The 133,410-nt window shown below is 37.6% G+C and overlaps 2 protein-coding genes, 1 long non-coding RNA gene and 1 pseudogene across 3 annotated transcripts; 1 reads left to right on the top strand and 3 right to left on the bottom strand.

Moving 5' to 3' along the window:
- Positions 1–11,173: 11,173 nt before the first annotated feature.
- Positions 11,174–37,692, bottom strand: LOC102398807 (UDP-glucuronosyltransferase 2B4). The gene is made up of 6 exons (XM_006080174.3): positions 36,929–37,692; positions 36,109–36,257; positions 17,373–17,504; positions 15,592–15,679; positions 12,568–12,787; positions 11,174–12,466 (listed from the first exon to the last, which is right to left on the bottom strand). The coding sequence occupies exons 1-6, from the start codon at positions 37,665–37,667 to the stop codon at positions 12,187–12,189; spliced, it is 1,608 nt and encodes a 535-aa protein (XP_006080236.2). The 5' UTR covers positions 37,668–37,692; the 3' UTR covers positions 11,174–12,186.
- A 15,465-nt stretch (positions 37,693–53,157) lies between these two features.
- On the bottom strand, positions 53,158–86,144 carry LOC112586184 (annotated as a pseudogene).
- On the top strand, positions 69,575–74,298 carry LOC112586185. The gene is made up of 3 exons (XR_003110593.3): positions 69,575–69,836; positions 73,417–73,480; positions 73,725–74,298. It is a non-coding gene; the product is annotated as an uncharacterized LOC112586185 (long non-coding RNA).
- Positions 86,145–94,813: 8,669 nt separating the features above from the next.
- Positions 94,814–131,703, bottom strand: LOC102398161 (UDP-glucuronosyltransferase 2C1). Its single transcript, XM_006080172.3, has 6 exons — positions 130,909–131,703; positions 127,936–128,084; positions 126,264–126,395; positions 104,275–104,362; positions 101,298–101,517; positions 94,814–95,340 (listed from the first exon to the last, which is right to left on the bottom strand). The coding sequence occupies exons 1-6, from the start codon at positions 131,627–131,629 to the stop codon at positions 95,061–95,063; spliced, it is 1,590 nt and encodes a 529-aa protein (XP_006080234.1). The 5' UTR covers positions 131,630–131,703; the 3' UTR covers positions 94,814–95,060.
- Positions 131,704–133,410: the final 1,707 nt, after the last annotated feature.

Genomic DNA, 133,410 nt, shown 5'->3' with positions numbered 1-133,410 from the left:
GAAGTAAGTGACACCATTACTATAACTGTATTAGTTTATCTGATGGAACAGCTGAGATATAGGGAGGTTACATAACTTGCCCAACTCCACATAAATCTGCAATAATTTTTCAGTGATTTAAATCTATGCTATCTGCATTCAGAGTGCAATCATGGTATGTTGGATCCCCTTTCTTGTCACAGTTACTTTCAAAATGCAACACTGATAGTTTTCCATTATTAAGCTAAAATTTAGTTATAATATTATAACAAAAGTATATTGTTTCTGTTATGTATTAGAGGCTTAGAACAATAATCATTTTATTTTTATCTCTCATAGTTCTGGGTGTTGTGTGGGCTTAGCTGGGTGATTCTTTTACATGATTTCTTAGGTAGTTTCAGTCTTATGGTGACTGGGGTTATAATAATCTGAACACACTTAGTGATTGGTTTGTGAAGACTCAAACTATTGGAGGGCTGGAACTATTGGAACTTCTTAGATATATCTATGTATCTCTTCACAAATGGTCATTTATAATGCAAAAATTTAATATGGCACAGAGTTCCATAGTGAGCAGAGAGAGAGAGAGAGAAAGACAGAGACAGAAATAGAGAGCCAGCATGTGTTGCATTGAGCTTTAGCAGTTAAACTGCAACATTTGAGAGACAGCAACAAAAAGTTCTAAAGTTCAAGAGAGAAGAAATTAGTTGATGGAAGGGATGGCAAAGTATTAGAAGTCATGTCAAAAATACTGCAAATGCAAGTATTCAAAATGAGTCAGCAGAAGTCCCTAATGTAGTAAATTAAATATTGACATTAAAACCACACTAAAGTCATTAAGTAAATTTTTGTGAATTATGATTTGTGAAACTATTGAAATTATAAACACATATTGTCATATATTTTATTTAAAATATCTAAACATGAAGTTGGTATTTTAAAAAATATCCCTAGATTGGGAGGAGGAGCCAAGATGGCGGAGGAGTAGGACGGGGAGAACACTTTCTCCCCCACAAATTCATCCAAAAGAGCATTTAAACGTCGAGTAAATTCCACAAAACAACTTCTGAATGCCGGCAGAGGACATCAGGCACCCAGAAAAGCAGCCCAACTCTTCGAAAGGAGGTAGGAAAAAATATAAAAGACAAAAAAAGAGACAAAAGAGGGAGGGACGGAGTTCCGTCCCGGGAAGGGAGTCTTAAAAAGAGAGAAGTTTCCAAACACCAGGAAACCCTCTCACTGCCGAATCTGTGCCGAGCTTTGGAAGCACAGAGGGCAACATAAAAGGGAGGGGAAAAAAAATAAACAATTAAAAATCGCGGATTGTGAGCCCTAAGGTAACTCCCCCAGCGGAGAAGCAGCGCAGACGCCTGCACACGGCATTAGCAAGCGGGGGCTGGGCAGGGAAGTGCGGCGCGGGCTGTGTCCCTTAGAGTAAGAATCGGGCCGAATGTCCTGAGCGCTATCTGAGCGAAATAATTTGGGCTAGCAAACCAGACTGTGGGATATCTACCACGCGAAAAGCCAGCCCTAGCCTAAGACACCGCCAGGCCCGCGCACAGAACAAAGGACTGAACAGAGATAGCCAGCTGCAGACCTTCCCCCTCCGGTGACAGGGAGCCAGAGCGGGAAGGGGGCAATCGCAGCCCCAGAGAGACACTATCTATAAAACTGTAAGCAGGCTTCTTTGCTAACTAAAACTTCTTGGGGGTCTGGACGGTCAACAGCTGCCTGAGAAGGTGCGCCGGTTTTACACCCAGATAACCGAGTGGCGGGGAGGCGATAAGTCGCAGCATTGGCGCCCGCCAAACACCTCATCACCTGAGCTGCTCGGATCTGGGAAGAGCACAAAACGCAGGCCCAACCGAGTCTGCGCCTCTGAGGACTACCCGAGTGCCTGAACCTGAGCGGCTTGGACCTGGGAGCTCAGCCCAGGGCCGGCCTCTGATTGTTCCCGGCGGCGGAACAACCTAGAGCCCAAGCAGTGTGGGCAGGGAGGCTACACGCCCCGTGAGCGGGGGCAGACCCAGTGTGGCTGAGGCACTGCGAGTGCACGCCAGTGTTACCTGTTCGCAGCATCCCTCCCTCCCTCCCCACAGCGCGGCTGAACAAGTGAGCCTAAATTTAAAAAAAAAAAAAAAAAAAAGTGTCCTCAACCATCCCCTTTGTGTCAGGGCGGGAACCAGACACTGAAGAGACCAGCAAACAGAAGAAGCTATAACAGAGGGAAACGCCTTGGAAGCTACAGGCCATAGATTAAAACCCTGTGGTTACTACGGATTACATAGGAAGGGGCCTATAGATTTGAGAAATATAAGTCGGACTAAAGAACTGCCAAAAATGAACTGAACCCACAATACTCACAACAAAACCAGAGAAAGACCTAGATATATTTTTACTATTTTTACGATCAATCTTTCTTTCTTTTTTTTTTTAATTAAAAAAAAAATTTTTTTAAGTCCTCTATTGTCCTTTAATTTTCACTTTTATAACTATTACTTTGCAAAAAAAAAAAAAAAAGACCCTTTTTTTTTTCTTCTTCAGCAAACTTCATATATATATTTTATAATTTTTGACCGTGGTTTTTTTTTTTTCTTTTTTCTTTTTCTTCTTTTCTTTAACATTGTATTTTTGAAATTCCAAACTCTACTCTAGATTTTTAATTTTAGCCTTTTGATATAGGTTATCAATTTTGTACCTATAGTTTTTTTCATAATTTCTGTGACTTTTTTTTCCTCTGTTTCTTTCTCTTCTTCTTTTATATAACATCGTATATCTGCAATTCCAAACTCTACTCATGATTTTTAATTTATGCTTTTTGGTATTTGATATCAATTTTGTACCTGTATTTTCTTTATAATTTTTGCAACATTGTTTTTGTTGGTTTGTTTGTTTTCTCTCTTTATTTTTCTTCTTCTTCTTTTTTTTTTTTTAACGTTGTATTTTTGAAATTCCAAACTCTACTCTAGATTTTTAATTTTTGCTTTTTGGTATTAGTTATCAATTTTGTACCTGTAGTTTCTTTATAATTTTCATGACCTTGTTTGTTTTTCTTTGTTCGTTTTTTCTCTCTTTCTTTTCCTTCTTCTTTTCATTAACATCGCATTTTTGAAATTCCAAACTCTACTCTAGATTTCTAATTTTTGCTTTTATGTATTTGTTACCAATTTTGTACCTTTAAGAACCCAATCTTCAGGACCCATTTTTCACTAGTGTACGAGATTACAGGCTTGACTGCTCTCTCTCCCTTTGGACTCTCCATTTTCTCCACCAGGTCACCTGTATCTCCTCCCTAACCCCTCTCTACTCTACCCAACTCTGTGAATTTCTGTGTGTTCCAGACAGTGGAGAACACTTAAGGAACTGATTACTGGCTGGATCTGTCTCCCTCCTTTTCATTTCCCCCTTTTATCCTTCTGGCCACCTCTGTCTCCTGCCTCCTTCTTCTCTTCCCTGTATAACTCCGTGAACATCTGAGCGGTCCAGTTGTGGAGTGCACATAAGGAAGTGACTACTGGCTAGCCCACTCTCTCCACTATTGATTCCACCTCATCTCATTTGGGTCACCTCTAACTCCCTCCTCCCTCTTCTCTTCTCCATGTAACGCTGTGAACCTCTCTGAGTGACCCTCACAGTAGAGAAACTTTTCATCTTTAACGTAGATATTTTATCAGTGGTGCTGTATAGAAGGAGAAGTTTTGAAACTACTGTAAAATTAAGACCGATAACTGGAAGTAGGAGGCTTAAGTCCAAACCCTGACTCCCGGGAACTCCTGACTCCAAGGAACATTAATTGACAGGAGCTCATCAAACGCCTCCATACCAACACTGAAACCAAGCACCACACAAGGGCCAACAAGTTCCAGGGAAAGACATAACAAGCAAATTCTCCAGCAACAAAGGAACACAGCCCTGAGCTTCAAGATACAGGCTGCCCAAAGTCACCCCAAAACCATAGACATCTCATAACACATTACTGGACATTTCATTACACTCCAGAGAGAAGAAATACAGCTCCATCCACCAGAACATCGACACAAGCTTCCCTAACCAGGAAACCTTGACAAGCAACCTGTACAAACCCACACACAGCGAGGAAACGCCACAATAAAGAGAACTCCACAAACTGCCAGAATACAGAAAGGACACCCCAAACTCAGCAATTTAAACAAGATGAAGAGACAGAGGAATAGCCAGCAGATAAATGAACAGGATAAATGCCCACCAAACCAAACAAAAGAGGAAGAGATAGGGAATCTACCTGATAAAGAATTCTGAATAATGATAGTGAAATTGATCCAAAATCTTGAAATTAAAATGGAATCACAGATAAATAGCCTGGAGGCAAGGATTGAGAAGATGCAAGAAAGGTTTAACAAGGACTTAGAAGAAATAAAAAAGAGTCAATATATAATGAATAATGCAATAAGTGAAATTAAAAACACTCTGGAGGCAACAAATAGTAGAATAACAGAGGCAGAAGATAGGATTAGTGAATTAGAAGATAGAATGGTAGAAATAAATGAATCAGAGAGGATAAAAGAAAAACGAATTAAAAGAAATGAGGACAATCTCAGAGACCTCCAGGACTATATTAAACTCTACAACATTTGAATCATAGGGGTCCCAGAAGAAGAAGACAAAAAGAAAGACCATGAGAAAATACTTGAGGAGATAATAGCTGAAAACTTCCCTAAAATGGGGAAGGAAATAATCACCCAAGACCAAGAAACCCAGAGAGTCCCAAACAGGATAAACCCAAGGCGAAACACCCCAAGACACATAGTAATCAAATTAACAAAGATCAAACACAAAGAACAAATATTAAAAGCAGCAAGGGAAAAACAACAAATAACACACAAGGGAATACCCATAAGGATAACAGCTGATCTTTCAATAGAAACTCTTCAGGCCAGGAAGGAATGGCAAGACATACTTAAAATGATGAAAGAAAATAACCTACAGCCCAGATTATTGTACCCAGCAAGGATCTCATTCAAGTATGAAGGAGAAATCAAAAGCTTTTCAGACAAGCAAAAGCTGAGAGAATTCTGCACCACCAAACCAGCTCTCCAACAAATACTAAAGGATATTCTCTAGACAGGAAACACAAAAATTGTGTATAAATTCGAACCCAAAACAATAAAGTAAATGGCAACGGGGTCATACTTATCAGTAATTACCTTAAACGTAAATGGGTTGAATGCCCCAAACAAAAGACAAAGACTGGCTGAATGGATACAAAAACAAGACCCCTACATATGTTGTCTACAAGAGACCCACCTCAAAACAGGGGACACATACAGACTGAAAGTGAAGGGCTGGAAAAAGATTTTCCATGCAAATAGGGACCAAAAGAAAGCAGGAGTAGCAATACTCATATCAGATAAAATAGACTTTAAAACAAAGACTGTGAAAAGAGACAAAGATGGTCACTACATAATGATCAAAGGATCAATCCAAGAAGAAGATATAACAATTATAAATATATATGCACCCAACACGGGAGCACCGCAGTATGTAAGACAAATGCTAACAAGTATGAAAGAAGAAATTAACAATAACACAATAATAGTGGGAGACTTTAATACCCCACTCACACCTATGGATAGATCAACTAAACAGAAAATTAACAAGGAAACACAACTTTAAACGATACAGTAGACCAGTTAGACCTAATTGATATCTATAGGACATTTCATCCCAAAACAATGAATTTCACCTTCTTCTCAAGCGCACATGGAACCTTCTCCAGGATAGATCACATCCTGGGCCATAAAGCTAGCCTTGGTAAATTCAAAAAAATAGAAATCATTCCAAGCATCTTTTCTGACCACAATGCAGTAAGATTAGATCTCAATTACAGGAGAAAAACTATTAAAAAATCCAACATATGGAGGCTGAACAACACGCTGCTGAATAACCAACAAATCACAGAAGAAATCAAAAAAGAAATCAAAATTTGCATAGAAACGAATGAAAATGAAAACACAACAACCCAAAACCTGTGGGACACGGTAAAAGCAGTCCTAAGGGAAAGTTCATAGCAATACAGGCACACCTCAAGAAACAAGAAAAAAGTCAAATAAATAACCTAACTCTACACCTAAAGCAACTAGAAAAGGAAGAAATGAAGAACTCCAGGGTTAGTAGAAGGAAAGAAATCTTAAAAATTAGAGCAGAAATAAATGCAAAAGAAACAAAAGAGACCATAGCAAAAATCAACAAAACCAAAAGCTGGTTCTTTGAAAGGATAAATAAAATTGACAAACCATTAGCCAGACTCATCAATAAACAAAGGGAGAAAAATCAAATCAATAAAATTAGAAATGAAAATGGAGAGATCACAACAGACAACACAGAAATACAAAGGATCATAAGAGACTACTATCAACAATTATATGCCAATAAAATGGACAACGAGGAAGAAATGGACAAATTCTTAGAAAAGTACAACTTTCCAAAACTCGATCAGGAAGAAATAGAAAATCTTAACAGACCCATCACAAGCACGGAAATTGAAACTGTAATCAAAAATCTTCCAGCAAACAAAAGCCCAGGTCGAGACGGCTTCACAGCTGAATTCTACCAAAAATTTAGAGAAGAGCTAACACCTATCCTGCTCAAACTCTTCCAGAAAATTGCAGAGGATGGTAAACTTCCAAACTCATTCTATGAGGCCACCATCACCCTAATACCAAAACCTGACAAAGATCCCACAAAAAAAGAAAACTACAGGCCAATATCACTGATGAACATAGATGCAAAAATCCTTAACAAAATTCTAGCAATCAGAATCCAACAACACATTAAAAAGATCATACACCATGACCAAGTGGGCTTTATCCCAGGGATGCAAGGATTCTTCAATATCCGCAAATCAATCAATGTAATACACCACATTAACAAATTGAAAAATGAAAACCATATGATTATCTCAATAGATGCAGAGAAAGCCTTTGACAAAATTCAACATCCATTTATGATCAAAACTCTCCAGAAAGCAGCAATAGAAGGAACATACCTCAACATAATAAAAGCTATATATGACAAACCCACAGCAAACATTATCCTCAATGGTGAAAAATTGAAAGCATTTCCTCTAAAGTCAGGAACAAGACAAGGGTGCCCACTTTCACCATTACTATTCAACATAGTTTTGGAAGTTTTGGCCACAGCAATCAGAGCAGAAAAAGAAATAAAAGGAATCCAAATTGGAAAAGAAGAAGTAAAGCTCTCACTGTTTGCAGATGACATCATCCTCTACATAGAAAACCCTAAAGACTCCACCAGAAAATTACTAGAACTAATCAATGACTATAGTAAAGTTGCAGGATATAAAATCAACACACAGAAATCCCTTGCATTCCTATACACTAATAATGAGAAAACAGAAAGAGAAATTAAGGAAACAATTCCATTCACCATTGCAACGGAAAGAATAAAATACTTAGGAATATATCTACCTAAAGAATCTAAAGACCTATATATAGAAAACTATAAAACACTGGTGAAAGAAATCAAAGAGGACACTAACAGATGGAGAAATATACCATGTTCATGGATTGGAAGAATCAATATAGTGAAAATGAGTATACTACCCAAAGCAATCTATAGATTCAATGCAATCCCTATCAAGCTACCAACAGCATTCTTCACAGAGCTAGAACAAATAATTACACAATTTGTATGGAAAAACAAAAAACCTCGAATAGCCAAAGCAATCTTGAGAAAGAAGAATGGAACTGGAGGAATCAACCTACCTGACTTCAGGCTCTACTACAAAGCCACAGTTATCAAGACAGTATGGTACTGGCACAAAGACAGAAATATAGATCAATGGAACAAAATAGAAAGCCCAGAGATAAATCCACGCACCTATGGACACCTTCTCTTTGACAAAGGAGGCAAGAATATACAATGGATTAAAGACAATCTCTTTAACAAGTGGTGCTGGGAAAACTGGTCAACCACTTGTAAAAGAATGAAACTAGAACACTTTCTAACACCATACACAAAAATAAACTCAAAATGGATTAAAGATCTAAATGTAAGACCAGAAACTATAAAACTCTTAGAGGAGAACATAGGCAAAACACTCTGACATACATCACAGCAGGATCCTCTATGACCCACCTCCCAGAATATTGGAAATAAAAGCAAAAATAAACAAATGGGACCTAATTAACCTTAAAAGCTTCTGCACATCAAAGGGAACTATTAGCAAGGTGAAAAGACAGCCTTCAGAATGGGAGAAGATAATAGCAAATGAAGCAACTGACAAACAACTAATTTCGAGAATATACAAGCAACTCCTACAGCTCAACTCCAGAAAAATAAATGACCCAATCAAAAAATGGGCCAAAGAACTAAATAGACATTTCTCCAAAGAAGACATCCAGATGGCTAACAAACACATGAAAAGATGCTCAACATCACTCATTATCAGAGAAATGAAAATCAAAACCACTATGAGGTACCATTTCACACCAGTCAGAATGGCTGCGATCCAAAAGTCTACAAGTAATAAATGCTGGAGAGGGTGTGGAGAAAAGGGAACCCTCTTACACTGTTGGTGGGAATGCAAACTAGTACAGCCACTATGGAGAACAGTGTGGAGATTCCTTAAAAAACTGGAAATAGACCTGCCTTATGATCCAGCAATCCCACTGCTGGGCATACACACTGAGGAAACCAGAAGGGAAAGAGACACGAGTACCCCAATGTTCATCGCAGCACTGTTTATAATAGCCAGGACATGGAAGCAACCTAGATGTCCATCAGCAGATGAATGGATAAGAAAGCAGTGGTACATATACACAATGGAGTATTATTCAGCCATTAAAAAGAATACATTTGAATCAGTTCTAATGAGGTGGATGAAACTGGAGCCTATTATACAGAGTGAAGTAAGTCAGAAAGAAAAACACCAATACAGTATACTAACGCATATATATGGAATTTAGAAAGATGGTAACAATAACCCTGTGTACGAGACAGCAAAAGAGACACTGATGTATAGAACAGTCTTATGGACTCTGTGGGAGAGGGAGAGGGTGGGAAGATTTGGGAGAATGGCATTGAAACATGTAAAATATCATGTATGAAATGAGTTGCCAGTCCAGGTTCGATGCACGATACTGGATGCTTGGGGCTGGTGCACTGGGACGACCCAGAGGGATGGAATGGGAAGGGAGGAGGGAGGAGGGTTCAGGATGGGTAACACATGTATACCTGTGGCGGATTATGTAAAGTTTAAAAATAAAATAAAATTAAAAAAAAATATCCCTAGATTGATATATTGAATAGTATGCCAGAGTGTTCTGAAAGAAACTAAAACATTGATAATATAAGAAAATCTTAGAACTTATTTTCTTGAATCGCTGTTTATTTCACTAGTTATTTAAAACCGCATAATAAATGAAAACATTATTGTGAAAGAGCATATAATGAAGAAATTAGAATAAAAATGTTAATTCTCTTCAATGGAATTTCAATGTATTCTTTGAGAGAATTTCCTCTGTGGTATACACATTTACATAGACTTAATTTTGTTTCCAAATAAGAGTGTCATGCTTATTTTTTATAATTTGTGAACTTGTTCTTTATTTAGCAATGTGACATGGAAACTACTCAACAATGTTGCCCATAATCTATCCGTTTTATCTCATGGCTATATAACCTTTACGTATATTGCAAGTAAGTGTGTTCACTAACTGATAGCCATTTAAGTGCCAGTGGGAATATTCAAAATATAATTAAGAACATGTACAAGTCTTTCTCCTTGACAGATAACCAGATGTAGATTGACAACATCAACAATATGTTTAATTTTAAAGATGTTTCCATAATATACTCCTTAAAAACTAGGTTCTACCAGAGTATTTATTCTGCAGATCATCTGTTGGAAAATAATTTATTGACTCAATTTTCATTTCCTCAAGCATAAATGAACTTTGTCACATTCTATGTATCCCTGACCATTTCACTTCTGTGAATTTCCTACTCATCTTCATCTATTTTCAAATTGGGTTATTGACTTTTTGTTGGAGATTTGTAGTGGTTCTCGCTACAATAGCCACCAATTCTTTTTCTGTTTAAAGAAAGTGATGTCAATATTGTTTTCATCATGACAAAAGAGTGAAAGTTTATATATAAGTCTTATGAGAGGGATGGGGCAATATGCTCTGAGATAAGTGACAAAAGAATAAGAAATGTTGATCTAAAGTGTGGTTATATAGAATAATAGTCATTATTTCAATTTGTGTTTAACATGTTGAATTTCACACCATATCTGCAAGTAGCTAAGTGATGCTGTGTCTTGTTTTGAAAGAATTTGTATGTGTATATATATATATATGTGTGTGTGTGTGTGTGTGTGTGTGTGTGTGTATGTGTGTATAGATAGATAGATATGCATGTAGATATAAATACATGGGCTTCCCTGTTGACTTAGTCAGTCAAGACTCCACCTGCAATGTGGGAGACCTGGGTTTGATCACTGGGCTGGGAAGATCCCCTGGAGAAGGGAATGGCAACCCACTCCAGTATTCTTGCCAGGAGAATCCCCACTGACAGAGGAGCCTGGCAAGCTATAGTCCATGGGTTTGCAAACAGCTGGACATGACTGAGCGACTAAGCACAACATAGCACATACAGATACATGCAGGGACATTTGGAAAAAATGAAAATTTCATAAGTCCCTTTAGAGTACAGGTTATATACATATATTTTATATGAAACTGAGACCTTATACACCTTATCAAGGGCTGAATATGGTAATGAAAGCAACCAGGTTACTATTTTTTTTTTTAACTTTTTACTTTTTATTGGGATATAGATGATTGACAATGTTGTAGTAGTTTTAGGTGACCAGTGAGGGGATTCAGCCATACATATACATGCACTCATTTTCCCCTCAAATACTCCTACTATCCAGGCTGCCACATAACATTAATCAGAGTTCCATATGCTATACAGTAGATCCTTCTTGGTTTTCCATTTTAATATAGCAGTGTGTACATGCCAGGCCCAAACTCCCTAACTATACCTCCCACACATCTGTCCCCTTGACAATCATAAGTTCATTTTCAAAGTCTGTGAGTATGTTTGTTTTGCAAGTTCATTTGTAACATTTCTTTTAAGATTCCACATATAATGGCTGCCATATGATATTTCTTCTTCTCTGTCTGACTTATTTTACTGAGTATGACAATCTCTAGGTTCATCCATGTTGCTGTAAATGGTATTATTTTATTATTTTTAATGGCTGAGTAATATTCCATTGTATATATGTGCCTCATCTTTATCCATTCCTCTTTCAATGGGCTTTTAATTTGCTTTCATGTCTCAGCTATTGTAAACAGTGCTACAATGACAGTGCATGTATCCTTTTGGATTATGCTTTCCTCTGGATACATGCTAAGGAGGAGATTGCAGGGTCATATGGTAGCTCTAATTGTAGATTTTTAAGGAAACTTCATATCATTCTCCATAGTGGTTGTACCAATTTAAACTCCCAATAAGCTGACTAATTTTAAAGACAATCAAAAATAGAGAATTAGGTAATGAAATCAAAGATTTTCAGAAATATCTCAGTTTTATACTATGAAGCAGGTAGCAGTTGCTATATTCCTAATTCAACAAATATTCCACTGCTAAACAAGCTAAAATGGATGAAGGCAAATGACTTGCCATGGCTTTAGGTTAAAAAATGATGCTGAGGCTGGATGGATAGTAAAATCCAAGTGTTAGTGGTCTCACAAATAAAATGAAGGGGTGCATCTTTTGATACAATTCCAATTATTGAATAGCTTCTATAGCAAGACAAAACTGTAGAATTCTATACCAAAATAGAGTAAAAATTCTGAATATCTACAATATAATATGGATACTATGAATAGATTTGTTACTGTACTTGTACTATGCATAACCTGTGAAACACAGTTAAATTCAATCTTTCAGTATAGCTTTTGAATTAAAAGAGTACATTTCAATATATACCCTATAGCTTTATTCTCACTGGAGATTTCACCAGTTTTATTCTTGGCATGACTTATTTCTAATTTGTAAACAGGTATAAAATCTCTTGAAAACAATTTTGATGCTAAATTGTGAATTGTTGTTTTGTCACAGGGGAAGCTCATCATAACTCTTTTGTGCTGGAATAAACTGGAGGAGTTCCATCTAGGGGCATAACGCCTTCAGCTACTCCCTTTTTTGCTTCTTTCCTGTTTTAGCAAACTTGCGGTAACAAAAGAGAAAGCATTTTGTGGTGACAAATACAACAGTTGCCACACAGGCCAGCAGGAACCCAATCACATCCAGAGAGTGGTACTGGAACCAGGTGAGGTTGTGGGCTGCTGGCCTCAGGTGCTTGGCTCCTTTGTGGCGCATGACAAACTCAATCCAGAAGACTGCTCGGTCCAGGGGCTTTATAGGCTGATTGCGTTGAATGGTGGATAACCACATAGCCTTCTCTTTGTAGCTAAAGGAAAAGCAAAGAAACATCAATTTATAAAATGAGCTAGCTTGTGGGGCAATTGTTGTATTTGTTACCACCAAATGTAGTGAAACAAATATACTCACGAAGGATTGTTAATGACTTCCTTCAATGCGTTGAGCAGATCTCTTGATGACATTGTTTCCAAGTCCACTCTGACAGCTGCTCCCTTGGCCTTCACTCGCACAATGTTATCAGGTTGATCAGCAAACAAAGGAAGGCCCACCATAGGGATCCCATGGTAGATAGCCTCATAAATGCCATTGGTTCCACCATGAGTTATAAAGGCTTTGGTTTTTGGGTGACCTAGAATTGAGTGAATTTCAGTAAAATTATTAATTAAAAGTCTTAAAAATAAAATGAGAAATGAGCATTATAAAACAACTGAAATAAGCAGTGTCTTTTAGATAACATACGAAACTGTGTTTAAATTGCTTCAGAATTCAGAATAAGAGTGAAAAAGTTGGTTTAAAGCTCAACATTCAGAAAACGAAGATCATGCCATCTGGTCCCATCACTTCATGGGAAATAGATGGGGAAACAGTGGAAACAGTGTCAGAGTTTATTTTTCTGGGCTCCAAAATCACCACAGATGGTGACTGCAGCCATGAAATTAAAAGACGCTTACTCCTTGGAAGGAAAGTTATGACCAACCTAGATAGCATATTCAAAAGCAGAGACATTACTTTGCCAACAAAGGTTCATCTAGTCAAGGCTATTGTTTTTCCTGTGATCATGTATGGAAGTGAGAGTTGGACTGTGAAGAAGGCTGAGTGCTGAAGAATTGATGCTTTTGAACTGTGGTGTTGGAGAAGACTCTTGAGAGTCCCTTGGACTGCAAGGAGATCCAACCAGTCCATTCTGAAGGAGATCAGCCCTGGGATTTCTTTGGAAGGAATGATGCTAAAGCTGAAACTCCAGTACTTTGGCCATCTCATGTGAAGAGTTGACACATTGGAAAAGACTCTGATTCTGGGAGGGATTGGGGGCAGGAGGAGAAGGGGACGACAGAGGATGAGATGGCTGGATGGAATCACTGACTCGATGGACATGAGTCTGAGTGAACTCCAGGAGTTGGTGATGGACAGGGAGGCCTGGCGTGCTGCGATTCATGGGGTCCCAAAGAGTTGGACACGACTGAGTGACTGATCTGATCTGATCTGAAGTTTGCTGGAGAGGTAAGTGAAGACTTCATAAAGAGCGATGTCACTTGAACTTCACAAATGAATCCAAGATTGGTAGGTGAAAAACCTGAAAGGTAATTCTGGGTAAAAGAAAACATTTTTGCAACAAAAACAGGAAGGGCATGTCAGAAATATAATCTCTAAAACAATAATGAAGCCATTTAGTCTGAAAGGAAGTGTGTCAAGGCAACAAGAAGGGTAAATGGGAGTGGTAGTCGAACCAGAAGAAGGAAAAGCTACAATTTATTATGAAATGTGTGACCACTTGATATAAAAGATATGGATTTTTTGATAGAAATTGGAGAGTCACAGGTAATAAAAAGAGGAACTCTTATTTCCAAGTATCATTAAAAATATCCCTAAGGAGTGCTCAAAATTCTCCAAGCCAGGCTTCAGCAATACATGAACCATGAAATTCCAGATGTTCAAGCTGGTTTTAGAAAAGGTAGAAACCAGAGATCAAATTGCCAACATCCACTGGATCATAGAAAAAGTAAGAGAGTTCCAGAAAAACATCTATTTCTGCTTTATTGACTATGCCAAAGCCTTTGACTGTGTGGATCCCAATAAACTGTAGAAAATTCTGAAAGAGATGGGAATACCAGACCACCTGGCCTGCCTCTTGAGAAACCTGTATGCAGATCAGGAAGCAACAGTTAGAACTGGAGGAACAACAGACTGGTTCCAAATAGGAAGAGGAGTACATCAAGGCTGTATATTGTCACCCTGTTTATTTAACTTATATGCAGAGTATATCATGAGAAACGCTGGACTGGAAGAAGCACAAGCTGGAATCAAGATTGCCGGGAGAAATATCAATAACCTCAGATATGCAGATGACACCAGCCTTATGGCAGAAAGTAAAGAAGAACTAAAGAGCCTCTTGATGAAAGTGAAAGTGGAGAGTGACAAGGTTGGCTTAAAGCTCAACATTCAGAAAGATAAGATCATTGCATCCAGTCCCATCACTTCATGGCAAATAGATGGGGAAACAGTGGCAGATTTTATTTTTTTGGGCTCCAAAATCACTGCAGATGGTGATTGCAGCCATGAAATTAAAAGATGGTTACTCCTTGGAAGGAAAGCCTAGAGGGCATATTAAAAAACAGAGACATTACTTTGTCAACAAAGGTCCATCTAGTCAATGCTATGGTTTTTCCAGTAGTCATGTATGGATGTGAGAGTTGGACTATAAGAAAGCTGAGCATAGAAGAATTGATTCTTTTGAACTGTGGTGTTGGAGAAGACGCTTTAGTGTCCTTTGGACAGTGAGGAGATCCAACCAGTCCATCCTAAAGATCAGTCCTGAGTGTTCATTAGAAGAACTGATGCTGAAGCTGAAACTCCAATACTTTGGCCACCTGATGCGAAGAGCTGCCTCATTGGAAAAGACCCTGATGCTGGGAAAGATTGTGGGCAGGAGGAGAAGGGGATGACAGAGGATGAGATGGTTTGACGGCATCACCAACTCAATGGACATGAGTTTGGGTAAATTCCGGGAGTTGGTGATGGACAGGGAGGCCTGGCGTGCTGCGGTTCATGGGGTGGCAGAGTCAGACACAACTGAATGACTGAACTGAACTGAACTAAACTGAAGGAATGGAAAAGATAGGTGTAAGGGGAGAATTCATACACAGAACAGTGCACAGAGTTACTTAAAATTTCACAGTGAAAAGTAATTATACCCAAAGTAAACATATTTTGCTTCTGGATGTAAAGGATGTGACCATGTATAACACAATGCCTTTAAATTTTCTCATTTTTTTTTCCTCTGGGGCTAAAAATAGCAATGAAGGAGTAAAGTTGTCTTACTTAAACTCAAAGGAGTTTTTGAATAATAAATGTTGGATGTTTGTTTCCTATTCAAGTAGAATCACTCTGCTCAGGTGTTACTCATGTTTTCAATATTTTTCTGCCAAGTCTTACCAAGAAGGTCATTCTGGGGTATCCACTTATACAGACGAGTATTGGGCCCTAGGGTATCTGGTTTCTTGCCATCATATCTCCATAGAACCTGTTAAGGTAAAGGAAATACCTTATTCCATGAGTTAAACTTCAAAGTCATAGTGTTAAAATTTTAAGCAAATAAAATTTAAATGCCTCTGCATAACAGATAAGTAAATCAGAGCATGAGGCCTTAATTGATAATAACTACTAATATACTACTGAATAACAATATCCACATTTGATGTACTCATTTTCAGGTTCAATCTGAGATGGAATGCTATCATGACATGTCACATATGATGACATAGACAAATAGGTTTTCAATGACAAATTCAAATATTTAAGAAATTTTTGCATTTTGATCTTATTTCTAGGGCAGAAAGACTATGGCAAATTTTTAATAAATCACATATTTTTGTTTTAGTTTGTATTCTAAATCTCATTTTAAGTTTATTCACCAATTTCTTTTTAACTGTTATAAGTGTTTACTTATATCCACATGTTAATATAACTCATTTTATTAGAATTTTGCAATTTTACTGCAGAGAAGAAAATGCATGCAATCAGCAACTTAAGAGAAATACTCTGCTTATTTATAGTTTATTAATAATAAGTTAATTAGGGCTGTCTAGGAAATATAATTTCATTTAGATTACAAATTGTTAAATACTACTTCCAAAAACAATGAACTGGAGTTTTTTTTACATAAATCCAGATTATTGGAGAAGGAAATGGCAACCCACTCCAGTATTCTTGCCTGGAGAATCCCATGGACAGAGGAGCCTGAAGGGTACAATCCATGAGATCAAAAGAGTCGGACATGACAGCAGCTAAACCGCCACCATCAGATTATTAACAGTATTATCATACTAGGCTTGGAAATGTTTTACCTTTAGAAAAAAAGAGTCAGTTGGTAATTTGTAAGGGACAACAAGGTTGTTGAAAAAGTTTCATAATTGTGACACTAACGTTATTCAACTGACCCTAAATGCTTCAACAATGAAGCAGAAAGCACCGAAAGTATTGATTAATACGGTCTCTGGGTATAGTAGCAAAGTAAGGACCAGTTTTGTAATTCCAAGCAATTCTTATAAGCTAGATTATAATTTACTAGTGTTTAACTTCTATGTGCTCTGTGAATGTAAAGTAACTTTAGTTTTTCAGCAAAAAATTAGCCTAGGCAATAAGAGAAGCCAACGTTTCTCTGAATAGCAACCTGGAAAGCACATTGATTAGGTCTGTTCCACAACTTAGGGAATGTAAAAGGGACCAGGAATTCCTGGCAAGTACAAACTGCAAGAAGCACTCCAGACTTTTATAAATATTGCTAAACATTATTGAGAGGCCACATATACCATGAAAATTCAACTCCTGAGAACATCTGTATGTGTATTTTGTCTTCAGGAGTCCTTTGGGAAAATGGGCAAATAACAAGACAGAATTTGGTGATTTCTTTTCTTGTCCACACTACCATTACAATACCAAAATTCACACTGTATCTCTTACATAGTTTCTTTGTGATTACAGTGTTAATCCAAATTTAATGTCAGGAAGACATTCTATGTACTGTTCTACCATCTACTATATATATATATATATATATATATATATATATATATTTTTTTTTTTAATAAATCTGAGATAATTTGGAGATATCTTAATAGTTTGTCCTTCTTGCATAATATATCTGTAATCAGGGCTTTTTACAGAATTTAATAGTTTCCTTAAGTATTTATCTACTATTAAGTTACTTTACATACTTTTTGTGGAATCTGGGCAAGAGCTGATGCAATTACATTGGCTTTTTCTTCTGTTATGTTACTGATCATTGACCCCAAAGTAAACACCACAATACCATTTTCTCCAGAGCTCTGAACAAACTCTTCCATTTCCTGTGAAAAAGAATTTACTTCATCACGAATGAGCAACAACAGCATAGCAAACAGTATTGGAAAGTTTGCCAGGAAAAAAAAAAAAAAAAAACTAAAGAGACAAAATCAGACAGTCTAGAAATTATTAGAGTAGTCACTGTTTTTTTTTTTTTTTTTAATATCATGGTAAAATGAATACAACATAAAATTTTACCATCTTAATCATTCCTAGAATATGGTTCAATAAAGTTAACTATATTCACATTGTGCACCAACCTCCAGAACTTTTTCATCTGGCAAAGATGGAAGTCTGTACCCACTAAGAAACTCCATTTTCATCTTTCCTCAGTCCCTGGGAACCATTATTATACTCTATGTTTCAACAGATTAGATTAGATCCTTTTTTCAAGTTGTATTGTACAGTCTATCTTTTCACCTCTGGCTTAATTCACTTAGTTATAAGATTCATTCATGTGGTGACATGTGTCAGAATTTTCCTTTAAAGATTAAGTAATACCCCATCTTTTTGTATCTACAACATTTTGTTTATTCTGTTTATGGATGCTTCAGTTTCTTCAGCCTCTTGGCTCTTATGAATACTGCTTTCACGGATATGGTGTGAAAATATCTCGTTGGGATCCTCATTTCAATTCTTTTGTATATATAACCAGAAGAGGAATTGCCACATCATATGTATTGGTGCTAGGCTTCAACAGTATGTGAACTGAGAACTCCCAGGTGTACAGGCTGGTTTAGAAAAGGCAGAGGAACCAGAGATCAAATTGCCAACATCTGTTGGATCATAGGAAAAGCAAAGGAATTCCAGTAAAACATCTACTTCTGCTTTGTTGATTATGCTAAATCCTTTGACTGTGTGGATGACAACATACTGTGGAAAATTCTTAAAGAGATGGGAATACTGCCTTACCTGCATCCTGAGAAACCTGTATGCAGGACAAGAAGCAACAGTTAGAACTGGGCATGGAACAATAAACTGGTTCAAAATTGGGAAAAGACTAACTCAAGACTGTATCTAGTCACTCTGCTTATTTAAGTAATAGGCAGAGTATATCATGCGAAATGCCAGGCTGAATGAAACATAAGCTGGAATTGATTGTTTGGAGAAATATCAACAAACTCAGATATGCAGATGACACCACCCTAATGGCAGAAAGTGAAGAGGAGCTAAAGAGCCTCTTGAGAGTGAAAGAGGAGAGTGAAATTGCTGGCTTAAATGCAACATTCAGAAAACTAAGATCAGAGTATCTGGTCCCATCACTTCAAGGCAAATAGATGGGGAAACAATGGAAACAGTGAGAGACTTTATTTTGGGGGGGCTCCAAAATCACTGTGAATGGTGACTGTAGCTATGAAATTAAAAGATGCTTGGAAGGAAAGCTGTGACCAACTTAGACAGTGTATTCAAAAACCAAGACATCACTTTGCTGACAAAGGTCCATACACTAAAAATATGGTTATTCCAGTAGTAATGTATTGATGAAACAGTTGGACTATCAAGTTGACTGAGTACCAAAGAAATGATTGTTTTGAACTGTGGTTCTGGAGAAGACTCTTGAAAGTCCCTTGGACAGCAGGGAGATCAAACTGGTCAATCCTAAAGGATATCAGTCCTGAATATTCATCAGAAGGACTGATGCTTTGGCCAATACTTTGGCCAACTGATGCGAAGAGTTGATTCATTGGAAATGACCCTGTTTCTGGAAAAGATTGAGGGTAGGGGGGAAAAGGAATGACAGAGCATGAACTGGTTGGATAACATCATTGACTCAATGGACATGAGTTTGAGCAAACTCCAGGAGATAGTGAAGGACAGGGAAGCCTGGCATGCTGCTGCTCCATGGGGTGGCAAAGAGTCAAACACAATTGAGCAACTCAACAGAAACAGTGTTTATTGACAGGTTTTAAATTCGAAAGTGTGTATTATGCTTACCATATATATATAGTTAGTTTATAAAGTAATTTCCCTCCTGCCCTCTTGATTCTTGAACATGCTAACTTCACATCATTGACTGTGGTCAGTTGTGTTTTTCAGTATTAAACACAAAAATTTTATTTTAGAAAATTTTGAGGAAACGCCATACTGTTTTTGAAAGTGAAAGTGTAGTCGCTCAATCCTGTTTGACTCTTTGATACCCCATGAACTGTAGCCCACCAGGCTCCTCTGTCCATAGAGTTCTCCAGGCAAGAATACTAGAGTGATTTGCCATTTCCTTCTCCAGGGCATCTTCCCTACCCAGGGATCAAATCTGGTCTCCCTCAGTTTAGGCAGATTCTTTACCATCTGATCTCCAGTAGCATATTGGGCACCTACTGACCTGGGGAGTTTCTCTTTCAGTATCCTATCATTTTGCCTTTTCATACTGTTCATGGGGTTCTCAAGGCAAGAATACTGAAGTGGTTTGCCATTCCCTTCTCCAGTGGACCACATTCTGTCAAATCTCTCCACCATGACCCGCCCGTCTTCGGTTGCCCCATGGGCATGGCTTAGGCTGTGGTCCTAGTGTGATTAGATTGACTAGTTTTCTGTGAGTATGGTTTCAGTGTGTTTGCCTTCTGATGCCCTCTTGCAACACCTACCGTCTTACTTGGGTTTCTCTTACCTTGGGCATGGGGTATCTCTTCACGGCTGCTCCAGCAAAGTGCAGCCATTGCTCCTTACCTTGGACGAGGGGTTGATAGAAGCAAGGTCCGATGCTGTAAAGAGCAATATTGCATAGGAACCTGGAATGTCAGGTCCATGAATCAAGGCAAATTGGAAGTGGTCAAACAAGAGATGGCAAGAGTGAATGTCAACATTCTAGGAATCAGCGAACTGAATTGGACTGGAATGGGTGAATTTAACTCACATGACCATTATATCTACTACTGCGGGCAGGAATCCCTCAGAAGAAATGGAGTAGCCATCATGGTCAACAAGAGTCCAAAATGCAGTACTTGGATGCAGTCTCAAAAACGACAGAATGATCTCTGTTCGTTTCCAAGGCCAACCATTCAATACCACAGTAATCCAAGTCTATGTCCCAACCAGTAACGCTGAAGAAGCTGAAGTTGAACGGTTCTATGAAGAACTACAAGATCTTTTAGAACTAAAAGCCAAAAAAGATGTCCTTTTCATTATAGGGGACTGGAATGCAAAAGTAGGAAGTCAAGAAACACCTGGAGTAACAGGCAAATTTGGCCTTGGAATACAGAATGAAGCAGGGCAAAGACTAATAGAGTTTTGCCAAGAAAATGCACTGGTCATAACAAACACCCTCTTCCAACAACACAAGAGAAGACTCTATACATGGACATCACCAGATGGTCAATACCGAAATCAGATTGATTATATTCTTTGCAGCCAAAGATAGAGAAGCTCTATACAGTCAGCAAAAACAAGACCAGGAGCTGACTGTGGCTCAGACCATGAACTCCTTATTGCCAAATTCAGACTTAAATTGAAGAAAGTAGGGAAAACCACTAGACCATTCAGGTATGACCTAAATCAAATCCTTTATGGTTATACAGTGCAAGTGAGAAATAGATTTAAGGGCCTAGATCTGATAGATAGAGTGCCTGATGAACTATGGAATGAGGTTCATGACATTGTACAGGAGAAAGGGATCAAGACCATCCCCATGGAAAAGAAATGCAGAAAAGCAAAATGGCTGTCTGGGGAGACCTTACAAGTAGCTGTGAAAAGAAGAGAAGCCAAACGCAAAGGAGAAAAGGAAAGATATAAGCACCAGAATGCAGAGTTCCAAAGAATAGCAAGAAGAGATAAGAAAGCCTTCTTCAGCGATCAATGCAAAGAAATAGAGGAAAACAACAGAATGGGAAAGACTAGAGATCTCTTCAAGAAAATCAGAGATACCAAAGGAACATTTCATGCAAAGATGGGCTCGATAAAGGACAGAAATGGTGTGGACCTAACAGAAGCAGAAGATATTAAGGAGATGGCAAGAATACACAGAAGAACTGTACAAAAAAGATCTTCACGACCCAGATAATCAAGATGGTGTGATCACTCACCCAGAGCCAGACATCCTGGAATGTGAAGTCAAGTGGGCCTTAGAAAGCATCACTACGAGCAAAGCTAGTGGAGGTGATGGCATTCCAGTTGATCTATTCCAAATCCTGAAAGATGATGCTTTGAAAGTGCTGCACTCAATATGCCAGCAAATTTGGAAAACTCAGCAGTGGCCACAGGACTGGAAAAGGTCAGTTTTCATTCCAATCCCAAAGAAAGGCAATGCCAAAAAATGTTCAAACTACCACACAATTGCACTCATCTCACACACTAGTAAAGTAATGCTCAAAATTCTGCAAGCCAGGCTTCAGCAATATGTGAACCGTGAACTTCCTGAAGTTCAAGCTGGTTTTAGAAAAGGCAGAGGAACCAGAGATCAAATTGCCAACATCTGCTGGATCATAGAAAAAGCAAGAGAGTTCCAGAAAAACATCTATTTCTGCTTTATTGACTATGCCAAAGCCTTTGACTGCCTGGATCACAATAAACTGTGGAAAATTCTGAAAGAGATGGGAATACCAGACCACCTGATCTGCCTCTTGAAAAATCTGTATGCAGGTCAGGAAGCAACAGTTAGAACTGGACATGGAACAACAGACTGGTTTCAAATAGGAAAAGGAGTTCGTCAAGGCTGTATATTGTCACCCTGTTTATTTAACTATATGCAGAGTACATCATGAGAAACGCTGGACTAGAAGAAACACAAGCTGGAATCAAGATTGCCAGGAGAAATATCAATAACCTCAGATATGCAGATGACACCACCCTTATGGCAGAAAGTGAAGAGGAATTCAAAAGGCTCTTGATGAAAGTGAAAGTGGAAAGTGAAAAAGTTGGCTTAAAGCTCAACATTCAGAAAATGACGATCATGCCATCTGGTCCCATCACTTCATGGGAAATAGATGGGGAAACAGTGGCAACAGTGTCAGAGTTTATTTTTCTGGGCTCCAAAATCACTACAGATGGTGACTGCAGCCATGAAATTAAAAGACGCTTACTCCTTGGAAGGAAAGTTATGACCAACCTAGATAGCATATTCAAAAGCAGAGACATTACTTTGCCAACAAAGGTTTGTCTAGTCAAGGCTATGGTTTTTCCAGTGGTCATGTATGGCTGTGAGACTTGGACTGTGAAGAAGGCTGAGCACTGAAGAATTGATGCTTTTGAACTGTGGTGTTGGAGAAGACTCTTGAGAGTCCCTTGGACTGCAAGGAGATCTAGCCAGTCCATTCTGAAGGAGATCAGCCCTGGGATTTCTTTGGAAGGAATGATGCTAAAGCTGAAAGTCCAGTACTTTGGCCACCTCGTGGGAAGAGTTGACTCATTGGAAAAGACTCTGATGCTGGGAGGCATTGGGGGGCAGGAGGAGAAGGGGACTACAGAGGATGAGATGGCTGGATGGCATCACTGCTTCGATGGACGAGAATCTGAGTGTACTCCGGGAGTTGGTGATGGACAGCGAGGCCTGGCGTGCTGGGATTCATGGGGTCGCAATGAGTTGGACACAACTGAGCGACTGATCTGATCTGATCTGATCTAATAATTTATTTATTTATTTCATACATTCTGGAGAATTATTTTAAATTTTAGTTTATTCATTGTGATTTCATTTTCCTTACTATCAGCACTAAGAAAAATCCATGATTCAAATTTGTTTATGTCTGTCATTCTCTCATATTCTTACATGAAACTTTGTCAGAATTTTTCCAACTCTGCCTTGCTAAATTACTAATGACTGATATTGAAGAGTCTGGCTTGTAGTTTGAAAGTTCTATGAAACAGTCCTATGAATTTAACATATAACCCAGAGATATGCTTGAATAGCAAAGAGTCAGACACAATTTAGCAATTGAATAACAGCAATGGTTGAGCAGTCACATATTTAAGTTACCATATTACTGAGTTTGTTTATATATGGCATCCTTTATTCTGAACTAATATTGTATAATTGTTGTCAGAGTAGGATGTGCTATGTGAGGGACCCTAACATCATCACTTCAGTCCCCCCAGGATCACAGTGGGAGAGGTACCCCATGGCCTTCTGCAGTAGAGGTCTGGTCATGTTTCGAGTTCACTTCAGACCAAATAAAGCTCCTCAGAAGTTCACTTCAGTCGCTCAGTCATGTCCGACTCTGCGACCCCATGGACTGCAGCATGCCAGGTCCTAATAAATCTGTATTTTCTGGCAACTGTTTCTGAATTACTTTGTCTTATGATTCTTGACTCCATTTCATTTTTAAAAATTGTTACATTTTATTCTACTATTAACAGACGAATTTCACATTTCTCAATATACTCCATTACAAAAAATGTAGATGAGCAAAATTTTCCTGGATAGCTGATCCAATCCATGTACTCACCTTTTCTTATTTCTTTCTTCTGTTTTAAATTCACTATTCTTTTCTCTCTTGAGATAATGACTGAATTCCTCTATCATAGAATGTATACTTTCTGATCCTAATTATTGGTATCATTGTTTTTCAAAACTATTTTTAACAGAAAAAAGAAATGAAAAAAATGTTCAGACTTTAATATTGCAGACTACATATTGTGTAACACATTTTTTCAGAATATAATTTCACCCTAATGATATCAGTCACAGTGATAAGGCCACTAAACTTTCTTATGTCTCACATGGTGCATCCAGGTAATGTATGCATTCTAGTGACCAGTTCAGTTCAGTTCAGTTCAGTCGCTCAGTCGTGTCTGACTCTTCACAACCCCATGAATTGCAGCACGCCAGGCCTCCCTGTCCATCACCAACTCCCTGTAGCAGGATTTAAATTTATTTGTCTTTAATATTTAGTCTCGATGACTTGCTAGCCAATGGTGCTTCATCTATACTGTGAAAGATGCATCTGTTTGCTATTATTATAATATATTCACTTTTCACAAATTAATTACTGGTATGTATTAGCTATTCTCATTTCCTGGTAATTTTTATGAAAATAATACAGACATGGCAAAAAAAAATATGCAAAAGCACAGAAAATTAAAATAGGAAACAGATTTACTAAACTCTCTATCCAGATATTCCTTAGTTTCAAATTTACATGTTTTTAGAAAAAATTGAAATATATCTTATATAGAAAATTATATAATAATTTTAGAAGATTATATAGAAGATTATATTATAATATAGATATATAATCTATACAATCATATAGATTATATAGAAGATTATATAAGTTCAGATGTATAATGATTTGATAATTTATATTTTATAATATGATTGCCATTTTATTATTGATTGAACCTTTATTATGTCTAATAATTATCATAGCTTTTTTGGTGGGAATAATTAAGATATAGTCCCTTGGAAAGTGTGATGATTATAATATTATACTGTTGTGTATATTCACTATTCTGTACTTTAGATCTCTAGAACTTATTTACTATAAGATGCAAACTTGTATCCTTAAACATCTCTCCTATTCTCCTATACTTTAGTCCTTGGTAACCTCTATATTACTTCTGTTTTTACAAGTTTGGCATTTTTAGATTCTGGGTCCAAGTGATATCATACATTCTCTTTTTCTGTTTTTTCAAAAAGGTAAAAAAGACTGACAACATCTAACTAGATTTACCAAGAAAAAAAGGATTCAAAATGTGAAAATGAAATAAGAGACATTACAACTGATATGACAAAAATATGAAGGATCATAAGAAACTACTATGATGAATTACATGATAACAAATTACACATTAGAAAGAATAGACAGCTTCCTAGAAACACACAACTTAAACAACCAAGAATGGATTAGGAAGAAATAGAAAAGCTGAACTGTCCCAATGAGTAAAGATATTGAATCATAAATCAAAAATCTCCTAGCATGCAAAACTCAGAGCCAGATGCATTCATTGATAATTTCTATGAATATTTAAAGAAAATTAATGTCAGTGCTTCAGAAAAATCTTCCCAAAAATTAAGGGGTTGGAGGGAACCTTTTCAAACTCATTCTACAAGGACAGCATTACCCTGATACCAAATAGATAAACACTTTACAAGAAAAGAAAACTACAGGGCAATATCCAGACTGAATGTATATGCAAAGATTATCACTAAAATATCAGCAAACTGAATTTAAGAAAATATTTAAAAGATTATATATCATTACCAATGGAATACATCTCTGGGATGTAAGGATGGTCCAACATACCCCAAAATATTTGTAATACATTACATTAATAGAATGAAATATAAAATAACTTGGTCATTTCAACAGATGCACATGAACACAAAAAAAGCATTTGAAAAGATACAACATTCTTTCATGATAGAAACCCTCATTTTTTTAGGTATAGAGGGAACATACCTCAATGCAATAAAGACTTTGTGTGTGTGTGTGTATATATATATATATATATATACACACACACAGAAACCCAAAGCTAATGTTATCCTCAACAATGAAAACTTGAAAGCTTTTTCTCTACGATCAGGAACAAGAAAAGGATGCCACTCTCACACTGATTCAACATAGTACTAGAAGTCCTAGTTACAGTAACTAGGCAAAACAAAGAGTAAAATGCTTCTTAATCAGAAAAGAGGGCTTCTCAGTGGTAAAGAATCTGCCTGCCAATGCAGTAGATGCAGGAAACACGGATTCAATCCCTGGGTAGGGAAGATCCCCTGGAAGTGGAAATGGCAACCCACACCAGTACTCTTGCCTAGAAAATTCCATGGACAGAGAAGGCTGGTTGGCTACAGTCCATAGGGTTGCAAAGTCAGACAAAACTGGGTATCGAAGCACACATGCACGCAAACAGAGAGGAAGAAGTAAAATTGTCATTTTTTGCAGATGGCATAGATTTTTGCACAGAAAAGATAGATTTAACCACAAAATTGAGCTAATCAGTAAATTCAGTAAAGTTGCAGGATGTAAAATCAGCATAGAGAAATCAGTTACATTTGTATGTACTATTAATGGAAAAGCTACCCCATTTGCAATAGGACCAAAAACAAGAAAATAACTAGAAATGTAACCAGTAAAGTATAAGATCTTTGCAGTGATAACTCCAAGATTTTGTTGAAAGAAATAGAAGAAAACATAAATAAATGGAAAGACATCCTATGTTCATGGATCAGGATATTTATATTGTTAAAATATCCATGCTACCCAAAGCCAAAGGCATCACACCTCCAAATGTCAAATTATACTACAAAATTGAAGTTGCTCAGTCCTGTCTGACTCTTTGTGACCCCATAGCCTGCCAAGTTCTTGCATCCATGGGATTTTCCAGGCAAGAATACTGGAGTGGCTTGCCATTTCCTTCTCCAGGGAATCTTTCCAACCCAGGGATTGAACCCAGGTCTCCAGCATTGAAGGCAGATTCTTCACCAGCTGAGCCACAAGGGAAGCCCATCTACTTTGCTAAAGTACAAGGTGATAGCATTTAAAGCAATATGGTACTGGCCTATAAATGCACACATACCAATGAAGCATAATACAGGGTCTAGAAAAAAATCCCTGCATATATAGCCAACCAAAATTCAACAAAAGAGCCAAGAATACCCAATAGGGAAAAAATAATCACTTCTTTTACCTCTGAAAAACTTGAACAAACATAGGCAAAAAAATGAAATGAGACCCCTATCTTACACCCTCAAAATATTACCTCAGATTTATCAAAGACTTAAGCATAACACCAGATACCATAATACTTTTAAAGAAAATGTAGAGATGATCTTCCTTAACAGTAGTCTTGAAAGTGATTGTTTTTGAATATGACATAAAAAAAAAAAATCAACAAGTGGGACTGCATCAAACTTAAAAGCTTCTGCACAACAAAAGAAACAATCAACAAAATGAAAACACAAACTACAGAATGGGAGAAAAATTTCACAATTACACACTGAGTGAGGAACTAAGGTCCAAAATATATATAGAACTCACAAAATACAATAGCAACAAAAATTCAATTAAAGAATAGGCAGATAAACAAGAGACATTTTTCAAAGAAGACATCCAAACGGCCACCAGTTATCAATATCAATATCAATAATTATCAGGGAAATGCAATTCAAAATTAGAAAATCCACCACCAAGAAAAGTGTTGGTGAGAATGTGAATAAAAGTGAATGTTTTTACACTGGCAATCAGAATGTAAATTCGTTCCATATTTATCAAAAACAAAATGAAATTTCCTCAAAAAATAAAAAATAGATCTACTGTATGAGCCAGCAGTTCTACTTCTGCATATATAACCAAAGAAAATAAAAATAAGGTAGATGAAATACATGCACTCCCATTTATTGCAACAATATTTGCAATAATCAAGGGAACAACTTAAGTGCCCATCAATGGATGAATCCATAAAAATGATGTGATAAATATACACACAAACACACGCATGAATACACACACTCATAATGTTATTCACCAATGAGAAAGAAGTAAATCCTGCCATTTTCGACAACCTGGATAAACATAGAGGACATTATGTTAAAATTTGTGCTTTCATTCTAATCTTTATTCTACTTCTATCATTGAATATGCATTTTATATTTATCATTGAATATGCATTTATATTTTATATAATTCCAGCTTACAGTGTAATTAAGCATTCTTTGATGAAATCATTGTAGTGGTATGATGTGAGCATTTATAAATTATTTAACCATTGCTTTATTTCTATTATTTCCAGTATTGACATTTTTGAATTGTTGCCCAATTATTGTGTTAAGCCATCTTGATTATTTTTTTCTGTATAGTTTCATAGAAGTATATTATGAAGCAAAATCTATAAGCATTTTTATGACTCGATGCCTTTTGCCAAATATCCTAATTCTTTAAAAAGGGCAGAAATTTTCTTAGAATCCAATAATTACTGGAAAAGTTAATGGTGTGAATAAGCAGTTTCCTTATGCAATGAAGTCCTCACAGTCATTGAGTTGGAATTAAATCTTGTTTCCTCAGCTTGAAAATAATAGCAAATATTGCTAATTTATCATGATCATACTACTATTAATGTTTCCCTTCATTCTTCTTCCTCTTCTCCTAACCTCCCCTCCTACTAACATTATCACTTTCCTGAAATGAAAAAATGGAAATTTCAAAAATAGGGTTAGATAGCACAGAACTTTCACTATCTATGTCAGCCTTTGGGCTCTGGGAAGATTACCATAGGTAATCCAAGCAATTTGCAATCAAAACAGATATTACACACTGCTATACCTAAAATGGATAACCAGCAAGGACCTAAATGATAACATAGCAAACTCTGTTCAATGTTATGTGGGAGCCTAGATGGGACGGGAGTTTGTAGAAAAATGGAGACATGTATGTGCATGGCTGAGTCCCTTTGCTGTCCACCTGAAGCTATCACAACATTGTTAATCAGCTACATTCCAATAAAATCGGAATCAGTTTAAAAAACAGAGAGAGTAAAACAGATATTGAATTTTACCCTTGAAAAAGATATCAGTTTCATTTTGCCATCAATAAAGAGTAGACAAAATGATCTATTAAGGGATCACAAGACTTCCTTGGTGACCCAGTGGTTAAGAATCCTCCTGGCAATGCAGGGAATGTGTGTTTGATCCCCGGTTTGGAAAGATCTCACATGCCTCAGGGCATCCTCAGGGGCAACCAAGCACGAGCACCACACCACTGAGCCTGCAAGTCTAGAACCTGTAAGCTACCTCAGTGAGAAGCCCACGCTCTGCCACTAGAGAAAGCCAGCACAGCAATGAAGACCTAGGACAGACAAAAATTAATTAATTTTTAAAAAGAGACCACAAAACAGTTGGCTAAAGATTGCTTTCTATTTATGTCTTAAGTCAACTTAAAACGGACTAGATTTTCTGCTTTCTTTCATAAGGAATATTACTTTATACATAGAATCCCTTATATTTTGAAACTACAGATGGTTTTAGATTCAATTGGTAGAAATTGTGGACTCTCTCTTTTTTTTTAATCTGTACAGTCTTTATGGTTCTTATATATGCAGGGTAGATTTTCTCTGTGCTCATTCTGTTAAGCATCTATGATGTTGAGACCTGCATTCCTTAAGGGAACATTTACTGAGGTTTTCTATAGGGTTCTGGAGAAAACTCTTGAGAGTCCCTTGGGCTGCAAGGAGATCAAACCAGTCAATCCTGAAGGATATCAACCCTGACTATTCTTTGGAAGGACTGATGCTGAAACTGAAACTCCAATAATTTGGTCACCTGATGTGAAGAGCCAACTAATTAGAAAAGACCCTGATGCTGGGAAAGATTGAATGCAGGAGGAGAAGGGGATGACAGAGGATGACATGGTTGGATGGCATCACCTACTTAATGACATGAGTTTGAGGAAACTCCAGGAGATGGTAAAGGACAGGTAAGCTTGGTGTGCTGCAGTCTGTGGGGTAGCAAAGAGTCAGACATGACTGAGCAATTGAACAAGAGGATCAGTGTAGGCAGAAAACATCTGTTCTCTTATAATAGATGAAGTTATCTCTTTTATGCTATAAGATGTAAACCTCTGGGATTTCAAATGAAGAATGGTTTAAATGCTGATGTGAAAGCAAGTAAGGTTTGGATTTGGCTGCAAATTACTAAGGCAACATTTATATTGTTGAAGAAGATTTTTCATTTTATCTAGAGCACTGGTAAGGAGCCTCAAGCCTTACAAAATTTTTTTTTACATTTCATCTTGCTCATCTGATTGCCAAAAACTTAAATTTATTTTTTTATATATATTTTTATTTTATTTTACTTTATTTTAAATTTAAATTTATTTATTTTAATTAGAGATTTATTACTTTACAATATTGTATTGGTTTTGCCATACATCAACATGAATCTGCCACGGGTGTACACGTGTTCCCAATCCTGAACCTCCCCTCCCATATCCCTCCCCATACCATCCCTCTGGGTCATCCCAGTGCACCAGCCCCAAGCATCCTGTATCCTGCATCAAACCTGGACTGGCGATTAGTTTCTTATATGATATTATACATGTTTCAATGCCATTCTCCCAAATCATCCCCCGCCTCCCTCTCCCACTAAGTCCAAAAGACTGTTCTATACATCTGTGTCTCTTTTGCTGTCTCGCATACAGGGTTATTGTTACCATCTTTCTAAATTTCATATATATGCATTAGCATACTGTATTGGTGTTTTTCTTTCTGGCTTACTTCACTCTCTATAATTGGCTCCAGTTTCATCCACCTCATTAGAACTGATTCAAATGTATTCTTTTTAATGTCTGAGTAATACTCCATTGTGTATATGTACCACAGCTTTCTTATCCATTCATCTGCTGATGGACATCTAGGTTGCTTCCATGACCTGATTATTATAAACAGTGCTGCGATGAACACTGGGGTACACGTATCTCTTTCAATTCTGGTTTCCTCGATGTGTATGCCCAGCAGTGGGATTGCTGGGTTGCATGGCAGTTCTATTTCCAGTTTTTTTTTTAAGATAATAAAGAGAACTCCACAAGCTGCCAGAATACAGAAAGGCCACCCCAAACTCAGCAATATAAACAAGATGAAGAGACAGAGGAATACCCAGCAGGTAAAGGAATAGGATAAATGCCCACCAAACCAAACAAAATAGGAAGAGATAGGGAATCTACCTGATAAAGAATTCTGAATAATGATAGTGAAAATGATCCAAAATCTTGAAATCAAAATGGAATCACAGATAAATAGCCTGGAAACAAGGATTGAGAAAATGCAAGAAAGGTTTAACAAGGACCTAGAAGAAATAAAAAAGAGTCAATATATAATGAATAATGCAATAAATGAGATAAAAAACACTCTGGAGGCAACAAATAGTAGAATAACGGAGGCAGAAGATAGGATTAGTGAAGTAGAAGATAGAATGGTAGAAATAAATGAATCAGAGAGGAAAAAAGAAAAACGAATTAAAAGAAATGAGGACAATCTCAGAGACCTCCAGGACAATATTAAACTCTCCAACATTTGAATCTTAGGAGTTCCAGAAGAAGAAGACAAAAAGAAAGACCATGAGAAAATACTTGAGGAGATAATAGTTGAAAACTTCCCTAAAATGGGGAAGGAAATTATCACCCAAGTCCAAGAAACCCAGAGAGTCCCAAACAGGATAAACCCAAGGCGAAACACCCCAAGACACATATAAATCAAATTAACAAAGATCAAACACAAAGAACAAATATTAAAAGCAGCAAGGGAAAAACAACAAATAACACACAAAGGGATTCCCATAAGGATAACAGCTGATCTTTCAATAGAAACTCTTCAGGCCAGGAGGGAATGGCAAGACATACTTAAAGTGATGAAAGAAAATAACCTACAGCCCAGATTACTGTACCCAGCAAGGATCTCATTCAAATATGAAGGAGAAATCAAAAGCTTTACAGACAAGCAAAAGCTGAGAGAATTCTGCACCACCAAACCAGCTCTCCAACAAATGCTAAAGGATATTCTCTGGACAGGAGACACAAAAATGGTGCAAACTTAAATTTCTTAATACTAAAAAAAGTTTAAATGTCAATTAAGCTTTATTTAACTAAATTTTGTTGAATTTATTAAATTATTTTATTACCTTTTTAGTTAACTTAAAATTTGCTTTTAAAAGATTCCATGGGATATCTATTCCCTGACAGTTTGCTGGATAATATAATCTTGATGATTAGGAAAATCATTTCAATTAGAAATTAGATCTATGTGGCTGACAAACATTGGGTTATTGACAGTATGTGATAGTAACAAATTAAAGAAAATAATATTTCTTTTGGATCACTGAGTATGGGCCAGTGACATTTTGGATAATTTACATATATTAACACATTTTTCCCTCAAGTACAATATGAGGTTGGTGCTATTATTATAAAATAGCGTGGTTATATCTCTATGGACATTTTTGTCTGGTTTTCCATCACTGCCTATATCTTGCAACAACCTGCTAAATGATGTCCCTTTCCACTCTTGCCACTTTACAATCCAACAAGGTAACTATATCCTGTGATTTTATTTTTAATGTGACCATCTCTCCCTTTTCTTTACCTTTTTAATTTTCTCCTTTATGTCCTACTAGATGTGCTAAACTCCTTATAATTATATGTCTGCAACTTAAATCTCCAGCATTTTCTGCCTCTTTACTCAGCCTCTTCCTGTTTAGACTGAACTTGGACTTCTTGGTAACTGTCATGACTATGCTTTTCTTTTGTATCTTCCCTTACCTTAGTTCAGTTCAGTTAGGTAGAGTTCAGTTGCTCAGTCATGTTTATTTCTTTGAGACCCCATGGACTATAGCACACCAGGCCTCCCTGTATATTACCAACTCCCAGAGTTTACTCAAACTCATGTCCATTGAGTTGGTGATGCCATCCAACCATCTCATCCTCTGTCATCTCCTTCTCCTCCCACTTTCAATCTTTCCAGGATCAGGGTCTTTTCAAATGAGTCAGTTCTTCGCATCAGGTGGCCAAAATATTGGCATTTCAGCTTCAGCATCAGTCCTTCCAATATATATTCAGGGCTGATTTCCTTTAGGATGGACCGGTTGGATCTCCTTTAGGTCCAAGGGACTCTCAAGAGTCTGGTCCAACACCACAGTTCAAAAGCATCAATTTTTTCATGCTCAGCTTTCAATAGAGTCCAACTCTCACATCCATACATGGCTACTGGAAAAACCATAGCTTTGACTAGATGGATCTTTATTGGCAAAGAAATGTCTCTTGTTTTTAATATGCTACTTAGATTGGTCATAACTTTTCTTCCAAGGAGTAAGCATCTTTTAATTTTATGGATGCAGTCACCATCTGCAGTGATTTTGGAGTCCAGAAAAATAAAGTCAGCCACTGTTTCCCCGTCTATTTGCCAAGAAGTGATGGGACCGGATGCAATGATCTTAGTTTTCTGAATGGTGAGCTTTAAGCCAACTTTTTCACTCTCCTCTTTCACTTTCATCAAGAGGCTCTTTAGTTCTTCTTCACTTTTCTGCCATAAGGGTGGTGTCATCTGCATATCTGAGGTTATTGATAGTTCTCCCGGCAATCTTGATTCCATGGAACCAGTCTGTCATTCCATGTCCAGTTCTAAGCGTTCCATGTTCAATTCTTGACCTGCATATAGATTTCTCAGGTGGCAGGTCAGGTGGTCTGGTATTCCCATATTTGTAAGGATTTTCCACACTTTGTTGTGATTCACACAGTCAAAGGCTTTGTCCTAGTCAATAAAGCAGAAATAGATTCTTTTCTGGAACCCTCTTGCTTTTTTAATAATCCAACTGAAGTTAGAAATTTGATCTCTGTTTCCTCTGCCTTTTCTAAATTCAGTTTGACATCTGGAAGTTCACGGTTCATGTTCTATTGAAGCCTGGCTTGGAGAATTTTGAGCATTATTTTACTAGCACGGGAAATGAGTGCAATTGTGCGGTAGTTTGAACATTCTTTGGCATTGCCTTTCTTTGGGATTGGAAAACTGACCTTTTCCAGTTCTGTGGCCACTGCTGAGCTTTCCAAATTTGCTGGCATATTGAGGACAGCACTTTCACAGCATCATCTTTTAGGATTTGAAATAGCTTAACTGGAATTCCATCACCTCCACTAGCTTTGTTCGTAGTGATGCTTCCTAAGGCCCATTTGACTTCACATTCCAGGATGTCTGGCTCTAGTTGAGTGATCATACCATCATGATTATCTGGGTCATGCATATCTTTTTTGTATAGTTCTGAAGGCAATGGCACCCCACTCCAGTACTGTGGCCTGGAAAATCCCATGGACTGAGGAGCCTGGTAGGCTGCAGTCCATGGGGTCACTAAGAGTCGGACATGACTGAGCGACTTCACTTTCACTTTTCACTTTCATGCATTGGAGAAGGAAATGGCAACCCACTCCAGTGTTCTTGCCTGGAGAATCCCAGGGACAGGGGAGCCTGGTGGGCTTCCGTGTGAGGTCGCACAGAGTCGGACACGACTGAAGCGACTTAGCTGCGGTTTGTGTATATTTGCCACCTCTTCTTAATATCTTCTGCTTCTGTTAGTTCTATAGCATTTCTGTCCTTTATTGAGCCCATCTTTGCATGAAATGTTCCCTTAGTATCTCTAATTTTCTTGAAGAGATCTCTAGTCTTTCCCACTGTATTGTTTTCCTGTATTTCTTTGCATTGATCGCTGAGGAAGGTTTTCTTATCTCTCCTTGCTATTCTTTGGAACTCTACATTCAAGTGGATATATCTTTCCTTTTCTCCTTTGCTTTTCACTTCTCTTCTTTTCACAGCTATTTGTAAGGCCTCATCAGACAGTCATTTTGGTTTTTTTTGCAATTCTTTTTCTTGGGGATGGTCTTGATCCCTGTCTCCTGTACAATGTTGAACCTCCATCCATAGTTTTTTAGTCACTCTGTCTATCAGATCTAATCCCTTGAATCTATTTCTCACTTCCACTGTATAATCATAAGGGATTAAATTTAGGTCATACCTGGTTTAGTGGTTTTCCCTACTTTCTTCAATTAAAGTCTGAATTCAGCAATAAGGAGTTCATGATCTGAGCCATAGTCAGCTCCTGGTCTTGTTTTTGCTGACTGTATAGAACTTCTTCACCTTTGGCTACAAAAAATATTATCAGTCTGATTTTGGTGTTGGCCATCTGGTGATGTCCATGTGTAGAGTCTTCTCTTGTGTTGTTGGAAGAGGGTGTTTGCTATGACCAATGAGTTCTCTTTGCCCTGATTCATTCTGTACTCCAAGGCCAAACTTGCCTGTTACTCCAGGTGTTTCTTGACTTCCTACTTTTGCATTCCAGTCCCGTATAATGAAAAGGGCATCTTTTGTCCTTTTCCTGTTAATTCTAAAAGGTTTTGTAGGTCTACACAGAACCATTAAACTTCAGATTCTTCAGCATTACTGGTCGGGGTATAAATTTGAATTACTGTGATATTGAATGGTTTACCTTGGAAACGAACAGAGATCATTCTTTTGTTTATGAGGCTGCATCTTAGTATCACGTTTCAGACTCTTTTGTTGACCAATATGGCCAATCCATTTCTTTTAAGGGATTCTTGCCCACAGTAGTAGATATAATGGTCATCTTAGTTAAATTTACCCATTCCAAACCATTTTAACTTCACAGATTCCTAAAATGTCAGTATTCCTTACCTTCAATTATTCCTGAGCATCCTTTAGAATTCACCATAATTATCAATGCCTCCAAGATATTTTCTATCATTCCTGCTGGATGTTTCTTTGGCATTTTCATCTTTCCTTATAGTAACACATTTTATTACTTGCTTTCATTCTGTCTTTCTAGATAGAGTGTCTGGTGGCAGAAACTGTGTCCACACCATTCCTCTGCATGTTAGCACTTATTTCTGGACTATGCTTGTCCCTTTGTAATTATTCTTTAATGAATATTTTATCTCTATTATTTTGAATTATCAAGGCCTTAATTTAACTGACATATTTTCACAGTCTCCCAGGTATCCCACTTTATCTTGCAATGATAATGAAATTCAGGTACTTGTGTTGGTATGGAAATATATCAGTTTCTAACTGGAAGGTCACTTTATCCAGCTTCCCTTATATGATTTACTGTAATCAACATTCTAGAATTTTTAAGGTTATTCTTACTGAAAATGAAAAGTTAACAAAGCACAACAAAGAGGAGTAGGTGACCTTAGGTAGGGGTTTGGCAGGTTTGCAGTGGAGGCCTCCAACAAATTCAAAATTTGGCAGCACTGGGCGAGGAAATTCAAAATCCCAATAGGTTCGAATCAGCCACATATCAGCTTTTCCAATTGTCTCTAAAAATGTAGTGGGTCTACCTTAAAGGAAAAGGAAAAACAAAAGTAACAACGAATACTAGATCTAATGAGAATATTGCCATATGAATACATTAGGTAATATGGGGAAAGGAATTTGAAATAATGTAGAGAAAGTTGTTTGAAAGTGCATGTTCTTTGATAAAGCAAATATATATGTATGTGTGTGTGTACATATAATATGATATGATATAATGAAATACGATCAGGAAACTTTTATGCATATAATGAATAATATATGGAAACTGAGCTACACAAGTAGAAACAATTTCTAAATGCTACCTAGATACTCGCACTACAAATGTGTTTCTAATTCCTTAACCTACTTGTCTTCATTTATCAAGATATTTTATGAGGTTTCCAGGGACCTTTTTAAGTTAAAAGATGAAGTTTCATGAGTTACATATATAATTGCTTAGAGAAGTTTTAAGTGCTTCAATTTGTGGTTTACAGTTTCCTGGAGTGTCCTGTACTAGTAATGGGCCACAAGGTTCTATGTTACCCTATGATTTAAGTGTTTCCATAATATTTATGGGATTGATGGGTCATTTTATATTTTCATTCCCTCATTATCTTGTAAGAGACAAAATCCTGTGGTTTTATGTTTATGTGGTCACCTTCCAAGGCACTTGGAAAATTAGGACTTCATGTTACCAACCAAAAAGATGACTTACCCAGTACTCCACTGTAAAACTCGTTCCATGTCTTCTCATCAAATGTTTGGAACCAGAAGTCAAAATAAAGTACATATAGCATATTTTTGACCCTTTCCATGAATGTCATGTGATCACTTAATGCTGAAAATATAACAGGCACATAGGATGGTGGGAATGAAAGTTTTCCACTATATTTTTCAAACAAATAGCCAGGCGAAAAACGGAGACTGTACACTAAAGGAATTCTAAGTAGCTCAGTAAGCAGCTCACCACAGGGTCCAGCGGCATCTGCAAGAAGGACATCAAACCTTGATTCCTGTAGTTTTGTTATAAGTTTCTTTTTTGAAACAACTTCTTTACACATTTTCATAAGCATTCCAGAAAATTCCCAAAGTAAACTTTTCAATTCTCTCAATGATGAAACATTTGTCCAAAATGAATTTTTTGCCATATATGTCCATTTCTCAATCAAATTCTTGACAGCATTTTCAAAATCATCTTTAGTTAAAGATACAGGGAAAATCTCAAACTTAAAAGCAGATGGTTTGTTGGCATCAGTAATAGTGGAAGCTGAAGATATTAGAACAGTCACCTCATGACCCCTCATGACTAGTTCATCCAGAACTGCCTTCATATTCATCCAATGACTAAATTCCACTGGCCACACCAGCACCTTTCCACAAAACCCAGAGTTAAAATAGCAAGTCAGCTGTAGTAGCAGCAGAAATGAGAGCGATTTCATAGACATCTTGCTCATATGCAGTACTTAAAAATTACTCTATCATTTTGGTATTGCTCATGCTTTTATCCAAGGAGAAATCAATCAGGAAGTTAAAAGTTAACTCTTACACTTCAAATAACTAAATTTTATGACTAGTCAGCAGCTGTGGAAATCAATTGAAAGGTCAAAGTGTAAAACATTTCATGACAATAAAGTGTTTAATATTGTTTTGTCAGTATTATCACTGATCTAAAACTTAATGATCTTGCACATGCAAGTTCAACTGTGTTATTAACATGTAAGAGAGAAATGTATAGACTACTGTAATAATAATAGCATGTGAGTGGATCTTATGTCTGCAGTCTCCTTGACACAGAAGTAGATAACATGACATCCATAAAATGGAAGGTTAGGAGTTCCAAACACCTGTACCCCCCACAAAAACAATAAATGAACAAGTAGAAACCAATTTAAATTACACTGGGTAAGTTCTGGACTACAATAAAAATGGAGCAGAAACCTTTGCGGAATGCAAAAACTGAGGGTGGCCATGTAGCAAAGCATGGGAAAGCTTTTTAACTAGATCACCATCTCTTCCAGTTCAGAGTAGCTTGACACCAGCAAGGATTCTCTCAATGGAATTTCATCCCATGGGGAAAAGGAAAACGGAACTCCAGCAAGTCTCACCATCATAGACATTTGCAGTCTTTGCTACTGAGGACTTACAGTCTTTACCAGCACTGATTCCAGCTGACAGAACTGCCCAGAGTCTTTACTACTGTGTCTTCCTATTTTGACAAGTCGCTGTGGGGAATACCTGACCTTCAGGACCTGTCACCTCCATACCCACCCTACCTTCCTTGATTGTGACCACAGTGCCCTGACATGTATGGGATGAGAGCTGCTGCTGCGTGCTCTGCCCCCAGCTTCTACCTTAGTGCTTGGTCTTGCCATAACAAAAGCCATGCTGCTATTGCTGAACCTGACTCTATATTCCTAGTTACAAAGCTACAACTTCTAGTTGTAGCTTTGACTGCTTATTACTTAGGCTTAGCTGCTGCTGTTCTACAACTTACTCCTGGGTCCTAAATCTCAGCATCACTTTAGCACTGTTTGGGCCACAGTGCTCCTACACTTTACCTCACTGTGCTAAGTCAGTGCTTTGACCCACCACAACTGGGAACACACCACTGCTGCTCTACAGTCTGCCTCATGGGTCCTGACATGTGGCTTTAACAGGCCATCAATGAGACCATGGTGCTACTACTCTGTGATTCTCCTGAGGCCAGAGTTGGAATTTTGACTCATCATTCCAAGGCTGTACTGCTATATGTCACTCCACTCCTGGTCCTAAGCTACTGTGGAATTCTGTCATATCAGGGCTTGCACCACTGCTGCATTCTCCCTACTCCCACTGTTGCTGAAGCAAACAACAAACATAGACCCCAGTTCCATGGGAGAATTATATATGCTTGTACCTTTGAGACTGTTACTGCTGCCCGCCCAGTACAGTTGTACCTCAGGGCCAAAGTGATACAGTTGTTCCACGTCAGCCTGACCTAAGGTCTTTGGCTCCACTGCCTTTCTGAGTGCCAATTTGTATCTTCTCAGCTACAGTTAACTTCCATGGGCCAAAGAGGAGAACAGTAGGACCTCAGAAGCCTTTATTGCCAAGTGCTTCAATGGCCCTAGCCAACACTACCACTACCTGTGGGAACTCTCTAGCTTTGGTCACAGAAGACCCATGCAGTCTGCACAGATGTTGATCTATGCTGATGGAGATGCAGAGAAATTATGCAGTCATGCACTCTTGAGAACAAAGATATTACATCCCACTCACCTAGCACCCTCACAGCCAATTTGAGGTGAAAATCTTTCCCCAACAAAAGTTGAGTTCAGAAAGGCTGGAGGTGACAGTTACCTCTAATACAAAGACATCATCAAAAGCAATGAGAAAAGTGGAAAAACAATGAAAATTAACATCACCAAAGGGACAAACAATTTGCTAGTAATAGACCTCAAAGAAATGGAGATCTACGAGTTACCAGAAAACAATTCAAAGCAATTATTTTAAGGAAGATATGTGACATTTTATAGGACATAGACAATTCAATAAAATCAGGAAAAACAATGCATGAGCAAATAAAAAGTTTAAAAATGAGAAAGGACTTATAAAACCAACTAAACATAAATTATAGAGCAGAAGAATACAATGAATTAAAGAATAGAATTGCTATCTCTAACTTTAACCCTTAAATTATTACAATGAATTAAAGTCTAATGAGGAGCTTCAACAGTAGTGTCACCAAGAATTAAGAGAAGGAAGAATACTCAAATTTGGTGACAAATCTCTTGATATTATCCAGAGATGGGGAAAAAAAGTAAGTATAATGAAAAAGAAGTAAACCTGTGTGAACTGTGGGACACTACAAGAAAGGAGTATTCACATTATAGGAATCCCAGAAGGAGAAGAGGGAGAAAGCGGGCAGGAAATTAATTTAAATAGTTAATGGATGAAATTTCCCAAATCCATGGAAAGCTGTGGGCATCTAAGTACATGAAGTCCAAATATCCCCAAACAGATTAAATCCAAGGAACTCTTCATTTAAAAGCATTATAACCAGGCACTCAGAATTGAGAAATATAGAATTTAGGAAGCATCAAGGAAAAAAAAAACCTCATCATATGCAAGGGAATACTGATGAAATCATCAGTAGATTTCTCTGTAGGACCTTTTAGGCCAGAAGAAAGTGCATGTTGTTCTCAAAGAGAATACCGTCAACCAAGAATTTCTTGTTCACCAAGTCATCCTTCAGAAATGAAAGATAAATAATTCCCCTGACAAACAAAAACTGAAGGAATTCATTGACATTGGACCTGCCTTAGAAGAAATGCTAAATGAAGTTCTTCAAGCTGAAAGAAAAAGACATTAATTAGTACCATGAAAACATATGACAACATAAAACTTAAGGGTAAATATAAAAATATAATGCAACACAGAATGCTCTAATACTGCAATAATAAACTCTACCATATAGATTAAAAACAGAAATATATTAAAAAATCTGTATCTACAATATTTTATTAATGAATAAAAAGTACAAAAATATTTTAAGTGAGACATTAATAACATAAAATATGGGGGGTGCCAGTAAATATTTAGAATTTTTATATGGAATAGATTATTTTTAAATTAGAATGTTTTACTGTAAGACATTTTATGAGAGCTTCTTGGTAATAATAAAGCTGAAACATAATAACTACACAAGTGATAAAACAATAAAAGCACACTACTCCCAAAACATCAACTTACAAAGTAAAACAGCAAGAGAGAAAGAAGAAATTACAAAAGAATCTGAAATCAATACACAAAATGATGACATCTGTTAATAATTATTTTAATATAAGTTCAGTTCAGTCAGTTCAGTCACTCAGTCGTGTCCGACTCTTTGCGACTCCATAAATCACAGCACGCCAGGCCTCCCTGTCCATCACCAACTCCCGGAGTTCACTCAAATTCATGTCCATCGAATCAGTGATGCCATCCAATCATCTCATCCTCTATCGTCTCCTTCTCCTCATGCCCCCAGTACCTCCCAGCATCAGATTCTTTTCCAATGAGTCAACTCTTTGCATGAGGTGGCCAAAGATTGGAGTTTCAGCTTTAACATCAGTCCTTTCAAAGAACACCCAGGACTGATCTCCTTTAGAATGGACTGGTTGGATCTCCTTGCAGTCCAAGGGACTCTCAAGAGTCTTCTCCAACACTAAAGTTCAAAAGCATCAATTCTTAGGCACTCAGCTTTCTTCATAATCTAACTCTCATATCCATACATGACCACTGGAAAAACCATAGCCTTGACTAGATGAACCTTTGTTGGCAAAGTAATGCTCTGCTTTTGAATATGCTATCTAGCTTGGTCATAACTTTCCTTCCAAGGAGTAAGCGTCTTAATTTCATGGCTGCTATCACCATCTGCAGTGATTTTGAGGCCCCCCCAAAATAAAGTCTAACACTGTTTCCACAGTTTCCCCATCTATTTCCCATGAAGTGATGGGACCAGATGCCATGATCTTCGTGTTCTGAATGTTGAGCTTTAAGCCAACTTTTTCACTCTCCTCTTCTACTTTCATCAAGAGGATTTTCAGTTCCTCTTCACTTTCTGCCATAAGGGTGGTGTCATCTGCATATCTGAGGTTATTGAGATTTCTCCAGGCAATCTTGATTCCAGCTTGTGCTTCTTCCAGCCCAGTGTTTCTCATGATGTACTCTGCATATAAATTAAATAAGCAGGGTGACAGTATACATCCTTGATGTACTCCTTTTCCTATTTGGAACCAGTCTGTTGTTCCATGTCCAGTACTTACTGTTGTTTCCTGACCTGCATATAGGTTTCTCAAGAGGCAGGTCAGGTGGTCTGGTATTACCATCTCTTTCAGAATTTTGCACAGTTTATTGTGATCCACACAGTCAAAGGCTTTGGCATAGTCAATAAAGCAGAAATATATGTTTTTCTGTATCTTTCTTGGTTTTTCCATGACCCAGCGGATGTTGGCAATTTGATCTGTTTCCTCTGCCTTTCAAAAAACCAGCTTGAGCATCTGGAAGTTCATGGTTCACATATTGCTGAAGCCTAGCTTGGAGAATTTTGAGCATTACTTTACTAGCACGTGAGACGAGTACAATTGTGTGGTAGTCTGAACATTCTTTGGCATTGCCTTTCTTTGGGATTGGATTGAAAACTGACCTTTTCCAGTCCTGTGGCCACTGCTGAGTTTTCCAAATTTGCTGGCATATTGAGTGCAGTGCTTTCATAGCATCATCTTTCAGGATTTGAAATAGCTCAACTGCACTTCCATCACCTCCACTAACTTTGTTTGTAGTGATGCTTTCTAAGGTCCACTTGACTTCACATTACAGGATGTCTGGCTCTAGGTGAATGTGAGTGATCACACTATCATGATTATCTGGGTCGTGAAGATCTTTTTTGTACAGTTCTTCTGTGTATTCTTGCCACCTGTTCTTAATATCTTCTGCTTCTGTTAGGTACATACCATTTCTGTCCTTTACCGAGCCCATCTTTGCATGATATTTTCCCTTGGTATCTCTAATTTTCTTGAAGAGATCCCTAGTCTTTCCCACTTTATTATTTTCCTCTATTTCTTGGCATTGGTCGCTGAGGAAGGCTTTCTTATCTCTTCTTGCTATTCTTTGGAACTCTGCATTCAGGTACTTATACCTTTCCTTTTCTCCTTTGCTTCTTCTCCTTTCTACTTCTCTTCTTTTCACAGCTATTTTTAAGGCCTCCCCAGACAGCCATTTTGCTTTTTTGCATTTCTTTTCCATGGGGATGGTCTTGATCCCTGTCTCCTGTACAATGTCAGGAACCTCAGTCCATAGTTCATCAGGCACTCTATCTATCAGATCTATTCAATTAATTCTATTTCTGACTTCCACTGTATAATCATAAGGGATTTGATTTAGGTCATACCTGAATGGTCTAGTGGTTTTCCCTACTTTCTTCAATTTAAGTCTGAATTTCACAATAAGGAGTTCATGACCTGAGCCACAGTCAGCTCCTGGTCTTGTATTTGCTGACTGTATAAAGCTTCTCCATCTTTGGCTGCAAAGAATATAATCAGTCTGATTTCATTGTTGACCATCTGGTGATATCCATGTGTAGAGTCTTCTCTTGTGTTGTTGGAAGAGGGTGTTTGCTATGATCAGTGCATTCTTTTGGCAAAACTCTATTAGCCTTTGCCCTGCTTCATTCCATATTCCAAGGCCAAATTTACCTGTTACTCCAGGTGTTTCTTGACTTCCTACTTTTGCATTCCAGTCCCCTATAGTGAAAAGGATATCTTTTTTGGGTGTTAGTTCTAAAAGGTCTTGTAGTTCTTCATAGAACCGTTCAACTTCAGCTTCTTCAGCTGTACTGGTTGACACATAGACTTGAATTACTGTGATATTGAATGGTTTGCCTTGGAAACGAACAGAGATCATTCTGTCGTTTTTGAGATTGCATCCAAGTACTGCATTTTGGACTCTTTTGTTGACCATGATGGCTACTCCATTTCTTCTAAGGGATTCCTGCCCACAATAGTAGCTATAATGGTCATCTGAGTTAAATTCACCCATTCCAGTCCATTTTAGTTCGCTGATTCCTAGAATGTCAATGTTCACTTTTGCCATCTCCTTTTTGACTACTTCCAATTTGCCTTGATTTATGGACCTAATATTCCAGGTTCCTATGCAATATTGCTCTTTACAGCATTGGACCTTGTTTCTATCACCACTCACATCCACAACTGGGTATTGTTTTTATTTTGGCTCCATCCCTTCATTCTTTCTGGAGTTATTTATCCACTGATCTCCAGCAGCATATTGGGCACCTACCGACCCGGGGAGTTCCTTTTTCAGTATCCTATCATTTTGCCTTTTCATACTGTTCATGGGATTCTCAAGGCAAAAATACTGAAGTGGTTTGCCATTGCCTTCTCCAGTGGACCACATTCTGTCAGACCTCACCACCATGACCCACCCATCTTGGGTGGCCCCACACGGCATGGTTTAATTTCATTGAGTTAGACAAGGCTGTGGTCTATGCGATCAGATTGGCAAGTTTTCTGTGATTATGGTTTCAGTGTATCTGCCCTCTGATGCCTCTAGTAACACGTACCATCATACTTGGGTTTCTCTTACCCTGGACATGGGGTATCACTTCACAGCTGCTCCAGCAAAGCACAGCCTCTGCTCCTTACCTTGGACGAGGGGTATTTCCTCATGGCTGCCCCTCCTGATCTTGAATGCAGAGTAGCTCCTCTCAGCCCTCCTGTGCCTACGCAGCCACTGCTCCTCGGATGTGGGGTTGCTCCTCTCTACTTAATATAAGTAGACTCAATTTAATATAAATAGACTAAATATGTGAACCATGAACTTCCAGATGTTCAAGCTGGTTTGAGAAAAGGCAGAGGAACCAGAGATCAAATTGCCAACATCCTCTGGATCATGGAAAAAGCAAGAGAGTTCCAGAAAAACATCTATTTCTGCTTTATTGACTATGCCAAAGCCTTTGACGCTGTGGATCACAATAAACTGTGGAAAATTCTGAAAGAGATGGGAATACCAGACCACCTGACCTGCCTCTTGAGAAACCTGTATGCAGATCAGGAAGCAACAGTTAGAACTGGACATGGAACAACAGACTAGTTCCAAATAGGAAAGGGAGTACATCAAGGCTGTATATTGTCACCTTGCTTATTTAACTTATATACAGAGTACATCATGAGAAATGCTGGGCTAGAGGAAGTATAAGCTGGAATCAAGGTATCCAGGAGAAATATCAATAAGCTCAGATATACAGATGACACAACCCTTATGGCAGAAAGTGAAGAGGAACTAAAAAGCCTCTTGATGAAAGTGAAAGAGGAGAGTGAAAAAGTTGGCTTAAAGCTCAGCATTCAGAAAATGAAGATCATGGCATCTGGTCCCATCACTTTATGGCAAATAGATGGGTAACAGTGGAAACAGTGGCTGACTTTATTTTCTGGGCCCCAAAATCACTGCAGATGGTGATTGCAGCCATGAAATTAAAAGATGCTTGCTCCTTGGAAGGAAAGTTATGATTAACCTAGGCAGCAGATTAAAAAGCAGAGCATTACTTTGCCAACAAAGGTCCGTCTAGTCAAGGCTATGGTTTTTCCTGTGGTCATGTACAGATGTGAGAGTTGGACTATAAAGAAATCTGAGAGCTGAAGAATTGATGGTTTTGAACTGTGGTGTTGGAGAAAACTCTTGAGAGTCCCTTGGACTGCGAGGAGGTCCAACCAGTCTATCCTAAAGGAGATCAGTCCTGGGTGTTCATTGGAAGGACTGATGTTAAAGCTGAAACTCCAATACTTTGGCCACCTGATGCGTAGAGTTGACTCATTTGAAAAAAACCCTGATGCTGGGAAAGATTGAGGGCAAGAGGAGAAGGGGACGATAGAGATGGTTGGATGGCGTCACTGACTCAATGGACATGGGTTTGGGTGGACTCAGGGGTTGGTGATGGATAAGGATTACTGGCATGCTGTGGTTCATGGGGTCGCAAAGACATGACTGAACAACTGAATTGAACTGACTCACTGAGATGAAATTGTTCAATCAAAAGATATTGGGTGGCTGAATAGGTAAAAAAAAAAAAAAAAAAAAAAAAAAAGACTAAACAAAATCCAGCTATATGCTGCTTATAAGAGACTCACTTAGGTCTTAAGGATGCTGCTGCTAAGTCACTTCAGTAGCTCCTGACTCTGTGCGACCCCATAGACGGCAGCCCACCAGGCTCCCCTGTCCCTGGAATTCTCCAGGCAAAAACACTGGAGTGGGTTGCCATTTCCTTCTCCAATGCATGAAAGTGAAAAGTGAAAGTGAATTCGCTCAGTCATGTCCGACTCTTAGTGACCCATGGACTACAGCCTACCAGGCTTGTCTGTCCATGGGATTTTCCATGTGAGAGTACTGGAGTGGGTTGCCGTTGCCTTCTTTGAAGTTTTAAGGATACTCATAGACTAATAATGAAATTATAAATAAAGATATTCCATGCAAGGGAAAACCAAAAGAAATTGAGACTAACTTGTATCAGACAAAATAGGTTTTAAGTCAAGAGCTCTAACATGAGACAAAGAAGGCCATTATGTAATGGTAAAAGGGTCAATTTTATGAAAGTGTATAACTATGTTAATATATACTCCCAGTATAGAAGCACCTGAATATGGTCTAAAAAAAAAGTCACAGATCTGAAGGGGAAAATAGCAATGAAATAATAATAAGAGACTTCAATATCCCACTTTCAACAACAGAGAAATCATCTAGGCAGAGAATCAATAAGAAAATAATGGAAATTATGAATGATCTGAAACTAGAAATCATACAAAAGAAGAAAAACTGGAAAATTCAAGTGTAAATTAAATAATGCCCTCTTGAACAACCAATGAGTAAAAGAAGAAATAAAAAGAGAAATACGTAATAAGAAATATCTTGAAACAAATGAAAATGAAAACAAAAAATGCCAAAATGTATGAGATACAGCAAGGAGTAATATGATATGTTTATGGTAATAAATGCACATATTAAGAAAAAAACCTCAAATATCCTACCCTGAAACATGAGGAGTTGAAAAAAGAGAAGAAGTTAGTATAAAGAAGGAAATGTTAAATATCTGAGTAAAATAAATGAAATAGAAATCATAAAAACAGTTACAAAAGAAAGGAAACTATCAGTGACATTTCTAAGAAATCAGAGTTGTAAATGTCCCTCTTAATACATTCTGATAAGTTTTGTTATGTTTTGCATTTTCTTGTGTGTGTGGGTATTAGTCATTCAGTCATGTCTGACTCTTTGTGACACCATGGACTGTAGCTCTCCAGGCTCCTCTGTCCATGGGATTATCCAGACAGGAATACTGGAGTGGGTTGCAACTCCCTTCTTCAGGGGATCTTCCTGACCAAAGGATCATGAGGTTCTCCTGTAATTGCAGACAGAGTCTTTACCGTCTGAGCCACCAATTGTTCTTAAATTATTTTTTTAATTTTAATTATGTTTTCATTTGTGATTCATTTATTTTTGGAATATATTGGGAAAATTGCCATGTGTTTGTACATTTCTGAAATTTTTTTTGGGTATTGATTTTTATTGTCATTCTGTTTTGGCCAGAGACTATACATCATATGATTTGAGTTGTATTAAATTTATTGAGACTTTTTTATTCCCTAGTGACAGCCTATTTTAGAAAACGTTATGTGCACTTGAGTAGATTGCGTATGTTACCCATTTTGAATGGGGTATTCTGCAGATATCTCTTTAACCTAGTTAGTTTATAGCATTATTGAAGTTTTCCATTTCCTAGTTCATCTTCTGCCTAGTTTTATATCTGTTACTGAACATAAAGCAATATAGCATCCAAATATTAATGCTGGGTTGTCTGTTTCTCTTTTAAGATCTCTTTTTGTAGATTTATTAATTTCTTTATTTTTGCTATGCTGGATTCTCTAGTTGTGCTGAGCAGGGGCTACTCTCTCGTTGTGGTATGCAGGTTTCTATTTTGGTGGCTTTTCTTATTGTGAGGCATGGACTCTAGCATGCTTGGGCTTCAGTGTCAGTTAATCAGTCATGTCCAACTTCATGGACTGTAGACCACCAGGCTCCTCTGACCATGGAATTCTCCAGGCAGGAATACTGGAGTGGGTAGCCATTCTTTTCTCCAGGGGTTCTTCTGGACTCCGGGATCAAACCCGAGTCTCCTGCACTGCAGGCAGATTCTTTACCATCTGAGCCACTGCTGCTGCTGCTGCTGCTAAGTTGCTTCAGTCGTGTCCGACTCTGTGCGACCCCATAGATGGAAGCCCACCAGGCTCTCCCGTCCCTGGGATTCTCCAGGCAAGAACACTGGAGAGGGTTGCCATTTCCTTCTCCAATGCATGAAAGTGAAAAGTGAAAGTGAAGTCGCTCAGTCGTGTCCGACTCTTTTCGACCCCATGGACTGCAGGGGTCCTGCAGCCTACCAGGCTCCTCCATCCATGGGATTTTCCAGGCAAGAGTACTGGAGTGGGGTGCCATTGCCTTCTTAGTCTGAGCCACTAGAGAAGCCCAAAATTTATTTATTTCCTTTTGGCTGCACTGGGTCTTTCTCTAGTTGTGGTGAGCGGGGGCTGCTCTCTGGTTGTGGTGTGCAGGCTTCTCATTATGGTAACCTCTCCTGTTGTGGAGCATGACCTCTAAGGTGCTTGGGCTTCAGCAGTGCACCTTGCGGACTCTAGAGTGCAGGGTCAGTAGTTGTGGACCACGGGCTTAGTTGCTCCGTGGCATGTAGGATCTTCCCTGACCAGGGTTTGAACCGGTGTCCTCTGCACTGGCATCCAGATTCCTAACTACTGGGCACATGGGAAGTCTCTTTTCCTTCAATATATTTTGCTTCGTGTATTTTGATCTCTGATGTTAGGTGCATATATCTTTATAATTTATGTACACCAGCTTGGATTGGGAGTGCAGTGAGGCAGCAACTATCAGCACAAAGCTTCCCTACCCTGTTTGTTGGCAAGCCAGCACATGTGCACTCTTTGAGAACAGATTCTAAGCTTCTCTAGCCCTTCTATCTGTCTCAGCAGCCAAAAGGGCTTGTCTCCTCCACATAAGACCTCAGGACTGGGATGTACACTCTATGGCTCCACTTACTTAATCCCCAGGGTACAAGTCTATCTCTGTAAACCTTCTCTTCCTTTCAGATCCGTTCCAAGGGGCAGAAGACCTAAACCTATGTTTTTATCCATCTTACCCAGTTACATGGTAATCTTTATTATATCATTAGTTGTTAAAGAGTTTTTCCAGTTTCCAATTAGTTTCCTGTGTGAACTGTCGCTCATGAAGATATATATTTGATATGTTTATGGGGGGAGGTGATTCACCGTCTTCTTATTCCACCATCTTAATCCAATCCTGTACCATAAATTTAATTCCTACAACTTTAATAGGAAATGTTGTTATTTTCATTTACATTTGAAACATGTTATATTTAAAAATACATCATGTATATGGGAAGACTAAAATTATTGTGGAAATTTTCCTATGCATTTAAATGATAATAGTTAATGCAAATTGCATTTCACTCTATACAGCAATTATTTTTACTGCTTAACAATGTTAGCACATTCAGCCTTTCATCAACCTCATGAGTTAGTTAATACCAATTGTGTGCATAGCGCTGTTGTGTCTAACTCTCTGGGACCTCATGGACTGTAGCTCACCAGGCTCCTCTGTCCATGGAATTTTCCAGGCAAGGAAACAGAGGGGGTTGTTATTTCCTCCTCCAGGGGATCTTCCTGATTCAGGGATAGAACCCGTGTCTCCTGCACGGGCAGGTGAATTCTTTAGTGCTGCACCAAATGGGAGACTCAGTTAACACAACTACCTAATCTGTATTTCACTGAACAGCTGAAATAATGTCATTGATTAACTTGCCCACCCCACATAACTCTGTAATAGTTTTGCAGGGACTTAAATTTTGGCTATCTGTGTTCCAAGTGCAACCTCTAAATCATTATGGTATGGTGGTGGCTCCCCATTCTGAGTTACAGTTATTTTCAAAATGTAACATTGACTGTTATATTTTAATTGTAATATTATGACAAAAGTATAATTATTGTCTCTGTTATCTGTTAGTATGTATAATTTACCCTTAAATATACTGGCTTCAGTCAGTTCAGTTCGGTTCAGTCACTCAGTCGTGTCTGACTCTTGGCGACCCCATGAATCGCAGCACACCAGGCCTCCCTGTCCATTACCAACTCCTAGAGTTCACTCAGACTCACGTCCATTGAGTCAGTGATGCTATCCAGCCATCTCATCCTCTGTCTTTCCCTTCTCCTCCTGCCCACAATCCCTCCCAGCATCTGAGTCTTTTCCAATGAGTCAACTCTTCACATGAGGTGGCCAAAGTACTGGAGTTTGAGCTTTAGCATCATTCCTTCCAAAGAAATCCCAGGGCTGATCTCCTTCAGAATGGACTGGTTGGATCTCCTTGCAGTCCAAGGGACTCTCAAGAGTCTTCTCCAACACCACAGTTCAAAAGCATCAATTCTTCAGCACTCAGTCTTCTTCACAGTCCAAGTTTCACACCCATACATGACCACTGGAAAAACCATAGCCTTGACTAGACGGACCTTTGTTGGAAAAGTAATGTCTCTGCTTTTCAATATGCTATCTAGGTTGGTCATAACTTTTCATACTGGCTTAGAACAACAATAATCATTTTATCTCTCATAGTTAGTTGTGGATGTTGGCTGGGTTTGGCTAAGTGATGCTTTTACATCATGACTCAGATGGTTAGAGTCTTGTGATGATGGGTTGTAATCATCTGAAGGACGTAGCAGGTAATTGATTTGGGAAAAGTCAAACTGGTGGAAGCCTGGAACTATTGGGACTTCTTAGGCATATCTATGTCTCTCTTCACAAAATGGTCATTTATCATGGAAACTTTGGGTATGAGGAGTAGGGAGATAGAGAAGTGAGAAAGAGAGAGATGAAGATTAACAGACATAGACATAAAGATAGAGACAGAAAGAAAAATGGAGACAGAATGTGTTGTATTTCATAACTGAGCCATGGAAGTTAAGCTGAAACATTTGTGAGAGAGCAACCAGACTTAACTAAAGTTCAAAAGAGAGGAAATTACTCAATGGGAGAGCTGTCATAGTACTTGCAGTTGTGTCTCAAAAGCACTACAAATCAAAGTATAGATGTACACCAGCAGAAGTCCCTAAGCTATTGAAAAATTCATTAAATATTGATGCTTAAACCACAGTAATGAAATTTTTGTGAGTTAAGATTTTACAACTATTGACATTGTAAATACAATGTGGCAATATATTTATTTATAATACTTAAAACATAAAATAGGTGTCCTAAAAAAGGCCCTAATTTGATATTTATATTATCCCAAATTTCCAGTCATTTTAATTTTTGAATGAAACTAATACATTGATAACATGATATTAGAATCTTAGGAGTTAATATCATGAATTAAATATGTTGATTTCACCAATTATTTTTAAAGTCACATAATTAATTATGAATGTCAAATAATGAAATTTAGAGAATAAAAATTTAAATTCCCATCATTGGAAATTCAGTATATTCTTTAAGATCATTTCCTCTGTGGTTATATAAATTTACATAAATTTAATTTTATTTCCAAAGGAGAGTGTCATGCTTAGGCTATGTAATTCCTAGTACTTGTTTTTTATCTAGTAATGTGACATGGAGAGCACTCAACAGTATTTCCTATAATCTACCTGTTTACTCCAGTGACCATATCACTCATGCATACCTATGCTGTAGGTTTGTACACTGACAGCCACTTAAGTGCTAGTGGAAGTATTCAGAATATAATGATGACCATACACAAGTCTTTCTGCCTGACAGATAACTAGATATAGACTCATAAAAATACCATATATTAATGCTTATTTATGGAGTCTAGAAAAATGGTCCTGATGAACCTACAGGGAAGGAATAGACGTGCAAACATAGAGAACAGACATACAAATAGGGAAGAAGAAAGGGAGTAAGTTCAGAGAGTAGCACTGACATGTTTAGACTGCGCATGTGTGCTCAGTCACTTAACATGCCCCTCTTTGTGACTCCATGGACTGTAGCCCACCAGGCTCCTCTGTCCATGGGATTTTCCAGGCAGAAGTACTAGAATGGGTTTTCATTTGCTACTCCAGGGGTCTTCCCAACCTAGAGATTGAATCTGCATCTCCTGCATTGGCAGGCAGATTCTTTACGACTGTGTCAACTGGGAATCCCATATATACACTACCATGTGTAAACTAGATAGGGGCAGAAAACTGCTGTAAACACAGGGAGCTAAACTTGGTGATCTTGGAGGGGTGGGATCTAGAGTGGTGGAGTCAGGGGATGGGATGAAGGCTCACAAGGGAGGGGATATATGTATACCAATAGTTGATTCATGACATGGTAGAGCAGACACTAACAAACTGAAAAGCAAATATATTCCAATAAAAAATAGCAAAAAAGAAAAAGGAAAAAAAGGATCCATTTCCAGAGAAATAGTTCTACCATAATATTTGTTCTACAAATCACTTGTAGGAAAATAACTAATTGACTTAATTTGCATTTCTGAAAACATGAGTGGCCTTTGTCAGTTTTTAGAGGTCATTGGTCATTTCACTCCTGTCAATTTCTTGTTCATATTCTTTATTTATTTCCGTATTGGACTGTTTGACTTTTTGTTGGGGATTTGTAGTGGTTCTCACGGTACAATGACTACTGATCCTTTTTAGGTTGCCTGTGTTGCAGGATAGATTTAAGGAAGAATAGTTAAGCCTACTGGCCTTCCTAGGTGGCACAGTGGTAAAGAATCTGTCTGCAACGTAGGAGACACTGGTTCAATCCCTGGATTGGGAGGATCCCCTGGAGTAAGAAATGGCAATCCACTGCAGTATTCCTGCCTGGATAATTCCACTGACAGAGGAATCTGACAGGCTATAGTCCACGGGGTCCCAAAAGATTTGGACAAGACTTAGCGACTAAAGAACAACATAATAGGAGGCAGGTATCAGCTACTATATTTCTAATTCCACAAATATTCCACTGGGAAATGAGTTATAACCTGGATGAAGGCAAATGGCTCACCATGGTTTTAGATAAGAAGTGATGCTGAGGCACACTGATGCACAGTAATAACCAAGAAGTTTTAGAGGTCTTAAAAATGAAACAAAATTGTGAAATTTTAAACACAATTCCAATTATTGAACAGATTCTGTAGCAAGATAAAGCTACACTATTCTGCACCAAAGTAAAGATAAAATACTTTAAATATCTGCAAAGTAATATGGATATTATAAATAGACTTCTCATTGTTCTTGTGTCTATTCATAACATGTAAAACACTAGCATATTCAAAGATATTTCTTTTCAGTATAACTTTTGAGTTAAAATAATAAATTTCAATATGTACCCATATAGTTTCATGTTTATTTTATTTTTCATGAGCTTTTCTCTTGGCATGACATATTTCAACTCTTATACAGAAAATCCCTTGAAAACAAACTTTAATCTGAGATGCTGAATTGTGAAAAGCCATTTTGTCACAGGAGGACAGGATCCTTATCATAACTCCTTCTTGTTGGATGAGTTCCATCCATGGAGTAAACTTGCTACAGTTCTCAGATACAGATACTCCCTTTTCTCCTTCTTTCCTGTTTTAGCAAACTTCCATAAACAAACCAGACAACACTTTGTGATGACAAATACAACAGTTGCCACACAGGCCAGCAGGAACCCAATCATGTCCAGAGAGTGGAAATAGTACCAGGTGAGGTCCTGGGTGACTGGCCTCAGGTACTTGGCTCCTTTGTGGCATGTGGCAAACTCAATCCAGAAGACTGTTCAGTTCAGGGGCCTTACAGGCTGATCATGGTGAATTCTTGATAGCCTCATAGCATTTTCTTTCTATCTAAAGAAGTACAAAGATACAAACATTGAAAGGAAGCTACTTTGCTTAAGTATACCAATGGCATAGATGGTTTTCAAAGAGTCATACAAATTATTCAAAGTAAATGTCATACAGTTACAGAAAAGTGAAAGTGAAAGTTGTTCATTCCTGTCCAGCTGTTTGTGACCCCATGGACTGTACAGTCTATGGAATTCTCCAAACCAGAAAACTGAAGTGAGTAGCCTTTCCCTTCTTCCAGGGGATCTTCCCAACCCAGGGATTGAATCCAGGTACTCTGGCATTGCAGGCAGATTCTTTACCAGCTGAGCCACAAGGGAAGCTACAATTACAGAAGTAGTAGTCTATTTTTAGTTGGGTTCTCATTGAAAGTTTGATTTTAAGTTGAAATTTTATGATTGACAGTTATTTAAAAATTGAAAATGGAAGGTCAGGTGGGAAACTACAATCTTTTCTACCATAGGAATTGTATGGTATTCTAAACCATTCTAAGCCATTCTAAACACTGTAAGTTGGATAGTTGAAAGGCGAGTTCAGGATGATGTACTTCTGGTAGTATGATAAAACAGAGTAATATTGTAATAAAAAATGAAATGACTCCTAACCAGTCCAGGTGCTTTGACTCTTCTCCATTCCACCATCTATTTTCTACCAGTGGACAAAGTTATTTTTTGGAGATACCTATTAGGTTATTACATCTCTCTACTCAAAATTTCTGTCTGTCTTCTTAACACATTTAGAATAAAACCCAAATCTGTTCTTTGGTCCATAGTATCCTACATGCTCAGACCCCTGGTAATCTCTTCCTTGATCACTTTGTTCAGGCACTCTGTTGTAGGCACATTGGCCTTCTAGCTGTTTCTTGATGTTGCAAATGTTTTCTTACCTTAGCACCTTTGAACTTGCAGTCCCTTTTGTTCTTCTGGAACATTCTTCTCCACAATACCCTGGAGCTTGTTTCAGGTTTTTGATTGAAGACTTTGTCTCAGTATTATGTTCAGAGTGGCAGGTGTCTTTTCTTGATCACATTAAGATAGTAGTCAACGGCAATTCTTCCATTGTTTTTGTTTGTTTCTTAATTTGTTTATTTTGCTATTTACTCTCTAGACATTTTAAAATTTGTTATATATTCTAAAATAAACCCTTACGTATGAAGCATGCATGAAAGCTGCACAATTTCAATTAAACAGCTCAAAACTCAAATAAGCTAGAAAATCATCACCAAGTGAAACACAAATATAACTCCTACCCAGATCAGGCTGTAGAGTGTTATAAACTCCTGATAGGCATTCCTTCCTTGTGGAAGCTTCCAGTCACTTCTCTCTTCCCCAGATTAAGTACTAGACTGACCTCTAACACTGTACAATGATTTAACTTGTGTACATATTGGAATCACATGGTATGTAGTTATTTGTGTCTGACTCGTGTAGATGTTGGTTGATTCCACTGTTCTATAGTATTCCCTTGTTTGACAGTACCATAAATTATTTATTCATTCTTTGATCATTGGGCATTTGGATTGCTAACAGCTTTTCGTTCATTACTAGTTATGTGGTTGTAATTATTCTGATATATGTATTTTGGTTTATATATTTATAAACGTTTATTAGTTATATATCTAAGAGTGGAATTGCTGAGAGAAGGCTGCATGCATGTTTAGGTCTCTTTAATATTACTAAACAGTTTTCTGAAGTGGTTTATTAATTTGTGTTCTCATCAGCAGTATGGAAAGTTTCCTATTTCTCCACATACTTGTCAATGCTTGCTTGTGATAATTCTCAAATTTTAGCTTTTATCTTGAAGTAAAAATGAGGTTTAATTTATATTTTCTTGATTTCTAATGAAGGGGATAAAGCTGTATATATTTTGCCAGGAAGTGTAATCATTTGTATTGCTTTTTTTAAAAAAAAATATGTCTATTGTAAGATTAAAGTAATTTCTATTTTTAGTTTGTAAAATATTTCTTTTGATATCATGAATGGATGTTGACTTTTATCAATTATTTAATCATTGGACTGGTCATAATATTTTTCTCTTTTATATTGACAATTTATTGAATTATATTCATTTTTATACATTTAAACAAACTTTCAATCCTGGAATAAGTCCATTTTGATCAAGATGTTCTGTACTTTTTAAATGACATTCTAGTTCTGTATTTGGTTTGTGGAAGGATTCATGTTAAAAAATATTTTTTCCTGTAATGTCATTGCCTTGTTTTGATAGTAAGGATTACGGCCTCATCAAATGACCTGAAAAGACCTAATATATTTGACATTATCTAGAAAAGTTTGTAGAAGATCGATAGTATTTCTTTCTTAAGTATTTGGACATATTTGTTAATGAAGGCATCTGAGCTGGAAATTTCCTTTGTGGGAAATTTTAACAGTTTTAACATATTCAATAAAGTATGGAAATATTTAATTATTAAAGATATATTCTACCAATTTTCATAAAAAAATTGTGTTTCAGAGGACACTGGCAAGAGAAAAGTAACTTACTGATGTAGAGTATATTTGTAAAACGTATATCTGAAAGAGACTTGTGTATATGACACATATGAGTTCTAATAGCTCAATAATAAAAAAGACAAGTTAAAAAGTGGATAAAGGACTGGAAGGGACACGTCTCTAAAATGATACAAATGGCAAATAAAAACATGAAAATATTTGCAGCATAGTAGCCATAGTTCAGTTCAGTTCATTTCAGTCTCTCATGAGTGTCCGACTCTTTGCAACCCCATGAATCACAGCAGCCAGGCCTCCCTGTCCATCACCAACTCCCGGAGTTCACTCAAATTCATGTTCAAGTCGGTGATGCCATCCAGCCATCTCATCCTCTGTCATCCCCTTCTCCTCCTGCCCCCAATCCCTCCCAGCATCAGAGTCTTTTCCAATGAGTCAACTCTCTGCATGAGGTGGCCAAAGTATTGGAGTTTCAGCTTTAGCATCAGTCCTTCCAAAGAACACCCAGGACTGATCTCCTTTAGGATGGACTGGTTGGATCTCCTTGCAGTCCAAGGGACTCTCAAGAGTCTTCTCCAACACCACAGTTCAAAAGCATCAATTCTTCAGTGCTCAGCCTTCTTCACAGTCCAACTCTCACATCCATACATGATCACCAGAAAAACAATACCCTTGACCAGACGGACCTTTGTTGGCTAAGTAATGTCTTTGCTTTTGAATATGTTATCGAGGTTGGTCATAACTTTCCTTCCAAGGAGTAATCATCTCTTAATTTCATGGCTGCAGTCACAATCTGCAGTGATTTTGGAGCCCCCCAAAATAAAGTCTGACACTGTTTCCACTGTTTCCCCATCTATTTCCCATGAAGTGATGGGACCAGATGCCATGATCTTCGTTTTCTGAATGTTGAGCTTTAAGCCAACTTTTTCACTCTCCTCTTTCACTTTCATCAAGAGGCCTTTTAGTTCCTCTTCACTTTCTGCCATAAGAGTGGTGTCATCTGCATATCTGAGGTTATTGATATTTCTGCCAGCAATCTTGATTCCAGCTTGGGCTTCTTCCAGCCCAGCATTTCTCATGATGTACTCTGCATACAAGTTAAATAAACAGGGTGACAATATACAGCCTTGACGTACTCTTTTTCCTATTTGCAACCAGTCTGTTGTTCCATGTAGAAGGCAATGGCACCCCACTCCAGTACTCTTGCCTGGAAAATCCCATGGATGGAGGAGCCTGGTAGGCTGCAGCCCATGTGGTCGCTAAGAGTCTGACACGACTGAGCGACTTCCCTTTCACTTTTCACTTTCATGCTTTGGAGAAGGAAATGGCAACCCACTCCAGTGTTCTTGCTTGGAGAATCCCAGGGACGGGGCAGCCTGGTGGGCTGCTGTCTCTGGGGTTGCACAGAGTCAGACACGACTGAAGTGACTTAGCAGCAGCAGCAGCAGCTGTTGTTCCATGTCCAGTTCTAACTGTTGCTTCCTGACCTGCATATAGGTTTCTTAAGAGACAGATCAGGTGGTCTGGTATTCCCATCTCTTTCAGAATTTTCCACAGTTTATTGTGATCCACACAGTCAAAGGCTTTGGCATAGTCAATAAAGCAGAAATAGATGTTTTCCTGGAACTCTCTTGCTTTTTCCATGATCCAGCAGATGTTGGAAATTTGATCTCTGGTTCCTCTGCCTTTTCTAAAACCAGCTTGAACATCAGGAAGTTCACGGTTCACGTATCGCTGAAGCCTGGCTTGGAGAATTTTGAGCATTACTTTACTACCATGTGAGATGAGTGCAATTGTGTGGTAGTTTGAGCATTCTTTGTCATTGCCTTTCTTTGGGATTGGAATGAAAACTGACCTTTTCCAGTCCTGTGGCCACTGCTGAGTTTTCCATATTTGCTGGCATACTGAGTGCAGCACTTTCACAGCATCATCTTTCAGGATTTGAAATAGCTCAAGTGGAATTCCATCACCTCCACTAGCTTTGTTCGTAGTGATGCTTCCTAAGGCCCACTTGACTCCACATTCCAGGATATCTGGCTCTAGGTGAATGATCACACCATCGTGATTGTCTTGGTCATGAAGATCTTTTTTGTACAGTTCTTCTGTGTATTCTTGCCACCTGTTCTTAATATCTTCTGCTTCTGTTAGGTCCATACAATTTCTGTCCTTTATCGAGCCCATCTTTGCATGAAATTTTCCCTTGGTATCTCTAATTTTCTTGAAGAGATCTCTAGTCTTTCCCATTCTGTTGTTTTCCTCTATTTCTTTGCATTGATCCCTGAGGAATCTTATTTCTTATCTCTTCTTGCTATTCTTTGGAACTCTTCATTCACATGCTTATATCTTTCCTCTTCTCCTTTGCTTTTTGCTTCTCTTCTTTTCACAGCTATTTGTAAAGCCTCCCCAGACAGCCATTTTACTTTTTTGCATTTCTTTTCCATGGGGATGGTCTTGATCCCTGTCTCCTGTACAATGTCACGAACCTCAGTCCATACGCTCTAAGGAAAATGTAAATCAAGACCGCAGAGAGATCATATTCATTATCATGCCTAAAATAAAAATTATAATAGATAATAGCATGTGGTGACAATGATATGGAGGATTAGAACCCTCATATACTGTTGGTGAAAATGTAGAATGTGACCACTTTGGAAAACAGTTTGGTAGTTTCTCATAAATATAAAATTATCCTATGACCCAGTGTATGATATCTAGATAGCTACCAAAAAGCAATAAAAAGCTATGTTCACACAAACATGTATAACAGTGTTTGTAGCTTCTTTTCATTATAGACAAAAGTGAAAAAAAAATGAAATGTCCATCAATTGATGAATGCATTATTAGAATGTGATATGGTATGGATATATTATAGAATACTATTCAATAATAAAAAGTACTGGTACATGCTGCAATATAGATCTAACTAATTTTTTTTGCTAGTTAAAGAAGTCGGTTATAAAAAAAAACACGTATGATGCTATTGGAGTAAAATGTTCAGAATAAGAAAACTACAGAGACAAGAAGATTAGCAATTCTTAGCATTTTTAGAGTTTCAGAAATTCTAAGCATTGAATTGAAATAATTCCTTTCTCAATTTTCAGTCTTCTATGGATGTGCTGTGTATGCTCAGTTGCTCAGTTGTGTCTTAACTTTTTGTGACCCTTTGGACTTTAGCCTACCAGTCTCCTCCACCTGTGGGATTTTTCAGACAAAAATACTAGAGTGGGTTGCTATTTCCTCCTCCAGGGGATTTTCCCAACCCAGGGATCAAACCCATGTCTTCCGTGTCTCCTGCATGCAGACAGATTCTTTACCACTGAGCCATCAGGGAACCCTTGTATGGATTCTGTCATTCACTAAAAAATGCATACTTGTCACAATATGCTATATAGCTTTCAGATTTTTCTTTTTGGCATGGAAATTATTACACTGATTAGTTGCTCATTTGGAGAAGGAAATGGTACCTCACTCCAGTATTCTTGCCTGGGAATCCCATGGACATAGGAGCCTGGCAGGCTACAGTCTATGGAGTCACAAAGAGTCAGATACCACGTAGAGTCTAAACAGCAGCAGTTGCTCATTAAATCGATAAGATTAAAATAAACTTTGAAACAACTGGTTGAATGTAAAAGTAAAATTCAGATTGGTTATATAATGTTAAGTATTTTAAAATTAGCCTCTTAATAAGGGAAAGGAACTCATATTCACTGTTGAAAAGAGAACTTATTGATCTATACATACTACCAAATTAAAGAAATGTTATCCGCACGAAGGATCATAAATGACAGTCCTCAATGCATTGAGCAAATCTGTACTTGACATTGTGTTCAAGTCTAATAGATGTTCTCTTGGCCTCCATGTGACCAATATTATCAGGTTGGTCAACAAACAGGGAGTCCCACCTTGGTAAATCGCATGGTAAATGGCTCAGAGATGCCATTGCCACCACCATGAGTGATAAAAGCTTTGGTTTTCAGGTGATCTAAGAAAGAGATCAATGAGAACAATAAATTCTAAGTCCCATGGTTAGAAACAGAAATTGACAGTATAAGTCAATAAAGAAGGCAATGCTTTCTGCTGAGGATTGCTATGCTCATGAGATCATGCAAACATTTGTGAATTTCCAAAGGAAGTCTGTCTGAGGAAATAAGAGAAAGCTATACATCTCACATGCTAGTAAAGTAATGCTCAAAATTCTCCAAGCCAGGCTTCAGCAATATGTGAACCGTGAAGTTCCAGATGTTCAAGCTGGTTTTAGAAAAGGCAGAGGAACCAGAGATCAAATTGCCAACATCTGCTGGATCATAGGAAAAAGCAAGAGAGTTCCAGGAAAACATCTATTTCTGCTTTATTGACTATGCCAAAGCCTTTGACTGCGTGGATCACAATAAACTGTGGAAAATTCTGAAAGAGATGGGAATACCAGACCACCTGATCTGCCTCTTGAGAAATTTGTATGCAGGTCAGGAAGCAACAGTTAGAACTGGACATGGAACAACAGACTGGTTCCAAATAGGAAAAGGAGTAAGTCAAAGCTGTATATTGTCACCCTGTTTATTTAACTTATATGCAGAGTAAATCATGAGAAATGCTGGACTGGAAGAAACACAAACTGGAAACAAGATTGCCGGGAGAAATATCAATAACCTCAGATATGCAGATGACACCACCCTTATGGCAGAAAGTGAAGAGGAGCTAAAAAGCCTCTTGATGAAAGTGAAAGAGGAGAGTGAAAAAGTTGGCTTAAAGCTCAACATTCAGAAAACGAAGATCATGGCATCCGGTCCCACCACTTCATGGGAAATAGATGGGGAAACAGTGGAAACAGTGTCAGAGTTTATTTTTCTGGGCTCCAAAATCACTACAGATGGTGACTGCAGCCATGAAATTAAAAGACGCTTACTCCTTGGTAGGAAAGTTATGACCAACCTAGATAGCATATTCAAAGGCAGAGACATTATTTTGGCAACAAAGTTTCGTCTAGTCAAAGCTATGGTTTTTCCTGTGGTCATGTATGGATGTGAGAGTTGGACTTTAAAGAAGGCTGAGCGCCAAAGAATTGATGCTTTTGAACTGTGGTATTGGAGAAGACTCTTGAGAGTCCCTTGGACTGCAAGGAGATCCAACCAGTCCATTCTGAAGGAGATCAGCCCTGGGATTTCTTTGGAAGGAATGATGCTAAAGCTGAAACTCCAGTAGTTTGACCACCTCATGTGAAGAGTTGACTCATTGGAAAAGACTCAGATGCTGGGAGGGATTGTGGGCAGGAGGAGAAGGGGATGACAGAGGATGAGATGGCTGGATGGCATCACTGACTAGATGGACGTGAGTCTGAGTGAACTCCGGGAGTTGGTGATGGACAGGGAGGCCTGGCGTGCTTCGATTCATAGGGTCGCAAAGAGTTGGACACGACTGAGCATCTGATCTGATCTGATCTGATACATTAGAGGGGATGTTAGTGCAGAGTTGCTTTGTCCAGTTGACAAGTGTGGACTGATTCTTGATTCAAAGAACACCATGTTCAAAATCACGGAGGTGAAGAAACATTGTTTCTTCATTGTAGGAATAGAGGGAATGATTTATTCTGATAATGTATGGAGAATCTCAGGGGGCATTTGGCAATAGAGGAAAAATGATGGATGTGCTGTTTACAAAGTCATCTTCTATCAGCTACACTTTGATTTTTAGGCAATGTGAGTTACTGAAAGTTCAAGGAAAAGTATGGAAGTTTCCTATAGCATTTTAGATAAAAGCACTACAATAGCAGTAGAGCTGAGATAAAAGAGTGGGAAGACAAGATGACCTGTCAAGAAGCTATTGAAAATTTATAGGCAAAAGATAATTGTTATCTGGTATTGATGTTTTACCTTGCTGTTCCACTATTGTCCCTGAGATTTTCTCTTAATTAGAACTTAGTATTTTTTTTTTTTTTTTTGCCACCTTCTTACCCAGAAGATCATTCTGTGGGGTCCACTTAAAAATTTGAGCATTGTTTCTTAAAGTATCTGGTTTCTTCCCACTGAATCTCCACACAACCTACTATGACCAAGAAAGGGCTCAACTCCACTAATAAGATCACAGGCTCAGAACATTTTAGAAATTAAAATCTAGTAAGAAGTCATCTTGCCCCACTTCTTTCAATGAACAGATGTGGACATTTCTGCTCAGGAATGTTGAATAATGTTAAATAATATTTCAAAAAAAATCAAAGCAGCAAAAATCTGGGACCTTGTTGATCAACTATCATTTTGTTTACTACAATATGCTACAACCAGTTCTAAAGACTTGAGGGAAATTAGCTTGTAAATCATGTAATTTAATAGTTAAAAGCATTCAAGAATCAACCAGAACTATACTGTATACAAAAAGCTGACTGAAATTTCTGCAATTTCATTTCATGTGATTATCTTTTTTTTTTTTTTTTGCCTGAGTTTCTTCTCTGTTTGTAATTTTTTTAATATAAATTTATTTATTTTAATTGGAGGTTAATTACTTTACAATATTGTATTGGTTTTGCCATAACAAACTTGTGGTTTGAATCTAGAAAATACTTTGCTTGCTCAGCAGTTTCTGAGCGAAATTGGTGAAAATTTGCTTATGGTTCTTTCTCCATGAAGCATTTTGATAGAAATGGGTATCTTTCTGTTTTATTTTGTGAGCAATATTATACTTTCTTCTATGTGGTATAATGAGATAAAATTTCTTCAACTAGTAGAGAGAATATAAATTATTTTACACTGCATATTGGAAAATCACTTCCTATAATCTTTGAAGTGTAAAATTATTAAGACATTATTTCATTTTTTTTCTTCCAAAAGTATTAATAGTGGGATTATCCAAGCACATATTTTGTACAAAGCTAGGAGAGTGCCACATTAATTTTCATTGATCATTATAAACTGAAATAAGCCTATTACCAGTTTGTTTTGTTAAGAGATCTAATTGCATTTTTTTATAATAGAAAATACTAATCTAGAATGTATCAGCGATGCTAACCCCACCCCAAAGAAATCACTGATGCTGAAATTCTCATTTCTCAATGGGATGAAATACCCCCAAATCTAGATTAGTGGTTCGTTCAGTCACTCAGTCATGTCCGATTCTTTGCGACCCCATAGACTGAGAACAGCAGGCTTCCCTGTCCATCACCAACTCCCAGAACCTATTCAAACTCATGTCCATTGTGTAGGGGATACCATCCAACCATCTCATCCTCTGTCTTCTCCTTCTCCTCCCACTTTCAATTTTTTGCAGCATCAGGGTCTTTTCCAATGAATCAGTTCTTTGCATCAGGTCGCCAAAGCATTGGAGTTTCAGCTTCAGCATCAGTTCTTCCAGTGAATATTCAGGACTATTTCCTTTAGTATTGACTGGTTGGATCTCCTTGCAGTCCAAGGGATTCTCAAGAGTCTTCTCCAACACCATAGTTCAAAAGAATCAATTCTTCGGTGCTCAGTTTTCTTTATAGTCCAACACTCACATCCATACATGACTACTGTAAAAACCATAGCTTTGACTAGATGGACCTGTGTTGGTAAAGTAATGTCTCTGCTTTTTAATATGCTGTCTAGGTTGGTCATAGCTTGTCTTCCAGGGAACAGGCAACTTTAATTTCATGGCTAAAGTCATCATCTGCAGTGATTTTGGAACCCAAAACTTAAAGTCTCTCACTGTTTCCATTGTTTCCCCATCTATTTGCCATGAAATGATAGGACCAGATGCCATGATCTTAGTTTTCTGAATGTTCAGCTTTAAGCCAACATTTTTACTCTCCTCTTTCACTTTCACCAAGAGGATCTTTAGTTCTTCTTTGCTTTCTGACATAAGGATGGTGTCATCTGCATATCTGAGGTTACTGATGTTTCTCCCAGCAATCTTGATTCTAGCTTGTGCTTCATCCAGCCAGGCATTTCTCATGATGTATTCTGCATATAAGTTAAATAAACAGGGTGACAACATACAGCTTTGACTTACTCCTTTCCTGATTTGGAAACATTCTGTTATTCCATGTCCAGTTCTAACTGTTTATTCTTGACCTGCATACAGATTTCTCAGGAGGCAGGTCAGGTGGTCTGGTATTCCCATCTCTTTCAGAATTTTCCATAGTTTTTTGTGATCCCCACAGTCAAAGGTTGTGACACAGTCAATAAAGCAAAAGTAAATGTTTTCTGGAACTCTCTTGCTTTTTTTGTTGATCCAGAGGATGTTGACATTTGATCTCTGGTTCCTCTGCCTTTTCTAAATCCAGCTTGAACATCTGGAAGTTCATGGTTCACATACTACTGAAGCTTGGCTGGAGAAATTTGAGCGTTACTTTCCTTGTATGTGAGATGAGTGCAATTATTTGGTAATTTGAACATTTTTTGGGATTGCCATTCTTTGGGACGGGAATGAAAACTGACCTTTTCCAGTCCTCTGGCCACTGCTGTGTTTTCCAAGCTTGCTGGCATATTGAGTGCAGCACTTTCAGAGCATCATCTTTTAGGATTTGAAATAGGTCAACTAGAATTTCATCACCTCCACTATCTTTGTTCATAATGATGCTTTCTAAGATCCACTTGACTTCATATTCCAGGATGTCTGGCTCTAGGTGAGTGATCACACCATTGTGATTAATTGGGTCATGAAGATTTTTTTGTAAAGTTAGTGGGGTAAGGCTATTTTTTGTTTGTTTGTTTGTTTAAGGTAGGTAGCTGTCTATTACTTGTTAAGGCTGGCAGCCTGATTCCAGTTTCTCAAACATGAAAATAGTAAAGGTTGTTTGGGGTAGTTTAGGGCAAGTATTTCACAGCTAATGAACGAGTACTGATGGATTTATACTGCCATAAATAACTACAGGACTTTAGCAGGAGGCGTCTTTTAATTTTTTCTCCGCTAACACTGACTCTTCCATGCTTCCCAGTTTTTACCTCTCCTCCTCCTTCCCACCTCTGAGAAAGTAGTTGTTCATCTAGTTAGTCAAAACAGTATGTTGATTAGGTCAAGTTGCTAATGGTCAGTACTGCTGCTGCTACTGCTGCTAAGTTGCTTCAGTTGTGTCCGACTCTGTGCGACCCCATAGATGGCAGCCCACCAGGCTCCCCCGTCCCTGGGATTCTCCAGGCAAGAACACTGAAGTGGGTTGCCATTTCCTTCTCCAAGCATGAAAGTGAAAAGTGAAAGCGAAGCCGCTCAGTCGTGTCCGACTCTTCGTGACACCATGGACTGCAGCCTACCAGGCTCCTCTGTCCATAGGATTTTCCAGGCAAGAGTACTGGAGTGGGGCACCATCACCTTCTCCAATGGGCAGGGCTAAGAGACCTTAAAGCTGGAGCCGATGCCCCTTCCTGTCATCTTTTTCCATTTTAACAGGAGAAAACCCTGGATCCCAGGCTTCTCTCTTGATCTTTTCCTCAACAAATGATTTTAAGACATATGCTGTTTTCATCTTGGGAAAAGAGAGAGCAGGAGTAGGAGGAAGGATTTGAATCTTTATGCTCCAACTCAGTCTTTTTCAAAATTCTATTTTAAATATCGAATATTGAGTGCAGCTATCAAGTGAACGGCAACAGGATACCTCTCGGCTGCTCAGAACACCCGTAGTCCCCCCAGGAAGTCCTCTAGGAAACACTGTGATTTGTGGGGCAAGATTTGGATGTTTTTGTGTTCTTACTATTAACTTAATAGCACTAGAATACCAAACATAATCTCTAAGATAGAAATGTCTCTCAGAACAAAGTAAAACTTGAATTGGAACATTAAGCACATATGTCCCCCTTGTTCCATTTTAAAATTCAACTTCCAAAGAAAAATGAGATATACCAATTCATTTTGGTCTAACCATGTTATGATATTCTCTGTTTCTGTCCCTTTGCAAAAAACATTCTAACGGACCCACTCCAGACTTTAAAGAGATTCATTCAAGTAGTTGTTCAGTACAAAGGCAATTTAACAGACCTTCTGTGGAATCTGGGCAAGGGTTGATGCAATCATGTTAGCCCTTTCTTCTGGAAGGTTTTCAACCATTGACCCCAAACTCAGTAATACAAAGCCATCTTCTCCAGAGCTTTGGACAAACTCTTCGATTTCCTGAAAAGAAGTAGTTTGTTGTATTATGAAGGGGAATCAGCACAGAGAGGGGTTTTGTTTCATTCATTCTTTCTTTAGTTTGTTTGAAGAACATGAATACATACATTTCTAAAGAGAGATAATTGTTAGAATAGCATCATCTTCTAATATGCTATACTATTAAAACCATTTAGAAAGAGATGTGATATGCAATTTATTTTCTTTAACCAACATATTATCATTGACTACTAACAAGAATGGTGATTTATTTATCACTTACTAACACAGGATGTCACTAAAATGAAAGTCTCCAGTGAAGAACATTTCACATTGTGAAAACACATTGATTTTCTTCAGTGAGTTTTTAAAACAATGTAATTTTTATTCTATGTCTCAAACAATAGCAGGACCAGGAATTTTTTTTCTCATTCTCTGTTAAATATTGCTAAGATCCAGAAACAATGGCTTAGTAATTTGTCCCAGGATGACAGGATTATACAAGCACACAAGTAAAATAGTATGCTTATTAAAACATATGGCTTGCTCACCAGGACAAGATTCATGACCTTACTGTGTCCAGAAATCCAAAGTTATGCCTTCAACTTTGCTAAATTCCAAACTGTTCCTTACATTACTAAGTTCTCCTTAATATCACCAACCAGAACTCAACACCTTAGAATTATCTTTTTCTGATTTCCTTTTATTGAAAATTGATGAAACTCTCTCAAAGTGCTATCTTGTTTCCTATAATAAGTTAAACAATCCTAGCCTAGCAAGATCAAGTTATTATTATTTTTCTTTTTCTTTCTTGGTTTGTTTTGGAGAAGTTGACAAAAGACAGGTATTTAAAAGGACCTGAACTCCTAATAGAATTCCTCAAATAAAATGAAAAACAGTCTGTAGCTCAGCTTCATGAATTTGTATGTCATTCTTTGTCCAATGTATTCATTACTAAATTGATCTACTTTTCTTCTTGGCAGTTTTCAGGACAGGTCTTCTGATATAAAGGCTTTCCTGATTACAAGGATAAGTATGATAATATAAGGGTGATGGGCTTTCCCTAGTGCCTCAGATGGTAAAGAATCTACCTTCAAGGCAGGAGACAGACCTAGGTTCAATTCCTGGGTAGGGAAGATCCCCTGGAAAAGGGAATGGCAACCCACTCCCATATTCTTAACTGAAGAATTCCATGGACAGAGGGACCTGGTTGGCTCTAGTCCATGGGATGGCAAAGAGTTGTACACAACTGAGTAACTAATACTTTTGCTTTTCACTTTTTCATGATAATATAAACAGAGTAAGAGGTTACATATAATTGCTTGCCAAAAGAAGAAAAGCGCTTTAGTTAAATCATCTCTATATAAATAAATAAGAACTCTCAATTTATTAACCATTATTTATTATTTATTTATTGGTGTTTCAAATTCTCAATATCCACAAGTTCCCTAAATTTAAGCCTCAGCTAAAACTCTGATCTATTAAACTTCTCATGATATTACAGTAATTGCCTGAAAGAGACAAAGACTGCTGAAAGTATTTTTTTCTTATCTTAAAATTTTATTTCTGTTTTCTTCCTAGCTCATGCTCTGATAATACTGGGTATGCTACATTAATTTCATCTCTGTTAAGGAAATAGCTTTTCAAAATTTCCATAGCTTATTTCACCCTATTTTTATTCAAAATCTAATGAAATTGCAATATCATATATTATCACTATTTTTATATGGGATGTTAAAATGTTGAGTATAAATTTGATTTTATTTCTGATCTCGGCCCAGATATTTTAAGGATACTGACACTATGATATACAGGGAATGTGATATACAGATTTTGCCTGAAAGCTATTTATTTTGGGTGGGTTTTGCACCATGAGTGGGTAACTACTTGGGTAAAACACCTGATCCAGCTATCTAGAACTAATTATGGTTCATGACATAAAGTTACAGAAAACTTTCATCTACATTTTTAAATGTGGATCCTATTGTGCAGGTTTTGAACTGTGGTGTTAGAGAAGACTCTTGAGAGTCCCTTGGATAGCAAGGAGATAAAACCAGTCAGTCCTAAAGGAAATCAGTCCTGAATGTTCATTTGAAGGATGGATACTGAAACTGAAGCTCCAGTATTTTGGCCACCTGATGCAAAGAACTAACTCATTAGAAAAGACATGATGCTGGAAAAAATTGAAGACAGGAGAAGGGGATGACAGAGGACAAGATGGTTGGATAGCATCACGATCTCAATGGACATGAGTATGAGCAAGCTCTGGGAGATGGTGAAGTACAGGGAAGGCTGGTGTGCAGCGGTCCATGGGGTGGCAAAGAGTCAGACATGACTGACCTACTGAAAAACTTCAGTGGATCTCCTGACTCACAAATTGAGCCCACATCTCCTGTAGCTCCTACACTGGCTTGTGGTTTCTTTATCACTGGACCATAAAGGAGCTTGAACATCAAAGATTTGATGCTTTCTTAAAATGCGAGATTCAGAAAACTAAGATCATGTTATCTGGTCCCATCACTTCATGGCAAATAGATGGGAAAACAATGGAAACAGTGAGAGAATTTATTTTCTTGGTCTCCAAAATCACTGAAGATGGTGACTTCAGCTGTGATATTAAAGACGCTTGCTCCTTGGCAGAAACTATGACCAAGCTAGACAGCATGCTAAAAAGCAGAAACATTGTCGACAAAGGTCCATCTAGTCAAAGCTATGGATTTTCCAGTAGTCATGTATAGATGAGAGAATTGGACTATAAAGAAAGCTGAGTGCCGAAGAATTGATGCTTTTGAACTGTGGTGTTGGAGAAGACTCTTGAGAGTCCCTTGGACTGCAAGGAGATCCAACTGCTACTGCTGCTACTGCTAAGTCGATTCAGTAGCGTCCGACTCTGTGCGACCCCATATACGGCGGCCCACCAGGCTCCCCCGTCCCTGGGATTCTCCAGGCAAGAACACTGGAATGGGTTGCCATTTCCTTCTCCAATAGGAGATCCAACTAGTCCATCCTAAAGGAAATCAGCCCTTAATATACATTGGAAAGACTGATGCTGAAGCTGAAACTCCAATACTTTGGCTACCTGATGCAAAGAATGGACTCATTAGAAAAGACCTCGATGCTGAGCAAGATTGAAGGCAGGAGGAGAAGGGGATGACAGGATGAGATGGTTGGATCGTATCACGATTTCAATGGATATGAGTTTGAGCAAGTTCTAGGAGTTGATGATGGACAGGGAGGCCTGGCATGCTGTAGTCCATGGGATCACAAAGAGTTGGACATGACTGACCTGAACTGGACTGAACTGGATTGTGGCACTAGAGAAGATTCTTTAGAGTCCCTTGGACAGTAAGGCTATCCAACCAATCAATTCTAATGGAAATCAATCCTTAATATTCATTGGAAGGACTGATGCTGAAGCTGAAACTCAAATACTTTAGCCACTTGATACAAAGAGCTGACTCATTAAAAGAGATCCCGATGCTGGGAAAGATTGAGGGCAAGAGATGTAACGACAGAGGAGGCGGTGCTTTGATGGTATCACTGCCTCAATGGACATGAGTTTCAGCAAGCTCCAGGAGATGGTGAAGGACAAGGAAGCCTGGCATGCTGCAGTTTATGGGGTCAAAAAGAGTTGGACCTGCAACTGAACAACAACAACATTGTGCACGTTAATACTAAACCAGGTACTTCGTCCCTGGTATTTACCTTACTATATGTGTTTACAAACCTGGTGTGAGATCAGGCAGCTTGAAAAGTGAGGGTTGAAAGTTATTCTCTCAATCATGTCTGATTCTTTTTGACCCCATGAACTGTAGACTGACTGGCTCCTCTGTCCATGGAGTTCTCCAGGCAAGAATACTGGAGTAAACTTCCATTTCCTTCTCCAGGGGATCTTCCCTACCCTGGGATAAAACCCAGGTCTCCTGCATTGCAGGCAGATTCTTTACCAACTGTGGTATTAAAGAAATCAGGCCATTTACATGATTGAAATAGAACTATACCTATGAAATTAGGCACTGTGTCATGAGTGCTAAGTAACTTCACTAGATTCCAACTCTTTGCACACCCATGGACTATAGTCTGCCCGATTTCTCTGTCCGTGGGATTCTCCAGGCAAGAATACTGGAATTGTTTGCCATGCCCTCATCCAGGGGATCTTCCCAATCCAGGGATCCAATCTGCGACTCTTACATCTCCTGTATTGGCAGGCCAGTACTTTACCACTAGCACCAATTCCTTAGAGAGGCTTATTTTCATGAATTGTATTATCAGGATGCAATGATTTCTGGTCTGTTTTGTGTTGTGAAGTTCTTTCACCTCAGATAAGATCAGAAAAAATACTGAAGTGCATTCACAAAATTTTTGGAAAAAATATCATGAGTTTGACAGTATATATACACATACACACATCAGAAGGAATCCCTCCAGTGTAGATATTGGTAAGATTGCTTAAAACTTCAAATATCATTTTAATATTTTCTTCTTTTTTTGATTTTTGAGGCAAATTCCTTTGGCCAAAAGTTCACTAAAAAAATTAAGTCATGGTAGCCAATAGTTATGAATCACTATGTTTTTGGCACTGTGTTAAGTGCTTCATGTACATGTGATCTAAGTCATTCTAATGGTGTCTGACTCTTTGTGATGCTATGGACTGTAATCTGCCAGATTCCTCTGCTCATAGGATTCTCCAGGCAAAAATACTAGAGTGAGTTGCCATGCCCTTCTCCAGCAAATCTTCATGACCCAGAGATTAAACCTGAGGTTCTTTACCGCTAGTGCCATCTGGGAAGCCCAGGAGCTTTATGTATCTGGTGGATTAATTTTATTCTCAGTAGTTATGGCCTATAAAGTAAACCATATGTTTCTTCCTATATCTCATGCATCCATCTGCTTTTTATATATTTCTTACCTATCATAGTATCATATATTAAAGCACCAGACTCCATCAGTTCAGTTCAGTCACTCAGTTCCATAGTCTTTAAATACTCTCATATATTTCCAATTTTAATATGGCATTATCAGAATTTGATTCTTTTAGATATTTCATTGCAATTTACTTTAATAAAATATGAGAGATCACTCCCACATCACCTCAATCTTATGTATCTTTTGATTTGTACTTTATTATATGTGATTGTTTAACATTCATATTTTTTCTGGCTGACCAGTCTGTAAGACCCCCAAGGACCACCATTGTGTCTCTCTCTTCCACCCCTCCTTCTTCTGTGAGAGTATAGAATTTGGCATTTGGCAGACAAAGAATACACATTTGTTGAAAAAATATTATTTCTCATGTGTTGGAAGACTTTTCCTAGTGGCTATATCCATATAATCTTGCACTTCTCTCATACTTTTTATGACTGTTATATATCCCAGAATATTCAGTAATAGTGAAACATGAAACACACAGTAATGAAAGAATGGTGTGAAGAAATTTTATATAGTGCCCATGTCATTTCCAGGAGAAGGCAATGGCACCCCACTCCAGTACTCTTGCCTGGAAAATCCCATGGGAAGAGGAGCCTGGTGGACTGCCATCTATGGGGTCGCACAGAGTCGGACACGACTGAAGCGACTTAGCAGCAGCAGCATGTCATTTCCATAAGACAGTATTTGGGCTGGGAATGGAAAAAAACTCTTTTCAAGATCAAAATTTTACCTTATGCAGGGGTTTGGCAGGTTTTCAGTGGAGTCTTCCAACAAAATCAAAACTTGGTAAGACTGGTTGGGGAAATTCAAAATCCCAATAGCTTATTATCAACCAAAATCAGTTTTACTCATCAATTCATACAATGTAGTACATCTTCCTGAAAAAGAAAATAGGGAAAGGAATATATGGAAACTTGTGAATATATATCCATTTTTTCTTAGAAGATAGACCAATAAAGTTACAGTTCTGTATTGGCCAAGATGAACAAATAATGCCAGCATTTACAATTTGAACAAACATATGTAGAGAAAAAAGAGAGGGAAGAACACATGTAAGTGAGAAACTTACATAGCTCATAATAACTTCTTCCCTTGGCACCTTTGAATCTTTCTAGGTTCATGTAACTATTAAAGATTAACTCTTGTATCACACGTTACAAGTTCACTCAGTTCAGTTCAGTTTAGCTCAGTCTCTCAGTCATGTCTGACTCTTTGCGACCCCATAAATCACAGCATGCCAGGCCTCCCTGTCCATCACCAACTCCCGGAGTTCACTCAGACTCACGCCCATCGAGTCAGTGATGCCATCCAGCCATCTCATCCTCTGTTGTCCCCTTCTCTTCCTGTTCACTAATAGATTTTAATTCTAAGTCAATTTCCCTCTGTAATTATTTACACATGTGACGAATATTGCAATCTAAATGATCTTCTTGTTTTCCACTGTATAGCATTAGATTTGTATCACTTTCATGATATTTGTGCATTTTTACTTAATATTCTGACCTTTTAAACATTTTTAAACTAACTGAGGATCCCATCTTCCAGAGAGAACCCAGCATTGTGTGATTGCTATGAAGCGATTGTCAGGGGAAGCTTCTGGTGCTAATAGGTTAGAAGGAGGATTCTAAAATGGTCCTTGCCAGGATTGGTGTCAGAATGGTGGAGAGAGATCCCCAAAATGGCTACCACCAGAGCCACATCCCCAGGTGTAGTCCCAGCTGCACAGTACCTCTCCAGGAGATGCTCCAAAAACAGCAAGCGGTTCTTGCCCAGGCGTCTTTCAAACTACTGATTTCACTGGCACTCAAACTAAGTGAGATTTTGTGTACACCCTTTGAGAACAGTCTCTGTTTACAGTTTCCTGTTTACTTGAATGTAAACCCCTCTGGTTTTCAAAGCCAGACATTCTGGGGTATATCTTACCAAAATAGGGAGCTTGATGTGGGGGCTAAAACCCCTGTCTCCTGGAGAAGGACCTCTATGGTCGTGATATTCCTCCTGTTTGTAGGTGGCCAACCTCAGGGTATGGGTCCCAGTTAGACTGTATCTCTGCTCCTCCTACTTGTCTTGTTGTGGCTCCTTCTTTATATCTGTAGTTGTGGAAAGTCTTTTCTGATAGTCTTCAGGTTGTTCTCAAAGATAATTGCTTTGTGAGTAGTTGTATTTTGGTGTGTCCATGGGAAAAGATAAGTCTAGGGTCTTTCTACTTCACCAACTTGATCTCAGTCACATAGATATTGTTTTCTAAAGATTATTAATGACTTTCCACATTAAATATGGACCAACAGCATGAAGAATTTGCACTTCTCACACTTGTTTTAATCTGGTCTTCAGGTCACCTAGCCAGGCACCAGAGGATCCTGGTTACACATGAGAACTTTTCAAAGTATAGAAAAAGGTAAGAAAAGACCCTCCAGTAGTTTAGGAAGCCTCCCTAATGATGCAGATCTCACCGGGAATCAATAGCCTCCCCTCCTATAGCTAAAGTCTCAACCTTTTCAGTATGTTTTGAAGAACAAACTTATTGTGGGACAAAATTCTTGAACCATCTGTGATCAAGAAAGTGTATGATGATTGAGATGCAATAAATGAAATAATGGCTTTCACCTTCATCTTTATGTTATTTATTTTTTCTCTCCTAGGAAATTTGAAACATTCTGACTGTATAGATTACTACAAACTAATGGCAATGGAAGGCTGCTTGATAACTGTCTAAAAAGGAAAAAAGGATGGGCAACTAAGGAACTATCTTATAATTCAGTCTGTCAAGTGTGTTCCTGTGTCTAAATGTGTGTCTTTGGTCTCCAGAAAAATTATAAATATTGGTAAAACTAAAAACAAATATTAAAAAGCACATCAGAATGAGTGATAAGGGAGATACACCTGCTAAAGACTGATAAAAATCTTCCTTTTTAGTATTTATAACTTGGTTAAAGGATCTCCTTTGTTAATTTCTATTCTTAGACTAAATCAGCAATGCTGTGATGGCTCCTTGTTAAAGGAATGACATAAAAATTCTGGAAAGCCAGGCTAGAAAACCTGCCTTGGTTGCAAAAGTCTATTTGCACCAGTCACTTGCACCTCTGTCCCATTGAGATGAGATCAGTAGCTCAGTCGTGTCCGACTCTTTGCAACCCCATGAATTGCAGATTGCCAGGCCTCCCTGTCCATCACCAACTCCCGGAGTTCACTGAGACTCACGACCATCGATCAGTGATGCCATCCAGCCATCTCATCCTCTGTTGTCCCCTTTTCCTCTTGCCCCAATCCCTCCCAGCATCAGAGTCTTTTCCAATGAGTCAACTCTTCACATGAGGTGGCCAAAGTACTGGAGTTTCAGCTTTAGCATCATTCCTTCCAAAGAAATCCCAGGGCTGATCTCCTTCAGAATGGACTGGTTGGATCTCCTTGCAGTCCAAGGGATTCTCAAGAGTCTTCTCCAACATCACAGTTCAAAAGCATCAATTCTTCAGTGCTCAGCCTTCTTCACAGTCCAACTCTCACATCCATACATGACCACAGGAAAAACCATAGCCTTTACTAGACGAACCTTTGTTGGCAAAGTCATGTCTCTGCTTTTGAATATACTATCTAGGTTGGTCATAACTTTCCTTCCACGGAGTAAGCGTCTTTTAATTTCATGGCTGCAGTCACTATCTGCAGTGATTTTGGAGGCCCCCAAAATAAAGTCTGACACTGTTTCCATTGTTTCCCCATCTATTTCCCATGAAGTGGTGGGACCGGATGCCATGATCTTTGTTTTCTGAATGTTGAGCTTTAAGCCAACTTTTTCACTCTCCACTTTCACTTTCATCAAGAGGCTTTTGACTTCCTCTTCACTTTCTGCCATAAGGGAGGTGTCATCTGCATATCTGAGCTTATTGATATTTCTCCCAGGAATCTTGATTCCAGCTTGTGCTTCTTCCAGCCCAGTGTGTCTCATGATATGCTCTGCATATAAATTAAATAAGCAGGGTGACAATATACAGCCTTGATGTACTCCTTTTCCTATTTGGAACCAGTCTGTTTTTCTATGTCCAGTTCAAACTGTTGCTTCCTGACCTGCACACAAATTTCTCAAGAGGCAGATCAGGTGGTCTGGTATTCCCATCTCTTGAAGAATTTTCCACAGTTTATTGTGATCCACACAGTCAAAGGCTTTGGCATAGTCAATAAAGCAGAAATAGATGTTTTCCTGGAACTCTCTTGCTTTTTCCATGATCCAGCAGATGTTGGCAATTTGATCTCTGGTTCCTCTGCCTTTTCTAAAACCAGCTTGAACATCAGGAAGTTCACGGTTCACATATTGCTGAAGCTTGGCTTGGAGTATTTTGAGCATTACTTTACTAGCATGTGAGATGAGTGCAATTGTGTGGTAGTGTGAGCATTCTTTGGCATTGCCTTTCTTTGGGATTGGAATGAAAACTGACCTTTTCCAGTCCTGTGGACACTGCTGAGTTTTCCGAATTTGCTGGCGTATTGAGTGCAGCACTTTCACAGCATCATCTTTCAGGATTTGGAATAGCTCAACTGGAATTCCATCACCTCCACTAGCTTTGTTTGTAGTGATGCTTTCTAAGTTCCACTTGACTTCACATTCCAGGATGTCTGGCTCTAGGTGAGTGATCACACCATTGTGATTATCTGGGTCATGAAGATCTTTTTTGTACAGTTCTTCTGTGTATTCTTGCCACCTCTTCTTAATATCTCCTGCTTCTGTTAGGTCCATACCATTTCTGTCCTTTATCGAGCCCATCTTTGCATGAAATGTTCCTTTGGTATCTCTGATTTTCTTGAAGAGATCTCTAGTCTTTCCCATTCTGTTGTTTTCCTCTATTTCTTTGCATTGATCGCTGAAGATTTCTCTAAGCTTTTTTATGGTTTTGGATTATTTGTTTAGTATATGTTCACACATACACTCCATTCACAGCCCAGCATCCTACTTTGATTTTTTGCTATTTTTTTGACATGTCTTTCTTCACTTTGCTGTGCATGTGCTTATTGTGTTACCTCACTTACAAGCTGCTTTTCTATGACCTATGATTCCTGATTAACTTTTATCTTAGAAACTTTAATCTCTGAATTATTTATTTTAGAAACATTGGCCATTGGATTATTTGCTTAGTCTTTTACTTTAAATAGGCCTAATCATCCTCCCACTTCATTCACCAACCAGCTTTCTACACTGACTGTTTGGCATATGATGCCCTTTATCACTTCACATTAACTCGCATGACCCTGATATGGAATCTCGTCTAAGAGTTTATTTTCTATGACCTGTGATTCTTGGTTAAATTTTAGCAGATTTGTTCCTAGACTTTGGTCTTGGTTCTATTCTTCGAGTCTCTACCTCCTATCAGTTCAGTTCAGTCACTCAGTCGTGTCCATCTCTTTGCGACCCCATGAATCACAGCATATCAGGCCTCCCTGTCCATCACTAGCTCCCGGAGTTCACTCAGACTCACGTCCATCTAGTCAGTGATGCCATCCAGCCATCTCATCCTCTGTTGTCCCCTTCTGCTCCTGCCCCCAATCCCTCCCAGCATCAGAGTCTTTTCCAATGAGTCAACTCTTCACATGAGATGGCCAAAGTACTGGAGTTTCAGCTTTAGCATCATTCCTTCCAAAGAAATCCCAGGGCTGATTTTCAGAATGGACTGGCTGGATCTCCTTGCAGTCCAAGGGACTCTCAAGAGTCTTCTCCAACCTCACAGTTCAAAATCATCAATTTATCAGTGCTCAGCTTTCTTCACAGTTCAAATCTCACATCCATACATGACCCCTGGAAAAACCATAGCTTTGACTAGATGGACGTTTGTTGTCAAAGTAATGTCTCTGCTTTTGAATATGCTATCTAGGTTGGTCATAACTTTCCTTCCAAAGAGTAAGCGTCTTTTAATTTCATGGCTGCAGTCACCATCTGCAGTGATTTTGGAACCCCCAAAAATAAAGGCTGACACTGTTTCCACTGTTTCCCCATCTATTTCCCATGAAGTGATGGGACCAGATGCCATGATCTTCGTGTTCTGAATGTTGAGCTTTAAGCCAACTTTTTCACTCTTCTCTTTCACCTTCATCAAGAGGATTTTTAGTTCCTTTTCACTTTCTGCCATAAGGGAGGTGTCATCTGCATATCTGAGCTTATTGATATTTCTCCTGGCAATCTTAATTCCAGCTTGTGCTTCTTCCAGCCCAGTGTTTCTCATGATGTACTCTGCATATAAGTTAAATAAGCAGGGTGACAATATACAGCCTTGACGTACTCCTTTTCCTATTTGGAACCAGGCTGTTGTTCCGTGTCCAGTTCTAACTGTTGCTTCCTGACCTGCATACAGATTTCTCAAGAGGCAGGTCAGGTGGTCTGGTATTCCCATCTCTTTCAGACTTTCCCACAGTTTACTGTGATCCACAGAGTCAAAGGCTTTGGCATAGTCAATAAAGCAGAAATAAATGTTTTCCTGGAACTCTCTTGCTTTTTCCATGATCCAGCAGATGTTGGCAATTTGGTCTCTGGTGCCTTTGCTTTTTCTAAAACCAGCTTGAACATCTGGAAGTTCATGGTTCACATATTGCTGAAGCCTGGCTTGGAGAATTTTTAGCATTACTTTGCTAGCACGTGAGATGAGTGCAATTGTGCGGTAGTTTGAGCATTCTTTGGCATTGCCTTTCTTTGGGATTGGAATGAAAACTGACCTTTTCCAGTCCTGTGGCCACTGCTGAGTTTTCCAAATTTGCTGGCATATTGAGTGCAGCACTTTCACAGCATCATCTTTCAGGATTTGGAATAGCTCAACTGGGATTCCATTACCTCCACTAACTTTGTTTGTAGTGATGCTTTCTAAGGCACTTAACTTCACATTCCAGGATATCTAGCTCTAGGTGAGTGATCACACCATCGTGAATATCTGGGTCGTGAAGATCTTTTTTGTACAGTTCTTCTGTGTATTCTTGCCACCTCTTCTTAATATCTTCTGCTTCTGTTAGGTCCATACAATTTCTGTCCTTTATCAAGCCTATTTTGTATGAAATGTTCCCTTGATATCTCTAATTTTCTTGCAGAGATCTCTAGTCTTTCCCATTCTGTTATTTTCCTCTATTTCTTTGCATTGATCACTGAGGAAGGCTTTCTTATCTCTTCTTGCTATTCTTTGGAACTCTGCATTCTGATGCTTATATCTTTCCTTTTCTTCTTTGCTTTTCGCTTCTCTTCCTTTCACAGCTAGTTGTAAGGCCTCCCCATACAATATATGTAATATTAATCTTGAATATTGCATATGGAATATATATGTAATCTTAAATTAACCTTGTAAATCTTCTTAGGCATTGAGAGCAATAAATAATTTCTGCCAAGGATGGTTTCTAAAATTTTTACATTAATTTCCAAACACAAATATATATATATATATATATATATATATATATATATATATATATATATATATATATATTTGAGTAAAAGGTAGTGAGGGAACATCTCTCTTGGCAAAGAGAAGTTTGGTTAGTTGAGTGATATGGAGAACGTCTGTTATGAAGACCTCCACAATGAAGAGAAACTAACCTTCTCTATTTTGTAGCACACTTAATGCTTACCATAATATTTCTCCAAATCATAGATGGAGTTTTAAAATTAGAGTCTTCTATTTTTCTTCCATATAATACAATATGCAAAGTCGTTACTCCGGGGCCAGACTGCTGTTTTAACCCCATCTCTGTCACTTCTTCCCCATGAAAACTTGAATAGGTTACCTTACTTAAGTTTCTATATGTATAAAATGAGAATAATATTGCCTATGAATAAGATCTCTATGTATCTATCCTATGAATTAATAAATATGATGGTTTTAGATTTCCTGGAAGAGTAAATTCTCAAAAAATATTTACTAATTTCCTTCTGCTCTCCAAATTAATAAACAACAGCAATGAAGAGGAAGCTCAATAAATATTTGTTGTTGAATGGATACACTCACAGAATCAAGATTAGAAATCATTCAGATATGAAAAATGTATTGGACTGTCACCTTTTGCTTAATTTTTCAAACTGCAGGTGCTATAGAATCAGAAAGCAAACATCAATAATCAAATATTAGCCCCAGATGTTTTTTTATATTCTAATATGAATCCCTGATGTTTTAGGTTTCCATAGTTAGTTCAGTCACTCAATCCTAACCGACTCTTTGCAATCCCATGGACTGCAGCATGCCAGGTTTCTTCCCTGTCCATTACCAACTCCCAGAGATTCCTCTACCTCATCTCCAAGATTTGGTGATGCCATCCAGTCATCTATCTCATCCTCTGTCATCCCCTTCTCCTCCTGCCTTCAATCTTTCCTAGCATTAGGGTTTTTTCCAATGAGTCAGTTCTTCGTATTAGGTGGAGCTTCAATTTCAGCATCAGTTCTTCCAATGAATATTCAGGACTGATTTTCTTTAGGATTGACTAGTTTGATCTCTTTGCAGTTCAAGAGACTCTCAAGAGTCTCTCCAGCACCACAGTTCAAGAGCATCAAGTCTTTGGCACTCAACCTTCATTGTGCTCCAATTCTCATATCCGTACATGACTAATGGAAAAAACATAGCTTTGACTACATCAATCTTTGTCAGCAAAGTAATGTCTCTGCTTTTTAATATGTCTAGGCTTATTTTAATATGCTGTATAGGTTTGTAATAGCTTGTCTTCCAAGGAGCATGTGTTTTTTAATTTCATGGAGCAGTCACCATCTTCAGTGATTTTGGAGCCCATGAAAATAAAGTCTGAAAAAGGAAATGGCAAACCACTTCAGTATTTTTGCCTTGAGAACCTCAGAAACAGCATGAAAAGGCAAAAAGATATGACACTGAAAGGTGAACTCCCTAGGTTGGTAGGTGTCCAATATGCTAATGGATAAAGTGGAGTGGAAAAATAACTCCAGAAAGAATGAAGAGCCTGAGCCAAAGTGAAAACAAAACCCAGTTGTGGATGTGACTGCTGATGGAAATAAAGTCTGATGCTGTAAAGAATATTGCCTAGGAACCTGGAATGTTAGGTCCATGAATCAAGGTAAATTGGAAGTGGTCAAACAGGTGGTAGCAAGAGTGATCATTGAAATTTTAAGAATCAGTGTACTAAAGTGGGCCAGAATGAGTGAATTTAATTCATCAGGTGAACATTATATCAATTGTGGACAAGAATCCCTTAGAAGAAATGGAAAAGCCCTCATAGTCAACAAAAGAGTCCGAAATGCAGTACGTGGATGCAATCTCAAAAACGACAGAATGATCTCTTTGTTTCCAAAGCAAACCAGTCAATATCACAGTAATCCAAGAGTAGCCCCAACCACTAATGCCAAAGAAGCTGAATTTGAATGGTTCTATGAAGACCCACAAGACCTTCTAGAGCTAACACCAAAAAAGATGTCCTTTTCATTATAGGGGTCTGGAATGCAAAAGTAGGAAGTCAAGAGATACCTGGAGTAACAGGCAAGTTTGACCTTGGAGTACAAAATGAAGCAGGGCAAAGACTAACAGAGTTTTGCCAGAGAACACACTGCTCATAGCAAATACCCTCTTCCAACACACAAGAGAAGATTCTACATATGGACATCACCAGATGGTCAATACTGAAACAGATTGATTATATATATTTTTTTGCAGCCAAAGTTGGAGAAGCTCTATACAGTCAGCAAAGACAGGATTGGGAGCTGACTGTGGCTCACATTATTAACTCCTTATTGCCAAATTCAGCCTTAAATTGAAGAAAATAGGGGAAAACCCTAGACCATTCAGGTGTGACCTAAATCAAATCCCTTATGATTATACAGTGGTAGTGACAAATAAATTCAAGGAATTAGATCTGATAGACAAAGTGCTTGAAGAACCATGGACAGAGGTTCATAACATTGTACAGGAGGCAGAGATCAAAACCATCCCCCAAAAAGAAATGCAAAAAGGCAAAATGGTTGTCTGAGGAGGCCTTACAAACAGCTGAGAAAAGAATAGAAGCTAAAGGCAAAGGAGAAAAGGCAAGATATATCCATCTGAATGCTGAGTTCCAAAGAAGAGCAAGGAGGGTTAAGAAAGCCTTCCTAAGTGATCTATCCCAAGGAATAGAGGAAAGCATTAAATGGGAAAGACTAGAAGTTTACTAAGTAAATGACATTTAATCCGCTGAGAGAGAAGGAATAATACTAGATAACTCTCAGAGAAACTCATCCACAACTACACAATTTTTCTTCTTAATAGAGAGACTAGATGATGGAGATGTTAGAGAGATTAAAATTATAGAAGATTTGAATCTAGAGTGAGATGTCAGGAACTTTGATTCTGAAAGCTAAAAGGAACATCAGTTCAGTTCAGTTCAGTTGCTCAGTTGTGTCTGACTCTTTGCGACATAGAAATGTGGCAGATTCATGTTGATGTATGGCAAAACCAATACAATATTGTAAAGTAATTAACCTCCAATTAAATAAATTTATATTAAAAAAGAAATGCTTAATTTTAAAGACAAATAAACACAAAGTTTATACAAAATATCAGATTGCTTTGTGTATATGCATGTGTGTGTGTATATATATATATATATATATATTTTTTTTTTTTTACTGATCCAGGTTTAAAAAGATATTTCCTCATGACTAACCTTCATTTGATTTTAAATATATTTAATGAAGTATCTTACTATAGCGTATTAAAAATGGCTATTACTCTTAGTAGCTCTTCCTATTAAGAGGTGAGGCGAATTCTTCACCCTTTGAATTTGGGCTTGCCTCCTGACCTGTTTTACTAATAGAAGGTAGCAGAAGTCATTTTGTGTGACTTTCAAATCTACACCTAAAACTTTCATATAACCTATTCTTGAACTCTGCTACCATCTAAAAAGGTCCAAGGTTTTCTGTTGGAGAGGTCACCTGGAGGAAACAATCAAAGTATCCTGCTAATCTGCCAGACCCCAGCCATGTGAGTGACACTTTCTTGGACTCTTCCACTTCTGCCAAGCCTGGTAACTAACAGTAGCATAAAGATTAAGCCCAGGCAAAACCCATTGAAGAGGCATTTTCCTAAGCCCAGCCCAAATTTCTGATTCATAGGGTCATGAGCAAACCGCATGTTTTCTCTTTTAAACTGTGAGTTTTAGGATAGTTGCTTTTACAGCAATAAATAACAGACATTATAATTTATGAAAAGTGCAGTGCATACATAGCTTTCAAAATAAATAAGCCACAAATATTAACATATGGGACTATTACTGTCAAATAGAGGAACATTTCCAATGTCACAGAGTTCTAGACTACTTTGGACATTCTCCTGAATAGTTGATACCTTTTGACTAAGAGGTTGTTATATTTCCATTTTGACACTAAACATAAGAAAATACAAATTATACCACTCTAACCCACACAAAGAAGATAAGATTTCTTTTCATCTACTGGAGGGAAAATGTAATAAACCAGGCTTACTTAATACTTCACTGTAAAATTTATCCCACTTCTTCTTGTTAAAAGTCTCAAATGAAAAGTCAAAATATAGGTCATAAACCATATTTGTTACTCTCTCCATAAATATCATTTTGTCACTTATTTAAACTCTGATAATAGGTATGTAGGAAGGAGGTCATATAAGCCCTCCACAGAGTTTTTCATATGTATTGCCAGTGGTAAATCAAAGACTGTAGACCAAAGGTAGGGTAGGTAGTTTAGCCAGCAGTGCAGCAAAAGGAGAAATTGCATCTCTAAGAACATCACATCTGGACTCTCTCAGTCTTTTCATAAGTTTTTTTGTTTAAAACTCTGTCCGCACAGAGCTTTTGAACAGTATCAGAATATTTGTGATATGTTTTTTGCATCTTTGAATCATATACCCATAATGTACTCTTTCGTAATTCATATGCCCATATCTTGATCTATTTCATAAAACACAAATCAGGCTCATTCTTAGTGAAGGATGTAGGATAAGACACAAATTTAAGGGCAGAGGGTTTACTGGGATCCACCAGGATGGAAGCTGAAGATGCTAGCACAGTCACTTCATGATCCCTCTGAGTAAGTTCATCCAAAATTGTTTTAAATTGATCCAGTCACTCTATTCCATTGGCTATACCAGAACCTTTTCACAGAAGTCACAGCTGAAATAAAAAGAAAGCACAAGAAGAAAAGCCCATCTCTTAGACATCTTGATAAAATCCAAACCTTCTTCATAAGCTTCCTTAACTTCAGAGGTAGCTCTCCCTTATATCTGGGACAGAATCAATTAAGTAGTTAAACTATAACTGCCACTTGGTAAGGTCACAATGACTATGAGCTAAAGACTGTTGCCAAGAGTCTGCCTTAGCAATTTCTCTGCAAGCTAATCTCCAGTTCAGAGGCTTTGGAAAGCAAATAGATAAAAGCACAGAGGATTTTGTGATTTTGTGTACAATAAATCCCTGGCTCTAGGGTAAGAGGAAATTACCTAGGATGTAGGGAATTTGCAGATAAGGAAGCAGCATGTGTCCACACAGATACATTCTGATTTGTCTGAGCATTCTAAGCATTTCTTTCTGCATATTTTAACACCTGTTTTATTAGCTCCATTTCATTTAGCTCACCTTTGTTCTTTTGACTGAAGTTATTCCTTCAGTTCTTTGAAGTTTTTCCTCTTTATATGAACATGAGCATCCTTTGAGTATAACTTTAATCAGTTTAGTATAGCTTTAGTCACTTTCCTTTGAGAATATTGCTTCTGAATTATGATCATTTCCTTTTCTGAACATTTGTAACCTTCCTTCTATTCCTCTCACTTCTTCAATACTTTCTCAAAACTTACTCTTTGAAAGAATTTATCCTCTAAGTACCTTCTTCTGAACTTCATTTTGTATCCTACTTTTGTAATTGAGGTATGTTATATTAAAAATCTTACCAGGAATTCACATCAAATTAGAAGCAGGAAGGGGAAGACACATGTAATGGGATAGATTTGTTTTCATGATATTAATAATCTATTGACCTGAAATGAGAGGAGAATCTCTCTTAAGAAGGATTTGGATATAGATTCTAAGCAAAACATTCATTCTGCCAGTGAAATAAGCTTTGATTTCCTGGACACTGAGGAAAGAATTAAAGGGAAAATATAGATTTGAAAATATAGAAAAGGAAAGGGAAATGGATAGTGCATGCCTATGATGGAAGCATTACTTTTAGTTATGACTATTTTGGTTATGAAGCCCCTTGTAAGTCCCTTTAGAACACAGACCAAGTCTCCCTGGGAGAGTAAAGAAGTGATGTTCACAAAGTGGTGTTTGTGCAGAGAGTGAATACTGACTAGTGTTTTGTCAAGTATAAAATTTATGCAGGGGGAATTTAGATTTAGAGAGCAATGTAAAAAAGCATGGAAGCCTGAAAGAATACAGTTTCCTCCGAGTATGAGGAGAAATTTACTGTAGTTATATAAATATTTGCTCTGTAAGCTGTGAGGAGCCTTGGAAAGCTTCAAGCCCTTTAGAGATATTTCCTTATTTCATTTTTGAAAATTTTCTTATGGCAGGTTGTGAGAATGTAGATATGAGATGAAAGAACCCCACAAAAAGGGGGCTAATCTGGATGATTAATCTGGGGCTAATCTGGGGGCTAATTCCAGAGGAGAGGTAATTAGCACTTCAAAGAGCATGAAAGTGAAAGTGCTAGTTACTCAGCCATGTCCAACTCTCTGTGACCCCATGGACTGTGGCCCTCCAGGCTCCTCTGTCCATGGAATTCTCCAGACAAGAGTACTGGAGTGGCTTGCCATTCCCTCCTCCAGGGAATCTTCCTGACCCAGGGATTGAACCCTGCTTGGAGTCAATGTTTGAGTTGCAAATCAAATGTTTCTTGCTGAATTATTATTTCTCAGATTGATTTTATTTTAGCTTTCAGTATTTGTGTCTATGAGCTATAACAATAAGATCATTCCAGTGATCCATTTACAAAACGAGTATTGGATCTTAAGATGTTCTGTTTCTTATCACCATGTCTCTGTAGAAGCTGTTAATACAAAGATATATTTTCCTTCTGTGATGGGAAGGACAGAATCATAGAATTTAATTTTGTATTAGTTTATTAGTTCTTTTTTAAAATTGCTGGTGTAACAACTTACTACACACTCAGAACTTTAAACTTTATAAATTTACTTCTTAGATCAGAAGTCTGATGAACTAAACTCCAGGTGCTGGCACAGCTAAGCATGTCTTTCTGGAGGCTAAGGGGAAGAATCTGTTTCTTTTTCTTTCTCAACTTCAGGAGGCTGCCTGCATTCCCTGGTGCATTTCTCCCCTAGTTTCTGCATTCCAACTCCTTCCTCCATTCCAAATTCAGCATCAGCAGATTTATTTCTTCTCATCTTGCTATGTTTCTGGTTCTCTGAACCTAGGTAAAGTTCTCTACTTTTAAGAAAATTTGGATGTGATTAGATGGGCTAGACCTGGATAATGCAAGATATTCTCTTCACCTCAAAGTTTTTAATTACAACATCTGTGAAGTTCACTAAAATTCACCACACATGTTGGCATTTCACAGTGTCTGGGGAATAGGGCTTAGATGTGTTTGTCAGTGATTCTGCTAACAACAGTCTATCCTCTGGGCCCCAGAGTTTCATGTTCATCACACAAGCAAAATATATTCACCTCATCTTTAGGTTTCTAAAAGTCTCAACACATTACAACATGATCTCAAGATCCTAAATCTCATCCTTTATATCATCTTAGTCAGGTATTGGAGAACCTCTGGATATGATCCATTATGGAGCATAATCCCTCTCCTTTGAGTCTAAGGAACAAGTTATCTGCTCCCCAAATATAATGATGACAGATATAGCATAACACTATAGACACCGTGTTTCAAAGGAGGAGGAAATGAGGATAAAGTATAACTTCCACCACTCCCTCTGGTTTGAATGATGCACATCTTCAGTGTCTCCAAAGAGTCTTTTGTGTGACTGAATACCTTGATCTTTTGATCTTTCTGCTGCTGTTGCTGTTAAGTCGCTTCAGTCGTGTCCGACTCTGTGCGACCCCAGAGATGGCAGCCCACCAGGCTCTGCCATCCCTGGGATTCTCCAGGCAAGAACACTGGAGTGGGTTGCCATTTCCTTCTCCAGTGCATGAAAGTGAAAAGTGAAAGTGAAGTCGCTCATTCGTGTCTGACTCTTAGTGACCTCATGGACTGCAACCTATCAGGTTCCTCCGTCCATGGGATTTTCCAGGCAAGAGTACTGGAGTGGGGTGTCATTGCCTTCTCTGGATATTTCTGAAGTATTAGCAAAAGATTTGATAACCACACACTTGGCTGTTTCTCCAGAGCATTTTTGTTTTGTTTTACAGTGAATCTCTTAATACTAGTTTCCTTTGCAATCCGGACAGATTGAATTTCACAAGCCATCAAGTCCAGGTTACTTTTTAACAGTTCTTTCATCACTTTACCGTCTCTCCTGTCATATTTTCCTATAAGCAGCAGAAGAAACCAGTCAGTATCTTGAAGCTTTTCTTGCAAATCTCAGCTAGATGTACAAGTATGTCACTTACAAATCCTTCATTTCATGTAGGCATTGGACACAATTTCTTTAAGCTTTCTGATAAATACTTTAAGCTTTCTGATAAAAGATTTACCTTTCCTTCAGTTTCCAATCATATGCTTTTCATTTCCTTTTGAGCACTCACTGGCAGCAAATTTAATGTCAATATTTATATGAACAGTTTACTTTTTTTGATTTAGGTATTCTCTAAGCCATTTTATTTATTCATTTATTTTTACTATGATCATTGTTTTTGGAGTATATATGTAGTGACTTGCTTATGTTTCCTATCCATAGGATATTTCTCAGGCAATTTATATATTTCTATATTATGTACTGAATAATACTATCGCCATTGATGTGGGTGTGTGAATAAAATTTATTCTTCTTAAGAGAGGCAATATAACTAATTTTTTATTATATAGTAGTGGGAAAATCCGTTTCCTAGAATATCATAGACAGAAATCACGGACCTGCATCTAATGTGTTTTGTCACTGAGGGCCTACTCAGTAGTTTTGATATAGAAGTATCAGGGGAATTTGTAATTCCCTTGGTTCTGTCTCGTCACAACAAAAATTTGAAGCAATGGGTGGATCAGCATTACAGCCCTCAGATGAACCAGCTGTAGCTCCGTGTACAGCTCAGTTTTATTTAGAAAGTAAAGGAAAATACATCCTCGAGGCATGACGGCATGCCGACCCAAAAGACACGAAGCGAAGAGAGGCCCCCAGCCCAATTTTGGCTCCTCTTTTTATACGTTTTTTTTTCTCCTCCCGCTGGGCCTGCCCTATGTAAATTGGGCTAGCCAGGAGTGTTGCTTGTTTTACCTGAGGTCCTAACTCCAGTCCTCGGACCTTTCTTTGTTCTATTTTCGCGGGCTTTTCCCTTCATTATCTTTTAGCCACCACCATTCTGGACTCCTTTTTCCTATTCTAACTACCTAACAGATATAAAAAAAAAGCCCATAGGAATGACAGAAATAATAATGTTATTATTCACATAGCCACAAGAATGATCACCCATATTATAGTCAGTTTATCATTATTAGAGAAAATGTGAAAATTATCAGGATCTTCTCTCAGGTGATATATTTACATCTATAAAACATCATAAACATCTATAAGCATCTAAAACCATCTGTAAAATATCATAAATCTAACTAAAGCCTGATTATGCAACCAAATCAATTGAGTAAAATCCCAGAGAATCTGAAATCACTGGAATATATATATATATTTTAAGGACAAATTGCTATGAAGTACATGCAAGACCAGTTTTAAAATAACACTCTGTAGGTGGTTTGGAAAGAATTCAGAACAAGGAAGAATCTAGCCTGTAGTTCAAAAAAATAAATAAATGAAATTGAGAAAACTCAGACTGATCTTACAATTTTAAAGAAGATTTTAAAGAAAGGGGCTTATTTAATTTTTTTCTAGGATAGACCTGACTCAGCCACTTTTCCCCCAAGTTTATACATGTTCAATCCTAGCTTAGAAAGTTAGAATTGTTTATCTGATTATTCAGAAGCAATTAAATTGATTAAGTCACATTCTGTCTGAGCAGGTGAGGTGGTCCAGTGGCTAAGACTCCATACTCCCAAAGCAGAGGACCTGGGCTTGATCCGTGGTAAGGGAGTTAGATCTCACATGCTGCAGCAACTGAAGAGTTCATATGCTACAACTAAAGACCCTGAGTGTCACAACCTAAAAAAAAAAAAAAAAAAAAAAAAATTCCTGCATGTTGCTACTGAGACTGCATGGTCAAATAAATAAATTAGTAAATGAATGGGCAAATGAAGAGACAATAAATAAATTCAGGAACCTATGGCTTAACATTTCTCTTGCCTCTTCCCACTTAAAACCAGAGAGGAACTGTCCATCTTTAGACTGACTTTTGGTCTCTAATCTCTATTTCACAATTTAAAAGGATTTGTAGTGGCCCATGCCATTTGTTTTAGGTGACACACCAAGTATGCTATTTCCCACTTTACATGGTACTCAATTGGAAAAAGGGAATATGAGCAGGGGCAGAAGTGAAAATCATTTTGAACCTGGAATCAGAGCTTGTCGACTCAGCCTTTTACCAAACTCTGCACTGAGTAACAAGTGCAAGACTTGTTGGAATGAGAGCAGGACTCCCTCTGGTGCTGCTTGCAGGCTTCACATTTTATTAGAAACCATTGAAATAAATGGGTTTCCCAGGTGCCACTAGTGGTAAAGAACCCACCTGACAATACAGGTGACATAAGAGACATGGGTTTGATCTCTGGGTCAGGAAGATCTTCTGGAGGAGGTCATGGCAACCCACTCCAGTATTCTTGAGTGGAGAATCCCATGGACAGAGGAGCCCATCAGACTACAGTCCACAGAGTAGCAAAAAGTCGAACACTATTGAAGTGACATAGCATACAGCACATTGGGATGAAGTCTGGTTGATGGATGAGTCTAGGCATTCTTTTGTTCCTGGTCATAAGAATAAAACCTCCTTCTTAATTTATATTCATATAATTTTCTGAACACAAAGTAAAATTTGCAAAACTAAGACGATTTTATAAAAATATGGAACTGACTGCAAAGACTGAAAGTGAAAGTCACTCAGTAGTGTCTGAGTCTTTGCAACTACATCAACTATACAGCACATGGAATTCTCCAGGCCAGAATACTGGAGCGGGTAGCCCTTCCCTTCTCCAGGGGATCGAACCCAGGTCTCCCGCATTCAGGCAGTTTCTTTACCAGCTGAGCTACCAGGGAAGCCCAAAAGATACTTGATTACACATGCATTTTGAAATTTTACCTCCTTTTACAATGTTGACTGGAAAAAAATATGCACAACCTGAAAGCTGAGAGTTAGGTTTTATTTGGTGGGAATATTAGGACTTGAGTCGAGAGGCAGCATCTTTGGCGACCATGGAGAAAGCTGACTCTATAACAAGTTTTGCAAAGAGGGACAGGTAATCTGAATATTAAAAGACTACTGTTAAAAGCTAAATTTCTAACATGAAAAGATTTAGCGATTATCTATGTAATGAAAGTTGTAAGCCTCTGGGCTTCCTGAAATCATTTCATTCATATGCATCTAGCTATCAGAGGCCTCACAGAGACTGAACCAGACCTGCCTTTGAGTGTTTGAGTGTCTCCTGTGGAGTCATGGGTCAGCAGTGGCCTGCCTTGGGGACAGGCACTCTGGCTGCAGCAGATCTGGGACACGCAATGTGTGGCATAAGCCCTCTTGGAGGAGGTCGCCATTAGCCCCACCAACACAGCCACCGAGCAGACGACCCACAGACTGCAGGATAATTATACCAAAGAAATTCTCACACTGCTAAGAAAGTTCTAGGACCCAAAACAGATTTCCCAACCTGGGAACTTGGCAAAGGGACTGAGAACCCCCAGGGAATTTCACTTTGGAGGCCAGTGGGGCATGACTATGGCACTTCCACAGGACTGGGGAAACAGACTCTTGGAGGGCACAAAAAAACCTTGTGCACACCAGGACCCAGGAGAAAGGAGCAGTGACCCCACAAGAGACTGATCTAGACTTGCCTCTGAGTGTCCAGGAGTCTCTGGCGGAGGCATGGGTGGACAGTGTCCTGCTGTGAGGTCAGGGCCATTGAAAACAGCAGTGAGGGCATAAGTCCTTTTGAAGGAGGTTGCCTGGAAAGGAGACAAGAACTAAACTGAAGCATATTAATTGTGGTAAAGGCTCTCTAGGATAGTGGGGTGGCTTCCCTTGATACAAAAATCATAATTTTATTGTCTAACAGATCCTTTAAGGCTGAAAGGTGCTTTCATTTCATGTTGCCATATGGGTTACTGATATCATATACAATTTTATCTGAGACTATTAAAGGCTGTCTCTGTGGGGAAAGAACTGAGAATGAGACAATAGGATCTCAGTCTCCTTGGTTAAGTTTGGAGTCAGAAACTAGAACCTTGGTGGAATTGGAGTGGATTCAGAAGTAAAGAACTTGGGGAGGAAATAAAATTGAGAAGCAGAAGGTTGGTAGTAATTCAACGTGCACTGCCAACCTAATGGTTCTCTATTTTACAAGCAGCAGACCTTTCTAAGTACCAATTATATTACCATTTAAAATACAGTAGATAATCTCATAAATATAAGGAGTGTGATAAATCTGAAACAGAAAATCATTATTTTTGGTAAAATAGATAAAACATGACAGAAAAAAATGCTTTCCTCAATTTAAAAAGCAAGCAAGTTTGAAATTAAAAACAGAAAATATGAGTCATTCTTAATAATGTATAGAATGTGACTTTGTGTTCACATATGTGTGTATATACACTTTATTGTTCAGTCACTCAGTCATATCCAACTCTATGCGACCTCATGAACTGCAGCACACCAGGCTTCCCTGACCTTCACCAACTCCTGGAGCTTGCGCAAACTCATTTCTCTTAAGTCAGTGATGCCATCTAAACATCTCAGTCTCTGTTGACCCCTTCTCCTCCTGCCTTCAATATTTCTCAGCATCAGGGTCTTTTCTAATGATTCCACTCTTTTCATTAGGTGGCCAAAGTATTGGAGCTTCACTTCAGCATGAGTCCTTCCTACGAATATTCAGGACTGATTTCCTTTAGGATTGACTAGTTTAAACTTCTTACAGTCCAAATGGTTCTTAAGAGTCTTCTCCAACACCACAGCTCAAATGCATCAATCCTTTTGTGTTCAGGCTTCTTTATTATGCAACTCTCACATGCATACATGACTACTGGAAACACCATAGCTTTCACTATATGGATCTTTGTTAGCAAAGTAATGTTTCTGTGTTTAAACACACTGTTGGGTGTGTTATAGCTTTACTTCCAAGGAGCAAGTGTCTTTTTATTTCATGGTGCAGTCACCATCTACAGTGATTTTGGAGTCCAAGAAAATAAAGTCTGTCACTGTTTCCATTGTTTCCCCATCTATTTACCATAGACAACCTTTGTCAGAAAGATAAGGTCTCTGCTTTTTAATATTCTGTCTAGGTTGGTCCTAGCTTTTCTTCCAAAGAGTAAGCATCTTTTCATTTCATGGCTGCAGTCATCATCTGCAGTGATTTTGGGACCCCCCCAAAATAAAGTCTGTGATGGTATCCCTTGTTTCCCCATCTATTTACCAAGAAGCGGTGGAATGATGCCATGATCTTCATTTTTTGAATGTTGAGTTTTAAGCCAGCTTTTTCACTCTCCTCTTTCACTTTCAGCAAGAGGCTCTTTAGTTCCTCTTCACTTTCTGCCATAAGGGTGGTATCATCTGCTTATCTGAGGTTATTGATATTTATCCTGGAAATCTTGTTTCCAGCTTATGCTCCATCCAGCCAAGCATTTCACATGATGTACTCTGCATATAAGCTAAATAAGCAAGGTAACACTATACGGCCTGTACATACTCATTTCCTAATTTGGAACCAGTGTATGTACCATGTCCAGTTGTAACCCTTGCTTCTTAATCTACATACAGATTTCTCAGGAGGCAGGTAAGGTGCCTCAATTCATCTATTGAAGAATTTTCACATTGTAGCGGCCCACACAGTCAAAGGCTTTAGCATAGTTATGAAGCAGAAATAGATGTTTTTCTGGAACTCTCTTTCTTTTTTGATGATCCAAAAGTGGTTGGAAATTTGATCTCTGGTTCCTCTGCCTTTTTAAAATCCAGTTGAATACCTAAAAGTTCTCAGTTCTCATAGTATTGAAGCCCTGCTTGGAGAATTATGAGTACTGCTTTGATAGCAAACTGCAATTTCACTCATCTTACATGCTACCCCAAAGCCTTTGACTGTGTGGATCACAATAAACTGTGGAAAATTCTGAAAGATATGGAATACCAGACCACCTGATCTACTTCTTGAGAAATCTGTATGCAGATCAAGAAGCAAGAGTTAGAACTGGACAGGTTGGAACGACAGACTGGTTCCAAATAGGAAAAGGAGTACGTCAAGGCTGTATATTGTCACCCTGCTTATTTAACTTATATGCAGAGTACATCATGAGAAACGCTGGGCTGGAGGAAGCACAAGCTAGAATCAAGATTGCTGGGGGAAATATCAATAACCTCAGACATGCAGATGACACCACCCTTATGGCAGAAAGTGAAGAAGAACTAAACAGCCTCTTGATGAAAGTGAAAACGGAGAGTGAAAAAGTTGGCTTAAAACTCAACATTCAAAAAATGAAGATTTTTTGTCATGACTGAGAAACGAGCAGGATTTCATAAAATAGTCACATATTAAGTGTAAATATTTAAAAAATAAAGTATATTGAAGCATGCTATTTTAATTGACAAGAAAAGTCAGAGATCATCAAACTCCTGGAAAATATTTTATCAAACTTAAACTGGAAATATATGACATGTTACAAAGGTTTAGCTTGTGCATACCTAAAATTACTACCATGTTGTTAATATATTTAATATAATAATGTATAAATATTTAAATAGGTGAAACTTGTGGTTAAGAAAAACATTGGTCTCTACAAGATAGAGTTTATTCATTTATTTGCTATGGTAGTTGTTTTGTATAAGCTCAGAAATTGTTCAGGGTATCCATTTTGTGAGTTTAATTAAACTCCTTTATGCTACCTCATTTGGTAATAACAAAAAAGTGAAGGTATATCTTGACATTGGTAGAAAATAACAAAAGATTAAATTATGATTTTAAAGAATATTTGAGGAAAGAGCATTATCTTATTGCCAGAATATAGCACTGTGGTAAATTATAGGTTTATCATAAGCAAGACATTAATTTTATCATAAGCAAGACAGCATTATGTTTACACTTTTTAAACTATATGCCTTAAATCATTATAATTAATTATTCAAAACCTCATAAAATTGAGAAAATCTCTTTATAGTTAATTCCACATCTAAAAATAAACTTATCTTTACCTTGTTCTTATTTGCGCCACTGTTGCTGTAAAAAGCAGATAACTGCCCAAGTGATTTATAATTATTCTAAGATACAGACACAAGCTTGGGTTATAAATATCAAAAGCTGTGGTAGATCATTTAATGAACTTGATTACTACTGTGTAATGCTATCACAGTAAGACTGAACAATTTTTTGATCTCAAGGTCAAAACATACTGGAGGATAGACCTCAAGGGAAACATCCTGGAAGATAGATTTTTTAGAAAAGAAAGGAAAAGACATCTTTATTTTTATTAAAAATCAATTTGTATCCTCATGTTACTTCAGATTTCTGGCTGGCACTAGTTAATAAGACGTCTAGGTACTTGTGCTTAGTTTAGTGGTCACAGTACAGTTCATGAGAGGACCAGGAAAAGTGATGAGACAAAGGAAGAGGAAGAAATGTGCAGACTCCTGGGTTTCCATTTATTGGAGAAACTATCCACATAGCAAACAGAATTTTTGAGAAACACATATTCCTCCAAAAGTATTTGCAATATAGCTTTTTAGTAGTTTGCTTCTTCTTTTTCATATATGTACTGTGTAAGTAAAATTAATGTAGGAAAGAATTAAATAGATTTTTAAGTTAATTTAAAAGGATAGGTATTAAATTCTAATCATTTACTTTTGCTCCATTGTACCATCAACCTTGCTAACATATGATAATCAGCTATTTCTCTGAAGCCAATAAGGGTTATTAATACAATACAAATGAAGTATTATCACTATTAATACCCAAATGAAGGGGAATCTTGAAATGAAAGACGGAAAGTAGTGTTTACAAATGGGAAAAGTCTGATGTGTCATCTGAAAGAAAATTGATGGTGTAAAATGTGCTTTAGGGCTTCCCAGGTGACGCTAGCGGTAAAGAACTTGCCTGTGGATGCAGGAGACATAAGAGATGCAGGTTTCATCCTTGGGTTGAGAGGATCCCCTGGAGAAGGGAATGACAACCCACTCCAGTATTATCCCATGAACAGTGAAGCCAGGCAGGCTACAGTCCAGGGTGTTGCAAAAAGTTGGACACAATTGAAGTGACTTAGGCAGCAGGCAGCAAAATGTGCTGTACAGCAGAGTAGAAACTCCGAGTCTCCTGATCTTCCTGACTGGAAGGGAAGCTCTGGCTAAAGTGTACTCTACACTACTCCTTGTCCAGTTTCTTTAGAGAATGAGTAATAATGAGTTCATACTGAAACCAAAATCATGTTTGATTTTCAGGAAATATTCAATATGTTCAGTACTGAAAATAGAATTAATCATTACGTTTCTAAGACCTCAAACAGCAGCTCAACTGGTTGAACTGAAATTGATAAATAAAACACTGAGACTTTAATGGTAGTAACTACCATTTGTTTAATTGTTTATATTCTCTATTTCAAGAATAGATTATTTTAAAACTTATTTCTGAATCATGTGGCATATTTTGGGAGTAAGTCTTTGATCTTTGGCTTGATAAACTGAGGAATGGACAAGAATCCAGTGGAGTAGGAGAGGAGTCTATACTAATCAATGGCTGGTTACTTCAGTGAACCATTCCAAGGATTCCAGGCCAACTGTGAAAAAAAAACCCCAAAATACTACTACTCTCTCTTTTTCTTCTTTGCAGTTTTACCAAACTTCCAGCAGCAAAACAGGCAACATTTAGTGACCAGGAATGTAACAGTTGCCACACAGGCTAGCAGGAAGCCAATCACATCCAAAGAGTGGTACTGGAACCAGGTGAGGTCATGGAAAGCTGGTCGAAGGTGCTTGGCTCCTTTGTGGCGCATGACAAACTCAACCCAGAAGACTGCTCGGTCCAGGGGTTTCACAGGCTGATCATGGTGAATTCTTGATAACTTCATCACATTCTCTTTATAGCTAAAATTGAATATATAAATAACAACTTGAAAAGTTTATTAAGGACACCATATACCTAAAACTGTTGTATATTATTAAAAGTATATTGCATAATTATATGATAAGATATGTGTGATGAATGAGATCACTGAGACTACAGAAAGCACATGACAATTTGTTTCCTCTTGATATGATATGATATGATATATTTCTAGATATGATGGCCTATCAGTTGGAATGTGATGTATGCTTTATAGTCTCAGTAATTATTGGAGGTAGGAGAGAAAATAATTGCCAGTTGGAAATAGCATTCTGAAAGTACAGAAATAGGAATGGATTAATATGTAGCTTGAGAATATAGAATTTTTATCTCACTTGCTGAGTGCGGTACTCGGAACATGATAGTGTCAGGAAGCAGCATTGAGGGCAGATTTATGGAAAAGGGATCCTTCTCTCACTCCTTCACTCTTCCCCAGGTTCGATCTGGAGTATCAGTGTTAATAAGACTTCAACAGTAATAGGAAATGGTTTTGGTTGGTGATCTTCATGGTCCTGACATTCCAGATGCAAACAAAAAGCTTCATGTGACCCTCTGGGCAAGAAGCAGGGCTTGAGACTGAAAAGATGCTGCAATTTTTGCTTCAGGCTACCGAGGGCTGCACATGCAGTGGTGAGATGGAAGGATGGCAATTGTTAGAACACTAATCCTTCTAACTTCTGTCAAGGAACAGACCAGGGTTTTGACTTAAGGCTTTGAATGGCTGACTTAGAAGCAAGATTTCACTGGGTTTGTGAATGAGGGGGATTATGCACCCACGCTGAAGGGCAGTCATCATTGATAGAAAATACAGAACATTGCCTTGCAGAAAATGGTGGAACAGCATGTAAAAAGTTCTGAGGAAGAGAACTATAAACCAGAAAAACTTAAACAAATCCCTTTTCCCCTTTGGTTTTAAAAAACCAGGCATGTCTTTCTAAATACACAAGAATATAAGGAATAAGTACCTCTGAATACATCTCAGGAAAACAAACAGTATCAACAGAAGTTCCAAGACAGACATGGTAACAAAATATTTATCAGATAAAAGTTAATAAAATGAATTGAAAAACTATGATAAAACACAAATTGCATCATTAAATCAATATAAATCTGAAATTAATGCTAAATGATATTGGAAATTGTGGTCATGGACAAGATGTGCACGTTATTGACTTTGATAACATTACACTGATAATATAGCAAACAAATCTAAGATGTGATGTTTAAAGCATGCTGATGGAACCTGGGGCCTGTATTACAGAGTGATGTAAGTCAGAAAGAGAAAAACAAATATCATGTATTAATATTGGAACTTAGAAAAAATTGTACTGATAACCCCACTTGTACAATAGGAATAGAAATGAAGACATAGAGAACACACTTGTGAATACAGCCAGGGTAGGAGGGGATGGGATGAAATGAAAGAGTAGCACTGACGTATATACACACCATGTGTAAATTAGATAAAGCCAGTTAGAAGTTGCTGTATAACATAGGGAGCTCAGCCTGGTGCTCTGGGGCTTCCTAGGTGGCTCAGTGTTTTAAAAAAAAAAAAAAAAAAATTGCCTGCCAATGCAGGAGATGCAGGAGACTGAGGTTTGATCCCTGGGTCAGAAGATCCTCTGGAAAAGGAAATGGCAACCCACTCCAGTAATCTTGCCTTGAGATTTCCATGGACAGAGGAGCCTAACGGGCTGTAGTCCATGAGGTCACAAAGACTCGGACATGACTGAGCAACACACACAGACACAGACATGGGATGGGATGGGGGTCAGAGGGAGACTCAAGAGGGAGGGAATATATAATATATGTATACTTAAGGATGATTCATATTGTTGTACGGTACTAACCAATATGACATTGTAAAGCAATTATTCTCCAGTTAAAAATAAGTTAAACCAAAACGAGAGATACTGATAGGAAGTTAAGTGACTTCATAGTGAAAAGTCATTCAATACTGAAAAAAATGAAATATTTTAAAAATTATTTTAATCTTTAATGTCAATGCTTATTTATAGATTTATGTCAAAATTTTACTAAGAATTTATCTGATATTAAATAAGTATTTATCCAAGCCTGGCAATTCTTTTAATTTTAATATAGTTTCTTTCTCCATAGAATATATTTGTTTTATTTATATGAAATAGAATTACATAATAAATTTAATCTTTCATTATTGAGAATTTATTTGTTTATGATCACAGCTAATCATCATGTTGTAAAAAGTTTATTTATTTATTTTATTACTCATACCTGTGCCTTATTATTCAAAGCTTGTCTCACCTGTCTCCCAAGTCCTAGGCCCTGAAAACACCACTTTGCTCTCTGTTTGAATTTCTAGATTGCATGTATAAGTGACATTGAATAATATTTATCATTCACTGTCTGACTTACTTAACTTGGCCAATGCCATGGTTTCACAAATGACAGTATTTCCTTTGTCCTATTTGCTAAATAATGTTCCTTTACATACATATACCACATCTTCTTTATTCATCCACTGACAAACACTTAGGTTTTAGTCATATCTTCTTTACTGTGAATCATGCTGCAACTAGCACTGGGGTGAAGATATCTCTTCCACATTCTGTTTTCATTTCCTTAGATATATATCCAGAAGTGAGATTACTCAGTCTCGGTGAGTGAAAGTCGCTGAAAGTCATTCAGTCGTGTCCAGCTCTTTGCGACCCCATGGTCTATACAGTCCATGGAATTCTCCAGGCCAGAATAATGGAGTGGGTAGTCTTTCCCTTCTCCAGGGGATTTTCTCAACCCAGGGTTTGGACCCAGCTCTGCCACATTGCAGGCAGTTTCTTTACTAGCTGTGCCACAGGGGAAGCCCAAGAATACTGGAGTGGGTAGCCTATCCCTTCTCCAGTGGATCGTCTAGTAGTTCTATTGCTAATCTTTTGAGGAGTTCCCATATTAATTTCCATAAGGGCTGTATTAAATTACATTCTCACCTGGAGGGCACTGGAGTTCCTCTTTTACAACATCCTCACCAATACCTCTTAGACCTTGTATTTTGATGATGGCCATTCTAACAGTTTCAAGCTGATTTGAAACTCAATATTTGAAAAACTAAGATCATGGCATCCAGTTCTATCACTTCCTGTCAAATAGAAGGGGAACAGCTGGAAGCAGTGGTAGATTTAATTTTCTTGGCTCCAAAATCACTGCAGACAGTGACTGCAACCATGAAATTAAAAGAAGCTTGCTCCTTGGAAGGAAAACTATGATAAACCTAGACAGTGTATTAAAAAGCAGAGACATCACTTTGCCAACAAAGGTCCATATTGTCAAAGCTATGATTTTTCCAGTAGTCATGTGTGAATGTTATTTTGTGCATGTGTGCTCAATCAAGTCTGGCTTTTTGAGACTCCATGGACCATAGCCCTCCAGGCTCCTTTGTCCAAGGAATTTTCCAAGCAAGAATACTGGAGTGGATTGCCATTTTCTACTCCAAGGAATCTTCTTAACTCAGGGATTGAACCTGCATCTCCTGTGGCACCTGCATTGACACATGGATTCTTTACCACGGGACCATAAAGAAGGCTGAGCAACAAAGATCTGATGCTTTTAATTGTGGTGCTGGAGAAGATTCTTGAGAGTCCTTTGGACCACGAGGAGATCAAACCAGTCAATCTTAAGGAAATCAACTCTGAATATTGAGTGGAAGGGCTGATGCTGAAGCTGAAGCTCAATACTGTGGCCACTTGATGCAAAGAGCCGACTCATTAGAAGAAACCCTGATACTGGCATGGATTGAAGGCAAAAGGAGAAGGGCGTGACAGAGGATGAGATGGTTAGATAGCATCGCCAACTCAATGGACATGAATTTGAGCAAACTTTGGGAGATAGTGCAGGACAGAGGAGCCTGGCATGCCGCAGTCCATAGGCTCACAGAGTTGGACACAACTTAGTGAATGAACAGCATCAACAACAATTATAACAGGTATGAGGTGGGATTTTGATTTATATTTCCTGATGCTTAGTGACATGAAGCCCTTTTTCATGTACCTGTTGGCCATTTGCATGTCTTCTTTAGCAAAATATCTATTCAGTACCTCTGCTCATTTAAAAAAAAAAAAATTTTTTGCTATTGAGTAATGAGTTCCTTCAGAGAAGACAATGGCAACCCACTCCAGTACTCTTGCCTGTAAAATCTCATGGGTGGAAGAGCCTGGTAGGCTGCAGTACATGGGGTCAGGAAGAGTCGGACATGACTGAGCGACTTCACTTTCACTTTACACTTTCATGCATTGGAGAAGGAAACGGCAACCCACTCCAGTGTTCTCGCCTGGAGAATCCCAGGGACAGGGGAGCCTGGTGGGCTGCCGTCTCTGGGGTCGCACAGAGTCGGACACGATTGAAACGACTTAGAGCAGCAGCAGCAATGAGTTCCTTATATCATTTGTATATTAATCTCTTAACAGATGTATACTTTTCAAAATGTTCTCCAATTTTGTAGATACCCTTTCATTTTACAGATCATTTATTTTTCTGTGCAGAAGTTTTTGAGCTTGATATAGCCCCACCTGTTGAGCTTTGCATTGATTCCTTGTATTTTTGGTGTTATATCCCAAAATTTGTTTCTAAGACCCTTGTCAAGTAACTTTTCCTCCTGTTTTAAGATAGCAGCTTTATGGTTTCAGGTCTTTTGCTTAAGTCTTTAGTCTATTTCTAGTCAATTTTTGTAGGTAATGTAATATGGGTGTCCAAATTTCATTTTCCTGCATATAATTATTTAGTTTCCCCACTACTACTTATTGAATAGATAACACTTTTCCTATAGAGTATTCTTCACTTTTTTTTTTCAAATATTTTTCAACTTTACATATGAGGGTTCGTTTCAGGGCTCCCAATCCTTTCCATTGGTATCTATGCTTATTTTTATTCCAATGACATTTAAAAAAAAATTACTATAGCTTTGTAGTACAGTTTGAAATAAGAAGTGGGATGCCTCCAACTTCGTTATTTCTTGGGATTGCTCTGGTTTTGATCTCTTGCGGTTTCATACAAATTTAGAATTTGTTTTTTCTAATTTTTTCTTCTGTGCCCCAGAAGGCCTTAGAAATTGGTCACTCAACCCATTCTTCATTTTCTGCCAAGGAATTCTTTCTAGCTGAAAGTTCTCTCTTGGTGATGAGTAATGCTGGCTTGGGGATGATGCTGGTAAAATAAAACTGTCATCATTCTGTTCTTGTGTGGTTTATCTCAGTTTTTTTGTTCTACTGTGTTGCTAAAATTTCTAACATGGCCTTTAGGGCACTCCCATAGATGATTTTGTTCATAAATAGTGTCTAATTGTTGTTCTTTGTCAGGGAATGAAGAGGCTGGGGTCTTCTCTACTTCCTTGGATCTCTCAATTTTCCTTCATTCACTTTTTCTGGTTTTCATTTAAAATATACCAATATAAGAATTTTTTAACTAACAAGTATAGTCCTATTTTTAAACAAAATTCTTTATATTATTTTCTATTTATAAATTAACACTATTATTTTCTATTTATAAATTAGCACAAGGAAATAGTGGAAGTTTCTAAACTGTCATTGATTATAGCTACATGAGGAGAGTTGAGTGAGTTTTTATTTTTATTTACCTTTGTTTTTGTCATATTGCCTAAACTCTTTATAGTGATAATATCTGCAATTTTTAAGAAATAAAAGTACTGTTATTAATAAAAATTTGTATATTTTCAACAATAACTCACTTTCTTTAAATAAATGTAGTATTTCTTCAAGATTGTAGTCTATCACTCATTAGCGGTAGGTGACAAAGTACTTTCACAAAATTTAGGAAACATAAAATAATCTAATTTGCTATTAGCTATGTACTGGTGATCATGTAAAAGTTGTCAATTTAAAAATGTATGAAACTGATTATTCTTCAAGAAACAAGATGTTTCTTCTTAGAAAAGAATATATTCTTTACTCACAAAGGGTTGTTAATAACTGCTTTCAAAGCATTAAGCAGATCTGCACTTGTCATTCTTTGCAAGTCTACATCAACAGCTGCCCCTTTGGCTTTCATACGAGCAACATTATCATGCTGATCACCAAACATAGGAATTCCAACTATAGGGACACCATGGTAAATAGCTTCATAGATCCCATTGGTTCCACAGTGAGTGATAAAAGCTCTGGTTTTTGGATGGCCTAAAAATTAAAAGAAAAAATAAATTATTATTCTAAGTTATAAGAGTGTCAGAAACAGAAAATCATGATACCTTCATAAATCATTAATTCTATTAAGTGACATCTTCTATATAATTCTGTGCCATGAGGCCTCATATAAATTTTTATAGGCTCCAAAGAAAGCAGCAATTAATTACTCCAGCTAAGTATAATTAGTGATTCCAGCAAGTAAGTTATTCTACAGACAACTGAGAATTTTCCTGCAGAGTAAACGATGAAGAGTACTTGTCATTTGACAAGTTATTGGAGGGAGAACACATCAACAAAAAAGAATGGAAGGACTGAAGAAACCAAATATTTTTGTTAGTGGGAAAATACTTTTGTTGATGGGAAAGGGGTGGTGAGATGTGCAGGGTTTCCATACCAGAATGTTAGCATCAGTTCAGCTCAGTTCAGGTGCTCAGTTGTGTCTGACTCTTTGTGACTCCATGGACTTCAGCTCTCCAGGCTTTCCTGTCCATCACCAACTCCCAGAGTTTACTCAAACTCATGTCCATTGAGTCGGTGATGCCATCCAAACATCATCCTCTGTAATTCCCTTCTCCTATTGCCTTCAATCTTTCCAAGCATCAGGGTCTTTTCAAATGAGTCAGTTCTTCGCATCAGGTGGCCAAAGTATTGGAGTTTCAGCTTCAGCAACAGTCCTTCCAATGAATATTCAGGACTGACTGCCTTTAGGATGGACTGGTTGGATCTCTTTGCAGTCCAAGGGACTCACAAGAGTCTTCTCCAACACCACAATTGAAAAGCATCAATTCTTCAAGTGCTCAGCTTTCTTTATAGTCAAGCCCTCACATCTATACATGACTAATGGAAAAACCATAGCCTTGACTAGATGGACCTTTGTTGCCAAAGTAATGTCTCTGCTTTTTATAGGCTGTCTAGGTTGATCATAACTTTTCTTTCAAGGAGTAAGCATCTTTTAATTTCATGGCTGCAATCACCATCTGCAGTGATTTTGGAGACCCCAAAAATAAAGTCTGACACTGTTTCCCCATCTATTTCCCATGAAGTGATGGGACCAGATGCCATGATCTTAGTTTTCTGAATGTTGAGTTTTAGGTCAACTTTTTCACTCTCCTCTTTCACTTTCATCAAAAGGTTCTTTAGTTCTTCTTCACTTTCTGCCATAAGGGGTGGTGTCATCTGCATATCTGAGATATTTCCCCAGCAATCTTGATTCCAGCTTGTGCTTCATTCATTCCAGCATTTCTCATGATGTATTCTGCATATAAGTTAAATAAGCATGGTGACAACATACAGCCTTGACGTACTCCTTTCCATATTTGGAAGTAGTCTGTTGTTCCATGTCCAGTTCTAACTGTTGCTTCCTGACCTGTATACAGATTTCTCAAGAGGTAGGTCAGGTGGTCTGGTATTCCCATCTTTTTCAGAATTTTCCACAGTTTATTGTGATCCACAGAGTCAAAGGCTTTGGCATAGTCAATAAAGCAGAAATAGATGTTTTTCTGGAACTCTCTTGTTTTTTGATGATCCAACAGATGTTGGCAATTCGATCTTTGGTTCCTCTGCCTTTTCTTTAACCAGTTTGAATATCTGGAAGTTCACGGTTCATGTATTGTTGAAGCCTGGCTTGTAGAAGGCTTGGAGAATTTTGAGCATTATTTTACTAGCATTTGAGATGAGTGCAACTGTGTGGTAGTTTGAGCATTCTTTGGCATTGCCTTTCTTTGGGATTGGAATGAAAACTGACCTTTCCCAGTCCTGTGACCACTACTGCATTTTCCAAATTTGCTGGCATATTGAGTTCATCATACAAAAAGGCTACAGCAATTACATGTGTACTCTGTTTAAGCATTTAACTCTATAGTAATAAAGAGCCATTTGTATTATAGATGGTGAAATGGTTTGCCAGATTTTTTTCCCCATATGGTTGTAGTAGGCAAAAGAGAAGAGAAGTGGGATAAAATGGATGAAGAGAATCAGGAGGTTTCTGCAATATTCTATACAAAAGTTAATGGGAGCCTGATATAAAGATACTTTATTTGACTTTGATTCTCAGGAGGGAGAGACTATATCATAAGTGAGAGAATTATAAATTTGATATTTGTGTTACAGTTTGACAAAGATCCTTGACCAAAGTCTAGTCAGACTTCCCTGAACTCTTCTCCACTAGAATTTTATTTTGGTTCTACTTTATCTCTGCATTGCCCAATTTTAGCAAGCACTCTACTACGTCAGTTTAACAGATCAGTTTTGATGTCTGATCATCTTTTACAGCTTTCACCTCTTCTTTCACTATCCCCCAAGTGATATGTGATGACCTTAGCATGCCTTCGGTAAGAATCTAATTAGGTTAGTTTTGCTAGACTGTTCCTTTGTACCTGACATTTCCTCTTTCTAATTTTGCATACAATGAACTTCCACTCACTATGCTCTTTTGTGATAAATTCTCCTATTTTCCTTTCTGCATGCAGCGTTGAATCTAGGCTCTCTGTCATATTATAAAAGTCCATTGCACTAATAACTATACTTATCATGATGGTTTTGAAAAAAGTTTGCCTTAGTCTTTAAAAAGTGTCAGGAATAATCTTTTCTTTTACAAACTCCAGAAGAAATGTGAAGAAAACATTAAAGCTTTTTGTTGTTGTTGTTGTTGTTATTTTAAATACAAATTTGTTGGATTTATCTGTTATTGAGAAATCATTCACATTATCCCTCATTCAGCTCTGTTTATTTTTCTTTCTTTGGTCTTACCAAGAAGATCATTCTGTGGAATCCATTTATATAGTCGGGTATTGGCTCCTAATGTTTCTGGTTTCTTTCCTGTGTATCTCCACAGAACCTATTAAGATAAATGTCTTTATTAGAAGATTTTTAGAATCACATCCTGTCAAAAGAAAGCAGTTAACCTAGGATTAATCAGGTCTGATGCCTCCAGGTGATAAACAAGCAAACTGAGGCCCTAAGTGATTAGGTAATGAGTGTTTTTAAGCCATTGTCACTACAACCATATTTTCTAAGGCTTGAAACAATGCAGTCAATAGGTTATCATCCTTGGATTAAATGTAACTTGTAGATGAAGAAAAATGACAATCTGTATCTGAAACAACAACATACTGGTATTACTAGGCTACTCTGGTAAAGGGGATTTTTGAAACAAAATTTTCAGAGGCAAAGGGGAGGGATATTATTTACCTCTTTTGATCTTTTTTCAATATAGTTACCAGTAATAAAAACTCATATAGTAAAATACTGGTAATGATATTTTTCATTTTAAGTATTGTAACTATATGACCAACCTAGATAGCATATTCAAAAGCAGAGACATTACTTTGCCAACAAAGGTCTGTCTAGTCAAGGCTATGGTTTTTCCTGTGGTCATGTATGGATGTGAGAGTTGGACTGTGAAGAAGGCTGAGCACTGAAGAATCAATGCTTTTGAACTGTTGTGTTGGAGAAGACTCTTGAGAGTCCCTTGGACTGCAAGGAGATCCAACCAGTCCATTCTGAAGGAGATCAGCCCTGGGATTTCTTTGGAAGGAATGATGCTGAAGCTCCAGTACTTTGGCCACCTCATGCGAAGAGTTGACTCATTGGAAAAGACTCATGCTGGGAGGGATTGGGGGCAGGAGGAGAAGGGGGCGACAGAGGATGAGATGGCTGATGGCATCACTGAGTTGATGGACGTGAGTCTGAGTGAACTCCAGGAGTTGGTGATGGACAGGGAGGCCTGGCGTGCTGCGATTCATGGGGTCACAAAGAGTTGGACCCACTGAGCGACTGAACTGAACTGAACTGAACTATTGAGTCTGGGGGCATTAAAAACATCCACAATGGTGTGTAACCATCAACTCTAACTGCACACTGAATATTTTCATCATCCTTCATGTCAGTTCTGTATCATTAAATAACTCCCTATTCCTCTCATTCCCTAGCCCCTGATAACTTCTGTTCCACTTTCTGTCTCTATAAATTTGATTACTTTGGTAACAAGTACAAGTGGAACCATGCAATGTTTGTCTTCCACTGATTTAGCATTATTTTATTTTATTTTATTTTTCTTTCTTTTTTTTTAAATGTTATTTTATTTTTAAACTTTACATAATTGTATTAGTTTTGCCACAGGGTTCATTCATTTTGCAACATATCAGAATTTCCTTTCTTTTTTAAGGTTGAATAATGTTTCATTGGCTTCCCCAGTGGGGAAGCACGGGCCACAGCGACAGCACACAGAGCATGGCTGAGAGGAGCTACCCCACGTCCGAGGTCAGGGGTGTAGGCTGGGAGGAGCAACCCCACCTCGAAAGATCAGTGGCTGCAAGGGTGCAGGAGGGCCTAGAGGAGCTATTCCACGTTCAAGGTCAGGAGGGGCGGTAGTGAGGAGATACCCCTCGTCCAAGTTAAGGAGCAGTGGCTGTGCTTTACTGGAGCAGCCATGAAGAGATACCACACACCCAAGGTAAGAGAAACCCGAGTAAGACGGTAGGTGTTGCAAGAGGGCAGACACACTGAAATCATAATCACAGAAAGCTAGTCAATCTAATCACACTAGGACCACAGACTTGTCTATCTCAATGAAACTAAGCCATACCCGTGGGGCCACCAAAGACGGGTGGGTCATGAGGGAGAGGTCTGACAGAATATGGTCCACTGGAGAAGGGAATGGCAAACCACTTCAGTATTCTTGCCTTGAGAACCCCATGAACAGTATGAAAAGGCAAAAAGATAGGATACTGAAAGGGAAACTCCCCAGGTCAGTAGGTGCCCAATATGCTACTGGAGATCAGTGGAGAAATAACTCCAGAAAGAATGAAGGGATGGAACCAAAGCAAAAAAAATACCCATCTGTGGATGTGACTGGTGATAGAAGCAAGGTCTGATGATGTAAAGAGCAATATTGCATAGGAACCTGGAATGTCAGGTCCCTGAATCAAGGCAAATTGGAAGTGGTCAAACAAGAGATGGCAGGAGTGAACATCAACATTCTTGGAATCAGTGAACTAAAATGGACTGGAATGGGTGAATTTAACTCAGATGACCATTATATCTACTACTGCGGGCAGGAATCCCTTAGAAGAAATGGAGTAGCCATCATGGTCAACAAAAGAGTCTGAAATGCAGTACTTGGATGCTATCTCAAAAACAACAGAATGATCTCTGTTCGTTTCCAAGGCAAACCATTCACTATCACAGTAATCCAAGTCTATGCCCCAACCACTAACGCTGAAGAAGCTGAAGTTGAACAGTTCTATGAAGACCTACAAGACCTTTGAGAACTAACACCCAAAAAAGATGTGCTTTTCATTAAAGGGGACTGGAATGCAAAAGTAGGAAGTCAAGAAACACCTGGAGTAACAGGCAAATTTGGCCTTGGAATACGGGATGAAGCAGGGCAAAGACTAATAGAGTTTTGCCAAAAAATGCACTGGTCATAGCAAACACCCTCTTCCAAGAACACAAGAGAAGACTCTGCACATGGACATCACCAGATGGTCAACACCTAAATCAGATTGATTATATTCTTTGCAGCCAAAGATGGAGAAGCTCTATACAGTCAGGAAAAACAAGACCAGGAGCTGACTGTGGCTCAAATCATGAACTTCTTATTGCCAAATTCAGACTTAAATTGAAGAAAGTAGGGAAAACCACTAGAGCATCCAGGCATGACCTAAATCAAATCCCTTATGATTATACAGTAGAAATGAGAAATAGATTTAAGGGCCTAAATCTGATAGAGTGCCTGATGAACTATGGAATGAGGTTCATGGCATTGTACAGGAGACAGGGATGAAGACCATCCTCATGAAAAAGAAATGCAAAAAAGCAAAATGGCTGTCTGGGGAGGCCTTACAAATAGCTGTGAAAAGAAGAGAAGTGAAAAGCAAAGGAGAAAAGGAAAGATATAAGCATCTGAATGCAGAGTTCCAAAGAATAGCAAGGAGAGATAAGAAAGCCTTCCTCAGCGATCAATGCAAAGAAATAGAGGAAAAAAACAGAATGGGAAACACTAGAGACCTCTTCAAGAAAACTAGAGATATCAAGGAAACATTTCATGCAAAGATGGGCTCAATAAAGGATGGAAATGGTATGGACCTAACAGAAGCAGAAGATATTAAGAAGAGGTGGCAAGAATACACAGAAGAACGATATGAAAAAGATCTTCACGAGCAAGACAATCACAATGGTGTGATCACTCACCTAGAGCCAGACACCCTGGAATGTGAAGTCAAGTGGGCCTTAGAAAGCATCACTACCAACAAAACTAGTGGACGTGATGGAATTTCAGTTGAGCTATTTCAAATCCTAAAAGATGTTGCTGTGAAAGTGCTGCACTCAATATGCCAGTAAATTTCGAAAACTCAGCAGTGGCCACAGGACTGGAAAAGGTCAGTTTTCATTCCAATCCCTAAGAAAAGCAATGCCAAAGAATGTGCAAACTACCGCACAATTGCACTCATCTCACATGCTAGTAAAGTAATGCTCAAAATTCTCCAAGCCAGGCTTCAGCAATACGTGAACTGTGAACTTTCAGATGTTCAAGCTGGTTTTAGATAGGCAGAGGAACCAGAGATCTAATTGCCAACATCTGCTGGATCATGGAAAAAGCAAGAGAGTTCCAGAAAAAACATCTATTTCTGCTTTATTGACTATGCCAAAGCCTTTGACTGTGTGGATCACAATAAACTGTAGAAAATTCTTCAAGAGATGGGAATACCAGACCACCTGACCTGCCTCTTGAGAAATCTGTATGCAGGTCAGGAAGCAATAGTTAGAACTGGACATGGAACAACAGCCTGGTTCCAAATAGGAAAAGGAGTATGTCAAGGCTGTATATTGTCACCCTGCTTATTTAACTTATATGAAGAGTACATCATGAGAAACGCTGGGCTGGAAGAAGCACAAGCTGGAATCAAGATTGCCGGGAGAAATATCAATAACCTCAGATGTGCAGATGACACCACGCTTATGGCAGAAAGTGAAGAGGAGCTAAAAGGCCTCTTGATGAAAGTGAAAGAGGAGAGTGAAAAAGTTGGCTTAATGCTCAACATTCAGAAAATGAAGATCATGCCATCTGGTCCCATCACTTCATGGGAAATAGATGGGGAAACAGTGGAAGCAGTGTCAGACTTTATTTTGGTTGGCTCCAAAATCACTGCAGATGGAGATTGCAGCCATGAAATTAAAAGACGCTTACCCTTTGGAAGAAAAGTTATGGCCAACCTAGATAGCATATTCAAAAGCAGAGACGTTACTTTGCCAACAAAGGTCCATCTAGTCAAGGCTATGGTTTTTCCAGTGGTCATGTATGAATGTGAGAGTTGGACTGTGAAGAAAGCTGAGCACTGAACAATTGATGCTTTTGAACTGTTGTGTTGGAGAAGACTCTTGAGAGTCCCTTGGACTGCAAGGAGATCCAACCAGTCCATTCTGAAGGAGATGAGCCCTGGGATTTCTTTGGAAGGAATGATGCTAAGGCTGAAACTCCAGTACTTTGGCCACCTCGTGCAAATAGTTGACTCATTGGAAAAGACTCTGATGCTGGGAGGGATTGGGGGCAGGAGGAGAAGGGGGCGACAGAGGATGAGATGGCTGGATGGCATCACTGAGTCGATGGACATGAGTCTGAGTGAACTCCGGGAGTTGGTGATGGACAGGGAGGCCTGGCGTGCTACGATTCATGGAGTCACAAAAAGTCAGACACGACTGAGCGACTGAACTGAAATGAACTGAATGTTTCATATATATATATATATATATATATATATATATATATATATATAAAATGGGTTCTTAGTCGCTCAGTCATGTCCATCTCTTTGAGGCCCTACTGACTGTAGCCCACTAAGCTGCTCTGTCCATGGGGATTCTCCAGGCAATAATACTGGGGTGGTTTGCCATGCCCTCCTCCAAAGGATCATCCCAACTTAGGGATTGAACCTAGGTCTCCTGCATTGAATGTGGATTCTTTACTGTCTGACCTCCAGGGAAGCCTGAAATAGAGACATAGGTGTAGAGAACAAACGTATGGATACCAAGGGGGAAATCAGGTGGGATAAAGTGAGAGATAGGGATTGACATATATACACTAGTGATACTATGTATAAAATAGATAACTAAGGAGAACCTATTATAAAGCATAGGGAACTCTATTCAATGCTCTGTGGTGACCTAAATGTGAATGAAATCCACTAAAGATGGGATATATGTATACATATAGCTGATTCACTTTGCTGTACAGTAGAAACTAATACAGCATTGTAAAGCAACTATACTCCTATTAAAAAAAAAAGTTCTTTATCCATTCATTTTGCTATCATGAATATTCTTGGTATGATTCAGTTAAGTTCACTTAAGTCACCCAGTCTTGTCTGATTCTGTGTGACCGCATGGACTGCAGCAGGCCAGGCCTCCCTGTGCATAGCCAACTCCTACAGTTTACTCAAACTCATGTCCACTGAGTCAGTGATGCCATCCAACCATCTCATCCTCTGTAATTGCGTTCTCCTCCTGTCCTCAATCTTTCCCAGCATCAGGGTTTTTTCAAATGAGTCAGTTCTTTGCATCAGGTGGCCAAAGGATTGGAGTTTCAGCTTCAGCATCAGTCCTTCCAATGAATATTCAGGACTGATTTCCTTTAGAATGGACTGGTTGGATTTCCTTTCAGTCCAAGAGACTCACAAGAGTCTTTTCCAATACCACAGTTCAAAAGCATCAATTCTTCAGCGCTCAGCTTTCTTTATAGTCAAGCTCCCACATCCATACATGACTACTGGAAAAATCATAGCTTTGACTAGACAGATATTTGTTGGCAAAGTAATGTCTCTTGCTCTTTAATATGCTGTCTAGGTTGGTCATACCTTTTCTTTCAAGGGGCAAGTGTCTTTTAATATGGCTGCAGTCAACATGTGCAGTGATTTTGGAGCCCAAGAAAATAAAGTCTGCCACTGTTTCCACTGTATCCATGAAGTGGAAACATCTATTTGCCATTAGGTGATGGGACCAGATGCCATGATATTAGCTTTCTGAATGTTGAGTTTTATGTCAACTTTTTCATTCTCCTTTTCACTTTCATCAAGAGGCTCTTTAGTTTTTCACTTTCTGCCTTAAGGATGGTATTATCTGCATATATGAGATTATTGATATTTCTCCCAGCAATCTTGATTCCAGCTTGTGCTTCCTCCAGCCCACCATTTCTCATGATGTACTATGCATATAAGTTAATAAGCAGGGTGACAATATACAGCCTTGACGTATTCCTTTTCTTTTTTGGAAGAAGTCTCTTGCTCCGTGTCCAGTTCTAACTGTTGCTTCCTGACCTGCATACACACTTCTCAGGAGGTCAGTCAGGTGGTTTGGTATTCCCATCTAAGTGTTTTCCAGAGTTTGTGGTGATCCACACAACCAAGAGAGTTCCTGAAAAAACATCTATTTCTGCTTTATTGACTATGCCAAAGCCTTTGACTGCGTGGATCAGTTTATTGTGATGTTGGAGAAGACTCTTGAGAGTCCCTTGGACTGCAAGGAGATCCAACCAGTCCATCCTAAAGGAGATCAGTCCTGGGTGTTTATTGGAAGGACTGATGTTGAAGCTGAAACTCCAATACTTTGGCCATCTGATAAGAAGAGCTGACTCATTTGAAAAGACCCTGATGCTGGGAAAGATTGAGGGCAGTTGGAGAAGGGAATGACAGAGGAAGAGAATGTTGGATGGCATCACCAACTCGATGGACATGGGTTTGGGTGGACTCTGAGAGTTGGTGATGGACAGGGAGGCCTGGCATACTGCGGTTCATGGGGTCACAAAGAGTTGGACACTACTGAGCGACTGAACTGAACTGAACACAATCAAAGGCTTTGGCATAGTCAATAAAGCAGAAATAGATGTTTTTCTGGAATTCTCTTGCTTTTTCAGTGATCCAAAGAATGTTGGCAATTTGATCTCTGGTTCCTCTGCCTATCTAAAACCAGCTTGAACATCTGGAAGTTCACAGTTCATGTACTGTTGAAGCCTGGCTTGGAGAATTTTGAACATTACTTTCCTAGCATGTGAGATGAGTGCAATTGTGCGGTAGTTTGAGCATTCTTTGGCATTGCCTTTCTTTGGGATTAGAATGAAAACTGACCTTTTCCAGTCCTGTGGCCACTGCTGTGTTTTCCAAATTTGCTGGCATATTGAGTGCAGCACTTTCACAGCATCATCTTTCAGGATTTGAAATAGCTCAACCAGAATTCCATAACTGCCACTAGCTTTGTTTGTAGTGATGTTTCCTAAGGCCCACTTGACTTCACATTCCAGAATATCTGGCTCTAGGTTGGTGATCACACCTCATGATTATCTGGGTCATGAATATCTTTTTCGTACAGTTTTTCTGTGTATTTGCCACCTCTTCTTAATATCTTCTGCTTCTGTTAGGTCCACCCCATTTCTGTCTTTTATTGTACCCATCTTAGCATGAAATGTTTTCTTGGTATCTCTAATTTTCTTGAAGTGATCTCTAGACTTTCCCATTCTATTGTTTTACTCTATTTCTTTGTATTGATCACTGAGGCAGGCTTTCTTATCTCCCCTTGTTATTCTTTGGAACTTTACATTAAAATTAAAATGGGTATGATTATTCATGTGCAAATATCAGTTTTAATCCCTGGTTTCAATTCCTTTCAATATATGGGCCAAAATTAAAATTTCTAGGTCATATGATCCTATGTTTAAATTTGCAAGAAACCATAGGAATATTTTCCACAACAGATCCATCATTTTTCAGTCCTAGTAGCAGTACACCAAGTTCCATTTCTCTATGGACACTTGTTGGTAGAGAACCAACAATTGTTATTTTCTTCTTACCAACACTTGTTACCAACTTGTTACCAACTTACCAACTTGTTACCACTTCTCACCAACACTTGTTATTTTCCTTTTTCTTTTTCTTTTCTGATAATAGCTATCTTAAAGAGTAAGTGTTATTTCTATGTGCCTTTGATTTGCATTTCCATAATGATAAATGAGCTTCTTTTCATATACTTTTGACTATTTGTATCTTCTCTGTAAAAGTCTATTCAAGTACTTTTTCATATTTCAGCCAGATTTTTGTTGTTGTTGTCATTGTTATTGAGTTGTAGCAGTGTTTTATGTATTGTGCACATTCATTCCTTATCAGATACATAATTTGAAAAGATTTTCTCACAATCTGCATATTTTATCTCACTTTCTTAATAGTATCTTTTGATGCACAAAGTTCTTAATTCAAATAAGTCTAATTTATATATTTTTTCTTTCTGCTTTTGCATTTGGTGTCTTACCTATGAAAGCAGAATCCACTGTGGTGAAATTTTCCCTTAGGAGTTTCTTGTAAAAGTGCTGACATTTTACTTCAAAAGTCTCTGATAGATTTTTGACTTGATTTTTTGTGTATGTCATAAGGTGACCATTCAATTTGTTTCCTTTGCATGTGGATTCAAGGTCTTCTCTGCTAGTCTTCTGGTTATCCTCATTAATAGTTAATGAGAGCAATAAATTATTGCTCTTTGGTATGCCAGAGGGAAGAAGTGAGCTCAGGGTCTTCCTACTCTGCCATCTTGGCTGCACTTCTATCACAGTTTCTTATAATCCTTTTCATATCTATAAAACCATTAGTAATCTGTCTAGGTTCATTTCTGACTTTACTTATTTTCATTTATTCTTTTTTCCCCTTTTTCCAGTGTAGCTAATGTTTTGATAATTTTGCTGATCATTTCAATGAACTAGCTTTCAGTTTTATTGATTTACTATTTCTTTTAACTTTTTTTATCTCTGCACTAATCTTCATTATTTCCTTTTACCAACTTTGAATATAGTTTGACTTCTTTTTGTAGTTCTTTAAGATATAATATTAGGTTATTGATTTTAGGTCTTTCTTCATCCTAAACATAAGCACGTTTACCTATAAATTTCCCTCTGATTCCTGCTTCCTCTGCATCTCTTGTTTCAATCTCTTCTGTTTCATTAATTTAAAAACTATTTTTAATTGTTCTTGGGATTTATTCTTTGACCTATTCTTAACTTCAAAACATACAAAAACTCTGCTCCTTAACATCTCCATCCAAGCCTTTCTGTAATTGATGTCATAAATTACATATTTAATGTGTCCCTAATTATATAAATTCATAATCATTTTAATGTATTTTTAAAAAGTATTGAGAAAATTTTAAAAAATTGGACTTACAACCAAAAGTCCAGGAAAAACAATGACTTTTGCTTTGTCCTGTTTAGCTTTTTCTTTTAATACTTTTTTTGACCACCATCTGGCAGGTGAGAGGGCTTCCCTTGTGGCTCAGCTGGTAAAGAATCCGCCTGCAGTGTGGGAGACCTGGGTTTGATTCTTGAGTTGGAAAGATCCCCTGGAGAAGGATGGGGAAGACGATCCCCTGGAGAAGTGCTACCCACTCGAGTATTGTGGTCTGAAGAGTTCCATGGATAGTCTATGGGGTCGCTAAGAGTCGGACACAACTGAGTGACTTTCACTCACAACCAAAATTAGAATGATACCAGCATTTAAAATTACCTTTGTTTTTACCTTTACTGAAGCTATTTATTTATTCATGCAGTTTGTGTTACTTTCCAGCATCTTTTCCTTTCAGCCAAAAAGAGTCCCGTTTGCATTTTTTTATTGGCAAAGTGCAGCAGTGGTAATGATGTACCCCAGCTTTTGTTTTTCTGGTAATGTCTTAATTTCTACCTCACCTTTGAAGGAAATTTTGCCTGTTCAAATTCTCAGTTAATGCTTTTTTTTTTTTTTTTTTTTCCCTTTCAGCCAGGGTTTCTGATGAGAAATGTGCTGATCATCTTAGTGATGAATTACTTCTGCCTGGGCTTCCCTGTTGGCTCAGATGGTAAAGAATCTGCCTGTAAATGTGGGAGACTTAGGTTCGATCCCTGGGTTGGGAAGATCCCTTGGAGGAAGGCATGGCATGGTATTCTTGCCTGGAGAATCCACAAGAACAGAGGAGCCTAGCAGGCTACAGTTCATGAGGTCACAAGGAGTTGGACATGACTGAGTGACTAAGCACAGCACTTCCATCTAGTTTCTTTCAGGATTTCCTCATTGTCTTTGACTTTTGACAGCTTGATTTTACTTTTTTTTTTTTTTTTTTTTGTATAGATATCTTTGATTTTATTCTACTTGAAGTTCTCTAACTTCTTGAATTTTTAGATTCACGATGTCTTTCATTAAAATATGTCATGCCATTATTTCTTTAATATCCTTTCTACCCATTTCTCTTTTCCTAGAAGTCCCACAATTTTTATGCTCATTCATAGGGTGGTGTCCCACTATTGTTTTAGGGTTCATTTTTCTTCATTTGTTTTTCTTTCGAGTCCTCCAATTTGATAATTTCAATTATCCTTTCTTCAAGTTTGCTGATACTTCTGCATGGTCATGTCTGATTTGGAACCACTGATGTGAATTTTTCATTTTAATTATTGTAATTTTTAGCTCCAGAATTTTTTTGTTCTTTTAATTTCCCCCTTTATCAGTATTTTCCTTCATTTCTACTTCATTTCCTTCTCTTTATTGCTCTCTTTCTTTAGCTCTCTGTGCATCTTTAAGACAGTGGTTTTAAAGGCTTTTTTCCAGTAATTGCAAAATCCAGGCTTCCTCAGGAATAGTTTCTCTCAATTAATTTTGTTCCTTTGATTGAAACATATTTTATCTAATTTTTTATCTTGCTATATTTGCTGAAAACTGTACTTTTGATTTTTACAATGTACTAATTCCAGAAATCAGATTCACCCTTCTTCTTAGTGTCTAATTTTTTTTTTTTTTTTTGATTGTTGAAGAATTTATCTTTTCCAGGAATCAGGCTATGGTTAAAGCCTTAGGACTTTAAGGTCTTTTCAGGGCTGTTATGAACCTGATTCTTTCCCCGGATATGAATAAAGCTTTCTAAATTTTGCTGTATGTGAGTTTTTTTTAAATAGCCTAATTCTTTAATGTCTGATTCTCAAATGAAGGGAAAAAGGGACATAATTTAAAAAAATAATGCTGATTTTTTTTTTTAATTTCTCCAAATGAGCTGGACTTTAATTTTTTTTTTTTTTTTTTTTTTAGCTATACCTTGAGGCACGCAGGATCTTAGTTCCCAACCAGGGATGTAACTCATACTCCCTGATATAAACTGCCAGGGAAGTTTACAGGAAGATATTTTTACAATAACAATAATCTCAGCTATTGACTGGTAATTGTGTGCTAGACACTGTGGTAAGTACATTCATATGTTGTCTCTTTCTATTCTCCATAACAAGTCTATGAGGGAGGCATTATTTACACATTTTATATACGAGGAAAACTTCAAGTTAGAGTTTATCTAATTTTCTTGTACCAAAGCCAGGATTGAAACATGCTCTATATGACTCTAAGCCCATAATCTTAAGTCAGTAAGCAAGTAAGTCCTTTGAGTCTGAATTCTGTCATTTGTTCTGTTTTTGTTTTTTTTTTTAATAGACTTGTTCTGATTTTTCATGGATCATAATAGTCCCCTCCTATGTATAACTCAACATCTAAAATAGCCATTTATGCTTATGGTTATTAAGCATATGCATTAAGCATATTTATGCTTATGGTTATGCTTATGGTTAAACATAACGAGTTTAAGCCTCTACTTTCAGAAATCATTCACCATTTGAAGAATGGTGTCTAATAAGTGGACCTGAATAACTGAATCTTCTTAACTGAATCTTCTTAAATGTGTCAAAATTTCCAAACATCCCACCCATTGCATTAATCTCTAGATTTATGTTTATTCTAATTATACTGTATCATAAAGGTTAAAACATATAAGCTTCTGATAATGGGATTTGAAATAATTGTGGCCAATATGTGCGACTACAACTCAGTAATCAAGGGCACTAATCATCAATAGGGTAAAGAACCCCAATATGTGAAGAATAAGGCCTTCATTGCCCATCATGGTGCCACTAAATTATACCAGGTACACAGGCATGCTGACTGCCAGCAGGTTGGATAATGGAGGTTTTGAAGCTGGTACTGTGCTAAAGGGCTGAAATGACCAAATTAACTACAGTTTACCAGTCTGGCTTTACCCTTCAAGTTGCAAGTACTCAGAGTTCCAATATGGTTACTTCAGACAGCTTCTTTTTAAAAAAAAAATTTTTATTGGAGTATAGTTGATTTTAAATATTGTGTTAGTTTCACAGCAAGGTGTACAGCAAGGTGATTCAGTTATGCATTTGCATATATTCACCTTTATTAGATTTTTTCCTATATAATTCATTACAGAGTACTGAGTAGCATTCCCTGTGCTCTACAGTAATTCTCTTTATCTATTTTATATAAAGCATTGTGTACATGTCAATTCCATTCTCCCAATTTGTCCCCCCATCCCTCTGGTAATCATGTTTGCTTTCTGTAACTATAACTTTATTTCTGTTTTGCAAATAAGTTTCATTTGTACCCCTTCTTTAGAGTCCACATATAAGTGATATCAAATGCTCTCGGTCTTTCACTGTCTGACTAATTTAATTCAGTATGACAGTCTCTAGATACATTCACATTCGTGCAAATGGCATTATTTTGTTCCTTTCTATTACTGAGTATTCCATTGCCTATATGTACCACATCTTCTTCACCCATTCCTTTGTCAATGGACGTTTAGGTTGATTTCATGTCCTGACTATTGTAAACTGTGCTGCTATTGAACACTGTGGTGCATGTGTCTTTCTGAATTATGGTTTTCTCCAGATACAAGCCCAAGAATGGGATTGTTGGATCATTTGGTAGCCCTATTTTTAGTTTTTTAAAGGATCTCCATACTGCTCACCATAGTGGCTATACCAATTTACATTATCATCAATATTTTTTTACATTTATTTATTTTAATTGGAGGTTAATTACTTTACAATATTGTATTGGTTTTGCCACACATCAACATGAATCCACCACAGGTATACACGTGTTCCCCATCCTGAGCGCCCCTTCCTCCTCCCTCCCCGTACCATCCCTTTGGGACATTATCACCAATATTGTAAGAGGGTTCCCCTTTCTCTTTACCCTCTCCTGCATTTATTGTATGAAGATTTTTTGATGATGGTCATTCTCTTCAGTGTGTGATGATACCCCATTACAGTTTTGATTTGTATTTCTCAAATAATTAGTGATGTTGTCATAGTTTTCATGTGTTTGTTGGACATCTTATGTCTCCTTGAGAGAAATATCTAGTTAGATCTTCCACATTAAAAAAATTTTTAAATACATATTGGGCTGCATGAGCTGGTTGTATAGTTTAGAGATTAATTCCTTCATTTGTATTTTTTTTTCCAATTCTGATGGTTGTCTCCATCTTGTTTATGGTTTCCTTTGCCTGCAAAAGCTTTTAAGCTTAATTCTGTCCCATTTGTTTGTTTTTGTTTTTATTTCCATTACTCTAAGTGGTGGATCAAAAATATCTCATTGAGTTTTATGTCAGAGTATTCTGCCTATTTTTTCCTCTGAGAGTTTAATAGTATTTGGTGTTACATTTAGGTCTTTAATCCATTTTGAGTTCAAATTTATGTATAGTGTTAGGGAGTATTCTGATTTTATTCCTTTAAATGTAGCTATCCAGTTTTCCCAGCACCACTTATTGAGGAGACTGTCTTTTTTTTCCACTGTATATTCTTGTCTCCTTTGTCATAGATTATTTGGCCTTAGGTATGTGAGTTTATTTCTGGAGTTTCTTTCCTGTTTCATTGATCTATATTTCTGTTTTTTTGTGCCAGTACCATATTGTCTTTATTACTGTAGCTTTGTAGTACTGTCTGAAATTGGGGAGCCTGATTCCTCCTACTCCATTTTTCTTTCTGAAGATCACTTTGGCTATTTGGGGGTTTTGTGTCTCCATACAAATTGTACATATTTTTTTCTATTCTAATTCTGTGAAAAATGCCATTGGTAATTTGATAGGGATTGTATTAAATCTGTAGATTGCTTTGGGTAGTATAGCCATTTTCACAATATTGATTCTTCAAAACCAGGAATATAGTAAATCTCTCCATCTGTTTGTGTTATCTTTGATTTCTTTCATCAATGTCTCATAGTTTTCTGAGTATAGGTCCTTTGCCTCCTTTGTTAGGTTTACTCATAGGTATATTTTCTTTTTGATGTGATAGTAAATGAGATTGTTTTCTTAATTTCTCTTTCTGGTCTTTGTTGTTTAGTACATAGTAATGCAAGAGATTTCTGTGTATTGATTTTGTATCCTGCAACTTTACCAACTTTATTCTTGAGCTCTAGCAGTTTTCTGGTAGCATATTTAGGATTTTCAATGTATAGTATCATGTCTTCTGCAAATAGTGAGAGCTTTATTTCTTCTTTTCTAACTTGAATTCCTTTTTATTTTTTCACTAACTGCCATGGTTAGTACTTCCTAAATGAACTTCTCTGGATAGTAGAAAAAGTTGAGGTGACAACTAGAAATAAGAAAACCTCAAATGGTAAAGGTACCTAGTAAGGAAAACACACAGTAAATACAGGATAACATCCACACACAAATATGATATTGAAACCAGCAACTGTGACAAGTGGCGATTACAGATGTAGGAGACTGGAAATGCATTTTTGAAATGATATTTGAAAGTAAAAGATCAACAACTTAAAACAACCTTGTTTATATGTGAAAGTGAAAGTCGTTCAGTCGTGTCTAACTCTTTGCGACCCCAAGGGTATATTCCAAGTATATTCCAAGTCCATGGAATTCTCTAGACCAGAATACTGGAGTGCGCAACCTTTCCCTTCTCCAGGGGATCTTCCCAATCCACTGGATTGAACCCAGTCTCTCACGTGGATTCTTTACCATCTGAGGCACAAGGGAAGCCGAGAATGCTGGAGTGGGTAGCCTATTCCTTCTCCAGTGGATCTTCCAGACCCAGGAATAGAAGTGGGGTCTCCTGCATTGGAGGCAGACTCTTTACGAACTGAGCTATCAGGGAAGACCCTTGTATATATATCAAAATCTTATGGGAAATGCAAAGCAGAATCTGCAATAGATTCACACATAAAAGAGAAAAAGCAATCAAAACACAAAGCAAAATATGGTCATCCAGCCACAAGAGAAGATGGGAAGAAAGAAAGGGAAGAAAAAAATCTGTGGACACAAACCCCAAACAATTAAGAAAATGGCAACAGGAGCATACATATTGATAATTCTCTTAAATGCAAATGGATTAAATGCCCTAACCAAAAGACATAGACTGATAATTGATAAAGAAAACCAGACTCATATATATGCTGTCTACAAGAAACCTAGTTTAGACCTAGGGACATATACAGATTGAAAGTGAAGAGATGGAATAAGATATTCCATGCAAATGGAAAGTAAAAGAAAATTGAGGTAGTAATACTTATATCACACAAAATAGACTTAAGATAAAGATTGCTACAAGAGAAAAGGAAGGACACTACATAATGATCAAGGGATCAATCTAAGAAGAAGACATAACAGTTTTTAAAGTATATGCACCCAACCTAGGACAGCCTCACTATATAAAGTAAATGCTAACAGTCATAAAAAGGGAAATCAATAGTAACATAATAATAGTGAGGGCACTTACACCAATGGGCAGATCTTCCAGACAGAAAATGAATAAGAAAACACAAGTCTTAAATGACATATTAGATCAAATAGATTTAACTGATATTTATAAGACATTCCATCTGAAAGCAGCAGAATACAGTTTCTTCTCAAGTGCACACAGAGCATTCTCCAGGATAAATCACATGTTGGGTCACAAAGCAAATTTTGGTAAATTTAAGAAAATTGAAATTGTATCAAACATCTTTTTCTGATCACAACTCTATGAGATTAGAAACCAGGGGGAAAACAGGGGGAAAAAATTAAAATAACACAAACACATGGAGGCTAAACAATGTTACTGAACAACCAGCATATCACTGAAGAAATAAAATAGGAAATTAAAAAAAAAAATCTAAAGACAAATGACAACAAAAATGCAATATCCAAAACATAGGGAACACAGCAAAAGAAGTTCTAAGAAAGGAAGTTTTTAATAATACAATCTTAATTTAAGTAATAAGAAAAAACTAAAATAAATAACCTATCCTTCCACCTGAGGCAGCTAGAGAAAGAATACACAGAACCAAAGTTAGTATAATGAAAGAAGTCATAATGATCAAAGCAGGAATAAATGAAATAGAGACAAAGAAAACAGTAGCAAAGATCAATGAAACTAAAATCTGGTTCTTTGAGAAATAAGCAAAATTAATAAAATTTTAGCCAAATTCATGAAACAACAAAGGGAAAGGGCTCAAATCAATAAAATGAGAAATAAAAAAGAAGTTACAATGCACAATACAGAAATACAAAAGATCATAAGGGACTACTACAAGCAACTGTGTGCCATTAAAAGACAACTTGAAAGATATGGACACATTCTTAGAAAAGTACAGTCTCCCAAAACTGAACTGGGAAGAAACAGAAAATATAAACAAACCAATCACAAGTACTAAGATTGAAACTGTGATTTAAAATGTTCCAACAAACAAATGAACAGAACCCAATAGCTTTACAGGCAAATTCTGTCAAAATTTAGGGAAGAATCAAAACCTATTTTCCTGAAACTCTTTCAAAAAATTGCAGAGGAAGCAACGTTGTGAAGCTCATTATATGAGGCCATTATCACCCTGATAACAAAAATAGAGATATCACAAAAAAAGATATCAGGCCAATATCACTGATGAACATAGATGCAAAAATCTTTAACAAAATACTAGCAAACTGAATCCAACAATGCATAAAAAGGATCATACACTGTAATCAAGTGGGATTTATTCCAGAGATGCAAGGATTGTTCAGTATACACAAATCAATTGATGTGATACACCACATTAACAGTTGGTAAAGAATCTTTCAGTCACTAAAGAATCTGCCTGCAATGCAGGAAACCCAGGTTCAGTTCCTGGGTCAGGAAGATCCCCTGGAGAAAGAAATGGCAACCCACTCCGGTATTCTTGCCTGGAGAATCCCATGGACAGAAAAGCCTGGCAAGCTACAGTCATGGGGTCACGGGTGTTGGATACGACTTAATGACTAAACCACCATCACCACCACATTAACAAACTGCAGAGTAAAACCATATCATCATGTTAACTGATGCAGAAAAATCTTTTGACAAAATTCAACACTCATTTATGATAAAAACTGTAGAATGTGGGCATAGAGGACTGCTACCTCAGCTTAATAAAGACCATATTTGACAAACCCAGGGCTTCCCTGATAGCTCAGTTGGCAAAGAATCCACCTGTGATGGGAGACACCCCAGTTCCATTCCTGGGTTGGGAAGATCTGCTGGAGAAGGGATAGACTACCCACTCCAGTATTCTTGGGCTTCCCTTGTGGCTCAGCTCGTAAAGAATCTGCCTGCAATGCAGGAGATATGGGTTAGATCGCTGGGTTGGGAAGATCCCCTGGAGAAGGGAAAGGCTACCCACTCCAGTGTTCTGGCCTAGAGAATTCCATGGACTATACCCATGGGTTGCAAAGATTTAGACATGACTGAATGACTTTTGCTTTCATGACAAACCCATAGCAAACATTACTCTCAATGATTAAAACTGAAAGCACTTCTTCTAAGACCAGGAACAAGACAAGGACATTCCCTCTCGCCATTTTTAATCAACATAGTTTTGGAGAGACAGTTTTTGGTTCCTCCAGCCCCTCGTTGATACCACTCTTAAACATTGTATTTTAATGCAATTGGAAATTCAATACTTTTATGATGATGCCTTTTAGGTTAAATGTTTAAATGGGTATTACTCCTACAAAGCAATTTTTTTTAAAGGAATTTGGATATAAATATAAAAATTGTCATAATTGTTGTAAAGGTCTGTTTTAACTAAAACTAGGAAAAAATTAAAAAAGCATATAGCTGGAATATTATAAAGTATATTTATAAATCTTTTACTATATTATTAAAAAGTTTTAACTATTTAAGAATTATTATTGATTAGTGGCCATATATGATAAGCCCATACCAAACATTATTCAAAATGGTGAAAAACTGAAAGCATTCCCCCTAAGATCAGGAACAAGAGAAGGGTGTCCACTCTCATCACTATTATTCAACATAGTTTTAGAAGTTCTAGCTACAACAATCAGAGAAGAAAAAGAAGCAAAAGGAATCCAGATTGGAAAAGAAGAAATAAAGCTCTCACTGTTTGCAGATGACATGATAGTACACATAGAAAACTCTACTAAAGATACTATCAGAAAATTACTAAAACTAATCAGTGAATTTAGCAAAGTCTCAGGATACAAAATCAATACACAGAAAACACTCACATCCCTATATACTAGCAATGAAAAATCAGAAAAAAAATTAAGGAATCAACCCCATTCACCATTGCAACAAAAAGAATTAAGTATCTAGGAATAGACCTACCTAACCTTGGACTGCAAGGAGATCCAACCAGTCCATTCTAAAGGAGATCAGTCCTGGGTGTTCATTGGAAGGACTGATGCTGAAGCTGAAACTCCAATACTTTGGCCACCTCATGCGAAGAGTTGACTCAGTAGAGAAGACTCTGATGCTGGGAGGGATTGGGGGCAGGAGGAGAAGGGGACGACAGAGGATGAGATGGCTGGATGGCATCACTGACTCGATGGACATGAGTTTGGGTGAACTCCAGGAGTTGGTGATGGACAGAGAGGCCTGGTGTGCTGCAATTCATGGGGTCACAAAGAGTCGGACACAACTGAGCAACTGAACTGAACTGAAGGAGACAAAAGAACTACACACAGAAAATTATAAGATGCTGATGAAAGAAATCAAAGATGATATAAACAGATGGAGAGATTGTCTATACTCCTGGATAAGAAGAATCAATATTGTGAAAATGACTATACAACCAAATGCAATCTACAGATTCAATGCAATCCTTATCATATTACCAGTGGCATTTTTCACAGAACTAGAATAAAAAAAAAATCACAATTCATATGGAAACACAAAAGACCCCAAATACCCAAAGCAGTCTTGAGAAAGAAGAATGGAGCTCAAGGAATCAAGCTTCCTGATTTCAGATTATACTACAAAGTTACAGTCATTAAGACAGTATGGTACTGGCACAAAAACAGAAATATGGGCCAATGGAACAAGATAGAAAGCCCAGAAATAAACCGATGCACCTATGGGTACCTTATTTTTTACAAAGGAGGCAGGAATATACAATGGGGCAAAGACAGTCTTTTCAATAAGTGTTGCTGGGAAAATTTGACAGCTACATGTAAAAGAATGAATTTAGAACAATTCCTAACACCATAAATAAAGATAAACTCAAAATGCATTAAAGTGCTAAATATAAGACCAAAAACTATAAAACTCTAAGAAGAAAACATACGCAGAGCACTCACTGACATAAATCAAGGCAAGATCCTCTATGATTCACCCCCTAGAGTAATGGAAATAAAAATAAAAGTAGACAAGTGAGACTTGGTTAAGCTTAAAAGCTTTTGCACAGCAAAGAAGCTATAAACAAGGTGAAAAGACAGCCCTCAGAATGGGAGAAAATAATAGCAAATGATACAACTGACAGAGGATTAGCTTCCAAAATATACAAGTAGCTCATACAACTCAAAACCAAAAAACAAACAACTCAATAAAAAATTGCAAAAAAGACCTAAACTGACATTTCTCCAAAGAAGACATATAGATGGCTAACAAACACATGAAAAGATGCTCAACATCACTCATTATTAGAGAAATGCAAATCGAAACTACAATGAGATGTCACCTCACATCGGTCAGAATGGCCATTGTCAAAATGTATACAAACAATAAATGCTGGAGAGAGTGTGGAGGAAAGGGAAACCTTTTGCACTGTTGATGGGAATGTAAACTGATAAAGCCACTATGGAAGACAGTATGGAGATTCTTTTAAAAACTAGAAATAAAATCACCATGTGTTGTGTTTTAGTTGCTAAGTTGTGTCCAACTCTTGCAATCCCATGGACTGTGCCTGCCAGGCTCCTCTGTCCATGGGATTCTCCAGACAAGAATACTGGAGTGGGTTGCTGTTTCCTTCTCTAGGGGATCTTCCTGACCCAGGAAACAAACCCAAGTCTCCTGCATTGCAGGCAGATGATTTATCAACTGAGCTATGAGGGAAGCCCAGCTATGACCCAGCAATATCACTCCTAGGCATATACCCTGAAGAAACCAAAACTGAAAAAGACACATGTATCCAAATATTCATTGCAGCACTATTTACAATAGCTAGAACATGGAAACAACCTAGATGACCATTGACAGATGAATGGATAAATAAATTGTGCTACATATACATAATAGGATATTACTCAGCCATAAAAAGGAACTCATTTGAGTCAGTTCTAATGAGGTGGATGAAACTAGAGCCTATTATGCAGAGTGAAGTAAGTCAGAGAGAGAAAGATAAATATTGTATACTAATGTATATATATGGAATCTAGAAAGATGGTATCAAAGAATTTATTTTCAGGGCAGCAATGGAGAAACAGACATAGAGAACAGACTTATGGACATGGGGAGAGGAGACGAGAGGATGAGATATATGGAGAGAGTAACATGGAAACTTACATTACCATATGTAAAATAGATGAAGTGAAGTGAAGTGAAAGTTGCTCAGTTGTTTCTGACTCTTTGCGACCCCATGGGTATAGTCCATGGAATTCTCCAGGCCAGAATATTGGAGTGGGTGGCTGTTCCCTTCTCCAGAGAATCTTCCCAATCCAGAGATCATACCCAGTTCTGCTGCATTGCAGGGGGATTCTTTACGAGCTGAGCCACAAGGGAAGCCCAAGAATACTGGAGTGGGTAGCCTATCCCTTCTCCAGAGGATATTCCCGACCCAGGAATCCAGCAGGGGTCTCCTGTCTTGCAGGCAGATTCTTTACCAGGTAAACTATCAGGGAAGGCTGTAAAATAGATAGCCAGTGGGAATTTGCTTTATGTCTCAGTGAACTCAAGAGGGGGCTCTGTATCAACCAGAGAAGTAGGATGGGGAGGGAGATGGGAGGGAGGTTCAAGAGGGAAGAAACATATGTATACCTATGGCTGATTCATGTTGAGGTTTGACAGAAAACAGCAAAATTCTGTAAAGCAATTATCCTTCAATTAAAAAATGAATAAATTAAAAAAAGAATCATTATTTAGGGTTGCTATTTAGGATCATTTTTAGGATTAATTTTCTAAGATTATTAGAAGAATATTTATTTAGGATTATTTTTAGAATCTAAGCTCTTGGTTTCAGGTTCAACAAGGACTCATGTTCAAAAAAATAAATCATAAGGAAGTATAGTCCCAAGACATTCTGTGAATTGAGCCTATTATTTTCATTATCTTTTCCTTTATTCTCTGTCATGTTATTTGCAACTTGTTTATATGCTTCAGATTTAAAGAAAATATAAGAACATCCAAAAAAAAGTTAGATTACATGGATGCCTTAAAACCTATACACAAAGCTGACTGATTATTTAACAGTAGCAAATGATTAAGTTTTAGCTCGTTATTTAAGGAAAATACTGCAATAGATTTTCCTGTGAATAATGCCAGTTTTAAAGCAAGGTAGCAATCAAATATCCCCTTTTAAACATTTATACTTTTTCTTTAGAGTTCACTTAAATTGACATTACCAATATCAATAGCCTTTTCTATGCCTTAAAAGTATACTTTTATAGAAGTTTTAATACAACTGTCCCTGAAAAAAATATTATCTGACCTTCTGTGGAATCTGGGCAAGGGCTGATGCAATCATATTAGACTTTTCTTCTGAGAGGTTTTTGATCATTGACCCCAGAGTAAACACCACAACTCCATCTTTTCCAGAGCTTTGAACAAACTCTTCGAATTCCTATGAAGAAAACAGTGTTTGTAATATAAAAGCTTACAGTTATAATAGATGTCACACTTTTTTCTCAATGTGTCTGAATAATTAGAACAATTCTGTACTTTCACATGTTAATGATTTGACTGTAAATAGATGACCTGAAATCATTTCTTATTAAACAAATTAAAAATTATTTTTACTAAAGGCTCATTTAGTAAAGCATATTTCAGGTATGTATGTTTCTGTGCATGCATGTTTGTGTTTGCAAATTATTGACTGCCTGTTATCTTCTGCCATTTGCTGAACTCTTTACATGTATCATTTAGCTTACATATATGGTAATTTTATGAGATATGTATACATTTGCATATCTCAGTAAGGTTAAGTAATTGTCCAAGCCTACACAACAGTAGGTGGCAGAGCAAATTTCTACCTTTAAGCTAAATAGTTCTGGTGCACTTTATATTTAGTCTTAGAAGATAATAAGATTATCTCTCATTTTTCTGCTGAATCATGGTCAGCACAATGACACGATTTTGGTATATTTAATTTTCCCTGTTTTCTAACTTTCAATTTTCTTTTATTTTGGTTATATTTGTTTTTTATATAAGCTTCCACAAACACAATCAGGAATGAGGTAGCCAAGTAACTCCTGACCAGACAAATAATGCAGAAATACCTATAAAACATACTCTGAGGATTATAGGAATATAGTAGAAATATATAATTTTGAGTTAAAAATAAAAACAGCATATTCAATCATACTGAAATAAAAAGAAATCTTTTCATCCTATATTTAAATACTAGCAAAACTAAGTTAATTAAATAAGGCAATAAAAAATACGTGAGACTTAAAATGGAAAGCCAGGTAAAAGATTTATTTTCAGGGATTTCTCACATGGTTATGAAGGCTGGCAAGTTTAATGTGCAGAACAACCCATTAGGCTGGAGACTCGGAGACGAGCCACCGCTGTAGTTCAAGTCTGCAGGCTGCCTACGGGCAGAATTCAGTCTTTTGTTATAGTCACATCTTCAGCTAATAGGATGAGGCTTATCCACATAATGAAGAGTAATTTGTTTACTCAAGGTTCACATATTTAAAAGTTAATGTCATCTGAAAATAGACTTTCAGTAACTTCCAGAAAAATGTTTGTCTAAACAGCTCAGTACCTAGCCAGGGAAATTAATACATAAAATTACCCATTACACTATATTTACAGATGACTTGACTTAAAATATAATGTTATCTTTATTTTCAATTATAGCATGGTATTCTTGAGATACTAGAAAATATTTTAAAATGTATATAGAATAGATTTTCATGAATAGTGAATGGACTTTGAACAAGAAAAGAAAATATTGAGCACTACTTCAATCAGATAATAATACATAATCCAAAATAATGGTATCCACCTTCCGACTGTAGTGTATAGTCTAAGAATATAATGACCATTAAATTCTATTCTGTATTCTCAGTTTGCAGATCAAATCTTAATAATAATTAACTAGAAATCATTTAAGAGATAAACACTCCTATAGGAAAATAATAAGCATGTTTAATTACCTTAGGTAGGGGCTTTGCAGGCTTGCAGTGCAGTCCTCCAACAAATTCAGTATTAGGTAAATAAGGCTGAGGAAATTCAAAATCCCAGTAACTTCGAAACAACCACATGTCAGCTTTCCCCATAATCTCACACAGTGTGGTAGGTTTTCCTGAATAAAAATGAAGGGTAATAGAGGGAAAACAATCTGATATGGTAAATGGAAGATATTTCTCCACCTAATTTTCTAAGTAAATTCTTGAAGACCAATACTGAGCCTTTGCAACCCAGCTTATGTATCAATTGGCCTTTCACCCTGAAGAGGACACAATAGGCAGAATATAAATAAGTAAACACAGATATAAGTATGGAGCAAAACCAAAAGCCTGTTGCTTTCTCTCTGTCAATGGAGTCTTTCATCTTGAGCTAAACCTGAACCCACTCATGTGCTTCTAGTAAGTTTAAGAAACCTAGGCAATGATCCTCAGCCTTCTGTGGTAGAGTCACACCTTCTGAAATTCCAATTTATCTCATCCTCATTGCCCAAAATGTCTCTGACTATGTTTATAATCAACTTGCGTTTTATCCTTTTTTTTCCTACTGTTTTCAAGTGTGCTGTCACAACAAATTACATCCTGAATACTTTTAGTACAATTCTTAAAGTGATTGTTTCCTTTGCTATAGTAAAGGAAAGTTCTTATTTTACAAGATTTCATCCTCTTTGGTAAAGATATTGTATTGCACAATAATCTGGTGGTGAAATATTTGCCATTTTGACATATTTAGTTAACAAACAGTACAAAAAGGGTTCCTTTGAACTGAATTGGAAGCCAAGTGAATATTTACAGAATAAGAACTCAAATTAGTGACCCTGAATTGAATCATCTTCCTTAGTTTCAACCAGAATTTCATCTCTGAATTCTATATATCTACTGCTGTATACCAAACCTTATCCAGAATTTTGGTGTCCTTTTGAAATATGTGCTCTGTGTTACCAATAGGAGGAAACCATAGCTATCTTGTTTCTTACTACATGGCTTTTTGAATATTCTCCTTGATGTCCTAAGTGCGCTAAGGTTTTTACCAGAAAAATATAAGGGATTTTGAACTCCTAGGAAGATCTATCTGCATAAGAGATCAAGGCAAATCTCAGTAAATGAAGGGCTTGACTCTGGTGATTACAATATCCAGTTTCATATTCAACACATATCTTTATGAAAATGTGTGCACACTTTAGGTTGTTTTTTGTTTTTTTAATTTTCTCTAACTTTTGAGTTAAAATACATTGAAATTAATTGTTAATGGGCATATTTCTGTCTGGTAGAAAATATCATTTCCCAAATTATGATTTTATTGCCCTATAGCATTTTTTTGGACCATTTTTGTGTCTAACCTAGTGCTCTTATCCTAAAATTACTTTATCCCCCAAGAGGTTTGTAAATAGTTTCTCAATTTTTTGAAATTAATGTTGTCTTTCTGGTTTATTCATCAATTATTTGAACATATCTATGACATATTTTAATGAAAAAAATTATATATTATGAGTTATACTTTTAAAATTGAAAAACATACTTGGAATGCATTGTATAATGATGATTTTAAATTCTGAATAGCCAAATTGCATCTATATCTTGTAGCATTTTAACATATATAAGTAAAAGAAATGTATTTCTTCTATTTACCAAGTATTTAATTCTTCTTCTCAGATTATTCTAAGTTGCTAAGAACTATGGAAGAATCAGGGACAGAGTAATACCCTATCACTAGAAAAGATGTCCCTAAACTGAGTGTCAGACTGCTGGGACCAGAAGTAAACCAGTTCAATCCAGTTGAAAGACTTAAATATAAGACCTAAAACCATAAAATTCCTCAAGGAAAACAAATGGGAAATAATTCTTGACACTCATCATGGCAGTGAATTTAAAATGTAACACCTAAAGTATAAGTAACAAAATTAAATGAAAAATGAACAAGTGGAACTGCTTCCAATTAGAAGGTTCTGCACCCTGCACAGAAATGATCAACAAAATGTAATATATCATGTATGAAACGAGTTGCCAGTCCAGGTTCGATGCACGATACTGGATGCTTGGGGCTGGTGCACTGGGACGACCCAGAGAGATGGAATGGGGAGGGAGGAAGGAGGAGGGTTCAGGATGGGGAACACATGTATACCTGTGGCGGATTCATTTTGATATTTGGCAAAACTAATACAATTATGTAAAGTTTAAAAAATAAAATAAAATTAAAAAAAAAAAGAAAGGAGCCTATGAAAATAGAGAAAATATTTGCAAACCATATGCCTATGTAGGTGCTGCCACCTAAAATATAGAAGGAACTCACACAATTCAATAGCACAAAAACAAATAATTAGCTTTTAAAAAGTTAGCTGAGGAACTGAATAAACATTCAGTTAGTCAACAAGAATCTGAAATGGTGCTCAACATTACTAGTGACCAAGAAAATTTAAAGCAAAACCACAAAGAATTAACATCTCATACCTGTTAGGAAGGCTATCATCAAAATGACAGGAGACAAATGCTGGTGAGGAGGTAGTGAAAAGAGATGAACAAATTTACACTGTTAGTGCAAATGTAAATTGGTAGAGCCAATAAGGAAAATGTTATGGAGGTTCCTAAAAATTTTTAAATTAACTTGATTTTATTTGATTTTACCATATGATCCAGAAATTCCACTTATAGTTATGAAAATAGAAAAAAAACAAAAACAAAAACAAAAAAACAGATCATTGCACTCTTAAGCTCATTGCTGCAGTATTTACAATAGCCAAAATCATGGAAATAATTTAAGTGTTCATAAATACATGAATGGATAAAGAAAATATCATTACAGATAGAATGAAACATTATTAAGTCATGAGAAACAAGGAAAACTTGCCATTTGCCTCAACATGGATGTAAGTTTTCATACAGTCAGATAAATATTTACATTTTTATAGGCTATAAGAATACTTATTATATACATATTTCTCTTACCTAAAACCTTGCTGTAATACTCATCCCATTCTGGAAATATATAATATGAATATATCATGTCACTCACTGTATAGAGTAACCAGTTCTCCAGCCTCTGTCTAAAAGTCATCTTGTCTGTCAGTCTTGATGTGACACCAGGAACATATGAAGAAGGCATAGGAAGCCCAGCACACAGTCTTTCAATGACATTCCCATAGAAAAGTCGAAAAGTGTATATAAATGGAATATTCAGGAGTTCAGCCACCAATTCCCCACAAAAACTTAAAGGGTCAGCAATACAGACATCAAACTTGGCTGCCTGTAGCCTGCTGAGTAACCCCTTGTTTGTGATAGCACTGTCACACACTCTTCTGTTTGTTAATAAAAATCTTCTGCCTAGATTTGCCAGTTTTGTTTGCATTTCCCACCATGAAAGTTTTGGCAGTTCAAACGTAGCTTCATAGAGAATGGTATTGAGCTCTTCCATGAAAGTTTCTTCAGTTACTGAAAGCCGGAGGATCTCCACATGATAGGGAATCTTGGTATGATCAATCAGAAGACTTTGTGAAGGTACCAGGACAGTTATCTCATGCCCACGAAGGTGAAGCTCTTCTAGAATAACTTGTAAATTAATCCAGTGACTAAAATCCACAGGCCATACAAGAACTTTGCCCGTCCTCCCGGAGTCAAGGAGACATAGATGCAACACGAAAAGGATGCAGAAGACTTTCACAGTCTTCATGGTTAACACTCGATCAAATTAAATCTGGGTTTAAACCAAATGCATGAAACACAATCCAAAGATCTGTCCTTAACAATCCCAATCAATTTATAGTGATTGGGCTGAACTTTGAAGTGTACTTTGTATTATGGATTAAAATGAAAAGCAACTGCTTTGATGGGAAAAAAAAAAAAACAACAACTCAATACACTGGGTTAGGAAATATATACTCAGGCTTAAACACAAATCCATAATAATTTCTAAGTAATGCTAGAAAATCCAGCATTATGTGATCGCATATTCTCTTAAGGCTAAAGTTTTTAAATTTTTTTGTTTGGTTTATTTGAATGTTCATTTGAACAGGAAGGTCTCTGTAGTGTTTCTTTTACTGATAACTCTGCCAGATATTGTAGGTATGGAAGGGATCATCACTTAATGCCAGAAATATGCATACTTTAAGAGATGTTAAGGCAGGGAGATTTATTTTTAATTTTAATTTTATATTGTATTGTAGTTGATTAGCAATGTGTTAGTTTCAGGTGTACAGCAAAGTGATTCAGTTACATGTATATATATATTTTTATACACAGTTTTTTTATTTTTATTCTTTTAAAATTTCTATTTTAAATAAAATACATATTTTAAATTCTTTTAAAGTTCTTTTTGCATTTACTTTGCTACAGAATATTGAGCAGAATTTCCTGTGCCATATAGTAAGTCCTTGTTGGTTACATCTATTTTAAACAGTAGCTTGTATGTGCTAATCCCAACTCCCAATTTATTGCTCCCCCCACCTTACCTCTTTTCTAACCATAAGTTTGTTTTATAGTGTGTTAGTCTGTTTTTGCTTGTAAACAAGTTTTGGTGTTGGAGAAGACTCATTAGAGTCCCTTGGACTGTAAGGAGATCCAACCAGTCCATTCTAAAAGAGATCAGTCCTGGGGGTTCTTTGGAAGGACTGATGCTAAAGCTGAAACTCCAATACTTTGGCCATCTCATGTGAAGAGTTGACTCACTGGAAAAGATTCTGATGCTGGAAGGGATTGGGGGCAGGAGGAGAAAGGGGCAACAGAGGATGAGATGGCATCACCAACTCGATGGACATGAGTTTGGGTAAACTCTGGGAGCTGGTGATGGACAGGGAGGCCTGGCGTGCTGCAATTCATGGGGTCGCAAAGAGTTGGACACGACTGAGCGACTGAACTGAACTGAACTGAAGTTCATTTGTATCTTTTTTTTTTTTTTAGATTGCACATAAAACAATGTGATAGTTGTCTTTCTCTGTATTCCTTATTCACTTAGTATGATACTGCCAGGTTTATCTGTGCTGCTGCAATATTTTGGAGATTAATCCCTTGTCAGTTTCTTCATTTGCAAATATTTCCTCCCACTCTAATGGTTGCCTTCCCATTTTGCTTATGTTCTGCTTTGCTGTGCAACAGCTTTTGAGTTTAATTTGATCCCATATGTTAGTTTTGTTTTCATTTCCATTACTCTAGGAAATAGATATAAAAAAGATATCATTGTAATTTATTCAGAGAATGTTTTGGTGTTCAGTCTTACATTGGTCTTTAATCCATTTTGAGTTTATTTTTTTGTGTGATGTCAAATAATGTTCTTTCATTCCTTTACATGTATTTATCCAGTTTCCCCAGTGCCACTTATTGAATAGCCAGTCTGTTCTCCATTGTAGTCTTGCTCCTTTGTCATAGATTAATTAACAATAGGTCTGTTGGGTTATTTTTGAACTTTCTATCCTGTTTCATTGGTCTATGCCTCAGTACCATACTGTCTTGATTCTG

This window comes from Bubalus bubalis, chromosome 7, assembly GCF_019923935.1.
Source record: "Bubalus bubalis isolate 160015118507 breed Murrah chromosome 7, NDDB_SH_1, whole genome shotgun sequence".
NCBI lineage: Eukaryota > Metazoa > Chordata > Mammalia > Artiodactyla > Bovidae > Bubalus > Bubalus bubalis.
This window is presented reverse-complemented; position numbering and strand designations above follow the sequence as displayed.

Bases quoted from the DNA above. Each gene is read 5' to 3' on its own strand.
- LOC102398807 (XM_006080174.3), bottom strand. From the start codon at position 37,667: ATGAGCAAGATGTCTATGAAATCGCTCTCATTTCTGCTGCTACTACAG. The intron at 15,680-17,372 runs GTATGTAAAGTA...TTACCTTAACAG, and splicing joins TTGCCCAGATTCCACAAAAA to GTTCTATGGAGATATGATGG. The intron at 12,788-15,591 runs GTAAGACTTGGC...ACTCAATTCTAG, and splicing joins ACCCCAGAATGACCTTCTTG to GTCACCCAAAAACCAAAGCC.
- LOC102398161 (XM_006080172.3), bottom strand. From the start codon at position 131,629: ATGAAGACTGTGAAAGTCTTCTGCATCCTTTTCGTGTTGCATCTATGT. The intron at 101,518-104,274 runs GTAAGACCAAAG...TTTAATTTTTAG, and splicing joins TCCACAGAATGATCTTCTTG to GCCATCCAAAAACCAGAGCT. The intron at 95,341-101,297 runs GTGAGTAAAGAA...ATTCAATTTTAG, and splicing joins GCAGTTATTAACAACCCTTT to CTATAAAGAGAATGTGATGA.